We start from the raw sequence: 144,179 nt of genomic DNA on the forward strand, positions 1-144,179 counted from the left end.
ATGAAAAAGGAGTATGAAGCAAGTGAAAGTGATCCTCAAGGATTGACTCCTCAAGAGTACCCAAGCTAGGGAAAGAGGTGAAATAGTCATATGAAGCATATTTTGGCTAAGCAATGGAAGTAATGAGAAAGATAGCATGTAGGATAAGCAATGAAGCCAACAAGTGAGATAGCGTGAAGTGTGTAGTCCAAAAGAGTAGCCATGTCAAGAGACCTATGAGAACCATGTTTCACTTATTGTGATCAAGACTCAGGGGGTCAACTAGATAGGATAGGGATGGGATAGAGCAATGAGAATAAAGCTCAAGATGGAGGCTATGAATAAATAAAAAAGCACAAATAGAGAATCTCGTGGATAAGATTGCCAATATGCAAAGATAGCTCAACATTGTCAAGATCAAAGATGGAAGAGGGGATGGATGAATGATGCAAGAATTACGCATGATGCATGTTTGCCAGGTTTTCATCATGGTACTTATCCAAGGTACCAGAAGATGTAGTTTTCACCATAGGATGCATTTATTTCTCTTTACTTTTGCTACCAAGGTGCCACAAGAAGTGGTTTTCACCAAGGCACATTTTCATTTTTTTCATTTTTTCTATTTTTTCTTTTTCTATTTTTTTTTTTTGAATTTTTAGAAAGAGCTCAAGCTTTTTGAATTTAGATAGTGCTCCTATAGGAAATATAAGTCATGATAAGCCAAGACCATAGAAAAGTATGCTCAAAGATGTTGATAGGGTGATGAAATAGAAATGGTAGTAGGAAGAGTATATGGAGGATAAGAGTGCATGTATAGAAAGTAAGTGTAAGCTTTAGAGGATTTCATGAAGGTAGTTGAAATATTGGAAAAGATCAACATTGACACACACCTTGAAGGGTATTGGAATGATGGAGGAATCATGGATGAAGTAGCTTGAGATTTATATGTATGAGGTGGTAGAAGAGATTTGGAAAAAAGTGGAGTGGAAGGCTTTGGAATTTTTTAGGAAGATTTTTGGAAGAAGATGGAATGGAAGCCTTTGGAAGCTTGAATGTCAACTTTGAAGTATTTTCAATATTCAAGTCTTTTAAAAGAGACTTGGGAATCCATATAGCTTTAGATTTTCCTTTGGATACTTCAAAACACATTTCTTCAATAATGGGTTTAGGAACCCATATTTTCTTTGATTTAGCTTTTTTAATAGTGGACCTTTGCGGTCTCTTTTGTGCATTCTCCTTCTTAGCATTCACATGTCAATTAGCTGGGACATAGTGATATTTCTTTTTCAATGGATTCTTATGTTTATTCTCACTTCCAAAGGACTTGGGATTTGTGGATGAATAAGGATGATATGACTGGTTTAGATGTATAGATGGGTGAAAAGTCATCAAGGATGAGTTTCTTTCTTGATCTTGAGGTATTATAGGAGAGCTAGGGAATGAGCTAGGAGTGAATGTAGGAGATGGAGGAACATAAGGCCCCAATATGGATGGAAGGTTTGAAGGCTTTAGCTTTGATGGATGAGGACCAAGGATAGATTTAGAAGATGCAAAGGGATAGTGGGAAGGGATATCAACATCTTTAGAATGAGCAACATGGTCAAAGCCATCAATAAACTCGTGAATACTTTTTATAGGAACAACATTTTTAATAGAAGTACTTGAAGCTTGAGCACAATTTTGAAGTGGATATGGAGAAGTAGAACATGAGGGGATGCTTTGATCTTGACAAGTAGCCTTGGATAGCATATGAACAGAACTTTTCTCATAATTTTCAGTAAGCTCAAGGGAGATCATGGAAGTGGTCTCTTCATCATACTTAGGAGGTGGACAAGATTTAGGATATGGAGGGGGAAAATATTGAAAGAGATGAAAGGGTGCTTGATCTTGATCTTTCTTGACATTTATAGCTTTTTCTTTTTGAGAGTCATCTTGACATGGAGCCACTTCTAAGGACAAGGGAGAATGAAGAGTGAATGGAGTAGTGCTTGGATTAGGCATAGTAGTGCATGAAGGTTGAGGATGTTTAGAATTAGTAGCATGGAAAACATTTGCAGCCAAGTGAAGGTTAGCTTGAGTTTCTTTTAGAGATAGCCCTTGAGGATAGGCATAGTGTACGTGAAAAGAATTAGGTTCTTTATTTGATAAAGGCATGTTGGAAAGCTTTGAAGTTTTGGGAGATGCATGAGTGTTGGAAGAAGTGGAGGATGTAATAGAGCCACTACTAGACATAGGTTCATTAATGTAATCTTGCTCAAGAAAAGTATCCTCATCGCATGAATCATTAGAGGTATCAATAAGAACTTGGATTTTATGTTTTAGCTCAATGCAATATGAAGTACTATGCTCATTATGTTGATGATAAGCACAATAGATATCCAAGAATGGGTTTCCATATGAGCTAGACTTTGGTAACATGATGATCTTATTGCTAAGAAGTTTTTGCAAAGTGTCATCATAAGAATCTTCCAAGGGAGCAAAAGTTCTATTAGAAGTATGTCTAGATTCCTTTTGTTTTTTCTCAAGTGAATAGAATGTATTCATGTCTTCATCATTTTCTTGTTCAAAGATAGGTTTATCATGAAATTTCGGCATAGGCTCAAAGGAGGTATCACTTGCTTGTTCTCTAAAGAGGTCTTTAGATCTAGAAAATGAAGACATTTGATGTCTTGAAGTAGAGCATGTAGACCTAGAAGAAGAGGATGACCTCAAAGAAGGTGACTCACATGCATGTAAAGAACTTAAGGAAGATTCATGTAACAATGTAATCTTCTCCTCCAACCTTTTCTCAAGTTTAGACTTCATTTTCATCATGCGCTTAGAGAGATGAAGGTAAGAAAGATAATTTGTCTCTTCTAGTTCTTTGTATTGTGCATATAAATCTTGAAACTCTTTAGTGACATGGAGGATATCATGATCATCTAGATTCGGTTGAAGTTTGGTAGCACAAGGTTTAGATCCCATAGTTTTAGATGCAAAGCCAAGCATAAAAGAACCTAGAAGATAACTTGATGTTGAAACTATAGGAGGTAGAGTGTTCACTTGCCAAGATAGTAGAGAGAGATTAAAGCAACTTGTCAAACATAGGATATGGAGGGAAAAAATCTTGAAAGAGATGAAAGGGTACTTGATCTTGATCTTTCTTGACATTTATAGTTTTTTCTTTTTGAGAGTCCTCTTGACATGGAGCCACTTCCAAGGAAAAGGGAGAATGAAGAGTGAATGAAGTAGTGCATGGATTAGGCATAGTAGTGCATGAAGGTTGAGGATATTTAGGATTAGTAGCATTGAAAAATTTTGCAGCCAAGTGAAGGTTAGCTTAAGTTTCTTTTAGAGGTAGCCCTTGAGGGTACGCATATTGCATATGGAAAGCTCTAGGTTTTTCGTTTGATGGAGGCATGTTGGAAAGCTTTGAAGTGTTGGGAGATGCACGAGTGTTGGAAGAAGTGGAGGTATCAAGGAAACCATCACTAGACATAGGTTCATTAATATGATCTTTCTCAAGAAAAGTATCCATATCACATGAGTCATTGGAGGTATCAATATTTCCATTATCAATGAGTCATAATAAGATTTTTTCCCTCCATATCAAGTATCCTATGGCTAAAAAGGGTAGTTACTAACTTAGGGTGTTTAGATAGGGCTTCTGTTCATAGTGTTCCTCTTGTTCCCAATTACAGGACACCTCACCTTGCGATGAGTAATCGATCTCGCAACCACAAGAGTACCTTAAGCATTCTTGCCTAGTGATCTCCCTATGGTCAAAATCTCATAAGCGATCACACTAGGCGAAGACAAACACTATGTCTACCAAGATTTTGTGTCCTTGATAGCCTTGATTTTATAGTAGGTTGGAAGAGTCGGGTAATCTGCTTGTCCCCACTTGGGTCGTTCCTCTCAGGTTGTCCGAGAGCATGCCCTCTAAAGGATTCTTAACTACACAAAGAGTGGATCAACTTTTGGAAGTCAAGATTTTTGATTCACCACAAGGGTGAAGAGCATACTCTCCTATTCCAATCATTTTCTCCCAAACACGCCAAGAAGATTCAGTTGCCTCTTACTCTTGAAACCAAATGGTAAGTCAAGATTTTTGATTCACCACAAGGGTGAAGAGCATACTCTCCTATCACCAAAAGATCCCAATTGTAAGTTTTAATGTGCCTAAAAATAAACAACTAGTATATGCCGCACATGTAAAAGTAAAGAACAAGCAAAATTGGGTTTTTATGCATTGGGTAGCCCTACAAACAATCGTTAGTAGCCCTTGTGCATTTGAAGCTTTGACATGCATTCTTTTTATGCAATGTTTCAATTTTTTTCACAAGGATGGCAACCTGCAATCACAACTTGTTAGCACAAGTTAGTGTGAAATAACATAAAAAACTAAAATAAAAAGTGGTTAGTTGCCTCAAATATCCAAGTTATCTTCCAATCAAGTGTATGCAAAGAAAGAGCAAACTAATCACAAATGCTCTCATTTTTACTCTTTGCTTTTGATCTAGTCAACAAGATTAGACTTTTTTGCTATTATTTCGGATCCAAAAACAGAAATGAAAAGAAGAGACCCCTGCTAAAAATCAGAGAGCTTTCCAAAAATGCAAGAAATTCAAAAAAATCTCTTCATTTTCTCCCTAGAGATCGATTTTGTCAAAACAGACTAAATTTATCAAATCGGATTTTTGATCCCTAATACGACCTCAAAAGTCAAAACACAAAGAGAGTACCCCTCTTAAAACCTTTCTGAAAAATTCGCTGATTTGCGATCAGAAATGGCTTTTTATGAAAAACAAAGAAAAAATCATAACTCCCAAAAATCACGTCAAAATGCTCTAAAAATCGGACTGAGACATTTTGAACACATACCCAACCTACAAAAGAAATTTCAAAACCAAACTCCAAGCAGTTTAAAAGATATCATCAAATCTTTAAACCAACCAAATTTTTGGCCTTCAAACCAATCTACTTATGGGTTGGCCTTAAAACCAAAGTGATAATTCTACAAAAGCACTTGATTAGATCCAATAGGCTGCTGTAAAAAACCAAAGATAAGAAATGAAAGCAAATGGAGCTAGAAACTTGATTCAAGCCCCACGGTGGGCACCAAAAATGTACACTTGAAAGTGTCCCACTCTAAACCCTTCTATCCAAACGATTCCATGAGTTTGGAATGTTCGAATGCCGGCTTAGAGCTCCCTATCCACGGAATGCAAGAGAGTATATTTCAAGAATAAGAAAGCTCTCAGATGAGCCTTAGAGTTACTCTTCTTGCTAGTAAACCATGCAATGGGAGGTTCCAAAGACAAGATGCAAGAATGCAAATGTCCCAAGGAGTTCCTCAAGAATGCAATGCAACTAAAGATTAAACTAGAATGAATATGAAAAGTGCAGCTATTCTAAGCATGGATGAGAGTGTTACAATCCAAATATTAAGCTATGTGAGATAGATTATTGCAAAATAGAAGCTAAACTAACATGCAACATGAATCTAAGCTAAAATGCTATGGTATGAGAGAATGTGGACAAGAAATAGAAGTTCTACACAAAGCTCCAAAGAAACCTGTTAGAAAACTTGCAGCATAACAATATTCAAAATGAGGATGGATCCTTTGAGGGGGAAAGCTCTCTCCCTTTTAAAGTCGTACAGACGATAGAAATCAAGATGAAGATGGTGGATGATCAACGGTGGAATTTGAAAAGAGGAGTGATCCATGTGCACACACAAGTCAACCAATAGAATATAAGTTCACTTGTCATATAAGACAAAAGTCACAAAGCCTTTTCTTTTAATTGCAAAATAGAAAAATGACTTTATGTGTGCACTTTAAGTGGGTTAGAAGAATGGGGCCTTTTATTTAATTAAAAGGGGACATGTTCTTTTAATTAAATAATGAACTTAGGATAGCATAGTCAAACTATAGGTTATAATCAAATAAATTGATTATTAGCAATTTGGTCTAGGTAAATGATTAAATTAATTTAGCCATTTTTAGGTGATTACACTAACTATGTCCAAGGCGTCTACACACTGGAGGCATACTCTGCCTACCAAGCTACCTACATACACGTATCCACGGGATCAAGACCCTTGAACTACTCACTCTAATGAATATGTAGTTCTAGTTTCTAATTGATTTGATGTAGTTGTATTCCTATAACCACTAGTGAGCTTTATTCACCTAATACAACTCTTTGCCATCATAAATCCACTCGGGCTAATCAGGTGGTTTTCTATAATTAAAATATTGTAAGACCCTAATACAACCTTTGTGTTGTAGTTTATAGTTAATGTAATTTTAACCTATATACATCTTAACTCACTCCTTATATAGTTATGTTTAAAATCTTGTGACAATACCTGTGGCCATGCTACCTATTAAGTTTTATTATTTTTATGTTGTGCTAAGATTTTTTTGTTTATATACATACATGCATACATATACACATATATATACATATACATATGTATTTATACATACATACATATACATAGATCACAAGGGCATGACAACGAGATGTAGAGATCACAAAGGCACGACAACAAGATGCAGCCATCACAAGGGCACGATAATGAAATGCAGTGATCACAAGGGCACGGCAACAAAATCCTAGATCTCCACTTATCTCCACAATCCACAAGATCTCTATATATATGCATACATACATATATATACACATACATACATACCTTTGCATATGCAATTTTATCACCTTGGAAAGCTATATTTGATCATGCTAGCTAGGAACAACTGATTGTTCATTTTATTGTACCTAATCTGATGACAATTCTATAGAAATTTGTAATCAACCCAACTAATTAGTAACTAGACCAATTTAACTAGGTTATGGCTTATTTCTTTCTAAAAATATCTACTATGATATGTTTTCTAAAATTTCTTGCCCATTTTTCCCGGTCTGCATTATTTTTGTGCAAGATCTTGAGCTAAGTCAGTTAGCATGGGTTGAGTGAGTATTATTGTTTTATTATTTGGATTATAAATATGGGCTCTGTTTATCTTTGGCTTTCTTCAAGTCCTAATTTTAATGAAGTAACAAAGTAGTTTTTAGGGTGGAAAGGACTATATAATGAAGAGGGAACTTGAAAACTTGAATTTTGAAATGTTGAAATGAAAGCTATTGAGGATCAAACACCTATGGTAGAGTTACAACACAGTGTGAAGTTGATTCTAGATATAAACCAAAAAAAAATGCATAAATCATTCCCCATTTGTTTTGATTGTGGAGAGCTACGTACAAAAGAGGGTGGAGAGCTTCGAACGAGGGTGGAGAGCTTCAAACGTTGGTGGAGATTCCATTGTCATGCCCTTGTAATCATTTCATTTCGTTGTCATGCCCTTATGATCTCTACATTTTTTTGTTGTTCCCTTGGTGGAGATCAATGTAAATCTAGGATTTTGTTGTCATGCCCTTGTGATCTCTACATTTTGTTGTTGTTCCCTTGTTATCTATGTGCCCTTGCTCTATGATTTTGTTGTCATTTCGTGCCCTTGTGATCTTTGTGCCCTTTGTAACACTACAACATTTGGGGTCAAATTGCAATGGCAATTTGTGACGGCGATGTAATTTGTGGTGTTTGCACCCAAATGTAGTAGCACTTGCTCTACGATTTCTTTAAGAGAAGAGGTACCTATGTAAATGTTATTTTCTTTTCCTTCTAAACAATTATCTCTTTATATTTCCCCAAATAAGTGATTAGAGAAGCTTCTCTTTATGTATATGTATGTGTATATATACATACATACACACATATGTTTGTGTATGTATGGGTATATTACATACATATACACACATATGTGTCTGTATATATACACATATATATACATATGCATATGTATATATGTATATACATACATACAGACATACATATACAAAAATCACAAAGGCACGACAACGAGATGTAGAGATACATACATACATACATATGCACATACATAAATATATACATACATACATCTGCATATGCAATTTTATCACCTTTGAAAACTGTATTTGATCTTTACTCAATCACCAAGAGATAATATAATTTGTTCATATTTCTACATACTTAGTTTGGTATGAATAGTATCAATTGAATTTGTCTAAGGAGAGTGAGTCTACTTATGATAATAATGGCTCCATGTATTGGTTTTTTAGAGGAGAGATACTTATAGAAGATTAGATATTATTTATGGATATGGGATGATTCATTTGTGTGAATGGCTAATCGGGCAAGTTGTAGAAAATCACAATGTCAATTCCAAGTAGTTTCATTGATTAGATAAGGGAATCAACTTTGAAAGCGAGATGATCAAAATTGACATGTCCATCCTTATGATAGATGTCTCTATATCATAATAGAAAATTACCTCAAATGACAAGCGACAAATTATTAAATATATGGAAAATCAAAAGAACATTCACCTATAATATTTTTGAAGGACAAAAATATAATAAAAATATAATTTGGTGGAAAAAGCCATGAGCTATGTGGCTCCACACTGTGGCTATTCCATTGTCCAGTAGTGGAAAGTCTTCATGTTAAATATGAAGATATTGAAAATAAAAAATATAACTATCAGAGATCTATATTTGTGTTTTAGTGATAACAAATATATAGTCTAGTTTTAAGAAAAATAATAGTCTTAAATGTATATGATTAAATAAAATAAACAAGAGTACTAGTTGTAGTTGTATAATCCTAGTATTACTGATTATGTTAAACGAAATGTTCAATAAAACAAGTATGAAGTAACATAAATGAATCATTTTCTCAAACATATTATGACTTAATGTAAATGCATCTAATCATTACCTAGATGATATTATGCACGAGATCTTTATTAAATCACCAAGAGATAATATAATATGTAAGTACAAATTTCTGCATGCTTAGTTTGGTATGAATAAATTCGACTAAATGCAAGGATAATTGCTTGTGTTAATCCAAGACATGAATGATTAATTTAATTTAGCACAAGCACTATGCAATTGTGTATGTATGATGTAAAGCAGTTAACATAGTGAACTGATTTACATACATAAATGCACATATGCATACAATCATCATAATCAGTTATCCTTAAATTTGACCAAAGCTATTATATATAAACAAGAGATACATGTTTAGAAAGAAAAGAAAAGAACATTTACATAGGTACCTCTTCTCCCCTTGAAGAAAATCACAGAGCAAGGGCATGGAGATCACAAGGGAATGACAACAAAATCCTAGATCTCCACAAATCTCCACCAACGTTTAGAGCTCTCCACCCTCTTTCATGCGCAGCTCTAGACAATCAATCAAAACAAATGGGAATGATCAATGTCGTATTTTCTTTTCTTTTCTCTTTATAATCCATAATCCACAATCCACAAGATCTCTCTGTATACATACGTACATACATGAAAACATTAAATGCACTTTCTAAGAGTTTACAATTGTTCAACAAAATTAATGTTTTACAAGAAAATGCATCTGAAGAACCATTAGCTCAAAAGCAAGAACATGGCGTTGAAATAGTACAAAAAGTTGTTGACATGAGAGATTTGCAAGTGAGGTGTTGACCAATCTTAAAAACTTGAATGTTGAAATGAAAGCTATCGATGATCAAACACCTATGCTAGAGTTACAACACACTGTGAAGTTTATTTTAGATAAGGTAGAGGCAGATATTCATAAGTTTGATAATCAAAATTTAAGGCACAAGAGAAAAGGAGGAGTGGCTTTAGAAATAGAATGAGGAGTGGATTTAGAAAGAGATTGCATGGCAGAAACAACAGTTAGACAACATAGAGGATATTATAGGAGCCACTAGATAGAATCCAAGAAAGTGTTGTGGTAGGTACTATGCCAGTGGAATCACTTGCAAGTGTCTTTGAGAATTTACAGTCCAAATATCAAATGCTTATAAGAGTGTTTCAAGTATTAGCACAATCTCCCTGTGAGGATCCCAAGTATCAAATGTGTATAAGAGTGTTTCAAGGTTGGGAACCACTTCAACATCCTTTGCAAGGTTTAGAGGTAATCTCATTGGGGTAGAGGCTTCTATAAGGGAATGAACCTCATGATTATGGCTAGTTTCTTTCTAAAAATATCTTCTATGATATGTTTTTGTAAAATTTCTTGCAAACTCTACCCATGTTTCTGGTCTTCATTATTTTTGTGGAGGATCTTGAGGTAAGTCACTTAGCACAGGTTGAGTGAGTTTTTTTTTTTTTTTTTTTTTGGATTCTAGAATATGTATGGAGTTGGATCAATTTTTTTGTTGTGTAGCTAATATGTAATAAGCACCATAAAAAAAGATCTCTAGATATACATGTTCAAAAGGAGATATAAAAAGATACTTTTTTAGAAGGAAAAAAAAACCAACATTTACATACCTTTGAATAAAATCGTAGAGCTAGGGCATGGCAACAAAATCACAAAGCAAGGGCACAACACGGCAATGAAATCACAAAGCAAGGGTACGGCATGGAAACAAAATCACAAAGCAAGGGCATGGCACCGAAATTGCAGAGCAAGGGCACAGTAATGATAGAGATCACAAAGGCATGACCAAAATTGCAGAGCAAGGGCACTGCAACGAAATGCAAAGATATATCACAAGAAAAAAATGCACCAAAGGCATATGCATAATCATGAGGCTCATTCCCTTGCAAATGCCATAACCCAGTTATATATACATATCTATGAGATTTCCACAATCCATGAATATGAGTTTTAGTTTCTGGATTTGATTGTGTGTAGTTTTTTACCATCAACCCAGCTAATTAGCAACTAGACCCATTTAACTAGTTATGGCTTGTTTCTTTCTAAAAATATCTACTATGATATGTTTTTGTAAGATTTCTTATGAACTCCGCCCATTTTTTGTGGTATGCATTATTTTTGTGTAGTATCTTGAGGTAAGTCACTTAGCACAGGTTGAGTGAGTTTTATTGTTTTATTATTCGGATTCTAGAATATGTATACAGTTCGATCATATATGTAATAAGCACCTTGAAAAATATCTCTTTGAATATACAAAGAAAAAGAAAAAAATATTTACATATGTACCCTTTCTCGCCCTTGAAGAAAATTGTAGAGCTAGGGCACATAGATCACAAGAGCAAGGCACGGCAATGAAATCACAGAGCAAGGGCAGGGCACGAAAATGAAATTGCAAAGCAAGGGCACAACATGACAATGAAATTGTAGAGCAAGGGCACGGTAATGAAATGCAAAGATCATGAGGACACAACAACCAAATGCACTGATCACAAGGTGCCACAACAATGTTCATAGCTCTCCACCTCTTTGGCATGTAGCTCTCTCCAAAATCAAAATAAATGAAAAATGATTGTCGTGTTTCTCTTTTTTTATTTATGGTTATGAGAGCTTTGCAATTACAACACCAACGTCGCTATTGCGATGGCATCGAGGACAATTGCAAAAAAAAACATGAAAATGACCACAAATTATACCATCGTCACAACTTGATCCCAAATTTTGTAGTGACCTAATCAATCTAAACAACTTGAAGTAAAGAAACAATTCTATGTAATCAACTAGGACACATGAAGAAGGCTTGCATAGGCAAGTATACTAAATCTTTTTTTGGTTATTGTTATAATTTCTTTACTTATGGATGTAAATCTAATTAATGTAGGAAATATAGATATAATATTGATAATAGAATGTATGGAAGCACTAACCGTACAACTACTAAACCATTGGGAGCTTAAAATGTCATAAGAAATGAAGTTATTTGTTAAAAGTGCAATAAATTTGGACATATTGCTAGAGATTGCAAACCACACACTAATAAATTTGGACCTAGATATGGAAACAAAGATATAGCATGTCAGATTTACAACAATTTGGGACATACAACAAGATTTTGTAGAATGAACAACATAAGAACACCTAACATCATATCACAGAATATGAGTCCTAGAAGAAATGTTAACAACAATGTAAGAAGGTATGGAAGTGTGAAAGGAAAGCAAGTTGAAAGTCTTAATAAAACATTTCTTAGTGAAGGAACACCTACAAGCACTAAGCTATGGGTAGAATACAAGGGTTAATGCACTTGAAAATTTATCAAACCCTTGAATGGTAACATAAAATTTTGTGCACATAAGGAAAGCATGGAAATGATGTTAGGATGCTACGACTAAGAGTGCATAAGGAAATATGATCATATGATACCACCCAAGAGAAATATAGCTTACAAGACAGAGTATCTGCTTTTTGATTTTGCGTACTTGCACATTTAATTCAGATGCAAATTTTGGTGTGGATAAGGGTTGAAATCAATTAATTTGACACCATTTGATCGATTCAGGATTGAAAGGAGCTAGGAAGAAGACTTAAAGGTGATTTGGAGCATTTCAAAAGTGATTTGATTGAATTTCCATCAAATCCCTAAACTTGCAATTTAAAAGGCATTTTATGATTACAAGGTTAATTTCTAAAGTGAATTTGAAACTGAGTATTGTGGAAATGGATCCATCATTGAGTCATGACATTTTGGAGAAACCTAGGCATAAGTTTAAGAGAAACCCTACATTACCCTTGAAAGATGATCTCTTTGGGGCATTTTCGCAAATTCGAAATGGAGTTTTGATCATGGACAATTCTAGGGCATACATACACTACAAATTTAAGATGATAGGAGACTTTGACACAATGAATGAACTTGATAATGTGTATAAGGAGGATAAGACATTTAAAGAAGGGTTTGAGCACCTAGGGAAACTTAAGGTTGCAGAATACATATTTCATCATGAATTTGAGAATGAGGAATAAACAAGAATCATTTTCAACTAAGTACATGACAACATGTTTTGGATTTGCGATGGGGTCAAGCCAAATAACAGAATGGACACAACAGGAAAGGGGAAAATTTTATTAACTATGTAAATATGCTAATACATTCAGTACAAAGAAAATAGACTTCAAAACATGCCCTATGGGCTTACAATAGTATAAATCTAGAGATAATTTTTCTTTTTAGTACCTCTTCTCAAACTCCACTCCGAACTGCCTTTTACAATGCCAGAAATGTTCTTAAATAGACCTCGAAGGGTTAAGGATTAGGAATACATTCTAGAAAGTGCTAGTTGGCATCCACCGACCAAATAGAAGGCTCCAAAAGTCGCATTAGAAGTCGGCACAAAATTAGAAGAATCCAGAAACGGTAACTGAACTTCTGGGAGGCATAACTTTTGAACCGTAGCTCCGATTGACGAACCGTTTACATTTTAGAAAAGCTCTCGAAGCACTCTATAGCCCTATGGACCACCTCCGCTCATCCCCCATTTTTCAGCCCTGTTCAAGGTCATTTAATGCCCCTAACTTGACTTTGAAGCATTCTTAGGAGGTCTCAAAATTTTGAAAAACTGCGATAATTTTCAAATCGTGGGGCCTTTTGATCTGATTCTTTTTTTGGAATGCTCTAAATTACAATGACAATCATCCGACCAATTTACACCTTCTAGTTCATCAAAATGATGGCTCAATTACATACTACTATTTTTCTGACATTTACACGTATCCCAAGGTGATTAAAAACTCTAACCCAGAACACTAATAGTGGAACTGTGAGAGTTGAAACTTTTATTTGACCCAAATGGGTATCCAGAAATGAAAACACATGAAACAAAAACTAAGTCTAAGTACATTTTTTTGGGTGACACAGGATTGCCCTTATACCTTTGGATGCTCCTGCATCAATTTGAAATGAACCAGTTACAATGGCCAAAAACCTAATCTTTGAGGTAACACATTGAGCAACAAAGGTATAAATCTTATTAATGAGAAAAATGTAAGAAGATAGTACAATAGAACACGAAAACTAAATGGAATGGTAGAGGCATGATGTTGAGCTTAATTAAGTAGAATAATATAAGGTGTATAAGTAAGATTCAGGCTTATAAGATGAACTCTAATTCTAGAGATTATGAAGTATCAGTAGGATTTATTCGTGTTGCTTAGAGAATGTGTGTGGACAGAGTGGAAGTGAATCTTTAGAAAATTTTGAGACAACAATTGTTAATAACTTTGAAAGGATAAAGAACAAATATACAAGTTTCATATTTGAATCATTATTCACTTATCTTTTCTTTCATGTCTTGAAAAGATTTCCTAACATGTCATCATCTGAATGGAACTTTGATAAATGCACTGTGGAGTTAGTAAGTCATTATTTCAAGAATTCTCTAAAGGAGCATATGCTCAACAACATATCAAGTATGATGAAATCATTTCAGACAAAGGTGAAGAAGAGGATGAGGATTTCCAAATCTATTGTGGACAAGTATAAGGATGGCATCTATTTCATGATGGAAATTGATAAAAACATGTATAGAGGTAGTTGAGCCTAGAGTTATATTTTTTGAACCATTAAGATATGAGGTGACAAAAGAGATGGTAGATGGATATGCCAAGGAGATACTGGAATTTGATATAGATGAGAATTGTGGCAGATGGGGCACATTTGAGGAGAGATTGACAAATGCACAACAATCACAAATATCTAAGACAACTAAGAAGAAAGTTCATAGTATGATGAAGAAAATATTGAAGGACACTCAAATGACTAAGGAGGAGTTTGAATAAGAAAAACAAATAGCTTTTCAAATGAAATCAAGTGGATAATCAAACATCTTATTAGTCCAACCTTTGCCTTTGGAAGCTTCACCAAGAACATCTACAGTAGTTATTTTATCATCAATTGTATCTACACCTACAGCACCTATAGCCACATCAATTTGACTTGCATCAAATGAAGTCATCAGTATTGTGAATGTTCAGTCTACACTAGTTACTTCTACAAGGAGGCCTATAAGGTATTCACCAGTAGTTGCACAAGCACCACAAGTCCAAGTCAAACAAGAAAAAGAGGAAGAAAGCCCTAAAGGATCAAAGAGAACTAAGGAAATGGCTATTAGAGCTGGACCAAGAAAAAAGCCAAAGATGATAGTTACCTACATTGAAAAGAAGAAAAAAACACAAGAAGAGGAAGAAGAACCAGCTAAGAAGATGAGGACAAATATCTCCACCTCATGACAAATCACTGCATAAATAGAGCAGTGGAAAGAAGAGGAAACAGTGGAAGCATGAGATAGGAAGAATGAATCAAATGATTATCAATGATGGTAACTTAATACAACTGAATAAATATTATGAAATATATGATCCTATGCAGAAGGGACAATTGGAAAATGCAATGATTAGATACATGATAGACTTTAAATAAGAATTCATAAATATTCGTGGAAATATGTGATAAGATCTCAATGAGAAATTGAAAGCAAAGAAGAAGAGAGAAAATGAAGAGGACAAAAAGATGAGGGAAATGCTATACAAAAACATTGCATATTAGAATATGAATGTAAATTTCAAGACATCACGAGCAGATTAGAGCCACTATTGAGGAAGAAGACAAAAACCATATAGACAATGGGAGTTCTCTATGAAGAAGTTACAAAAGAAATAGAAGAAGTAGTAAAAGAGATTAATGAGCTTACTACAACAATTGATCAACCACAAGATAACACTGTAATGGAATCTGAGGATAGTGCTACTCTTGATGCACTAGATCAGCAAAATGATAGTATGGTCATAAGAGGAGCTACAATCACAATTGACACTAATGAGGACCCATTTGCAAGTATTTCAACAAATCCATTTGCAAACTAACAAGATTTCAATGTTGGCAATTTAGTTCTTGATAACATTGTATAGATTATTCCAGCACGGATGATGAAGACGATGAAAAAGAGTCATTAGGACTCATCGATTGTGCACAATCTAGAATCACCAAAATTTATATCTTTAGCACGCATTTCAATAAGCACAAAGTTTGATTATCAAGCACATTGGCATAATGTTGTGCAAGAGGCCACAATAGTCACAACTGCACTAGCACAAGCAGAGAATGAAGTAGAGAAGAAAGAAAAGGAACTAGAAAGGCATGATAAGATAGATATACAACCACCACAGACCTCAGCTGAATAGAGAACTCAAACTTCAACTCAAAAGGAGGATGAATCAAATAAGGAGAGACAAATTATTGTTTTGAAGATGCCCACAAAGCCAATTGAAACTACCCCTACAAGCACTTCAAAATCACTTTTTGAAGCACTATTCTTACATTTTCCACAAGATGTTACAAATATGTTTAACAATAATAAGGATATTCAAAAGTACATTCAATTGTCAGCATTTTCTATGCACAAAAACTAGAAGAAGCCATTGAGAAGTAGCTAAGTACTTTACCTTTCCGAGTACAATTAAATGAGTAGAACATAGAAGAAAGTTGAAAAGATTATAGCATAATTTAACAATCATTACTCTACCTTGGAAGAGCTAGTGAAAATAAAGATTCAAGCAAAATATGATGGACAACTTTTCAATACAATGTGTAGTAACATCAGAAGTGACATTTCCATGTTTGACACATGCATAAAAAAATGTGTATCACTAAAGGAAAGAATTTGTATGCGGATTGTGCTTTAGCACATAAACTTACACCAGTCATTACTGATGCAATGAAAGATAACGATAAAGAAATTAAAAGCTAATTGATGACTTGAGGAGTAAAGAGGCAAAGCTAATTCAATTTGATCAAAAGGTTGGCAAGGCAAGTGATGAGTTGAGACTACTACAAAATGACAAAGACAACTTGTTAAAGAAATTCAATTTGTTGAGAGATCACTTGATTCCCAAGGTGAACGTGTTTCAAAAGGAAATTGATACTCTCTTGGAGGCAAAGGCATCTTATGAAAATTTTGCCTATACAGACTTGCCTATGGCTTATGTAGAGTAACAAGTGTTGCTAAAGCAGTGAAATCTTCATGGGAAGAAGATCTCAAGAATCTAAAGGCTAATGTTTTTTATTGTATCAAAAAAAATTGGTCAGAAAGTCAACATGAAGCAAGCAAGGAAGATCTACAATTTTGACCTGTATATAAGTTTTGGACTCACCTTTGTCATTGATGTCAAAGGGGGGAGATATGATGAGAAAAATATAATGGTAAGAAAGAATGGGCATATTACATACGGTAGAGATTATATATGAGAGAGATATAAGTTGGAGAATAATCTCAAGGGGAGTATAGCATGTAAAAGACGCATGATAAATTAAGAATGATCCACAAATTTTGAAATTTTCACAAAGCCAAAATTTTGTAATTTTGACACTTAGCCAAATTTTTGCCATATGTTGTCATCAATGTCAAACGAGGAGATTGTTGGCAATTTGGCTAAGGCAGTATGTCAAGGTTGTCATTTATGGCAATATATAGCTTATCTTGAGATAGCAAAATGAAAGGATAAGTTTTAAGTATAGTTATTCAAAAAAATGTCCAAGTATATATCAACGAAACAAAAAACGATCAGCTTATTTTGTTTAGCACAAATCAATAAAGGTACTTAAGCTTATGTGCACATACAGAAAGGAAGAACATAGTGTATATAACATGTGGGTAAAAGCGCTTAAGATTTAGTTATGCACGAAATGATTTATTGCATATTTACCAATAACAATTTGCCACAACAGAATAGAATTAAAGGCAGAATAAAGACATTTTGGTTAAGGAATTGTTTTGGTTTACCAAAGCAATTACTTGACAATGTTGGGACGACATCTTCGATGTCATCCCACGTGGCAAAAGATAATTCAAAGATTTAGCATAGTATCAAGCAACAAGGCCAACGGGATGAAAGAAATTGGTATAAAGGAAGAACATTTTGTTTAGCAAAGTGTGACAGTGCATTTTAATCATGTAGTGTTTGAATGTGCACTTATTGTGATTAGCATAGATGTGAAATCGATGCTAGTAGAGAGCACAACCCTTGTATGATCAATTTTGAAGAAGGAACTACAAGGACAGATTAGATATTGAAGATATCAACACTGTGTAAAGGTTTGTGTATCTATCTCTATCGATAGCATCATAAAGTTACATATGCATGTTTGAGCAGTGGGCTCTTTTTGCACTCTTTTGTATTATAATACCAACATCTAACAGGGTTGAGGTCTCTAGCAAATACAAGTATACTATACGAATGTAATAGACACCTAACAAGATCAATACCTTTCACAATATACTTTTGATTAATGGATCATTTTGTGATTTTCATTCCCACTAGGGTTTTCCCTTAGTCAAGATTTCCCTACTTAACAAATAATGGTGTTATGAGTTGCATTGTATTATGCTTATGCTTACTTTTCAATTTGATCATCTATGCAAGTTTGAAGTTTGTAAATAATATCCTTAGTTGGAGAAAAGTTTGTTAAACGATGATTTACCTCCGTCTCAATATTCCCTATTTCTAACATAGAAATGTGTGCGCAATACGTAATCTTCCTTGTTTAACTTAGACAAAAGGGTCACCAATCTCATTTTATGGTTTATGTCATATATTATGGTTGATTTGATTATCAATACCTATATTATGGGCACTAAATGAAAACTGTTGAAAAAAAATATTGCAGATAAGATAGATAAGATAAATTTATTAATATCCAACAAGAGACCAACGAGGGTCCAAGGGATTGGAAACAGTACAAAGGGCAAATGTCAACAGCGGGAACACCAAACGACATCCGCAAAAAGAACGTGAAAGCAAAACAACAAAAGAACCAAGAAAAAGGAATAACAACAGCTAAGAACTCACGGGCGAGTAGTCCAAAATGGAAAGGTGGACATTAGGGCAATCAGGTACTCTAGAAGGCCGTCTATGAAGTCTAATAGAGGGACATTGTTGAGTGTAATCTTTGCGAGGTCTTATAGATATGATGTGAACTAAGATAGTGCAGAGAGGCTATTTCAATCCTCAAGCAAAAATTGTAGAACTGAAGAAAGAGGTGATGACCTGCGTAGTGGTTGATGTCGAGCAAAGTTGGATCTGTATAGTGTGCTCGCAAAGCTGCATGGTCTCCTGAAGGTAGAGTGCAAGACAATGTTAGTCAATATATTTGAAGAATGAGGGAAGAGACTAACACTCTTTCAACAAATAGTAAAATCCCCCTTGAATATCATAGTAAATGGAACAACAAAAAATAAAGTGAGCCTCAATCTCGACTTCCCCAAGGTGACAAAGCCGACAGATCCTATCCTCCCTACATGTGGTGATCAGTCTAAATACGTAGTCGACGAGAACCCACCCTAAAAGATCTCAAAGAGATGTGAAGAGCACAAGTCCAACGACAAGTGAGGTACCAAGGACATAATATGATCCCGTCCTAGATATCAAGAAAGTGCTCAGCATAGATGTTGCAATTTTTTATAAAATCATATTATTATGTTTGTAATTGTCTTTATCAAGAAGATTGATCGAATAGTTTATGCCTACAAGAGTTGAGGACAGGTGTAAAAATTTTGCATGTTAAACAGTCAATTTCTTTTCATTACGTTAATCAATACCAACCTAAGACTTTAAAACATAAGTAAATTTCTGAGTTTTAGATGAAATAATATGGATCTGAACTTAAAATAATTTGAAAACTGAGCACACTTCTTGTTTATTCAAAATAGACATGATGGTCATTGTCTGCTTCAATTAAATTACCCCTCTTTGCACAAGTTTACTCTCTCATGCGGTTAAGCTACTTATTATTGTTAATTTCAAAAGTATAATTGAAGTCTAGCATAGCCATTTGCTCTTCGTTTAAAAAATCAAGATAAAGATCACATACCCAACAAATATCATAAAAATTAAATAAAGCATCTGCTGACTTGCTGTCTGTTTTTCTCACAAAAGCCTGTTGCCATTGTAGAGTAACGCTTATAGCAGGATGACTACATAACTAATACATGTTCCTTGTATACATTTTGCCTCTCAAAAACCCCCGATTCCTTTGTTTTGGAATCATCTTTGGGTTAGAGAATATTTCTATCCATAACTAAAATTCTAAGCTATTTTGGAGTAGCTGTAAGCTATATATGTTATCCTCGCAAACCATCAATAATCAATGCAAACCAGACTGCCAGCTCATCAACCTAAATCTCAGTTTAGAAAACAATATAAATGTGTAGCTCAACACCCTACATCTCCATTTTTTTCAGCTCAGTTATTTTGTACTTAATTCTTGATGTACTCATTCGGGGAATAATATCCCACTGGACTGATCTTATCTTGATCAATAAGGCACATCGGCAAAATATAAATTGACAATATGATTGTACTGACCAAATGTATAAATGCTTGCACCACTTCGGATAGACTAGCATGGTGGTCTGTTTTCCTTTTACATGTACAAATTCTTAACTTAATTTCCCCCTGCTTCAGACGATCTAGCGTGATCGTGTCCCTTCTGCTCTATGGAAAATATATAAATTAAGCACTGCCTAGATGATTATCATGCCCACTGGGAATCAGTGCCATAACAACCATGACAAATTATCATTTAAAGAATCTATAGATGCAGAAGTTCTATGAAATGACTGGAAAAATATTACTTGCAGGGACTTGGTGAATATGTTTGCTTTTTTCAACATTTTTAGCACTGTGTTTCTCACCTTATCACCTATCCAAACTAAACGAATTCCACTGAAATTGCATCCCTTCCCATGTCTAAAGATACAGCATGTCATTAAATAGAAATCAAATAACAAACATGAAAAACATTTATAATTATCAAATATTTGTAATAAAATCCAAACTAAGCATATAGAAAAGGTGCATTTTTTTTTTTTAATCTTAAATACTAAACCATATGCATAAAGTGCAGCAATGGGATTCACCACGTAATGTGTTGGTTAAGTGGTGGTGTTAATGTTATCCCCACCCAAGTTCAAACCTCTGCTGGGTCATTGTGAGCACGGCATTGTGCCTTCACTGGTCTAATGTGCTCGAAGGTTTGGGCCTCAACTTTATAATAAGGAGATGAGGTCACCAGTTTGTGGCTTTCCTGGTGCATAGCTCCAGGTCAAAAGGGTTTCATGTGGAGCAAGAGGGTGTGTCATGTCAGCATCACTGGTCACATTGAAAAGTAACCAATTGAAGAGTTTCACGAGCGACCATAATGATTAAAAAAATGACAAATATATTTTCCCAAAAATTGAGTACAAAAAATAGTTACATCAGCTATCAATATTTTAGTTGTTTTTGCACATAATTAACCCATGATTCAAGAAATAGGAGCACTTAGGCCCAATTTTCCCAAGGATTAAAAATAGAGGCCCTGAGACCCAATCAGAAATTTAAAAAAGGCAGGTTTATGAATAAACAAGACGAGCTTCTTAGAAGTCAAAGAAATGGAAAATAATGAAAAGTCGTTTACATATATGCATATATCAAAACGCTTCCTGATTCCTGAATATACATTGGGCATTCCCTCATTCCAAGAACACAGTATAGCTCTAAGAATGTATGCACTCACTCCTTTAGTTTCCCTGACTCAACATGAAAGAGTGACAACTCACATTCCCTTCAGTCAGAAATATTTGTTGAATTGAAATTCAAAATTCCAATCAGTTATGTAGCTCAATGACCAACCAGCTCCATGTCTTCTTCCTTATCCATGGAAGCTCCATGAAGGTGGTTCTCATGGAATTGCATCAAAAAAATAATCTGTTTTTGCACAGAAAAAATAAGACTTCTTTCCAAACAGGTTGGATTATAAATCTCTGATTCTGTAAGTATTTAATTGCTTGATTTTACTTCATATATGAGCTCTAGATAAATAAAAACTTGAAACAGATACTTTTTAGCGGAAATTACTGACATGGCCATAAAAAATTAGCATACATGTATCACTGGGCCATACCAGATCAGATATTAATATCCAACAACATCTTGAAATCTTGACTGCGACCTGAATGACATTGTAGCTCGTCCTTTTTCACTAACTTGGTTGCAAGCCTGGGGCTTATGTTCTTTTATACCTGCTTAAAACATATCAAATACACTGACTTAAATTTTATGGTAAAAGAAACTCCAAATTGATTAAATTGATTTCTAATGGATCTACTTAGAAGTTATATCTTACTGGAATGCTGAAAACGAGAAAAATGTGTGGTCACTGATCAATTTTAAAGATTTTTCAACTGAACTATTCCAAGATTCTCTCCTAGGTCTGATCAACAACATCAGAAATGCTAAGCAATTAAAAATGAAAGTTATCAACAAATTCTTCAGAATAATACTATTTACAAACATTTTAAGCTTTACCAGTCTATTCGAGATATTGAGTACATCATATCACATTCCTTGACAATTTGATGGGCAAATGTCTCATGAACACCTATAAAACTCTGGATTAAAAAATGCTACCTAATACATGTTGATCGTTTGCTCAATATAAATTATGTACTACTACTTGGCTCTAACTCTTCTACTCATCTTGGTTTCTTACTCCAATGGTCAAGAAACACTAACCCTCGACATTCTTATCACATAATCGATCTACAAATATTTACAACTCTAAAATCAAGATATTCTAACACCTAAGATCTGCAGAAATGCAGGAGCTCATTATGCATAATTGCAATATATCCCATATGCTTGTCAAAAGAAATCAGTCACAGCTTAATTTTTAATAAAAAGAATCTGTGTTACGAAGTAGAACAAGGCTAGAACATATAAAATTACTGCAAAATCAATTTGTGCATTAGTTTAAAAGAATTCTAGGAACTTGTCTAGGGATAGCAACCAAGGATGTTCTATTTTTCGGGATACCATAGGTCATTTCTTTTCTCATTGTCAAAACTATATTTCGGCCTTCTGTTACATATTGGAAATAGATTAGTCTTGTTTGTTTCTATAAACAAGATTTACATCTTGTAATAGTAGGAAGGCTAATGGAATTTTTAAAGTATGTGAATCTGTATTTTCTTTGATTCCAGAACTAGGTAGCACTGACAAGTTCCAGGAATGATTTAATCAAAGAGATGAAATTGCTACATATTCCTAACTATTATTGAAAGAAGAGATTTCCCAAGAATGCAGACAGCAATAACACCAAAAAGAATGACGAGAGAGAGTAAATGAAAAATAAAATACCATGGAGCTGAAAAGATGGTTGTCCATTTCCTCTAGGCTCAATTGGGAAACCAACAGCTCCGTCCTCATGAGGTGGAGGAAACTTTTCACTCTTACTCTTCGCATTTGACTGTGAAATCAATCGTCTCTTCTGCAAACAAGGAATCAAGCTTTTAAATAGGCATCTTAAAGATATTAGCCTTTTTATAGATCTCTAAGAAGGCAATAGTCCAAATAGATACATACATATAATTGTAAACCATGGACAAGTTCAACTAAAATCCTCTACCTCAAAAGTTCAAAATTAGCTTTCAACCTCTTTTGTTCTTTCATGCTTTGCCCTAGAGGAACAAAACCCCTACTTTGACAATAGGACATGTTTAGATGATTACCAATTTCTACATATAGTATAGCTTGTACTTGCTACTACTACATCAGAGCCAATCATAAAATGAAATAATTTATGAGAGCTGGAAAGTATATTGCTAAAAAGTTTAATACCAAACTACTTAATAGTGCCCACTAAAATATGTCAACAATTTAATTCAAAATGTGTTCTGCCATTTTAGTAGACCATACAAGAATGTCAGTTAAATCATAAAATACTATTATTATTTGTCCATTTTCCATGCATTAAATGATAGTTCATTCATTTAAAAACATATGCAGTAAGGCACAACCAGTGCCACAGACCCAACTCAGAAAAGGTCACCTACTGTTGAGGGCATGTCCCACCTTTGAAGAATTTGTTTCCAGGTGAAGAGGTGAAGTTAAAATATGCAGTTTTTGCTTACAAATTGCTAAAAATAGGCACACTGACTGTTGTTCCCTTTCCAAACATCGCCCCATTGCAAATGTAGACCTCCTCTTTTGCTTAGTTGTTTAGTGACTAGTCATCTTGCTTAGTTTTAGTTGTGTGGGAATTGTTTTTGGGCTTGAGTTTTCCCCTTAGATGACAGTGCAAGTCATCTATACAGGATATTTTAATGTCCCCAATATATTAAAGTGACGATTAATTACATTAATTTTTATTAAGTTGTTGAAAATAAATGAAATAATATTAATTAAAGCATTATTAAATGTCACTTTATAACTATTTCCCTCAAAGTTCCATTCTAAAATTAAAAGAGGGAAAATGTAAAGACAAGCAAAAGGGAATTTCAAGTCTTATTGGAGAATTGTAAAAAGGCAGCTTGGGCTTCACTTTGGGCATGCTAGGTTAATTCATTTCTTTTTGCAGAGCACTGAGAGCTTCTTGGTTTAGTTCCAGCTTCTTTGGGACAGAAACACTTGGGATTTTTTCAGTGAATTAGATGGAAACTCAATTCTGTTTCTGGAGGCTGGATTTGGGATGGAGTTCATAATGGTGCCGAATTTGTAAATTGCTTCGGGAAAAAATAAGTATTTGCAGTTATGAGACTTCAGCGCACCCCAGGCCATGGGTGGATGAAAAGTTGGTTCAAACCAGTCAAGTCAGTGACTTTTGGGCATTATTATTGGCACATACAATTCCTGGCATGAGCAAAATATATGTCAAACAAGCCTGAAGCATCTGCTAATGTCAATTTAGCTGCCGTGGTGGAAAGTTGGCCAAATTCAATTACTTCAGAAGTTTTGGAACCGCATTAAGCTCTGAGGGAGTACTAGAAATTCATCGCCATGATGCATATATAGACAACCTCAGTGTTCATCAGAAAATTGCAGAGTTTACCTTGGTGACTAATATATTGCCGAAGCTCGAGTCTCGACACCAAGCATTGAAGGAAGCAACCAATTCTATGACAACCGGTCACATATATCTGAGAAATCACAGATATTGTACGTAAATGATATGTTTTTGGCAAGTGATTGAGTCTAAAAAATACTAGCCAGGAGCTAGTTGAAACCAAAGGTCAGATGTATTCTGCAATTGCTGTTCTCATGCTCAGTTCGCAATAACAGGATTGATCTTTATACTTGTATTGATAAATTCTAGACAGTCCGTGCAAAAATATATATCTCCAATACAATTTCACAAGTGATATAGCGATTGCATTACTCTTTGATAATTTGATTGGAAGAACTTTTCATTGCCAGTCATTCTTAAGCAAATATTGTTGTCTGCAAATTTGAAAGTGTGAACTTATAAGCAAACTGTAAAATGGGTACGTTTGGATTGCGGATTTGAGTGGGAATTGGAATTCAGAATCCTCAGAAATTCCTGATCCACTGTTTGGATCTGCAAAATAGGAATTAGAATTCGAGGAAATGTGGATTCGGTATCCCCATTTGACCCCCAAAACAAGAATTCTATCTCCCTTCAAAATACTTGTTATTTGAAATTTCCATTTTAAATCCCATTTTTTGAAAATGATGATTTCAACTAAAGTGATATTTAATTGGGTTTGACATCCGATGTCCATTTGGGAGCACCTGTTTTTGCACATATTTTTGAAATTTAATTGAGTTGTAACCGAGAGAGTGAGGCATTTTAATAAATGATACCCTTTGCATCTACTTCGGCCACCCTTTGAACGCCATTTTGTAAAAATTAGCAGGTGCCGCTTGAAGAAATTAAAAAGATTATTGCAGAAATTTGTACGAATATAATTTTTTTTAAATTGGGGGGAAAGTTCTGGCTATTGTTGCACCTGCTCATATGTTTGGATTAAATATAATAACTAGTACTGCACATATCTAATTTCTTTCTTATTTCTTTTAACTTTTTCTTCAATTTTTATTTTACAACGAACATCGACATTTTCGGCATTTGTGGAGTTGGAAGAACCATGACCTTGAACAAATTAGAGATATGAATCACCTTTCTCACTGTAACTTTTACATTCATTTTTTGAACGATATATTTGTATTTTGAACAAACAGGCTTGGAATAACAAATTCCAAATATAAAATATTTTTGGGTTTGAACCAAACAGTCCCTAAATAAATTCCAGAAACAGTAATATGGATTTCAAGTTACAGAATCCCAAATCAAGGATTTTAGATTCCAATTCTTAAATTATATTCCAGCAACCAAACGGTTAGTGAAAATGTCTGAACGTTAAGTGAATGTAAACTGTTTGACTGAATTTCTTTGAGAAAAGTTCAAGTTTGGGGTAGAGACCAGTTGGGGTTCTTACAGATCTTTGACAGAATTTCCTAGATTTGCAAACAAAACATTTGTGTGGGGATTAAAGGCGAAATTATAATGGATTTCAAAAGATTGAAAGTTGTCAAAAGTTGTCAAGGTAATGGTGAAATGTTATCATGGAAGGGAATTGCTTCACAAATGGGATATGTGACTTGATCTAATTTCCTTTGAAATTTTTTTTAAAAATGAAGAAATTTAAAGGGTGAAAGAAATGATTATGAAAAATTAAGAAATTTGGGAATATGAGCCATCACAATTTAATCAAAGTTGAAAATGCTTAGTGGAAATCAACAGTAAAGTTGCTAGGTAAAGATACATGGAAATTCCAAATCCTCAATTAACAAATGCAAAGAATTCAAGTAAGTTTATACAAAAAGAAGAAAAGCTTGTGGATTTCTAGCTTATCTTCTCATTTGTGCCCAGTAATGATTTCCACCTATATTGTGGAAATGCTCCCAACTCCAAGCTTATATCCAGCTTAACTTCTAAAATGCCCCCACCTTGCTTTCCATTTCCGGCTCCACCTTGGAACCCCACCCTAGGAACTGGATGAAATTCAAGGTCTAAATTGTAAAAGAGAAAGAAGATGAAGTATTTTAAGCCCTCAAGGAATTCGAATAATGAATTCCAAACTTCAAATGGAAAATTCGAGATTGCAAGTGGTCATTTCCAGGCTTCCAGCTTAGTTGCTCAAATGTGCCCCCTCTAGTAGTTATCTGCACCCTCAAGTTGGCATCATTTCCAGCTTACTCCCTCATATGTGTTCTCCTGTAAGTTGCATTTCCTGCTTACTCTCTCATTTGCACCCAAATTCCAAGCTTCCATTTCCAGCTCAAGTGGAAAAACGTGCCCAAGAAATTGTTACATTTTGAGGAAAAACTTGGATGTGCAAGTTCTACATGTAAAATGGGTAGGTTGGCTCCTTTATGCAACTTACAAGTCCAACATGAGAGCTCAACAAAGAGAAATTTAATAAGGCAAATTAAATTTTTGAATGAGCCAATAAGTAGGTCAGTCCTTGGGTTCCTTGAGTCACAGCTCTCCATTAACTGTTTTGAGCACTATAAATGGAAGAGCAAAGAGATCATTTCAATCATCAACCAAATGCAAATTCAATATCTTTTCAAAGTAGAATAAGAACAGATGTACAGAAAATTCGAGGAAGGGGGCAAATTTGAGAACAAGCCCTGGCAAATGCCAAGAAACTCAAAGGTGTAAGCACTCAGATCAGACAACCATGTGAAAGGCGAATTTGAAACCCAGAGGCAATAGAGTGCACATTTGATATCATAAGAAATGTGTATCTGTGATGAAGTGAATTGTACCAGAAAATTAAGCATTTTCCATCATAAAATCACATATATTTCCAAACTTTGCATCAGGCATTCTGGAAGGTTTTCATGCCAGATCTCAAGAAAATCAGAGTTGATCAAGTCTTCATTTCATTCCTAAAAAACAAGGATCTCATTTCCTCACAAAATCGATGCATTTCCAGACCTGAAGATGTCATTTCCAGATTTTAGAAAGATCCGTAAGTTATTTGCAGAGAATCTTGATAATACTTTATAAATCCAAATGCATCAGTTGCTTGACGCTTGTTTCACAAATATGGAGAATAGTCATCATGAAAATTCCTTCAGAAGTTCTTCAAAATAGATCAGGAATGTAAAATAGAGTTCTCTTTCCCTTAAGCATGAATTTTCACATTTCATTAACATAGGATTCTACTAAAGGTCATAATCCAAGGTGCTTTTCTCTTTTTTTCAGATTGCATGCAAAATAATGATAAAAGATGGGGAAAGTTGCAACAACATGAAGAGGTCAAGGTCCAACTGATGCAAGGGGGTGGATTGCCCTATGATGAAGAGCTCAACAAGAATGTGAGAGGAGAACAAAATATTCAAGCAAGATAACAAAGAAAGGCATGATGACATGAAGACAAGAACTACAACAAAGATCAAATCCATCATTAAGGAGAAATGGAGATGCGAAATGAAGTGAAGGACAGGATTTTGTACAAGAGCAAAGGAAGACATAGAAGAAGACTGCCAATTGCAATGAAGTCTAAGAGATATAACCAAAAATTAGAAGAGGCGAAGAATTCTTTACGATGATATTGAGAGATCCTATTGAAATGCAAAGACTTCTTTGTGAAGACAATTAAGAATTTAGGATGAACATATTGATGTGGCATCCAGTCATTTTTAATCCATCAATCAATTCCACATCATTATCTTGTCTAGGTTCATTGAATTTGCTATTAAAAACAAGGTATATTATCCTTGTACAAGAAAGTTTGTTATGATCCTATGTGGCACAGAATTTTCCTATTCTCCATATGAAGCCGTCTTATTTTTCATTGGCTAGCGTTTAATTTTTGTAGGTGGTACTTTTAGGCTATAGTAAAACCTAATTAAGGTTCCCCTGAATTATCTTGAATAAATCTAAACCCTTGGTTGTAACTCAAAGTCCCTTACAGAGGCTTGTTTATTTCATTTGTAAAAGAGAGGAGAAACTTATTGTGAAATTGTTGTTGAAATATTGCCAAAATAATTGCACACTCATTGAAGCTGGGTGAGCGCTTGTATTATTTTGGGTGTTAGCATGGTTTCCTCCTCAATTAGTTAGAGTTCGTTTATGTTGATTAGTTGAATGGAAGAGATTGTTGTTGATCAATAATAAATCCTCCATGTTCATACCAATTATAATTTATCGATTACAAGTTGCAATGTGTGGTTAGTCTAAACTCATTTCAAAGCTTAACTTCAAATAATTTATGCTCATTAATTCGCATAAAATCATTTGTATACCATAGGGAGATTTCATAATCTTTGAGTAGTTTCTTTTGGTGAAGCAAAGCTTGGTTTGGTTTCACAAAATCGTCCATAGTCTCTTGCATTTTACAAATAGATTAGATCTCTAAACCTATCTCTTTTGGATTTTATTTCAAAACACTTGTTAGGATTAGTTGAAGAGCTATGTTGCAAGGTTATTCATTATTTGAGGGAAAAGAGTTGATTAATTCCAGGAACACTTGTGTGAGTCCCTTTGTTTGTTACAAGCAAGATCACACCACATTCATTGAGTCATATCCAACACAAGGTTGTTAGTTCACAGCGTAAACCTTCGGGTCACCTTATTTGGTCACACATTGTCATTCTGTTTAGCATTTGAGGTTTTCCTGTTGAAGAGATGATTAGAATACTTCATAATTTATTCGGGGTTGAAAAGTGTCACATAACACTCATCAATGCTAACCTCACTACAAAAGCTTCTTGGTATGAAACATTCCCAGTCCCCAAACATGACCAAAACATGCATGCTTACAACAGATTGGCTTCTTGCTGTTTCCTACAGGTTAACTATTGAAAAATGAAGGCATGAATTCTGGATCCATTGTCAACTACAACACCTGGATCTGATCTCAACTTCAACAATGATATGACAATATGAGTATGAATATTGTGCTAATTTAAGAAACACCTCAAAAACTGCACATATTATAGAATTACATTTTAGCAGAAGTGGATGTCATTTCATTATATTTGAGACTATGTTAGCAGGTCCATCCATTCCCAGGAAACTCTATGGGTCCCAGGACTGGTAAAAATGTGTAAAAATATGCTGCAGCAATTAAGTACATACACACTATGCTGAGTCGGCTCCAAACAATCTTAAGAAAAGAGAATAGAAACCTATTCATTGATGAATCCAATCCAATATTAATATATTATAAATATAAAAAAAAAATCCACACTTCCATCCCAGTTTTAAAGATATTTGTAAAGGTTTTAGAAATATTATATTATTAAAGATATTTTTATTATTTAAACATATCTGTGAGGCTGTGCATGTGCTGTCAATGCTCCAGACAATGGTGTACATCCTGTGAGGCTGTGCGTGTGCTATCAGAATTAAAGCCTGATCATTTATGAAGCCCAATTGGTAGGCAAACTGCAGACTGGGCAGTTGTGTTTTGTTACAACTGGCACCAACCTCCTCCAACACGGACATACATACACCATCAAAGCACCGACAAAAATTAACCATTCTTTTTATACTTTGTGTTGACATATGAGCTCCTGATAAGACACGATATTATTAAGGAAACTGCAGCACTCATCGAGGCATAACAACCAAATATACAACCTGATGAACATAGACTTTTCCTTTTGTTTTCTCTGTCAGTAGCTTTAATTCTGATAGCATTGTATCTTCAAAATTTATCAATTGCAAAGCTTTGACATGCTCCAGACAATATTAAAATCTTCACAGCTGGTCATTCACTTCTCACAAAAAATACATCATTCGCTGACGATTCGCTTCTCAATAGCTTTGGATTTGTTTTATATTTTCCATGTTAGCCAGAATTCTACCCAAAGTTGACTATGGTCCTTCACAGAAAATTTTGACCAAATGACAGTCTGATGCCGACTTTGGATTGTATTTGAATGACTAACAAACCGACCAGCAAAATCAGGGTCTGGGGAACAAATATGCAACTTAGTCATATAGTATAGCTGGTTATATGACAATGCATCATGCTCGCTAGGTTTAGATGGTTGATGTGGATAGGTTAATCTTTGTGGCAGCACCTGTTTAAGTTTTGTCACAACAATTGCTGAATCTCTGTAACCAACTGCTCTAATGACCCACAGAAAAACCAGGGCCAGAAAAGGTTCCAGTGTTACCCATCTCCACTACAGAACAATCAATTCTATCAAACAGATCTAGTAGTAGAAGCAATTACATGAAATGGCACTGAATCTTTTCAGCTTTCTGCTCCATTTTCTTAAGCAGTACTTACGTAGTATGTGATTAAAATTCTTATAGCTTACAAAAAGGGAAGTGCCAACTTTGTTTAAGAATATATAAAAATGAAAGAGCTAAAAAATATTTACTTCAATGACCAAACCATTAATATCACTTTTTTGGGTAGAACAAATAAGAATTGATACAATGCATTATGTGTAGGAAGCAGATTAAAAAGTTGACAAATCACCCACATCAAGGGTCCTTCGAAGACATGTAGTGTGAGATTTGCCTGTCTCAGTCAACTATCTACTTTCTAGTGCATCAGACTCCCCAGAGATATTTAGATGCAATTGGCTCGATGGTTTTAACAAAACTTCCTTTGCCGCAATCAGGACTGTGAATCTGGATTGTCAACAGCTTATGACAATAATCTAGATGCATAACAGTTCATCATTAAATAGACACTAAAATACCCAAGCAATCCACCGAGTTTTAAAAAATGACACAGGTTAGGAAAAGCTATGTACCAATGTGGCTGGAAAGAATGGCTATCAACTGAGAATTAAAGAGACCCAATATTGTAAAAGAATGCAAGCATTGAGATGTAGAAATAGACATTTGCTTGCCTGTTTCACTGCTAATTATTTAGCTTCAGAACAGCTTTCTTTCACTTTATGGAAAGCAGTATAGCTTCTATGATACCAAAAATATGCTATTTTGCACTCTAGTTGAACTTTAATTAAATCTTTGGAGGGTGACATGTTACCACATACTTGCAAATTCATAGGAAGTTCTGCATTAGCCTCAGGTGCAGGAACAGCTCTGCCTTCCCGATCACGGATGCCTGTCTTCCTTGAGCCATCACTAGTGCGAACTTTTCCACCAGCTGCTCGTTGCCTTTTACAATGCAATAACAATATGAATTATCTTTTGAAAATCCATTGATGCTCTTCCAAAACAATGCCAATAAACAAGTGCTATTTCAATCTTTCTGTGCACAAGTACTGATATATGATTAGTAATTATAAAAAAAATTGAAATAACAGATTCAGCTATAACAGAAAAATGTCAAAACTATAACTCTGATCACATACTGGTCTAAATATGCAGATCACACAGACCTTAGGATTGTTTAAATACCTTATGAAATGCCTAGAATATATATTGTTCCTTCTAGACATGATTGGCGTCCCTTCTAGTAATTAAGTGTGTTAACCTTAACTAGTTTTAGTTAAGTTTGTTTACATATTATTTACCTTGATTGGGCGGCGATCTTGAGGAGACATTCTAGGCCAACCTAGATAGGTTCATGTCCCTTCTAGGAACATGCCCCTTTGGTATGGTATTGAGGTAGGGTGTGGTTGAAGGTTTAAGGACACACAACACAGAAGTCTGCTCCTTAATCAACACTGCCCTAAGACAACTTGCAGAAATTATAAAACAATTCCAGAATTATATTTCTTCATTAAAACAAGACTGTATATTGAAGATTATCTACAGCAAGCATAGTAAAGGTACAATCTAAGTCTGATTCAAGTTCAGAATTTGCAGAAACTTTACAAACAATGGTGCCATGATACATTTTCAAAAGGGTAAACAATCATAGAATTACAAAAACTATGTAAAATTTGAAGAATGATCCATTTGGTATCCCCCTTGTATAAAACCAGAGATGAAATGCTGATGCACATTGTAAGACTAAGTTCCAAGAAAAAGATAATTGGCAGTCACTCAACAGATATTGATGTTTATTATGAGAACTAAAGCAATCTAAAATTTACCTTCTAGATTCTTCATCACGCATTTTTGCATCCATTTCCTTGCTTGGTGGATATTTGGGCAGGCTTGACGGATCACAAGCGTAAGGTTTTGTTGTGAAAAACTGAAACAAAAGAAAAGGTAACTATTTACCCATACATATAAATTGCATGAGCATATCACTTAAGCTAACAGAAAACTAATTCATTTTTAAAAAATTACAAATTTAACATTATCAGACAAGCAAAAACTCTTAATCCCACTCCTCTTCACTACATAATTGTAAGCAAAGTCATTTGAATGGAAAAGAAATTTTGTCTATTGAATGCATGATTTGCACTCACAAAAAGGGAACTAGCCTTCAGGCAAGTTGCAAACTAAATGAAAATGGCCACACTAAATTTTAAATGCAAAATATGTATGCAAGAACTCTTAACTAAAATTTACTATTGGAATAACAATTATATTCATATGCTTACTATGGAAAATTTCAGTTCTAATTCAAAATAGGAATCTTAAATCATGGTACTTGAATAAATATTATTGGAAGATACTTTCAAAGTAAATTTCGCAGCAGTCTGCAGTCTGCAGTCTGAACTAATGTAAATAAATATAATGTGAACTCATTTTATAATATGAGAAGCAATTATAACAATTTATCAAGGATGCTTTTTGGATTTCAGTAAAAGTGTTCAACTGGCAAACTTGAGATGTACAATAAAGTTTAATAAGATTGACAGATGTCAGGAACAAGAGGAATTTAATGACACTAAATGTTTATAAGTTAATAAGTTTGTATACAGAATGCTTAAAGTTACCTTGTAAGATAAACTTAACCACATTCACATGCATGACTATCAATTTGAAGACCATATGAACACAAGAGATCAATTTGTATTCTTCTCCCTCACTAAATTTATTCCTATAACTTGCAAGACTCCAAAATCCTTGAAGTCTCCAATGAAAGAATCTTTTGGCTGATATTGAGCAGAATCCTCAAAGATTGTTGTGACCAAGAGTAAAACCCAAACTGTTAATAGCCAACCCCGAATTGGAAGCCACGCCTTCTTAGGATAGTTACTCTTATTTTATGTATTGTCCGAGAGTGCTTTTCTAAATACACAAAAAAATGTTTTCAGTTTCTTTCAACTTAAGTGCATTAGTTGTAGAGGTTCCATACTTCAGAATTCAAAGTACAATTTCTAAATAATTTCTAGTCTCATTTCCAAATTTTGAATCTTACTTGCTAGCTGTTTTTTTTATTGGTTGCAGATTTGGTTAGTAACAGCGCTGTCAGATCTTTTGTATCAAAGCAATAGTCACATGGACCCCTTCTAGGGCTTGGGAGCTATGAGCAACCAACAATAGCTTCTTGATTGCCTGCACTTAACCAGAAATACAACCAGTGCAGCCATTTCACTACAGACTGACCCCGCAAATCAGAACAAATTACTTTTCTGTTGATGTTGAAGACCAGGAAACTGATACAACAATTATTGCCTTAGTCACTCATCGGCAATAAACATCAACATAATTGACATCGCTGACAAAGAGGACACCATGGAAAATTGATAATCATGCATGCTCACAAGGAAAGAACACACAAGAAACTTGCCCAGGACGGAGAAAGAATTGAAGCCAGGGCTGACGAAAAGCAAGTTATGTCTGACATATACAGATAAGTTGATAAGCTCATGAATATCAAGCACAGTAACCAGACAAACTTGAATTGCACTAAGATGGTTGCAAGACAATTTTTGAAGATAGCACTGGCAGTATGCATAACAGATTTTCTGGAGAGCATTCTTGGACTAAGGAATTCCATTACTATTACCACAGTCATACCTCTACAGATGCTCCACATGACCAAAGAAGAACTGGGTCCAGTAATTGAACCCTTGCTGAGTGAAGACTGAATGATCAAAACTAATCTCTTTAAATCTGAATCAAGTAGGAATTCCTGATGTTGGAGCATGGAAAATGTAGGGATGTAAGTAAAAAACATTATTTTCATCAGCAGCTCACATCTCAATGTTCTTCTAAAGAAGAAATGGCAGAAGCTCAGAAATCCAACTATTTAACCACCGACCTTCCATCCTATCAGAATAGAACAACCTGCAGTACTAAAGTAAAAGGAGTAAAGGTAGCACTAAAAGAGCATGGGACCCAACCATTTAAATTTATACTAAATATCATGGTCGTCTCCTTGCTAAGGAAAGCAAACAATGCCATGTTTGATCATTGCTGGTTGATAACAGCAGATGTTGATCAACACTGGGAAAAGAAATTAAAAATAAATGCAGGAGGCGTGCAATTGACCTCAAATCTCAGGGCCATTACCAATGATCCAGCATCACCTAACTCTTCAGATTCCAACAAAGAACACCCTAGACAAGCTGCAATGATGTTGAACGATGGTTAAAATGAAGAGTAACCTTGAAGCCCAAGAATTTAACTCTTCAGAGCCTCAGACCCAACAAAGAAGCCCTTAGCCAAAGTGCAACTTGGTTGAATGATGGCAAAGTTTAAGAGTTTCAGTATAAGCCTAAGGATGAAACTCTTCCATTGGCAAAAAGAAGACTGAAAAATTCCATGGGAATGAGATTATGGTGATAGAAAGGTAAATGCTAGTCCAAGGCAAATTATCTAGAAAGTCGCTATTAACAGTAACAGCCACAATGCATCCTAGATAAGCATTCACTGAATTATCTAGATGTGTACACATCACTTGAAGACCTCTGAGAATATGCTTCACTAAATAAAGGTCATGAGTAAAATCGAAGCACTGCAGAATATTTTGAGAAACTGAGAACAAATGTAGGTGCTCCAAAGAGATACCATCAAGTCATAATTAGCTTCTAATAAACGGTACTTTCTGGCTATGTATAGCTACTGAGAAACAAGACTTTCTGATAGATGTTGTATAGGATAATTGCCGCATTGTTTATACTGGTAAATGCAAAACTCTAACAGAAAGCTACTATACTCATCTACACGAGTGCTTGCATAGTGATAATAACCGTTCAGTCTTACCAGTTATTAGGTTTTTCTCCAAGAAAGGCTAAAACTAAAAGTCAACATCATGATATACAGGTGTACGTCATAAAACAGCCCTGCATTTGCTGAAGCTCTTCGAGATCACCTTCGTATAGTTTCCATCCAACATTTTGAGTGAGCTACCTTACTAATATCTAGGGAATATGATGAATCCCTCAAAATATTATGCAAGCTTTATACCCTTCATGACTCCCTAATGCCCAGTGAAGTAGCTCACTCAAAGCATCAATAAAAATCTCTTCACAAGCTACTAGAGAAGCTTTGGGAAATGTCCTTTGCGAAACTCATTGTCCCAATAAGCACTGCATAATTTGCAGGAACAGACCTTCTCTAACTATATAACATTCTACTCTTCTACACACACACTTGGAAAAGAAAAGTATCCACATGTAAACCACTATATTGCATGTATTAATAATCAGGTTTTCTTGCCATCTAAGCTAACAATATAATCTAGAAACTCTATCATGGATACATAAAAGTCCAACAACACTACTTGACTTCTTATCAAAGATTCCAGAGTCCAGTGCCTGGCGCATGCCAATAAGGTACTGTAGAAGTTTTTTCTCAAACCTAAATGTAGTATCAAAAGATTTATGGCAAGTCCCCAGTAACAAGGTGATTACCTCACTCTTCAGAGCAGAAGAAGCAGTGCCACGATCAGCTGGATCAATTGAGAGAAGAGTTTCTATAAGTGTCAAGGATGACGAAGGAAAATCTTTAAAAGTCTCCCTTATACATCGCTTATATGGTTGTTGGGGTTTGAATATAGTTGCATGAGGCAGCTTTGATTTCTTCCAATATTCCTCTGATGGTGAACCACATAATTTAAAAATTTTGTGCAGCTGCTCCACCTGACACACAAAATACACTGCTTAATAGATAACAATAGTAAATGCTACATCCAACTAATTATTCTTTCCCATTTTCTCCAAGTTCCAAGCATAGTTATCACGTATACATCTAACAATTTGCTAAGATTAAATAAATGTATTCAATAAACTATAAAATATCGAGGCCATAAAATTCTGTATATAAAATCTGAAAAAAAAACAGTTATTATTAAAGAAAATACAAATTCCAAAACATCCATGAACTTGAATCCTTTCAAGAAAGTAAACAAATACACTATTAATCTTGTAATATGAACAATGGGAAATAAGAAGATTATAGTCATCATCGAGATAATACATGATATTTCATTTTGCTGCATTTTAATGTGTAGCAATTACATTAATGTAAAATGGCTTCTCCTTCTTCGTTACTCTCCAAAGCCTAGTCAGCCATTGGGCTATGATTCTTATTTTGTAAAATCGACATCCCTACATTCAAAATAGGTACTAGCTTTTGGCTGCTTCTGCAAGGTTGGGAGGCACTAACATTGTTCCAAATCTCTCTTCTCTTCTCTCAAGGCTGGGAGCAAGAGATAGCCATTAATTGTGGTACCAGGGGTGCAGTTACAAGTTTTACAACCAGCAAGTTGTCTCCTAAGATTTCTTTCACTTTTATAATTTTATTGTAACTTGTAGTCTAATTGTGGAGGCTAAGGATTTCCAAGCTACAAACCAGCATAGAGGTAAAAACTCTCCAATGATCTAACTTGCCTTCAGTTTAGTTTTTGGGCAACAAGTATTAGAAGGAAAGGGCTTCATCTCAGACTGTGATCTGTAATTTTAACTGCCTATGGCCTGGTACTTGTAATATCCACAAATTGTTGTCAAGCACCTAGTGGCCACACATGGACATTCATATTGAAATCCACCAATGTGTGTTGGGATATTGTATTCTAGCGTTTGAACACCCTGAAGATAGAAACACTATTCTTCATGATGGGTTTCGGCAGGGGCAAGCATTCACTACTTATGAAGCTATGGCTCCTAGATTTATATCCTTTTAACAAAATCTTATAATGTCATAATAATTTGTGTTAGCCTTCCTAGTCTCCCCAGCCAATAACTAATTGATTCTTGTTACCTAGAGATTCATAAATCCTTGAGAAAATTTCTAGCTACAATGCGGCTTCAGCTTTCTCCCGTGCTACTTTTTCCCATGTTTTGTTTAAGCTAAATATTCCAAAAAATCTCTCAATAGACATTGTGCTTGCAGTGACAGACTAACCATGTAAGAAACTCCTGGATTACCAAGGACTTGCATCCTATTGCTACTAGTACTCTGCTGTGGGACATGTTTCTATCCTTAAACTATTATAACTTTAACTCTAAAACTGTCATCCAAGCTTCTTGGTAGAAAGAAGCTCTTTCCCATCATTTTGATGTAGATGCCTTGAAAAAGGCTTGTATTCCTTCAAAGCTTGGAGAAGTGTCTTCTTAAGATTTCAAACCTCCTCATGGAACTCCTTTAGTCCATATTTTCTTAGTTTCATGGTACACTGGCAGGGACCCCCAGACCCATACTGGGTGCATCTGAGTTCAGATACCCCCAAGGGTATCCCAGGTGTTCACAAGGTGTGCATCCATGTACCCACAGTGCCCTTCGGGCGCCTAGGGCATACCCACAAGGTACCTTAGGGGCATAGTGTGAAAAGGTGCCGAGCAGCAATAAAAAATTACTACATAACATTTTTAAAGAAGCCCTAAAACGAGCCATATGAAGCCATTTTGCACTAAATCATAATAATTTTGACACTTCTTTTTCCTTTCTACTCTCTCTTGTTCATTTTGGCATTTTTAAGGGCAGCTGGTTTTCTTTGGACGGGTTCAGTCGCAGAGTGTCAAATAGCTTGCACAGAGGAAATTTAAGCATTTAACCCTATTTTCCAATCATCTAATGATGTTTTTTTTAATAAAAAAATTATAAAAAAATTGAAAGGTTTATTTTTTTATGATTTCTTTTTAAAGGAAAAATTTAAAGGTTTATTTTTTTTTTTTAAAGGAACAAGTTTAATTGTTTGTTAAAATGATTTGTTTATCTAAGTTTTGAACTTGTATGCTTGCATGTATTATTATTTTCTAAATTAAAATCATGTAGTTTCTTATAATAGCAAAATCAAATTGCAAAAGCCATTAGTTCAAGTTCAATGAGTGTATAGATGCAAACCAAAAGTTTAAAATTGATGAATCTCCTTTACGGAGACGTACCAAAATGATTGACTGAACAACATCCAAGAGGTGGGGGATATCATTGGAACTGTAATGAATGTATTAATATAAAGCTATGTTGCCCAAGTTTCTGAGACAAGGGGACAAGGAAACTGGGTTTCCGGGACAGAATTGTTTTGTCATTTTAAGGATGACAGGGATGACAGAATGGATGTCTATGTTAAATATAGGAAAAATATCAAATATATAGGGAAATTTCAAATATATTCATATGATAAATCTAAAATCATTTATCCTAGACACATATTATTTATAGCAATTGAGTTGAAACTTGATACAAGACTTCAAATGAGAATTCACATTTTAGATATAATTCATTGAATCTAGAAACACTGCCAAGATACATGAACCATGGATATCAAAACGCCCAAAGGCTGCAAGTATCATATCATCTAACATTGTATCAATGTATCATATAATGTCAAAAGTCTCAAAAGACTCGAAAGTAAAACAAAAATAGTATGCTGCTGCCCAAAATCTTCTAAGTTTTCTGTTTTTCTCTATAAATTTAGACATTAATGGGAATCAAACTAATCGTTATCAACCATAGTATTTGTGCCCTTTATATTCATTATTTTCAGTTCATAGATGCAGGCTTAGAAGAAGCAAAAAAACATCTGAATTTGCCATGAGTTTTTTCAAAAAAGAGTGATACCTTCTATTGGAAACTAATCATACTACATCAAGCATCAAAAGAGGACTTCAGTTATTGAGTATATTGAATGTCAAGAACGAACAAAATATTGAAAAAAGTCCTAAGTTACCGATTCGGATGCAGATTCAGAAACAGATGCAGGAAACGTGATTTTTTTTGAGGGAGGGATATGGATGCATATGGATGCATCTCTATATATATGTATGTGTGTGTTTGTGACTATATATTACATGTGTGTATATATATTATATTGCTAAATATTATATATATATATATATATATATATATATATATATATATATATATATATATATATATATATATATATATAATTGCCTATCTGCAGGGCGTTTAATGAGTGCTAACTGCTGTTACAAATTGTCTATCAGCTGGCCATTACCAATCTGGGCAATGTTGGGAGATTTGTGAGAGCCATCCAAGGTTGGAGTAGGACTTTACACATTTAAAGGCTTCCTTTCCTGTATACATACCTGCTGGAGGGTCGTACTTCCACAGAAGGAGCTGTCTATGTTAGGGGCTGCTACAGCAGTTCCATATAAATCTGAATACTCCATTAAGGGTATTGTACAAGCTGATTGAGGCCCATACCAGGTCTGTAGCTGAATTCTGGGCAGCGACTGAGTCTGTCACAAAGTTCTGGAGAGTGATTTGGTATGTAGCTAAGTTCTGGACAGCAGTAATTGTCTATATATATATATAACAGAAGTTAACACTCAATAAACGCATCCTGCCGGCATCCACAGTGCTTCCAAGCACACCCCGCATCCAGGAGGCTGCATCAGTGACTAAGAAAAAAGTAATCAGAGGCTAGTGAATACATTATTTTGTATAACACCCCAGCACAAAGTTAAGCCTTCATTTAATCACAGACTAGTGAATACATTTTTTCATGTAGGACGTATGTTTTTACAGAATCACATCAGGTTTTTAAGGGGACGGCTCTCCCCAAGACAGTTGGAGGACATCTCATATGTCCCCAACAGTCAGCGGCAAAACTGAATGCCCTCCCCGCATACCGGAGACGCTTCCTTTTTTCCTCTTGATTGAGGACGGCTTGTAAATGTTACCTAAACATCCCCCTGCCCCAATGCAGTTTCCATTCCCATAATGCTGCTATTTGGGGTGGAGACGCATTTTCAGGTTTCCCTACTAAAAGGTCAATTTTAAGACTTGTATCATTGAGTGAAACTTCCTTTTTTGGGCCCTTATGGGAAAGGGATTAGAATGTGTGAAGGGCCAGATTAGAAGGGGGTTGTCTACCAAACAAATAGTGGGACACCTTAGAAAACAAGAAGCTAATAATATGATTGAACAAGCAAGACTAAGAGCTCATCCTTACACAAAGTAAAAATGACTTTACCTAAAGATTCAATAACGGCCTTCCAAGATCCCTTCTCACAAATACATTGCACAAGATGAAAATTTCCCATGCTTTCTCGCGAAAGACGTACATTGGACCAGGCATTTAATAAGGAAGCAAGAGATACTGTAGAAGCAAAAATTGCACATTGCATCTATGCCAGTGGCCTTCCTTTCAAATTGGCGAGATCATCATGTTAGCAAGAAATGGTGTCACCAATCAATAGTACACCTTTTGGTTTCAAAAATCAATAGTACACCTTGCAAAAATCATCCATTAATAAATGTTATTGCGGCGTCCCACTAAGGGGCAATCTTTTTGAGGGTCACTGATTGCGAGGAGTCAATAGAGATGTTGGGTCATGAAAATGTGAACCAAGTCATTACAAACAATGCAAAAATTTGTAGGGCTACAAGTGCTTTGGTTGAGCAAAGATATGATCACATTTTTTGACAACATGCACCATACACTATCTTAACATTGCAATGCAAGCAATTGAAGCACAAAGAGTGGTTGAAAGAAATATACTAAGAGGGTGAGGAGGTCAAGATGTGTGTGAAAAACCACCATATGTCACAACACATTTTCAAACTTTCTCGAGGTTGGAATTGTTGAGGATAAATTTTATTTATTTAAGCTATGTTCAATATGTAAATAATATTTATGATGTATTTTTCATATATTTTTAATGCGTTAGTAACAAGATCTTAGGTTGTTGAGGCCCTATTTGAATCACATACGAGTGTTACATCTGACTTTTGAAGGTGCAAGAGGCATTGGATACAATTATTATTAGCAAACAATGAGATGTTTGGAAGCAATCAAATTCAATGAGGGCCCAAAAGTTCATCATTAATCCTAGATGACAAATGGTGGGTTCATGTGAAATATGTCTTTAATTTTATTGAGCCTATCATCGGTATATTAAGGTTTGTTGATACAAATGCACCGTGTTTAAGAGAAGTTTACGATGGCACTGACATGATTGTAAGGCAAATAAAAGCCATAATGGCAAAAAAAGAGAATGATCCCAAAGAAACCTTTTTTTCAAAACAATGGAATCAATCATTCATCATTGTTGGAACAAGATGACCACGTCATTGCACCTCCTTGCATATGCACTATCTCCTAGGTCCTATAGCTCAAAAGTACTTCGTTTGATAAGGAGAACTCCACCATATCGATATTTTGAAGTTGCTACTGGGTACAAGAAGACATTTGTTAGACTCTTCTCAAGTCTAGAAGTGGTGGAAAGCATTAGTAGAGTATTTTGCATGTTCATCTCAAGTACATATCATACTCCTTGTGTAACATCCCGATTTCCCAGGTCTTAATTAACAACTAACATATAGTTATAATTTTTTTCATTTTCATAGGAAGACAGTCAAATCAATTTCATTCATATGAAAGAGATTGACTGTTAAAAAAAATTAAACAAAATTTCTTAACTAAAAACCTGAAACACCATCAAATGAAATTACTACAGAAATTGAAATCCGCATACCATGGAAACTGAGGTCGAAATCAAAACTAGAGATGCTTCTGCAACCACCCAAGTTAGTCCACAAATACCTCTATAACAATTTCACAAAACAACTTCCATCGAATATTGTTAAATCAAAATCAAATGAAGATTATCATTAAATACCACTATATAAAATTAGGGCATCACTTACCTCTGTAATCATTAGGGCATCGATTACCATTGAAATCTTTTAGAGCTTCTGATACTATTATATCACTTAGGGCTTCTAAAACCACTGATTCAATTAGGGCTTCCGATACCACAAATTCAAATAGGGCTTCCAATACCATGGATTCAATTAGGGCTTCTAATACCACTGTATCATTTAGGGTTCCAGTTATCACTCAATCAATTAGGACTTCAGATTCCTTTCCTTTTGATTACTTAACTATGGCAGTAACTCAAGATTAGAAAAATATGTTCATAATTGATATTCATATAAATGAAAAACAATCCATAAATCTAGCTCTTGCATCTAGGTGAAATGATGAAGTAACTAATTTAATCTTTACCTTCTTGCATATTAGTCATAAAAGTGATATTACTTGTTTTCGATAAGCAATTGAATGCATAGCTTATCTCTGTTTGATGTACCTCTACCATGTTGGGAAGAGGTGAAACATCGCCAGGGGCTTAACCACCCAACCTCGGACCACAACTTTATCCCCACACAATCTCTAACGAGAAAGGCCCTCTCTACCCGGAGCAGCCAAGGGTCATCTTGCCATCCACTAGGCATCTTGGTATTTAACACACCATACAACTTGGCAGCAAGAGATTACAACAACAGGATCAAGCATGAGTTATTAATTAATTCATATTAAAATGATAAACATTGGTATGTCATAACTAATTACTGTTTCATGTTATTGCAAATTCCTTTCTCTCACCTCATCACCCATTTCCTCGGTTACACAACCGGGTGAGTCCCAAGTGTTCGGAATTCTCATAACAACCGATTATGTTAATTATACAAGAGGATTACATGCATCCGACATTTCACAAACTACGATTACATGATTATGTTCTTTTAAAGATTCCGGAAATTGATTGTTTAGTTCTAATATCCTTCGACATAATGATTGTGGATCCATGCTATGTTTTTCTTGGCTTCTCTTGCCATGCACAAGGCTGAATTAAAGAAGTTCAATTTGTAAATTCAACAAGATATCAAACTAGATATCATCATGTTAAATGCTGAAACTTGCCACAAACTGCTCTATCTTGATTTACACCTCTTCGCCATTGATGGCGTTCTTGCCGGTGAATTCCTCAGTGCTTGATTATAATGCCATCTTTCATACTTCTACTAAGTATATGAAGAGAAAAGAAAAGTAATATTACTGATAGGATCCTTATCTCATGGGTTTCAATATGGTTTTCCATCCTCCATATAACTAAGACAGTCTCATGATTTTTGATACTAAACAAATGACATGATATCGGCTTCTTGCAAGGCTCTAACTAAGGAATTTATGTTCAAATACATTGAGCCCAATATTCTAGTCCCATAGCAGATATAACATTAACAAGAATAGAAGATCAATAACAAAACTCATACTTGGAGTACTCATTGAATAAAGAGGAAAGAGACAGAACAAGCAATAACAAGGTGAACTTAGCATAACCTGTAGCAAAGTAGTCCTTTCTCCCACGGCTGGAATAGATGAACTACCACAGCTTCCTTGCTCTAATCTGGTTGACAGATGATGAGGAATAAAGGATGAGGAGGAAAATGGTATGCTGTGAATATCAGGTTGAGCTGAGTCTAATTCGGCTTGCTTAGCTACCGTCGACGTAAGGAAAAGATCATGCAGTATATAGAAAGGTTGTCCCAAAAATGATCCACGATATGATATTAATTGGCCGGCCTTGACTCATCGACTTCCTTCAGTTATCAAGAAGGTCATTCGAATGCATCACAATACAAAATATAAGAGAAAGAAATAAAGAGGGAAAAGAAAAAGGAGTTGAAGAGAAGTTGGAAAGATTAAGACAATTCGAATTGCCAAATATAAAATCAATTAATCAAGCCAAGTGTTAATCGATTAAAAGCAAGAATATTAAAAAGAAAGAAAAGAGTTGGACGATTATAGTGCGAATATTATAATTCAAATGTTATTATATTATAATCTTATATGTACATGTAAACATCACTTTATTAAATTATTAAATTATTATAGTGCCAAAATCATTTTTATTTTTAAATGCATGCATATAAATAGTTATTAAAATAATATGATGAATATCAAAAATCCTGTAAGATACGTTTTATATTTTTAACCCAATTATTTTATTTAAATTATTTGTTTAAATAACTCATGCGGGTCTCACAAATGTATCCTGTTCCAAGTCGCTAGGTCCTCTACCCATCTGTCCAGTGATGGTGATGCTCTTGCCTAATTCTTTTCTGACAATGCTTCCACCCCTTTGACATGTTTCCTGCAAGGAAATTCCCCGCAATTAAATTATATTATCATAATAAATTATTTAATCATAATTGACTTCTCAATTCCATGAAGTCGTGATTAACGATCAACTAACATGTTATCTTCACTTGAAATCATGACAACTATCTTACCATTTTGCCAAATTATAACAAATTAAACTGCCAACTGACTTAATGTGAACCTCAATTGCTATATTGAAATTAGGTCAAAAATTGGGATGTAACACCTTGTGTCGTTAGTGACCAATCCAAAATGGATTCTTATACATGGTCGTACCTTCATGGTCAAGATTATATGTTCAACCTCTTGCAATCAAGATTCTATCCAAAGTTTATTTTTACTATTTGAGTTGTAGAATTTAGTACTTCAAAAAGTAATTTATTTTACATTTTAATTTTTTATTTTTGATGGTTTTCTCTCCAATTTCAACAAGCTGCAAGTTGCTCCATTGAACAGAATTGAAGTACATAATCATTTATCCAATAAGTGAAGCGTAACCAATTGGCTGCAAAAGAAGAAAACTTGGTTTATGTTCATTCTAACTTGCGTCTTTTATCACATAGAGAATGTCGATACAAAGATGGGTCAATGAAGCATTGGTATGTAGCCTCTAAGTGTACCAACTCGGATGGAACTATTGGAGATCTTACTAGAGTCACTATGGACGATGGCAATGAGATACCTACACATGACGCAGCTAGTGCGAGTAGTATTGTTTTAGGTTCAAATGATGTTAAAATTGCAGCAAATGCACTGGATGATGATTTTTATCTAGATCGTGTTGATGATTGATGAAGATAGAAGACAATTATTATTAGATTGTCAATTTTGTATTTGCAATGATTTTCATTTGAATCATGAACTTGGACATATATGATATATATTATATGGCATATGACCTATTATTGAAATTATGAACTAGCAATATTGAAATTGTGAAATATCAATTGGCATTTAATACTCACTTTGGCATTTGGCATTGATCAATGATGAAGTGGCATACTATCAAGTGATCGAGGTTTATAATTTGATATACTTCATTAAACTTTTTGTATATATATACGTTTTATAGTTATACACTCACATACCCAAACCCACTTACCAAGTACTCGTACTTGTGCATGCACTTGTATCCGTACAAGCAACTTCTCTTATCTGTCTTCTTAGAAGTCATAAATGATGGCTCTTCAGTGGATGATATTTCTCCCCCACAAGTACATATAATGCTATCCCCAAAAATCCCTTCTTTGTTGTTCTAGAAGCTAAATATGAAAACATTAATGGTGGATCACATATTTTCTTTGTCCCATTTAGCACATATTTTGGGGGCAACAAGTAAGCAACTAATAGATCACGTAGAACTTCCCATTCCTTTGAATAGGTGCTATAATCAATGTGACAAGCGGCCTCATATGTCAATGGAGTATAAGGGTTTGGAATTTCCAATAGATGTGTATTGGACTTATGTTTCCAATCGGAACTCTAGTAAATTAACAAACATTACATTTTATATTCTTAATTCTCCTATTTCAAGGGCTTGTTGTGATTGTCCTTATTCAGCTTTATGTATTAACCTCGTTTCTTGGGAAAGGAACCCAATAGAATCCTCACTAATTATTCAACAAAAAGGTAAAAAAGTTTCAATTTGCAATATCTAGCTATAGGAAATGAAGATAACAAAATCATTGTAGCATTGATGTATAATATTAACAAAGCTAAGTAATACTTTGGACTTATTGCCGCATCTCTTGATATTTTAACTCTCTAGTGTTAGGAAACATCGCAAAAGCTATGTCTTACCATTCAAGGTAGTTTATTCAACTATGGGATAGTGATATATATTATAAAGGAACATCTTTCATGTATTAATATCTGTGAAACACCAAGAAATCATTGATAGGGAATAAAGTCACAAGAATAAACAAATGCAGGGTTAGTATTTTAATATATTATGCACAACACAACAAAAAACAGAAAACTGTAAAGTAAAACCTCTCAACATATTAGAAGGGGAAGCTCCCCAAGGTCTATACTAACCTAAACCTAGGTAAAATTGACCCTATACTACAAATTATGGACAACATACACATACGTGTATTCTTTAAAAGCTTATCTTAAGGTGAGGGTGGGGGTGTGACTTTGTATAAATGGAAATAACTATCCATGTTTTTGCCTTGGGTAGAAGAATCAAACTGTTGACAGCAATGCCTTGCAAACAAGATTCTAAAAGGAATAACAACTGCAACAACAAACAATTGTGAAGACTAAACAACTAGTTTGCAAGCAAAACGTCAACTAAGATGAATAAAATGTCATTAATGCAATGCTTGACAATTAGTATTCATATTCATTGTTCACTTTAATCTATGAAATTACAAACATGAGTTAGCATCAACCATAATTTTTTAGTCATGCTCAAAACACTAAATTGCAATTTACAAATACCCAATCTTTCAACTTAAAACAATTCCTTATCAACCCTAAAAAGCAATCTTTAAAAGTTAAAACAAAAAGCTCAAGGCACAACTAAAATGTTTGAAAGGAAGAAAAGGTACAGAAAAATAAACCTAAACTAATACTTAAAACAATTAATTAAAGAGACCTTAAGATAAGATCTTCCCCTTTGATAAAAATATAGAACTAGAATTAAAAACAACCAAGATAGCAATTGCTATATAAGGAGTTTGGCACATGAATGCCATCTGATATTTTCAAGCAGTTCCTCATTTTGAAACCTGATGGATCCTCTGAAACACTGTCCACTGTGAACCTGCCAACAGACTCAACTGTCCAACTTGATGACTCAAATCAATTATATTCGAGTTTTTACAAATGGAAAAAAACTGAAGATGAACCCCTCAAATGATGAAATGCCACACTCTTACTCTGGAAGCCTAACTATTTTATCTGATTAACAAACTGAAAAGCCACGATTAAAGCTGAAAACATGTCATTTTTGCCATTCTGACAGTATCTGAAACAGTGAAGGAAGGTGTCATTATGGATCATTCACTTGTCAATGACATCAGGCACACATTTGCATAGTTACACTGCCTTGGGGAACAGGGAGACAGCGGGACAAGTTTCTGGGATGGGGGGCCAGAGGGGCCTTAATCTGGGGATGGTTAAGGGATGTTGGCAGGGGATAAGGGGGGTTGTATATACTATACATACGGTACTTAACATGCTAGTTATGAAAAGATGTATTGCAACATAAATAAAGATGAAAAAGAGTAAATACTTGAACATTGCATTGAATTGGAACTTCGAACATTAAAAATAAATAGTTGAATCAGCAAATTGTCAACACCGGGACATCCCCCATCCTCAGCGGAGGTAGCGGAATCTGGCGGTGCTGTTAGGGACAGGGGGACAGAGTCCCTAAGTCCCCGTCTCCGAGATGTAGGGCAAGGGAGGAGGGGGGAGCTGTCATTCAAATGTGTGTCCTGACTACTTTTGTCATGATCTGGAACTTTTTCTCATTCTTGCCAAGTAAAATTCTATACTGTGTTGACCATGTGTAGAGAAAGGCAGAGTTTTTTACTGTTATTGCCACTTTTAAAGTTTGAGGCAATTTTTACTCACTATTTTTAGGCAGAGAAAAAGTAAGGCCAAATTTACTAATGATGGCCATTATCCAGCACTAGACAAAATTGCACTAACAAAACCAAGCCTATGATGAACCCCCAGAGGCTAGACAATTTCAAGTTTTGTGATGTTGAAGCGTTTGTGCTGCGTCAAGCATGCACTGCTAGTATTTCAGCCAGGCAAATGACAGCCGAAGTGCAACCTTCAATACTTGGCCACTATTACATTATTTATTATTTCTCAATCACTGATGTCTTTCATTGTTTCAACCTTCAAGATCTCCCAATTGCATCACACCAAACAGCAGCAGCAGCATCCATTACTTTGCAAAATATGTTAGTTGAAGAGCAAAATCATCACACAAAAGACCCTTGCAAGCTAGCTGGGAAGAATACAAATTGAATTTGTTTCAAAACAACATGAAAATTAACTTGATGACAAACAAAAATAATAAATAAACACATCAGGTTTCATAGGTGCAACAGGGTGAAACAGAAATATAATAATTAAGAAGGTGATGTCTTATTTGATACATGTATTCTCAACAAGTATAAAACATTTAAAACATCATTTTTTCAGACTTATTTCTTCACCGCCATCATTCCATGTGAAGCAAAGAGCTTGCTACCTTTAAAATGCTTAATACTTGACTGCCAGAAAAGTAAGTGGACTAGCGGTCCTTATGTCAGTCATTGAAGATTGCATCCTATACAAAGAATTAAACAAAACTGATCTTTTAGTCTTAATTAGATATTCCATGATTAGCATAAGAAATTATCCAATACATGCACATCTATGACACAAACAGATGAAAAGTGAAAGCGAGAGTAAGAATCCCTTAGATATCACTTTGTCTAAAGAAAATATTCAATTTATGATGAAGGGATCATTTTGCATCCCTATATTTAGTCGTTCCCTTTATATTGTCACTAGAAGGTTGGTCTTGTAAAATCACATTTAAGTTTGTAACCCGTGTAGGCCCTATAAGGGGGATGCATATCCACTCAAACATTCTTAGAGTGCAAGGATGAAGCCAAACATTCTTTTCCCTAGAAGAAGAGATCCTTCTATGTTCCCTCAAGTTTCCAACATAGAAATGGCAAGGGACATTCGGACGTCTTTCCGTATGGCAATATTTTTGGGCTTTTATAAGGGTATGGCTAGTTTTAAAAAAATTAAATAGAAGGTAATTTCAAAAATGTGTATCATAACATTGATAAACCATGTACACAATAATAAACCTTTGTAAGCACAGGCAATTGAATAGGAATTATGATATTTTTAACATATAAACATGAGAATGAGTTAATAAAGACATGCCTGACTTGTATATTCAAGTGTAAAAGAATTGTTATCAAAAGTTTTCCTTAAGTCTTAGAGACTGCATGTTGTCAAACTCATTAACAAAGAGGAATTGTTAAGTAAAAGGATAACTGGTTATGTTCCAATTTGAACTTGGAATACTAACAAATGGGATTGTTCTTTGACTTGTTTATGCAAATACATTTTTGCATTATGGAATGGCATTTCCTACCAAGATGTGTCTTAACTAGTATTCAAAGGTATAATGTTTGTAGCATGCTAACTTTATCTATGGCAGTTGTTGTATAATAAACAATTTGTGAAGGTAGTCGTTGATAGTGGCTTTGATTGTGAAGATGTAAAGATTTGCAATTGGTCTATTACTTGGTTTAACAAAATAGATCCTCATGGAAAACCACCATTTTCATATTGTTTTTTCAATCCTACATGGGCATGTCACAAATCAAACAACTATTGAAAGGTTGTAACTTTTTTTTAAAGGTAATTAAAATGTCCCTAGGTTAGGTGATTACCAGCCACCTTGGAGACAAATGGAGATGTTTGGACATCCCCTAACCATCTTGGAAAAGGCTAGCCATCCCCTAACATACCTTGCAAATGGTTTGGCATCCTTGGAACAATTCCTAAATTTTAACAAAAAGGTGGATTAGAGGCACGTTTACTCGACACCCCCAAACATTGTTTACCGTATGGGGTAAATGAATTAATGCATATAGACAATGATACAAGAACATGTAACAGCAGTACTCCTTATATTATTCACATATGCCAAAGACATTACATTATGCTTATGATGATCATTACAATGATCTCAAAGGGTGTATATATACTTTCCGAAGAACCTTCCCGATGGGGTCCGTCGGCTACATGACAATTATCGACGACATCAATTTGTCGACTACACAATATTTACCAACGACATACATCCTGTCGGCTACACAATATTTACCGACAACATCATCCCCCCCAAAAGAAAAAGTCGTCTCCAGATGACAATTACAAAATATCTGTGAGAGATTAACAAAACAGTATACATTAATTGACTAACTACAACAAGATAAATCTTTTTCTATCACACCACTTTCACATTCGTCCCGTGCCTGCACCAACTTGGTCTCCAAACCATGTTGCATCTATAGCCTCTGCTAAAACAATAATGTCCCCTTAATCAAGCTGACCTTGATAGCCACAACTCCTAGGTACCCTGAGCCAAGTGTCGATGCACTGCCTTCAACTGGATGATCAACTCCTCCCAAGCTCTCTATACATCCACCAAGACAACTTCATGCCCAACACCTACTCCAAGTGCCTCAAAGCATATCACCCCTCTTGAAAGGCTTGCTCTAGTGTTCTCTCTACCTTTAGTACACAGACACTCTATGCCTACAACAACTCTAGGTCTCATCAACTAGTCACACTTCCCATAACTGATAACTGCACTTACTGGGGGTCTAGGGGGCATTGCCCCCAACTGGGTCTACCCCACCGCCAAGACCAAATTAGCACTCTCAAACTCACACAAAAGTCCATGGAACACACCATTTTTGTCATTTTCTTTCGATTCGACACTCTTTTTGGCAACTGCTTATGTTTTGCTACCTATTTCTATCTTTCCCTTCCGTTTAGCACCATACATTACTCATTCTGAACTGTTTCAATCTGTCGTCTTTTTTTTGTTTTTGAACACTTCCTATCCCCTTCTATCAGTCACCTCTGCCTTTTGCAACCCTCTAACTAATCGTACGATAATGCTTATTCTCCCACTGATCCTACAAGGGTCGTCCAACCACTTCTTTCACTCCTGGGTGTACGATCCAACTTTGCTTGTTCAATAGCTTAGGTCATACAGTCGTACGAGGCTATTATAGGCTTCTTCCTCTAATCTAGCCGTACACACTGGATGGGTGTACAGTATTATCTTTTTTCCTTAAGCCATGTGATCATGTCCGTACGGTTGTCTAACGATTCAATAACCCCCTTGCCTTTGTTGTCGTACAATCCATACGATGTTGCTACATCCAGTGATCTCCTATTGATCGTTTTCTTGCTTTCCATACTTTATCCCTTCCAATTTGCTCATACAACCGTACGGTATCTTCCCAGTGTTCACTGCTCTCTGTCTTGGCTGTACCTTTTCTTATGCTTCTAGTGGTCGTACGGCTCTCTATTTGGCCGTACGGTACTTTGCATGGGTTGTACGATGCTCTCCAAGGTTCTCCTTGAGTCCGTACAGTCCAATTCACTAACTGGTTATTACCTGTACAATGATACTTATTACCCTCTTGAGCCATACAGTGTGTCATGTACAATATCTTCTCTTGTCTGGCTATACGGTGGATCACCTATGATTTCCTGCCGTCTTTTGTCTGGCTGTACAGTGTCCTTCCTAGTTCGTACAAAGTTTTGTTTTTCTCTACTGCCTTCCTTTCTTGCTTATGCTCCTGATAGGCCATACGGCCTTTTCTATGGCGATCGTACTCCCTTCTACTCTCCCCCACACGTGCCTATACAGGCAAAATTCCTTTTGACGATTGTCGGTACGATGTACTTGCTTTGCTCTCCTAAAAGGTCGTACTACTATTTTAAATGCAGCAATTTTTAATTTTGGATTCCAGTTATTTCCTACCAATATGTTTTTTGGTTCAATATCATTTCATAGGTTCATGGTTTGTACTGTAGCCTCTTCATATTTTATCGGCTTATCTTCACTGAACGTATGGGCCGATGTTTCATCCACCTGCACTTCTCCCTCCTTTAGTTCACTATACTCCTTTGGGAACTCGTTTCTTCCTTTTTCTTCTTCAACGCCCAAGATGTTGCAGCTCAGGAAGAGTTCAGAAACCTCCATCTACTAGTGAAATAGTCCGTTCACCGAATCTAGGTCATCCTCTTTCGACTCTCCTTCCAATCTCAATACTCCCTCTTCATCAAGTTCCATTCTCTTCTTCCCCTCGTCATCCCCTCCACCTTCGTCTTCAAAATCCAACGACGCTGCCTCCTCGCCTACCATTTGTGTGTGCAAATCAATTATGAATCTTCTGCCTTTGCGGTCCATGGATAGGGTATTCTTCTTCCAATCATGCTTCACCTTTGCTTGTATGAGCCATCCTCGGCCCAGAATGGCATCGTATCCTCTCCTTTTCAGCGGGATGATGACGAAGTCGAGTAGGAAAGGTTGTGTTCCAATCGTCATTGGTTATGCCATCAAGACACCGAGAGGTTTAATGTCGTGTTAGTCCGCTGTTAGCAACTGGAATGTAGGTGGCCACAACGTTGGTTGTCCCAACCTCTTCCAAGTATCCTCCAGTAACACATTCACACCGGACCCTCCATCCACAATTGTGTCTGTCAAAATAGTTCCCAGAATTCCATCTCGACGACCACCGAATGTCGTCCGAACGTGAGCGCTAGTAACATCGGGTCCTCTACACGTGCTCCACTTTCCTTCTCCCTTGTTCTCCTGATAATTTAGCAACTGGAGCGATGTTTGTGAGTGTCGATCGGAGTTGAGGCATTGTGAGCAACAGATCATTTATTTTGACTAGTACTTCAGTTTGTAATATCTATTGTACAATGTTTTGTTCCACACAGTTCCTTGTTGAGGTACCAGCAGTGTCCTTCAAGTGTGCTTTCTCTACCTGCGTCGCCTTCTCAATTTCCGCCCGTGTTTCCTCTAACTCTTATTTTCCTCCCTTAGGTCGAAGTACAATTTTGCTTGCTTTCATGTGATTGCCAGAACCTCCTCTTCGTCCATCCCAATGGTGATCAAATTTACTCCTGATTTCGGGCACTTGGCATCTTCATGATCTCCACGACCGCACCATCTGCATAACAACTTTGGTGCATTTTCCATTGTACAGTCTCGAGCAAAGTGGCCCCACAAATTGCATGCTCGGCATTGAACCATCAAGCAACCATTCGCATTGTATTGTATTCGGTTGCGGCTCCCAGTATTATTGTTGGCATTGTTGTTGTTTTGCCCTCATCTATTATTTATGTATCCTCCTTATGTGGCACCCTCATTACTAGTGTTTCCGCTCCCTCCTGACGCGGAAGCCCCCTGGGTCAAGAGCACTTGTTGAAGTTCTCTTGTTTTCATCTTGAAGGGGCAATCTTTTGTGGAATGTCCCATGATCTGGCAAATCTCGCAAAATTGGTTCTTTGGACAGGATCCCTTCGTGTGACCTTTTGTCTTACATTCCATGCACCATAGGTCATTTCCCTTCGTCTCTTTCTACATGTTCTTAAATTCTTTCATCATTCGGATCACATCCTTCTGGAGAGCTTGGACCTTCTTGCTACCATTTTCGTCATCGCTGCTCTCTTCTTTCGAAGACACATCGTCATCTGAATCGGATGAGCTACTCTTCTTTTTTGTTTTTTGCTCACTTTCTAAGTTCATTGCCCGATTGTATGCTTCAGTGTATGACGATGGTGGCACAATCTTCATTTTCTTCCATAACTTCGAGTCCTTCAATGAACCATCTCTTTTGTAGCCCATCTGCCAGCTTACTTTCCGTCTTGTTTATTAAGTCTTTTAATTTTCTGGCATATACTTGAACTGTTTCATTTTTCCCTTGCTTTGTGTTGCATATCTTTGCTATGATCTCATTGTCATTGCGCAACAATTGAAATTCGATGATAAATTCCTTTTTAACTTCCACCCAATTAGTTAATTTTTGGGGATCCGTATCGGCAAACCAATCGATTGCAACACCCCTTAGGGTTGCCGAAAATTATCGAACCCATTTGTTTGTATCGGTTACACCATTCGACGTCCAAATTGTCTCGCATGTCTTACAGTGTCTAATTGGATTAGCCATTCCATCACCATCAAACTTTGGCAATTTTTCCTTTGGTCCAACCATTACTATTCGAGTTGGAGGTACTTCTTGTGTACCCGAGTTGTTCTGCATGCTCGGGTTGTTCTGTACAGCCACGTTGTTCTGCACACCTGCGCTGTTCTGCGCAGTCGTTTTATTTCCGATAGTCGTGTTATTTGGTGCAGAAGAGTTTTCGTCAAGCGAAGCTGTCCGTTCCGAAAGTGTATCTCAGATGAAGAGTTCACTCCACACTCGTGCTCCCTCGGCACTCTGAGCCATGCAAGTTAATCTCCTTCCGTCTGGATTCTCTTCCCTTGGCGTATGCAGGTTAAGAAATTCCTCCCTTGCTTTTTCCACCAAATCCGACCGCTATCAAGTCCCTTTCAGCAATTCCTTAGTCCTTCAGTGTCCGTCACCTTCATCTGCGTTCGGCCTATTGTGCTAAAATTAAATTCTCTTATACTGTGTGTATTTCATCTTTTTCCTTCAACTTATTCTTATTTTTGTTCAGCTGATTCAGCATTAGTCTTCATTCCTCTACCTTCGTTTTAGGTCCATTGGGCAATGGCACCAAATGTTTACCTTATGGGGTGAATGAATTAATGCATACAGACAATGAAACAGTATGTAACAACAGTACTCCTTTTATTATGCGCATATGCCAAAGACATTACATTATGCTTATGATGATCATTACAATGATCTCGAAGGGTGTATATATACTTTCCGAAGAACCTTCTCGAAGGGGTCCGTCGGCTACATGATAATTACCGACGACATCAACCCGTCGACTACACAATATTTACCAACGACATACATCTTGTCGGCTACACAATATTTACCGACAACAAATATCCCTATAAAGGATGTGGTAAAAGGGCGAAAGGGTTGCATCCCCAAGGAGCATTAGAGTCACTCTATTTCCCACAATGTCATATCCAAAAAACTCAATTACCTAATGCAACTACAAACACTTGATATCAAGTAGCACCTTTGTGAAGATGTCTTTGTATGAATGCAAGTTGCAACAATCCTTCGTAATGTAACTCTCTATGAAGTGTAAATGTACTCCAGTGTGCTTAGTTTGTTTCCTCTCAACTAAATTTGATTAATAAGATTTCTCTATGATCATTCATATACACGATGCATGGTGATTTTTGTGTACAGAAAAGCTCCTCCAAGGACTATCATATGCAAGGATTCTTTGTGCTATACTAATCAATCCTCAATATTCAACTTAGTGATGAGGATATAGTAGCTAGTAATTACATATTGCATACCCATGTACTAACCTTTGAAACCTAAGGCATATACATATCCAATAAACAAATTCCTTCAATAAACATTCCCTCGACAGTATAAATCAACCTAGAGAAGATAATGCCCATCTAAGTGGTACTTTTGACATACCTAAGCACTCTTGTAACAACTTCCCAATGTCTTTCCTTGGGCACCTGCATAAACCTACACAAAACTACACATCACAATAATAACTACAAAGGGCAAATCTGAACTGGCAGGCATTAGATATCATACGTTTCTAGCTAATTTTCTATACAATGTAGAATCAACTAAGAAAATAGTCCTACAAAGTAGTCAATGAATATTCAACTTTTTCAATAAACTGGTAGAATATTTTGATTTGAGAGAAGGAATTTTTCTTTCATCTATTTCATTTATAGTTACATTTTCCCCACACCCCTTCTATTGTTGAGTTTTTTCTTTTAAATTCAATATTCATTGTTCTTTTTTATTTATTTTTAGGCTGAAACTAGTGTACTAACAGAATCCAGCAGCACAAAGGAATGTAGAACCAAAGGAGCCAACACAGATTGATGAGGATGCAAGGCTGGGTCGGTATTGTTTTGGCAGATCTTGACAATGAGGAGTCCAGTACTTCTATTTATGAGTAGAAATTTGGGATGATTAGAGGGCCCCCCTCGCTAAATTTTAGCATTCTAAAATTGTTTTGATAACATGCTACTCATTGAATCATATTTATAATATTTTCGAAATAATGAAATCTCCAATTTGTACTTTCATTTGTCAGATTTTATTTAGTACTCAAAGTACTTAAAATTTTAGTGTTTACTATTACTATCTGCAAATTTTTTATTTAATTAATTTGCCAAAGTTTCATAACCGCCCTTTGTTTATGATTCACATATCATATCATATTATATTCATACGGTTTATAAAGAATCCAACATGATCATTCAAAAAAAATCATTTCTGAAACAGCTATAATACCTCTGTGCGTCCAGGCATTATTGGTTTGCCTGCCAACAGTTCTGCCAAGATGCAACCTGCACTCCAAAGATCAACAGTTGCATCATATTCTGTAGCCCCTAACAGAAGCTCTGGAGGCCGATACCAAAGGGTAACAACTCGGCTAGTCATGAGCTGCTTTTGATCAGGATTGTAAAATGTTGCCAATCCAAAATCGGCAATCTTTAAGACACCACTATTGTCAAGAAGTAGATTGGAACCTTTAATATCACGATGCAAGATACCTCGGCTGTGACAGTGCTCAAGTCCTGAGAGCAACTGGAGCATGTAACATTTTACCTGAAACATATCAATATCAAACTCATCACAAAATGAGATTGAAGAGCAAGCAATAAGCTCCAAAGACCAATGCTTCAGTTAATATATGGTAAACCTTGAAGTAGCTGCACCGTGCACATTAAGTTATGAGAACAACAGTATTGATATATGTACCTTAAAATAGATGTTAAATGTTTGAAATACATGGAAATAACTTGACACACTTGGCTCTTAACTATGATTATGATGAAACGAAATATTGACACACTTAACTCTCTAACTTTGCTAGTGTCTACACATTAATATAAATAGATATGCCATACATGTATAATTCAAACTAAATAATGCACATACCTTTTACTTGTATATTCTCGATCTTTTCCTTCAAATAAGTGCAGCAGAAGCTAAGGATGTAGATCATACAAGGAACGTTTATAGATTGTGCAAAATAATGGCAACCTCTCATTAGAGGCTCTTGTTTTGGAAAATACATAGACAGATCTCATAAAACAACACATTTTGATTAGGGCAACCTAACTTCCCGTAATGAAAAGATTTGAAGTTCTCATATGTAGCATGATAGTTTTTTTTAGCCTTTAAATCATGTTGTGACCATTTTTGCTGATTTTGTTCTTATTGCAAATTTTTTGAACCCATAAAGGGTGTTAAAATTATCTTGTTTGTTGGCTTCAAGGAGCTCAAAGAAACCTTACCGAAAGGCGAGAAGTATTGAAACAATACTGATATTTTCTTGCATAACAAAAGCAGTCAATTTGATAGATAGTAGAAGAATTGAAGAGAGTTCCTCTTAGCATGTTCTGTATTTTCTTAAGTGAAGAAAGAAGCTAGTTTGAAAAAGGGTTTACGGTATACTACCTGTACACTACCTTGGGGAGTTGGAGGCTGAACCAATTGAAACTAACCAATACACAATTGAAGGCACCTATCGACTCTTAATGTGAACTCTTCCTACTTTAAGTAATGCTGATACATTAAAAACTCCACTCCAAGCAGTCTCTCTAAGCAAAGTTTCTTTCTGGAACATCCAAGCAAGGCCTTTACAATTCAAATGAGGAAACTTCCAGTTATCCTTCCCTCTCCACCATTCCCTTACTAAAGAACTGTAAATCTCAATGGACAAACTTCATGCCAGATGATGACAAGAAACCATTTTTGACTAAAGGTGATGTACATGGCTATTCACATTTTTTATCAAATGTAATATCATCCCTTAATTACTTGGTGAGGTCTGGTTTGTTTCCAAGCTAGATCATGGTCACTAGCCTACAGGTTAAAAATAAGAATAATGTATAAGGTACAAACAATGAAAGAGATCCCACAGTAGGGTCTCATATGCCAAATTGAAGTTTAGCTTGGCTCTAATATAAAAAGCAACCATTTCCTTTACAGTTTACCTACACGTGTACATTTGTGTCTCTATGTAGAAATAACCCATGCTAAAAAGAGAAAAAACAGTATGTACACATTTAAAAATAATCTTAAATGTCAATATTGTCATCTTGCAAGATGTTAATTTCATTCATTTAACATTTCAAATACGGACAAATACAAATTTGTCGTGTCTGTTTTTTCAAATTAAAGTGATTATTAAAATTATTTGAGTTTGGAAAAATGATTGCTAATTCTTAGGACAGCTTAAAAGATTATTACAATTGAAGTAAAAGGTGTTTTAAACTAGTAGTAAAATAAACGTATTTTGAAAAAAAAAGCGGAGAAAATGGTGGAGCGAGAGAGAGGTTTGTGGTGTGGTTTCTACAGGCATAATGGCAGGAGCTACAGAGGAAATACTACTAGACAATGGCCATTTAACAGACATTTTCAGTTCTGTATGGAAGCTTCTAGAAAACCCAACAGGAATGCGGACAACAAAGGTTGGTTATTCAGAAAATGGCAGAGCTCAGAAAAACTGAACTCGGAAGCTCAATGGCAAGCAAATGGCACTATAGAAGGTAAACAGAAAAACAGGTGGGAGTATGCAAATATGAAACCGCAAAAACCCATAATCTGAAAAATCTTGGAGAAGAAGATTTGGAGGCCGAAAATGCGAAGTCTTGTCGGTCAGCCATATGAGGTAAGCCCAAATGTTATCCATTCAACGGCACTTATGTAATGTCTCCACTTTAGTAGTTGTCCAGTTGTGTGATACTTAATCTTTTATTTTAAATTTATTTATCCCACATTGCTTGTGTAAAGTGGTTGACCCTATGAAGTAGGAATAAAAGGAGAGCTTGTAGGTATTGTTAGGCATGGTGGAATATGAGAAGAACATCGATGTGTGAGTTACTAATCTGTTCTTGGCATTGGAGGACATCTATCCTCTCTTCTGACATTCTAGACATCATTCCCTTGGAGTTTGGCCTTTGGAATACATTGCTATCAACTTCATTAACAGGCAGCTTGGGCACATTTCCAGCTACAGACAGATTGGGTGTAATTATTGGTTCAGTTCTTGGGCATTTCCAGGGTGCCCATTACAACTTAAGATCTCGATTGAAAATAATGATTGGAACGTCTCAATGAATGTGTTAAGGGATAAGGGTCTTTTTCTGAAGTGGAGTGGACCATGGCCAGCTTTTAAAAAATTGGGGATTTGTGTGACACACATTGGAGAAGAACATTTGTGATAAAAATGCTGCCAACTAGTTTTTATCTAGTTATTTGTAACTGTAATAACGATAAAGAATGGATAATGGGGAATGAACCATACATGATGGATGGTAAAGGGGAGGCCTAGAGAGAAGATCAAGATATCCTCCAAACAATGGACTTCACAAACAGAGAACCCAGGGGAGGGGAGGGAAGGAAAATGAGCGCTTAAGTATTGTAGATGACTTATAAGAGGAATGGAACATGAATGGCATTGACATTGCCAACAAATTACCACAAAGCGAGATGTTTCAGTGTGGAAGCAAAGATGAGGATGAATTGCAACACAAGACCCTGGCAGGGACCTCACCCATAACGGCTTTGCCCAACCGGATCAGAGAATGACTATTTTTTAGAAAAGGATATGGAAGTTCAAGACTCGTTTGGGACACAAGAGAGTGGAATTTTTGCCTTCCACACTCCTAAGATATCAGTGACACTAGTGTTGTCTCACCTCAGAGTAAAAAAAAATTAGGCTAGGACACAGAAAACGTAACAGATCATAACCAGAGCCATGAAGTGCTTAAGATTATGGAAGAAATACAACTGGTTGTAACCATCTCTGAGACACTGCAGCAAGAAAAAGGAAGACAGGAATGTGAAACTGAAGAAATGATTATTTTTAAGGCCATTCCAATGTCAAAAGAAAGAAACTTAGAAAATGAATTTGAGGATGGAGCAGAGAAGGCAAAAGCAATAGTTATAAGACAGAATACACCACAGATGAGGACTGGGTAGTTAAGAATATATGGGAGTGGCTGTTGCAGTCGGAATCATTTGGAAAAGATCTATTGCACAATCCATATCAAAGAAATGAAAAAGTAAAGTGGGTGAAGAAAAGAAGAGAGGAAGAATATTAATCACAACCCAGTTTGAATTAGCAGGGTGTGCAACAGGTCAAACCAAATTGAGGTTGGGAAAAGGGTACCCCACTTTTCCAGGAAGAAATTAAAGTCCTTTCGTGGAATGTCAGGGGCTGCAATGCCCATGACAAAATTCATTTGATCAAGAGATGTCTTGATCAAACACATCAGGAGATTATAAAGCTACAGGAATCAAAACTAAGTGGTAATGAGATTGGGGTGTTTAATAAGCAATTTGGGAGCTGGAAATGTTCTCTTGTGGAGGCTCAGGGAGCATCTGAGGGAATTGGACTGCTACGGAACCCTGAGGTCATAGACATTAATTAAATGACCCCAGATATGGGTACGCATTCAGTCAAAAAAATGTAATGATGGTTTTGATCTGATAAATGCGTGTGGACCTATTTCAAGAATGGGCTTGGTAGAGCTCTGGAATAAGTAGTCAGATATTTTGCAAACAGAAAGATTTAACTTTTTTTAAATAGTGGAGACTTCAATTCTATTCTTATACCAGCAAACAAAAAAGAGTGCATGGCCTGGAAAAGTGCAAAACAAAGAAACTTCAGTAATTTTGTCATGAATAATGGTTTGTTTGAACTTGCTTTTTCGTCAGCGAAACTTACATGGACAAACAGAAGGCAGGGTTTCTAAACATAGAAGAGAAACTTGACAGATATATGACTGCAGTGAACCGGGCAATGAAACATTGGCAATAAAGTGTAGAAGTTCTATCACAGGTTCTGATCATTATCTAATCAGTCTGCAAATTTAGGAAGGTTTAACCCCTGAGAGATGTCCTTTTACATTTGAAAAAATGTGGTTGCGGGTTGATGGATTCAGAGACCTGGTAAGTGATTGGTGGGCTACAGCACCAAGTTGCGAAGGTAACAAAGCATTTGTTTTCTTTAAAAAATCACAGCACTTAAAGTACAGTTAAAAAGTTGGAATAGAGTAGTATTCAAGAATATTTTTGTAAAGAAACTAAGAATTGAGTAGGAGCTTAAAACATTGAATGAAAAAGTTATTTTGGATGGAATGGACAACGTTGATTTTCAAAAGGAATTGCTGCTGAATGAAGAATACTCTAAGACATTACAGAGAGAGGAGATCTTTTGGAGGCAAAAATCTAGAGGAACATACGAAATTTTTTCATAACTCAATGAAAGCAAGACGAGTTGTCAACTGCATTTATACAATCAAAGACAATGCTAGAAATGTCCTTCCAGAGAAGAAGGCTATGCAACGTGTAAGATTCTTTACAGAAGCTTTTAGACAAGACTTGATTCATAATGGGGGTAGTAAAGCTGTACTGGAAAACATGCTCACCTGTCTAAGGATCAAAACAGAATGTTGTTAAATCCAGTAACAATGGAGGAAGTTAAACTAGCTCTCTTGAGTATGGAAGGGGTCAAGGCACCAGGACCGGATGGTTTTCTTGCATGCTTTCTTCAAAAGTAACGAGACATCTTTGCACATGACATTTGGGAGATAATCGAAGAATCTCAAATGGGCGGTTTCGTTCTGAAAGACCTTAACAATACTTTTATCACTCTCATCCCAAAGAAGAAGAACCTGCAAACCTTTGAGGACTATAGGCCAATACCCTATGTAATGTGATTTATAAAGTCATTCCTAAGGTCATTGCCAACAGGTTAATGTTAGTTTTAAACAAAGTAATCTCTCCAGAGCAGAGTGGGTTTGCTCCAAATCGCTCCATTTATGAGGGTGTCATTATCGCTCATGAAGCAATTCATTATGTCTGAAAAGGACGCACAGATAGAATGTTGGTAAAGTTGGGACATAAAAAGGGTGTATGATGAAGTCAACAGGATGTTTCTACTAGAGGTTTAGCAGAAACTGGGCTTTGATGAATGGTGGATAAATTAGGTGCACTCATGCATAAGTATACCATGATTTTCAATATTGATTAATGGCAGTCCAGAATTCTTTTGAAGGAACTAAAGGCATTAGACAAGGGGGCCCAATCTCTCCCTTCTTATTCATAATTTTGGCAGAGGCTTTAGATAGACTTATTTATAGGAAAAGAAAAATGGGGAGTTGGAAAGGGATTAAAGTCACACTTAGTATTGAGGTAGTTACGCACTTATAATTTGCAGATGACACTCTTCTCTTTAGTGTATCTTCAATGAGAGAGGCCAGAATTGTGAGCCAAACTCTTGATAGGTACAGTCAAGCTTCAAGGCAAAGGATTAATTGGGGTAAATAGGCTATATTCTTCTTTAATACCTAAGCAGTGAAGAAAAGAGAACTAAGTACTATTTTGGTCATAAGGTCTGGCTCACTTCCGTGTAAGTACTTAGGCAGTCCACTCTTTGGGGGTTTGAGTAGAACCAACTTATGGCAAAGCTTAGTGGACAATTGTTTTGACAATATGGACAGTTGGAAGAGTAGATGGTTGCCTTCAGCTGCAGGAACCTAATGTTGAAGTCAATCATCTCATTAATACCAATTTATTCCATGATGTTCACCTCCCTGTAAGTACTTAGGCATCCCACTCTTTGGGGGTTTGAGTAGAACGAACTTATGGAAAAGCTTAGTGGATGATTATTTTGAGAAAATGGATGGATGGAAGAGTAGATGGTTGTCTTCGGCTAGCAGGATCCTCATGTTGAAGTCAGTCATCTCAGCAATACCAGTTTACTCCATGATGTACCTTAAGCTACTCAAGAAAGTCATCAAATAGATAGAGAAGAAAATTCGAAAATTCTTCTGGAATGGAGCAAATGGATAGGAAAAATTACCTTTACTGTCCCGGAACAAGATTTGCAACAATAAGCATGGTGGTGAATTAGGATTGAGAGATTGGAATCTCCTCGATGAAGCACTTAAGGCTAAACTGGTATGGAACATGTACACACAATCTGAATAATTATGGATCAGAATTTTGAAATAAAAATACTGAGATTCAACGGACAATGATTCAAAGAACATAATAGTAAATGGGCCAAAATTTTATATCATAAATATTTAAATAGCAGCAATCTTTTATCTCTGTTTAGAAGAATAAATCCGCCAAAAGGATCAAGAATTTGGAACTTTATGTTAAGTTGTCATCCTTTAATAGCTAAAAACCTAACTTGGGATATTATTTTAAGACAAAAAGCTTTATTTTGAGAGGACTTGTGGGATGGGCTTCCTTCTCCAAATAGTGCAAATCTACCTTTGAAAATAAAACTTATCCTAAAAAATCTATGGGGTAAGTACGTGAGTGATTACAAAATTAAAATAAACAATAATCAATATGGAGAATGGCAATGGAAATCTTTAGATGAAACCCCTCTATCAAATTAGGAGAAACACATATTTAGTCAATTCTTAAATAAAAGACAAACCAATCATAAAGAAAGGGAAGATAAACTAATTTGGGGAGCATCAAAAGATGAAAAGTATAAAGTTAAATTAGGGTATGAAAAGATAATAAACTTGAAACAATGGAATAAAATTGATATTCCTCTAAATTTAAGTTGGGATCTGGTATGTCTTCCAAAAGAAGGTATCTTTCTTTGGGCAGCTCTTCAAAGTAGAATTCTAACAGCAAATAGGTTTACTAAAATGGGTTTTGAAGGAGCATCAAGATGAATTTGAAACTGCTGAACACCTGTTTTCTGAATGTTCATTTGCTAAAGAATGTTGGGTATAGTTATGTACAAAATTAAACTGAAGTTTTGCATTTCCTATAAATCTTATAAACTTTTTAAGCACTTAGCCGAAATATGGTAGTTCTAATGTTTACAATAATCTATGAAAATATTCCCATCTATTCTTCTATGGGAAATATGGAAAGAAAGGAGCAAAAGATTTTTTTGTAATACAAAGTTGGATCTTACATCCTTCTTTAATAAATTACAGGTATGCATAGGTGAAGTAGAAAATAATAATCCCATAAATTCATAAAACGAGGAAGGATCCTTTTCAGATTGGGATGCAAAAATTTGGAAAAAATGGTTTAATCTAATAAATCCTCCAACGATTTATACTATAACAAATAAGATTGCTAGGAAAGAATGTAAATGGGCACCACCTCCAATATTATAAGATCAATAGGCCTAGGATGTACAATTTATTCAAATAAGGGACTATGTCTAATTAAACATGCCAAACTTTTAGAATAGATGTCTAACAATCTCTCTGAATTAGAAGTCCTGATAGAAGGCTTAAGACTTAGTCAAGATATCGGAATTAAGAAACTAATTATAGAGGGAGATTCACAAATTATTTTTAATGCTATAAGAAAAAGGTAGATGCCTGATTAGATTCTAAATTCTAAACATGAGTATGCCTTAGATATAGTTGATAATTTAGAAGAAAGAACCATCAAACATATTTATAGAGAAGGTAATAAAGAAGCAAATAACCTTGCTAATAAAGGAGCAAATGGAGAAGAGATATTAATAAGATAAAATTGATATGTTAACCATTAGATAGACAATTGTGTTTAGATAGTAATAATTGTAGAAGGATAAAAGTTTATTATGGATAAAATCTAATAAAGATTAAATATAAAATGTTCTAAAATTATTTATATATATATATATATATATATATATAATCAAAATAATTTTCTAAAGCATATTTTGATTGTACAATGGATTAGAAAATGCTGACTTTTATTTGATAATGTATTAATCACGTTTCTAACAACTTGATCTTAGGTTATTTTATTTTGACAGATACTTCAATAAGGATATCAAAAAAGTAGTACTACAAGTATAGAAGTGAAAAAGTTGGCATCAAACGATTAAAGTAGTTAAGCTTTAATTAAAGATAATTATCTGTCCCTAAACTTGGATATCGAATTTATTTATAACTTTGGGCCTTATTACCTTTTACCTATAAAAAAAAATGATAGAATTCTCACAGCTATAAATCCCCCTCTAGGATCGGCATTTTTGGAATTTTTTTAGTTCTAAAGCAGGGTATTGTAGACTATCTGACTTGGCAAACAAGAGGTGGTAAAGGGAAAGTTTTGGGAAGAATCATGAAATGGATATGAGGTGTTGGGGGAAGGGTTGATCTTACAAATGTAAAGAACTGTTGCCTAGAAAACCGAGGTGATAAGGTGAAAGATTACCTTCAACTAAATGAGAATGTGCTAGGGGAAACACAACAATGGAGAAACTGAGAACATGTGCATTTATCAGCACAACACAAAGCCCAACTAAAAAGAATTTTTGGAGCAAGGACGGTGACATTGAATGGTAAGCAAGATAAACTGGTTTGGTGTGGAGCAAAAGATGGAAGATACTCAGTAAAGTTAGGTTATCAATTTTTGGAAAGAGCATAAGTCAACGAGTGTTGGCCGACAAGTATATTTTGGGAAAGGAGTGATTACCAAAAGCAAGATCCTTTGCATGGTAAGTAGACAAAGGTAAAATCCTAACGAGAGAGAAAAGGAAGCAACTAGGATTCTAAGGAGCAACTAAATGTTTCCAACTAAATGTTTCTTATGTGAAGCAACAGAGGAGGATGTAGATCACCTACTATTGACAGGTAAAGTCACAAACAAATGTTGGAAAATGAATCAAAGTAAGTTAGGATGGTAGAGCCCTCTAAAGAATAAAATAAAATTGGTTTTTCAAGAATGGCCACAACAAATGTGTAAAATGATATCATCAAGTATATGGACTTTAATCTATCATTAATAATTTGGGAGGCTTGGAAGGAAAGAAACAAAGAATTTTCTGGATAAAAAGGAGATGGTTGAAAGATTAAAATAGAAAATAAATAATGCCATCCATGAAGCTACAAGAGCTCACAGAATATATACTTCGTCTCCAAAACAATATTCAACAGCTCAATATGTAAAGTCAACATCACATGTGTATTATTCATGTATAGCAATGTGTCAAAGCTAAAAACATGATATACCATGCAAGATCATCATACATCTAATCAAGATCATAAGCATCTAAAAAAATTCATAAGATTCTTATCGAGTAGTTCATCATTCATCTATAAATATCTAGAAGTTTATCTTTTTCCATTTGTATGACCTAAGCTTTCATGCCTATCTTGTCAAAAGTTTAATATATGTATGACCTAGGCTTTCATGCCCATCTCCTCAAAATTTTACCATATGTATGACCTAGGCTTTCATGCCCATCTCGTCATAAGTTTACCATATGTATGACCTAGGCTTTCATGCCCATCTCGTCAAAAGTTTAACATATGAATGACATAGGCTTTCATGCCCATCTTGTCATAAGTTTACCATATGTATGACCTAGGCTTTCATGCCCATCTCGTCATAAGTTTATCATACGTATGACCTAGGCTTTCATGTCTATCTCGTCATAAGTTTATCGTATGTAAACAAGCATTGATAGTTTCAATTATGCAAGTGTATTTACTCCATACTGAAGCACAAAATGATCTTGTCGTTTAATCAACATCAGAAAGGATCATGGTTCACGATTTTGTTTTCCTTCAGTTCAAGTTCAAGAATAGATAACAATTTATTTCTACCATTTCATAAGAACAGGAATATAATTGCATAAAGTAAGTGCTGGGAACATTCAACTAAAAAGAATTATTTAGCCATCATGATGGATTTTGATAACATTTTATCAAGATTATAGAAGTTGTTTTGGATTGTACAAGTTTCGGCCTCGAACCATACTTATCCCCTCACATTCTAACATATTAGAATGGCCCTCCCTACCTCAGGATTCAGGCTTGGGATGTTCTTCAGTCCAGCCAACCGAGCTTCCATGTGGTTTGAGAGCTCAATCAATTATAACTATATAACTGACGTTTATGGACATCAAGTAATCATTAGATGGCACATATGCCTATAAACTACCTTGGCCAAGGATTTCCATTTGGGTTCAATGACCCGATCACCACCAGTCAACTTGCCAATCATTTCATCTTCTTAATTCTGATTCATTTTTATGATTTTGCAATTTATACATTTGTCCATTTCAAATCATCTCAGCCCTCCTCGACTATTCTAGATGATTTCCCATTGTGATTTTCCAGTTTGATTGTAATATCCAGTTATGCAAAATAAATCTTTTTCAATATTTACATTTTCAGTTTCTCAAAAAAAAACAGTCTTGGGCCCAAGGTTTCAGCGTTGAACCCAACGCTCTGATACCATATGTAACAACCCGTTTTCTTGGGTCTTAATTAACAACTAACATACTCATAGAAATACAGTTATTACTTCAATTTCATTGGAAGACAATTATATCAGTTATGTTCATGTGAATGAGACTTACCGTTAAAATTAGTTAGACAAAATTTCTTAACTAAGAACTTAAAACACCGTCAATGAATTTACCATAGAAATTAAAATCCACTTACCGTGAATTCAAACCAAGAAATCATTGTAGGGATGCTTCTACAACCACCCAGGTTAGTCCACATATACCACTATAACAATATCAAATAACAACTACCAACCAATGCCGCTATATCGAAATTAAATGACAATTATTATTAAATACCACTATATAAAATTAGAGCATCTCAAACCAGTGTATCAATTAGGGCATCGATAACCATTGGATCATTTAGGGCTTCAATTACCACTAGATCATTTAAGGCATTAGATACCACTTTATCAATTAGGGCTTCAGATACCACAGAATTCAATTAGGGCTTCAGATCCCACTGTATCATTCCTTTCCTTATGATTTCTTAACTGTGGCAATAACTTCAAATTAAAAGATATGCTCCTATTCAATATTCATATAAATAAAAGACTGAGATAACAATCCATCTAATAAATCTATCTCTTGCAATAAGTGTAAAGTAACTATAATAATGATAAAACTCAATTATTCTTACCTTAGTCTTACGTATACATCATAAAGGTAAAATACCTGTCTTCGGTAACCAATTGAATGTATAACTTATCTTTATCTATTGTATGTCCGACAACTTGGGAAGAGGTGAAACATTGTCAGGGGCTTAACCACCCAACCTTGGACCACAGCTTTATCCCCACGGAATCTCTAACGAGAAAAGCCCTCCCTACTCGGAATTTGGACTTGGAACATGTGTCATCTACTGAGCATCCTGGTATTTAAAATACACCATTCGACTTGATGGTAGGAGGAAACAATTAACAAGAACATGCATGAGCTATTAAATAATTCAAACTAAAAATGATAAACATTGTTGTGTCATAATTGTTACTGTTTCATGTTATTGCAGATTCCTTTCTCTCACATCATCACCCATTCCCTTGGCTACACGGCCGGGTGAGTCCCAGGTGTTCAGAAATCTCAGAACAACTGGTTCTTTTTGGTGATTTCCAACAAATTCATGAATAACATAAATGTTCTAGCTTATCATGATTTGTGATTTGAAAAAGATATTCTTAAAGATTTCAGAATTTATTGTTTAATTAATCAATTTAATAATTTCTGATTTCTCTTCTACGTTCTTGCAAATTCATTCCAACTCTTCACCATTTCATGGCTACTTGCCGATGAATCCTAGGTGTTTGAAATTTAATAGCATTCTGGTTTAGTGTCATGGATTAAGACTGCATGGTTAATACTATTGTTATTTGATTTAATGGAGATGGTATATATAATCATTAAAACACTCTACAGCTTCCATTTCGACTTCTTAGTGCTGGTAGTAGTACTCAGTAATTAAAGATCAGCATAACTTATGGAATTCATGAGAACCATCAGCAAGTATTCATATAATGATTCCAGTTCTATTATCAATCTCTCTTGACCTAGCCGACTACAATCGGAATTCATAAATCCGAAAGATGGAAGAATAGCAGTAACATGTTATGTATGCAATTGGTATTTATATTGGATCTTGCCCTGCTACCGTCCACTAACTAGTATTCTTACTCAACTTAACACACCAACCACTTGTGATGATAATGCGATTTGAAAATATGAAGGGTCCAGTGGAAGTGAAAAAATATTGAAAAGGACTAGGTGTAGCAGACCGAATAAGCAATAACACTATAAAAGAGTGGTGAGCCGACCCCAACAATCCGACTTTCTTATCGTGACTTGGAAAGAAATGAGCTCAGCTTGGATTGGAAAAACGTAGCAAAAAAGAAATAAATTGAGAGAGTGATAGAAATGTTGTCTTGGTTGATTCACGGCTTGTTTTGAAGGTTTAGTTGTGGCTCCTCAGCTTCTATCGGTTTCAAGAAGTCCATTCAAATTCCCAAAAATTGATTTGATTTGAAATAAAAGAAAAATGAAGAGGGAAAAGAAATAAAGGAGGAGTTGAAGAGATTATAATTTCATTTTATTATTATAATACATTCTTATATACGTTCACATAAGTATATCAATGAGGTGACATTTAATTTATTGGTGTCATTTCATTTTTATTTTTATGTGTACATATATAGATATATCTATTATAATAATAAGGTGAAAGATCATGTTAAATCCTTTGAGGTACGTTTTATAATTCAATTTAATTATTTTAATTAAATTAATTTATATTTTAAATTATTTATTTAATAGCTCAAGCGGGACCCACAGATGTATCCTGTTTCAAGTCGCTAGGCCCTCAACCCATCTACCCAGTGACGGTGATGCTCTTGCCTAATTCTTTTCTGGCAATGTTTCCACCCCTTCGACGTATTCCTACAAGCAAATTCTCTGCAATTAAATCATATTACCATAACAAGTTACTTAATCATGAATAATCATAACGATTAACCGCCTATTCAATTCCGTGAATTTGTGATAAGCAATTATAGCGACTAACCATCTTATCATTTCACAAGATTATACCCATCTACCCAGTGACGGTGATGCTCTTGCCTAATTCTTTTCTGGCAATGTTTCCACCCCTTCGACGTATTCCTACAAGCAAATTCTCTGCAATTAAATCATATTACCATAACAAGTTACTTAATCATGAATAATCATAACGATTAACCGCCTATTCAATTCCGTGAATTTGTGATAAGCAATTATAGCGACTAACCATCTTATCATTTCACAAGATTATAACCAATTTAACTATCAACTGACTTCATGTGACTTCAGCGGCTATATTTTAAATTAGGTCAAAAATTAGGATGTAACACCAAACATCATCTATATCTAGTTAACTTTACAAAGAGGAACAAAGTAAAGGAAATTATTGTGAGTGTATCACCATTTGGATTCCACTTTGAATTTCTTGAAATCCAACCATAATGTCGAGGAAAAGTATCACTAAGGCAATTTTACCACCAAACCGCAGATCTATTGGTCTCCCTGCACAACTTCCATCTTGTTTCCTGCATTGAACAACTTGTTTAGTATGCAAAGACTACCACAAACAAAGTTGGCATGTTGTAGTCATTAGATGTTGAATACAACTTAAGTCATAATTGGAAACTGCAGTTTTACCTAGGGAAACATCCAAAGCCTCAAAACCCTTTTCCCCATACAAAAAAAGTTCCTAGGACATGTGGATGGCCAAATGGCGTCTTCACTCTATCCTTGTTTTCCAAAATTCATAGGAAACACCCTAGAAACTCTAGGACAACAATTCTTTTAGGGACGCATTGGATGCCCCCAATACGGACAAGCATCCCCAAAAGGATATAGGCTGCATCAGCACTTTAAAATACCAATGTAACATGGACACTGGCGGACATCGATATGTCGAGACAAGTTTCTAAAATGGGGAAAAAAGGGTTTTCATTTTGGGAACCGCTGCAGGGGGGCGAGGGTGTTCTAATATAGTACTTGAAATGCTAGTTATGAAATGATATATAATAGTATAAGAACTAATAAATTATAAAGTCAACTACTTGAACATAGCAAAATTGCAACATAAATATAAAAAATATCATAAAGATGATTAAAATGAGTAGCATGATACCAAAACAAATACAAAATCATGTACATACATTCATAAATATACATATGTGGCGTGGGTCTCTGTGTGCAATAGTGATCTTTCTGGTAGTCAATAAACCCCCTTTCTATCACAAGTACTGCAAATGCAACTTTTGTTTGCAAAAAACCCTCGCAGCGAGATGGTGGTGCGAAGCTGCTGGTGGGGGGACATCCCCAATTGGGTGCATGGTTTTTTTTTGGGGGGGGAAAGGGGAAGGGGGACGGGGACGGGTGAGGTGTGCGACACTGAAAAAACTTTATTTATAGAACTCTTTCAGTTTTTATTTTAAAGTGGGCCCCTCCTAAGTTCGCCCTAACATGCCTATTAATGTTTGGTACTTAACTCCTAGTATTTGAGGTCCTTTGATTAGTATTTGGCAACATTACATTCAGAATTTGGAAATTAAGAATGTTATCACAGTCATGCTACACGCTCAGAATCATAGAGAAAACCGTTTGCAAGGTGTTCGCAAAGTCTGAAAAATGCTTTACAAATCTAGAACATGCATCTTTATGTCATTTTGTGGTAATATTCCAGTTCTAGGTTGGATTTGGGTCCTTCAAGGAATATTTGGTGAACAGTAGAGGTTGCATCAAGGTGCCATCTTGCTGTACCATACCTATATCATGATTGGAACAGAACTGTTCAGCAGACCTATTAAAATTAATATCAAGCTACTTATACTGAGTTGGAGGTATAGTTTTAGGGATAAAATAGTGTAACCCCAATTTAGATCATTGGTGAATGTAATCTGGAGTGGGAAGAGCATTGGGACACATATGCTTGATCTGCCATCTGTAGCAGCGCTTTCTAGAATCAATGTCAAACCTGCAACAGTCAATTCCAACACAATTTCCAAGGTTTTCCATGTTAGTATTTTATAGGAATATTTTTCATGTATGGGCACTTTTGTAACACCGTGCCTATTATGTGTACACCATAGTAACACATAGACACGTCCCCCCCCCCCTTCTTGCCCCATCGTTTGAAGACGTGGACACACAGCGGACTTAGCGACTCCGCCTCCGTCCCCATCCCCAACAACGCCACCAGATTCCACCACCTCCACCGAGGATGGGGGTACATCCCGGTGTTGACTATTTTCTAATTCGACTATTTATGTTCAATGTTGGAAGTTCCAATTGAATGCAATGTTCAAGTATTTACTCTTTTACATTTTTATATCTTATATTGCAATACATCTTTTCATTACTAGCATTTAAGTACCATATGTATAGTATATAGTATATACAACCCTCCTTGTCTCGCCACCATCCCCTCGTCGTCTCGAAATTAAGGCCCTTCTGTTCCCCCATCCCAAAAACTTGTCCCCTTGTTTCGTCGTCCCCGTGTCCCCCATAGTAGTGTAACTATGGCGTACACTAATAAATTATATCAAACTTAAATGATAGCAGTGTATTTCACTTTGGACGATGGGTTATTTTTCTTGTTGCTCTTGACAATGAATTCCAACTTATGTTCTTGGTTGTATTTCCATTGTGCATGTTATTGCTTTAATATTACATGCATTTCAACAATGAATTCTGAATTATGAGAGCATGGTGAGAATCGAGTTTGACTACTGATATGTTGTATATTAAGCTTCTATGATGTTTAAATTGCATGCTTTGTCCATGCTTCCATATGAATGTAATATTCGATTATTTTTAGTATCTTAGTTTCTTACTATATGTATCCCGTTCTTCTAAACCTTAATTAATGGTCATTAGGCTTTCTTTTCAGTTTTTATTAGTTAAGTCTGAGAAAGATCCGAATTGCTAGACACACTCGAACCAAAGATGGAGGGTGAAGTTGTGCTCATTGTGCCTTTATTGATTGGCTCTAGTAAACTTGTTTCAATTGGGTCAAGGCAGAAGATTCTCCTTCTATCGATGCAATGATGCGGAAGGAGGTGGGGGTTTCTATTTAAGGAAGGAAATAGCTATTGGTCTTCCAGGAGTTGACCTTCAATGTGTCGTTGTAGCGATAGGGGATGTTTTGCTCCTACTTTTCTTTCTATCTGACCAACCCAATCCCATTCTTTCTTTGATCTAGACTATGCTATAACTAGCATCTATAAGCTCTATGTAAAAGTTCATTGCTAATGCAATATTAAATCCATTAATCTTGTTTTCTCCATTCATCCTGTTTTTAACAATTTCATGTAATGTGTATATGCAACATTTCCTATATATTTTAAATTGTCCTTATATTTAATAACTAGCCCCCTTGTCGTCCTCAAACATGGAAAATAAAATTACCATCCCAGAAGCTTGTCCACTCATCCCCTATTATTCACATCACAAAAAATTGGGATAGCCTTGTTGGGAAGAAATGTCATTTTCATGATACAAAAATGTATTTGCACAAAGGACTCACAATCCCTTCTAAGGTCAAACTAGAACATAATTAGTTTTCTTTCTACTTAACTATTCCTCTAGGTTAATGAGTTTCACAACAAAAATGCAATCTTCAAGGCTTTCCCTCACTTGAGACTATATATTATCATAGGTTTCACAACAAAAGATGCAATCTTCAAGGCTTTCTGTCACTTGAGTATATATTGTCTTTATAAACTCATGCTCATATGTATATATAAAGAACATAATTCCTACTCAATTACACATGCTCACAAAGGTTCTATGATGTCTACAAAGAATGTTATATCAATGTTTGTTGAACAAGCCGATTAACTAAGAGGGGGGCAAATTGGTTATAATAAAACAATTTCCGTTACTTTATCTAATTTGATGAGATCTTAGTGCAATCTGATAACTAAAACAGATATGAACATGAAAGCACAAAACACCCAACACAATGAACACCAGAATTTACATGAAAACCCAAGATGGTAAAAACCACGAAGAAGCTAATTCTCATGAATATAAACACTGATTAAGGTGATTTTTACAAGGGCTCACTATCTGTAGGCTTTCTATCGGTTGGGCTAACTAACTAGAAGTAATAGGGCTCACTATGAATACAAAAAGGCTCATCAACAAAATATAAAAAATTAAAAGAATCCACCACTAAAATCACTATTACCAAAAATCAGCAACACAAGAATGATATTACAATCTGCTATCAATTGCACAAAGTTGCATAGTTATCATTACAAGAATATTTCCTTGTCAAATTTGCATTCATTTCACAAGTCACTTGCATAATTGCATCAACTCGAATCATCACTTTCTTATACCATGCCATGCCACCAAAAACAACTAAGTCAGCCTAATACAATTTGAAATAAGTCACACCAAAATGTTCCTGCAATGGCAAGGAATGAAACGTGGTTCAGCCAAATTATCCTAGCTCAATCCGACACTACTCACACACAACAACATGCTATACATTCACCGTGACATCTGGGATCAATAGATAGGATTTATATGTTACAAAGAGAACACTTTATCCGAAGCACAATGACCACTTTCCATATGGAACCAAACCCAAAGAAATGAACCACATTATCTTGCAAGATGAATGGGACCAGCATGAACATACCTAGAGAAAAATCTTCACATCACATCATTTGGAGCACACTACACCAGATCACACCATATCTAAGCATAGGATATGTTGACATCAATGACAACACTAAAGATGGCATCAGCATCACAATCCAACAATCTCCCCCTTCGTCATTGATGGCAACACTCATAAATAACAAAGCAAATTACTCTTAGAAAGGGCTAAAAAATCCCCTTCAAACACATTCTGCTCCCCTTGTGAGGAAGTCTCCAAGAATTGATCCAAAAAAAGATTAAGCATTAAATATACTAGACAAATGCATACACCCGCTCACTTGCTGACCACTAGGAAGGTGTAGAACCCCCAACTTCAACCTAAGATACTCAAACATTTCCTTGTACAATGGTTTTGTGAAAATGTGTAATATCCCCGTCATAAAATAGATTATTAATCAAACTATTGTTAATGGGCCAATTGATTTAATATATCTTGGACCCATTTTTGTTTTGTTTCCGTAGTTTGTGTTGTCGTCAACTATCTTTGTACACCCTCGGAAAGTTTTTCCCCATGGGCATTTAATCACAGCTTGTAGGTAGTCTTTAGGTATGCATTTTGGATTATTTTCTACGTACTGCGAATTCTTCTTGGGGTTCTCTGTTGTTCGCCATTTCGGAACTAAAAAACCTTCCCTATTTGGTTTGTCTGATTTCAGTAGGATTCAACCCTCACCCTATTTCATCACCTATAACACTTTGCTTGGATCTGGCAAATCGAAGCACCATCTATATGCGAATATTAATTGCATATACCTGTGTTCAATTTTCATTATTTGGATTTCATTTTGTTCATGATTGTATTGTTCAAACTCATTTCCCCTACTCCCACGTCTTCTTTCGTACAACTACACAAACATACAAACTCTGGATTGGCACACAGTCATTTCGTAGTAGCACTGTACGGCCCATCCTGTATGGCTCACTTGTAATACCGTACGGCCTCACAAGCTTGCATTCACTTGTCCCCATCACCATACATCATATGTGCTCCATTACCAACACTGTACCGTCATACTCCCATACCGTATGACCCTTCATAATAGTATTATATTGCCACAGTACAACACATTCTACCATCAACACTAGCGTACGGTCACCTCCATTAGCATCTTTGGTAAATAATTAATAGTAGGGTTGTGAAAGAAGGGAAAATGGAACATTACAAAATGCGTGCAATCTACTCTTTTGTAGGTAAATACTCAAATTGTACCTCATTTTCTAGAACCTTTTGTCTTAAAAAATGATATCTAATGGATATGTGTTTTGCTTTGGAATGTTGTACCAGATTCTTGGAAATATTTAAAGCATTAGTATTATCACAAATAATTGAGATCTTTTGATCAAATGTTTTGCCAAATATCTTTCAAAGCTTGTTTCATCCACAATACCTAAGTGCAATACAAGGATGTTGCAATGTATTCCAATTCAGCAATAGATAATGTTACAAAATCCTACTTCTTACTCGACCATGCAACCAAGCAAGAGCTAAGGAAATAAGCTCCACCACTAGTACTCTGCTAGTTATCAATGCATCCAGACCAATCAACATCAATGTAAGTTTTCAAAGGCAAATCTAAGTCCTTCGAATACCATACTCCAAAATCTTTTGCACCCTTCAAATATTTGAAGATTCTCTTTTTTGCCATAACATGTGACTCCTTTGGTTCTTGTTGAAATCTAGTTGCTAAGAAAACAACATACATAATATGTGGTCTAGTAGTAATTAAATGAATTCTTCAATCATTGACCTATATTTACAAGCATCAACTTTCAGTGAATCCTCTTCTTTTCAATAAGTGTACATACAAGTTTAGAATTTTCCAATCCAAATTTCTTCAATAATTCTCTAGTATACTTGGATTGAGAAAAGAAAATTATTTTCCTGCTCTAATTACCTATTATCCAAGAAAAAATTCCAGCTCGCCAATCATAGACATTTCGATCAATATCGAGATTAATCATCTTCCTCCTCTCTCATACTCATTTGACACCCTACAACATCTCCTCACTTCTAGGCAAGAGCTGAATATGCACGTCAAGGCAGACAGTTATAGGCAATATATCCACACTATTGAAGTTAACCCCAATGGGGGCTTCACTCAAGGATGGCTTTCAATACTGAGTACTTTTTAGAGATTGAGGATGGGATTATTCTTTGCCCTCTTCTCTCTCTTGTTGTTGGTCACATTCTCTCTCTATCTACCTTGGTTCTTTCAAAGTGAGATCACACCGACTAGGAAGTGTTTACCGTACAGGGTAAATGGATGTTTATCACATTAAGAGACTAGAATGTAACACAAAACAAGATACTTTATTCATATAAGCAGATATGCAATCACAATTACAATGCTTTCTCATAATTCCATTCGGACAATGTACATATAACTCCCGAAGGGGTGACTCAACCGTCACGCAACCTTTCGAACACTAACTAATCCTATCGGCTATAATATATTTTTTATAAACATCATCCCTTTGAAAAGAAATGTCGTCTCCAGACAACAAAATAGAGGCAATTAAATTACTAAGTACATCAAGACTCGAAACAAACTAAGAAGAAGAGGGGTGCGTGCCTAATAGGGCTGGTGTAACAAACGTTCTCTATTCCCATAATTCATTTAGTTGTGCACCAAACTCATGTACCTGTTGCATTCAGGCATCCAAATCCACCTTGGCCTGTATTTGAAGCCCTATTGCTCTCTTCATCATCTTAGCAATGTTCGGAGCTCTACCTCTTTTTCGCTTGACTCCCTCTTCGCATCCCCCAACTGAGATACAAATGTCGCCTTCTCTGACTCCTTCTCAGCAATAAGTGTTGCCCACTCCTTCTCCCAAGTTGTCTATTGTGTGGCTAAACTAACTTCAACTATGGCTAATTTGGTAGTTGTCTCCTCCTAAACCCTTGCTACTGCTACTTGATCTGCCTCACTCCTACGTAGAGCATAGTACGCCTCCCGATACGCTTGTACTATCTCTCACATCAGGTGCTCAACTCTTCTTTTCACTACAATCTCCTTAGTAGTCCACTCCTGCCACATCTCTGGGGTCTCTATGTTCAGCCATCCTCTCGCCTTGAAGCATACTGAGAAGGCCACTAGACAACCAACCCTCGTGAATGACAAAACTTGCTCTAACTCCCGCACCACAACCTCCAAAGCACATCTCTGTGTTGAAACTACTCGTCAACCTCAAGTCACCACGTCCGCTAAGTACATCTTGACATCCTCCTCCCCTATAGCTGTCGAGGGATCAAATGGTGTGGGGTGCTCTATGGCCATCGCTGCCTCTACTGCTTCTAACATCCTCTCCACAGTACTCCCTGTCGGAGGTGGGGGTGATGGCTCAACTACAACAGTAGGATGACTCTCCTCTAGTGGGGCTGGGGGATCCATCGCTTGAGGTACTTCTCTCATAGGTGAGATAGTAGAAGATGTCAGTGCTACCAGTCTAATGTTGAATCTCCTACCCAAGTACCTACTCAAGTCTTGCTCACTTGAGTTATGTGTCGTAGTACCCTCATTGGTGACCAATAATGCATCGTCCATCATGACCGCCGGATCCGATCCCACTACCTCCAGTCTGACCTGTGGTGTCCCCGAACTCTTAGGAACCTCATGTATCGGTAATTCCATCACCTCCTCTGGCAAGGTTGTCGTTGTTGATGAGTGGGACTCTATCTCAACTATGGCCATGGTCTCCGGAATGGTCGGGGTCACTACAGCCACCTGAGTCGCTACTATGACAGGGTTCATCGCTACTGGCTGCCTGTACTGTCCAAATCCTAGAATGTGTGCACTATACATACCCGTAGAAACCAAATGTGTTGTTGCCGAAAGTGTAGGTCGCAGAAATAGCAATGGTGTTGCCGTAATAACTTCCACCTCTTCGTCATCCTCTTCCACCTCTCCGTCGGTCCCACTATCTTCAGAAGATGTCTCTTGCCAACCACTATTCGTATCTCCTGAATCTTGTTTGGGTCGCTTCTCCCCAACTGTGGCCTTTTGGCCGCCAAGTGTGTCTAGGTGTCTCCACTACATAGTGGGGGGCTCACCTGGCATGAGCGACCCAAGCTTGACCTCCAGCCTGTCGAGAGGAATCATCTGCGTAGTTGCCTCCAAGAATAACCCAATCGCATAGTGAGGCATGTAGAATGTCCTATGTTGAAGTGTCATGAACTCATACATTTTTTCTACCAGTAGTGCAGCCCAATCGTACACTCTCTCACTCTCCCATTCAGGATCCCATTCATCATCACTACCTATGGAAATGAGATATCAGATGTGCGGCTTGATCCTGTGAGCCGACTCTTCACTAGGTCTATGAGGCAATGCTAATGCCCTTCTTGAATGTTGGACTTCTTCAGTCCTCTGCCTTTCGAAGTGTTCATCAAAGCTTCTTTTTCTGCTTGCAACAGGTCACCACACACAAGTTGTATCAGTTGTGACTTCACCTCACGACTTAACTTCTTCGGCTTGTTATCAATTTTATTGCCTCCTTGTGCATGACAAGGTATTCCAAATATCCGCGTGAAGCCTAATGCCCTGAATGAGATTACCAAATCACGCCGGAGATAGGCAAACAACTTGGTTCTCAAGAACCGATCGTAGGTCTCTATCATCGTGCACAAAAAGACTTTGTAATCCCAAATACAAAACACTAGCATTTGTATCGCTCATTCTACCTACGCCTTTCAGATGCTATTCTTCACCAAATGGTTCTCGAGTGTATCTTGCCACCATTTCCTACATTCGACTCCGTTCAGCCCTTCGAAAGAAATATTCTATGGTGTGAGGTGAGCTGGTGCAACCGTCGGTTGTGTTGTCTGCTTGCCTTTCTTTTTGTTTGTGCTTGTGCTCGTGCCTCCTAAAACCCAAACACCTAATGGTAATGTCTTTACACATCTGTTTATGTTTGTGTTGGTTACTAAATCTTCATCTAACTTCTTCCAAGCTCTCTTCCCGACTGACTGCATAATTGTCTCTTCTTTTGTCCTTTCGTGTGAAGAAAAAACAGTTAGGTTTTCTTTCACTTGTCACAACTTCTCCATACACCTATCTAAGAAACCCTTTATGGTATGGCTCCTTAGCTAAAATTCGCAGGCTATGCCTAATGTTTTAATCACTACATAGCTCTTTATTTTCTTATAGTTCGTACGGCATGATTTGTAAATTGCTATCTTAGGGTCCGTACAGTCCGTAAGGTACATACCAATTGTCTTTGTTACTTATCATTCAGTGTTGTATCTAGGCTCTCCCTTGTCCATACAATGGTTCTTCTCAATCCCCTTGTTTATATAGTGGTCGTACAGTAACTCCCTTGCTTACAGAGTTTTATATCTATGTTGTTGTACGGTTGTACGGTGCATATTTCCCTGCTAATTTCTCTTCTACAATGTCGTTCATCGTACGACAGTACTCTTGCCCTCTTTCCTTCTCGGACCGTATGGTGTACGGTGATCTTGCTTCTTTGCACCCCTTACTTTTGCCAAGGTCGTACTTATTGCATGGGGAACTAGACACACTTTATTCTCTTCGGTCGTACGATGGTTTCTTACTCATTGTATGGTGCTATTCTTATGTTGACTCATATCCGTATGGTACATGTGTTTAGGCTTCCAGGCCTTACAATTAAAAACTCACATTATTTACCTTTAGTGTCATACGTTCTGACTATCCTTGATTGATGGGTCGTATGGTAGTAAAAACTACTTTAATTGGGGTCCGTACAGTGTGCAATCCATACATTATGAATCGTGCGATGACCAACAAACATTAGTTCTTTCACTGGTCATACGCTATGTTGCATAGAATTATGCTTTCTCCAAGTCGTACGATTGTGACTATCCCTCTTAGACGTACAGTACTTGTTTCGATGCAGTGCAATGACTGTACGGCTATATTTTCCTTAATATGGTGATCTCATTCTATCTATGTCTTGGTCATACATTACTAATACTCTACCTCCATATCATACTCCCTTTGTTTGCTCGTTTTAAGAATCCTTGTCTCAATATTTGCATATAGGTTATTACTATTATAATTATTTTTCACATTTGATTTGCCCCGGTATCATCATTGCCACGGCTTTCATTCCTCTGATGCTAAATGTTTAGCTTTGAACCATTTACTGCGTCATTACTTCCTACCCAATGTCCATAGTTTTATTGCTCCGTTATCTCCCACTTCCTGAATCTTGTAGGGTCCAACCCACTTTACTTTGAATTTGCCAAGATTGATTTCATTACGCCCATTTAATACCAATTGACCTGGTTGAAACCTGTTTAGTTTTAAGTGCTTGTCGTGCCACACTTTGCATCTGCATTGTGAAACTTCAATAGCCCATTGTGCTTGTAGTTGTCATTCATCGAGTTTATTCAGATTGTATAGCCCTTTCCCTAAGACTTTCCATGTCTCCTAATTTATTTTCAATCGCTATTCATAAACTCGATACCATTAACTCTTTCAGTACCATAGCCTCTTGACCATGCATTAGCTGAAATGGAGTGTGTCCCTTGGTAACTTTGTAGGTGGTACAGGTTTCCCCATAAAGCTAATGGCAACTTTTCCTCCCAATCTTCACCTTCAACTGCACAAGACTTGTAAATTACTGCAACCAAGATTTTATTTGTAGACTGTCTGTCTATTTGCTCTTGGGTAGTACAGGCTTGATAGGGAATGGTAGATTTTGAATTCCGTGGTGAGTAGCCAAATAACATGGTTGACAAAATCTCCTCCATGATCGCTTGTCAACTACATGGGAATTTTGTACCTTGTAACGATTTGCTCATAGATGAATCTCATCATGCTCGGTGCAGAGTTGTCCGATAGGGCTCGTGCTTTGACCCATTTTGTAAGGTACTCGGTTGCTACTACGATGTATCTACATCTCTAAGCTTTCCTTACCTTCAATGGCTCGGCAAAGTCTAGCCCCACTGTATGAATAGTTCCTACACATGTGAGGGGTTCAAAGGCATAAAATCCCTCTTTAGTGGCTTCCCTGCTCTCTGGCATGTATTACATGCAATGACCCACTCCCCAATATTGTTGTACACAATTGTATATTACGCATAGTTGTGTCTAGCCACATATGTCCTCCTACAATCCCTTCGTGTGCTTCCTTCAATACTTTTGGTATTTCTTCCTCCAGAACATCGTCGTAAAATCTGGTCGGTCACATTTTGCATAGCAACCCGTTGATCAATTGGAACGTTTGACTTCTTAGTAATAGTTTCATCCTCTTGCTTGGCGGCATTTCCCTAGGGAATTGCCCCGTTGAAAGATATTCTCTGATACTCACATACTAGGATGGTAATACAGTGATCTAAAATAGTTGTACATCACGAAAGTCATCATTGACTCCCTCCAGAGGTTCTCCCCTAGATAGATAATCCGAACTCACGTGGCTTTTCTTGGGCCGTACCACAATTTTAAATGTAAATTCTTGTAAGATTAGTAGCCATTTGCTTATCCGTCCTTGGATGATCAATTTATTCACAAGATATAGCAAGGCTTGATGGTCTACGTAGAACACAAATGGATTCGCCAATAAGTAGTATCTAAACTTTTGCACTGCGTACACCATTTCGAGAGCCTCCCGCTTTGTCGTGCTATAATTCTTTTTTTCCTTAGACAATAATCTACTTGCAAAGTACATTGGGTGCAAAGTACATTGGGTGTCCAAACTTGGCCTGCATATGAAGCTCTAGTGCTCTCTTCATCATCTCAACAATGTTCCGAAGCTCTACCTCTTTTTTGTCTAACTCCCTCTTCGTGTCCCCCAATTAAGATACAAATGCCGCCTTCTCTGACTCCTCAGCAATAAGTGTTGCCTGCTCCTCCCAAGTTGCTTGCTGTGTGGCCAAATTGGCTTCTACTATGGCTTCCTTGACAATGGCGCCAAATGTTTACCGTATGGGGTAAATGGATGTTTATTGCATTAAGAGACTAGAATGTAACACAAAACAAGATGCTTTTTTCATATAAGCAGATATGCAATCACGAGTACAATGATTTCTCATAATTCCATTCGGACGATGTACATATATCTCCCAAAGGGGTAACTCAACCGTCACACAACCTTTTAGACACTAACTAATCCAGTCGGCTACAATATAGTTTTTACAGACAACAGGGAGGACAAGATTTGCCAACCTTGTAGTTTGGGGGAGGTGGAGTCAAGGGCGCACTTCATTTTCAGGTGTTAGAGGAGATTCTACTGCCTATCCAAGGAGACTCATTCTCTCTCTGCCTTTTTAAGGTTCCTCGACAAGCATTACCTAGCTCTTTACCCTTAGGAAGTCTTAAGCTTGAGGGACCACTCTCTCTCTTTAGCATCAACTCTCTTCGAGACAACACCCCAGTCAGCTTACAACCTCTTTCTTCCCAATGCTTTCTCCAATGCGTCACACCAAGTGGATTCTTCGTGCCCCCTTCTAACCTTTCCAAGTCAGTAATGCCTTGTAGGAATCCTACTCAGCAACGATCTTCTCCAGCTTTGGTGGTCTTCAAGATCAACATAGGGTCTCTTGTCCTTCAATTTTGGACTTTCTCGTGGTTGTTCTAGGCCGGTGGCTTGAGTTTTCTTGCTTTTGGTTGTAGTTGTTTTCTTTTCTCGAGTATTTTTTGGTGTCCCTGTAGGGAGTTGGCCTCTGCCTTGTTTCAATAGTCCCTTTGAACTCTCTTTGTGGCCTTTTGTTGGACATTAATAAATTTATCTTATATTTGCACCTCTTTTGAAAGCTTCATACGCAAATCATCTTTTCCTCCAAATTATGTCACCAACATAAACCACAACAATCAAGATCTGTTTTGAATAAACTTTGTAATACAAATTACCATCAGTAAATATCTTCTAAAAACCTTGTCCAATCAAATACTTATCCAATCTATCATACCATGCCCTAGTTGTCTGCTTCAACCCATACAATGCTTCCTTCAACCTACAAACAACATCTAGATCCTTTCCAAACTTGAATCCCTCTAATTGTTCAATGTAGACTTCTTCCTTTAGTTCTCTATTCAAAAATGCTAACTTAACATACATCTAGTAAACTTTGAAATCTTTAAATGTTGCAAATGCTAAAACTATCACGAGCACTTCCATCTAGGCAACAAGGGTATAAGTTTCATCAAAATCAATACCTTCAATATGAGTGTAGCCCTTGCAAACCAATCTAGCCTTGTTTCTCGTTACCTTTCCATTTTTATTTGACTTATCTTGAAACACCCATTTTGTAGCACTCACATTAATGTCTATCAGTCTAGTCGCAAGTTCCCAAGTTTGATTTTTCTCTATCTGACCAAGTTCTTCCATTGTTCTTATGTGATTCTAATCATTGCATGCTTCTTCCATAATCTTCGGTTGAGTTGCTCTACTTCTTGTAACGATTCCTGTATTCTTATCTCCTATTATTTGATTCTCTAAATGATTTCTCTAAATATAACTCGGGGTTTTGTGTGGATGTTGAAGCTTGTTGTGTCTCTTCTTCTTTCTTGTCTTCTTGTCTTTTGTCCTCTATGTCGAATTCATATTCAATATGCTTTTCAAGGTTTATTTGAACATCTTCATCAACCTTTACATCTGGACTTTCAACAATCTTATTCAATCTCTTGTTGTAACACAACTACGCTTTGTTCTTTGTAGAATATCCCAAAAATATGCCTTCACCAACTTTATTGTCAAACTTTCCAAGATTATCTTAATATCTTCGAATGTAACACTTGCTTCCAAAAAGCTTGAAGTATTTCCTTGTAGGACACCATTCAATGCCAAAGCTCATAAAATATCTTGCCATGTTTATTCCAATAAAGAACAATGTTAAGTTTATACATTGTTATATGTATTGCTTCTCTCCAGCTAACCTGCTTCTTTGATCATTGTCCTTGCTACTTCATGACTTGTTCAATTCATACTTTTAAGTTTCCACTATACCATTACTTTGTGGTGTTCTACGGGCTAATAATTGTCTTTTAATGTCATGTTTCTCGCAAAAATTGTTAAATTCATCAAAGTAAACTCTTGTCCTCTATTAGACCTTAAACACTTAATCTTTCTACCAACTTCATTCTCAACTCTCTTCAAATATCTTGAATTTCTCAAATGCTACCGATTTCTCTCTAAAGAATGCAACCCAAGATAATCTAGAGAACAATCATCAATAAAACGTATAATGTTTCTCTCACCTTGTAAGCTTCTTGCATTGTAGGACCACATAGGTCAGTGTGCATAACATGCAATAGTGCAATAGATGAATGATCTTTTCCTTTGAATGACTCTCTTGTTCGCTTTCCTTCTTGACATGCCTTATAGATAATAATGTATGGTTTACATAGTCTTAGCAAATCTCTTGCTGCACTTGTTGAACTTATCCTTACGAAGTTGTCAAAATTAATGTAACACATCCTCCAATGCCAAAGCCAGTTGTCATCAAGATAACAAGCAACTCTCAATAGCTCCTTCGAGTTGATGCATGTTTCTTCCTATTCTACCAATTATAATAATAGTTTTTGGACTTCTTCCTAATCTCACAACCATCGTCCTAAAATACAACATTGTAGCCATTTTGCACATTTGTCCAATACTTAAAACATTATGACATAAACCCTTCACATTATAAACATTGTCAATGTTGTGTTTTTCATCAAAAGTAATAGAACCAATCCCAACACTCTATGTTGCTTTATCATCACCAAATCTTACAGGATCTCCATCATATTCCTCAAGTTTCACAAACTTACTTTTATCACCAGTCGTATGATTTGAACATCCACTGTCAATCAACCATTCATTCTTATTCCTTCTAAAAAACAATGCAATCTCAATATTATCGTAAATTTTTGGGTAAATTTTAGAAATATCAAATCTAAGTTTTTCTTGATCTACCAAAAATAAATAATCTCCTGGATTTGATTCATCCCCTGATATGGTAGCATTTTCATTAAAATAATAGGTCTTCTTATTGAACTTCTTAAACTTGAGGACACCTACTTTCTAAATGACCAATCTTTCCACATCTAAAACATTTAACTACATTTGTCAATACCTTTCTTCAACTTCTTAGTAAATTTTGCTTCCAACAAATCTAAACTATCATCATCTGGATCACTCTCTATCTTTGTGGCTTTAAAAGTTGTCTTTAATATGTCTTTTTTCTTTACCGAATTTCGCCAACTCAAACGAGGTCAGGGTGTTAAGTAATTGTTCTCTGGTAAACTTCTTTGGGTCATAAACTTCCTCAATAACTAAGATCTTGTCACTACAACTCTTTGATCACAATCTTCTCCGTGACATCTTCATCGGTTATAGTGCCACCTTGATTCTTGACTTCATTCACAACATTGTCAACCTTCTAAAAGGAACTTGCAATACCTTTACCTTCTTCCAATCTCAAGTTTTCAAATTGACACTTAGTTCTTAACTTCTAAAATAACTTAACTCTGTCATTTCCTTCATAGATCTCTTTCAACTTTTCCCAAACTTCACAAGCAGTATTTACAGATATAATCTTTGTCAACTCAGTTTTTGATAAAGCAATGAAAATTGCATACCTTACTTTCTCATTCTCCTCATATGCTGATATTTCATTTGTGATCTACCTCAAATGGTTAAGTTCTTCTACAAGGAACCTAGCTCTAATACCAATTGTTGAATAGGTCAAATAACTCAATGGTGGGTAGAGGGATGAACCAATTATAATAAAACAATTTCCTTAACTTGTTTTAATCTAGTGAGATCTTAAAGCAATCTGATAACTAAAACAAATATGAACTTGAAAATGCAAAACACCAAACACACTAAACACTAGAATTTATGTTGAAACCCGATAGGACAAAGCACGGAGAAGCTAATTCTCATGAATATAAACACCATTAAGGTGACACCAAGTAAGGTGATTTTACAAGGGCTCACTATCAGTATGCTCATTACAGGTAAGGCTTATTGATGGTAGGGCTAACTACCCAAAAGTAATAGGGCTCACTACCAATACAAAAAGGCTCAATGCCAAAATATAAGAAATGAAAAGGAATGAAAAGGAATCAACCACTAAATCATCATCACCAACAATCAGCAGCACAGGAATGATATTACAATCTACTACAAATTGCACAAACTCACATACTTGCCATTACACAAATCTTTCCTTGTCAGATTCACATGCATTTTACATTTTACTTGCACACTTGCATCAAATAGAATCATCTCTATCGTATACCATGCCATGCCACCAAAAATAACTAACAGCCTAATACAATTTGAAATAGGTCACACCAAAACGTTCCCATGATGGTAATGATGAAACATGGACCACACTGATTCTCCTTGCTCAATTCAACACTACTCACACACAACAACATGCTACACATTCACTATGACATCTAGGACCTAGAGATAGGATCTATATGTTACAAAACAAACACTTGATCCGAAGCACAATGAGCATTTTCCAAATAGGTCTGAACCTAAAGAAATGAACCATATTATGTTGCAAGATGAATGGGACCAGCACAAACATGCCTAAATATAATTCTTCACAGCACAACATGTGAAGCACACTACACCAGATCACACCACATCCAAGAATAAGATATGTTGATATCAATGACAACCATTAATGTAACACCAAGGATAGCATCAGCATCACATTCCAACAATGTCATCATCTGAATATTTGAAATTTCCTTATATTTTACAGACAAAATCCTTATTTTGTTCAATTTTGAGAGGACCAAAAAGTAAAAACCTCTAAATTCCAAATTTGAAATCAAGAACAAAAACCCTTATTTCCCATTTGGGTGATTCCATCTGAGTATCACACTTGTGCTGATTTGTCGAGCAGTTGGAGACAATTTCAAATTTCCATCTTACTACAGCATCGCTACAATGATTTGTTGAAGAATTCATCCATTGGAGGTTTATACGTTTGCTGCTCAAGTGTATATTGCATCACTACTGTGATTTAATGAAGATTTCAGCATTTTGAGAATTGTATATTGCTACTGCAGTGTTGGTGTCACTACAATGTTTTATAACCAGATCAATATTTTTGGGACACCCAATATCATTATCAGATGCCACTACACTGAATGGTCAAATCTAAAATTGTACTGTAGGTTTTAGAGAATCATCTTATTTGTTTGGAAGCTGTTTTATCTCCCTTGTAGCCACTGTACTTGCAAGGGCAGTTGTATAGTGTTGTCCCTTGTGGAGAACATTTTTGATCATTTTGAGAAGTCAGATCGTTCAGAATTCAAATCATGTCTATGTGACTGTTAGAGGATTAATTACAGTTGATTTCCAATCATTTTCCAGCCATCAACCCATGCTCACACAATGCTGTACAATTTCCAGGATTACTATTATGATGTTTCCAAAGGTTCATAATTGAATTTGTTGAGAATAAGTGACAAGACTAGCAAAAGAACAGTGTCAGAGATTGCTATATTCATTTGTGATTTAGATCCACTGTACTTTAATTCCTATCATCCATTTCCAGTCAAGTTTTATAATCAGATTCAATAATTAGAGTTAATGTCCTAAGGCTAGTGTGTGTTTGTGTTCTAGAGTTGCCCATCCTTGTATTAATTCCGTTAGACTTTGAGTTGATTTCTCAGAAATTGTAGAATGCTGTTTCAAAATTCAATCTCTTGATTACTCAAAAATCAGAAAGCTCAAAATAAAATAAGGATATTTCAGACCTAACTCAAACAGGACATCACTCAATTACATCCCATCAGTTTGACATGTCATATCAATAATGTACTGATTTTCCATTTGCACCTTCAGTATGTGATGCCTCCTTTTGCTCCACTATATAAACAATTTCAGAAGAAAAGGGAAGTAGAGAAATTCCCAATCATATAACAGACTGAAGTAATCCCACAAACTGGCTTCTCATCACTATTGTTCACATGGCTCCCATAGCAATCAACTTTGCACAGTATAAGTAATATATGTGATGTTCAGCAATGTTACAACCGATATTGCTATAATGAATGAGTCCAGATGACCCCATGCAGAGATGAATGTCTTGTTCCAAGCAATAGTACATAACAATATTACCCACAACGGTTATAACAGCAACATGTATTCAAAGGCATTTAACTGTTTGAATCCTTATTTTTTATGACATGCATAACACAACTTCAGGCTCAGCTTTAAATACAAACTGCCCACGCAGTGAACAAGGCTCCACAGCTTTACAAGTAATGAATTCACTGATACGATCATGAGAAGTCAAGGATGATACTCCCAAATCAATTAATCAACGACTCAACTAGTTAGAAACCCGCTCAAGTCATTCCTTCAATCCTATGCACATAGACGGGATATTGGATAATAATATCCAAAAAGTACTCCACCATAGTCGTCGCCACTATGCTTATCTGCACACATTTCCAGGCCTTCCACGCCCTCTAATGGTAATGATTGAAGTGGTTCGATAGCTTTTACAATGGTTTCTTTTCAAAGTGCCCTTTTGTTACAGAAACCTGGTTTGAAATCTGGAACTTACGCCTCTAGACAGCTTTTAATGCATTGTAGACTGGGCTGTCATACCTCAAGGGCTTTAAATTCAAACAGCTCTGCAAAACTTAGAGATGGCGAGATGAATATGCATTTCCTGAACTCCACCCATCTCAGTCTCAGCCTCACATTACATCTATAGGCTAAGGATTTATTTCGGCTCTTGTACCAAAATGAGAGTAGTAATCATAAATGTTTTATTAATTCAATTCGATATCCTTTCATTACAGTCATGTGGCTTATAAAGCCTTGTATTCGTGTTTAAAACTACCTTAAGGCATACCTTCAATTAACTTATTTGTTAACTACTAACATTTATCTTGAATATGATTTCTGGGAAAGATTGTGTAAGTTTTTTTCCATCAACATTTCGGATCATACTACATGATCCATCATCAGGATGCAAGAGAAAGTCAAGGAAAACAAAAATGATGATGATGGATCATGTAGTATGATCCGAAATATTGATGGAAAAAAAAACTTACACAATCTTTCCCAGAAATCATATTCAATATTCATGGATTGTGGAAATCTGATAGCTTTAACATTTATTTTATCTAATTAACTATTGAAACTTCTTTACAGGAATGCAACTTCCCAACAACTAATTTATTTTATTATTCTAAACTAACCTATTAATGTAATAACTCCAACAACCCAAAGGCGCTGAGCACCAGAAAGTAAGAAAAAATGACAGTTTTTAACTTCTCTTTTTTTCCTCCAATAACCCTAGAATGCATTTTGGCATTTAGCATTGATCAATGATTAAGTATCATACTATCAAATGTATTTAGTTTTACAATTCTGTATAATTCTATAAAAGTTTTTACATATATAAAAATATATACACATGTACCCAAGGGCAAAAGCAATTTGCCCATACCCAGTTCTAGTACTCATAACTGTCCCAGCAACTTACTCATTGTTTGTTTATTCAAATAAAGTAGATGCTACTATCACATCAAATACAGTAAAAGAATCCAAGAAACTCTTCTATAAATAGCCAGTCCAAATACAGAGGAAGGAAAATTTTGCCATAAAGACAAAGATCCAGATTATCTCTAGCTAATAACAGAACCATCACAAGGAAGGAGCGACAAACATATGAATGATTCCCTGGTATAACAGGGTCTATAAATTTACTCTTAACTAAATAGCATACTCAAAGGACAAAGGCAAAAAGAAGGCCGCTTGAAAACAGTATTGGGGTTGATTTAACAGACATCAGATGCAAGTTTAATGCTCTCCAAAATTTGTCCACAATAAATGGAATTCTCAAATTATACAATTTAGGTGATTGGGCATTTATACTGTCCACCTAATCTCTAACTGGGGCTTAAAATCACCATCAAACATCTTATAAAAGCTCTTGATATATACACTGTAATCTTTAGCAATAGAAATTGTTTGGTTTTGTGTTGAAATAAACAGGTAAAAAGCAAGTCAAGCAGCAATTGTCGAAGATAATCCTCTTGGTACTCGCCCTTTTATAACAGCGGCCCATGAAATCCCTTGGAAACTACCATATTTGTAAATTGCATGAAACTACCATATTTGTAAATTGCATGATAAATGGTTTAAATTGATAATTGTAAAAGGGTCAATAACCTGAGAAGGATTAAAGCATGATGTAATTGCTGGGGTATGCCCCTAAGAAACATGTAAAATAAAGGACATTGTCCCGGGCAAGACTGGAGGTTTTCTTCCCCGTTCTTTCCTACCAGTGCCCGTTTGAACGGTGGATATGTACAAAAAAACTTATATTAATAAATAAAATTAAGGCTTTTGCCATTTATTGATCAAAAAAAAAGAAAATCTTTAGCAATAGAAAAAAATAATTAAAAAATCTATTTTACTCCTCATCATTTTTAGAACAACAAAACATATTACTAATAGTGAAAAAGGTGAATATCTAATAGAAAAGCAAGTTGGGCATAAACCTGAGGTTCAGTAAAAACAATTCCTTGAGAGGCTGCAAGACCTGCAAGATCGTGCTCCATGTATTCAAATACAAGGTACAAACTACAAGACATTCTCGAGGTCACCAATCCCTCCAATCTCACAACATTTGGATGATCTAGACGCCTCAGCACCAAAATCTCCCTTGCCATAAACTTTACACTTTCAGGCTCCAGATTGTCAAAGCGAACCTTCTTTAGAGCAACAATTTTCCCAGTATCAATATCTCGAGCTTTGTAAACGTTGCTATATGTTCCTTGCCCAATCTGCAAGTGATGTATCATTAAGTACCCAACAAACATGAAATTATGCATTGCAAATCCATGTACTATTATGAGACACTAAAATTTAACAGGCAATTGAAGTACAACTACAAGTCTATATAGAATTACCATCTCTATGAATGTGTATTAGCACAAGTACACTGTTTTCTGCACATCTATTTTTCTCCAACAAAGTCAAATCATTAGCGTTTTCAAAACAGAGCTAAAGCCATTCAATGATCTAGTCAATAAATGAAAAACTGGAATAGCCACATTTGACATGAGAAATAATTAAAAGGTAAAACAAAGATGAAGGTTACTTGAAATGAACATACACACATTTTTTTAGCAGATAGAAAAGGTTAAGGGAAAAGTAGATTTCAAGGTCACTGCCAAACAGACAACTGTTTGGATATATAAAACCCCTTTATGCATCCACATGAGAATCATTTTTCTATTTACCTTACATTTTCAATAAGATGTACAGCTCTACTCCCTCTGGTTTGTTTGGACAATAATAACTACATGGAGTACACATGCCTCCACCATCAGGCTGTACTTAGCAACAAAAGATCAAGACTTCAGATCCAATAGACATGAAGGTATATTCAACATTCTGGATGCTCCTTGAAAATACAAGGATAGAAATGAAGTGTTCTTTTATTTCACATGGCCATGCTACCATCATAGAAAGAGAATATTAGAAATCTCCTACAGACCACATCTTTTCCAAACCACATGCAAACAGCGGACAAGTAGAACATATCATATGATTAGTATGCTGATATACGATATCAGGCCAAACAAAATATTGTGGACAAGAGATCTGAAAGAAGGCGCATGTGATAGTCTACAAGAAGCTCGCAAATGCCTCAGTAGAGGACACACGAGACTTGATGCCACTGTGTGGGAGGTGTTGTTGAAGGTTTGCTGTTGCCTGTTTTGTTCTAGGGTACCCAAGACTGGGTGTGATCATGTGATAAATTTTAATAACAGGTAAGGCAGTGAAAAGGAACTTTATACCCAGCAACACACCTAAGACCAAAAATTCCTAATGATGTGAGTACCTTTGACTGATATTTGAATTCATCACAGTTCACTAGAACTGCCCTCTAGCTAGGCAAGTTGTAATAGTCAAGTATCAATGTGAAGCAGTGGACAGAGAACAAAAACAATAAGCATAAGAATGATAAATGAGATACAAGGGTGTGTAGCTACTGGTGATAAATGTCGAAATAGGTGGGAAACACACTGCAAGAACAATAACCTCGTGACTTGGAAAAATTTGGGGTCATCGTATCATGCATATTCCTGTATTTTAAGTGTTATATGAAGTGTGTTGGTACTAGAATAAAATGATGAGAAACTAAAATACAGCTAATAACAAGGACAGGCATCATGTAGATGGCCAAGTGGTTATGATGCTTATTACTCCAAGATTCATGGGATCTTTGGCTTCTTGTTGGTTGGCAATGAGGTAAAATACAAAAAGATTAACCCAAAGCTTACTCTTGAAATCAAGCATAAAGCTACAAAAAGTTTCAATTTTCTGCACTCGCTCACTCTCAAAAAATGCTATCCTAAAACATGAACACTAGGGTCTCAAGAAGCCTCACTTAAAAATAAATGAGCTTCATTGTTTATTAGATTTGATAATTGTCAATTCAGTGTTGAATCTCAGTTCTCTCAGATTCCCAGTCAGATGCTTAAATATATGTAGAGGTTATCAAAGTTTATGGTCTATGATGGGTTGACATGGCTTTTTCTTAAATGATCACAAAGTTCTCTACAAGTTAGATAAGATAAATTTTTAATGTCCAAGAAGAGACCACCAAGGGTTTACAGGACTGAAAACATACAGCAAGGTCATGGCTCGAAGTAGGAGCACCAAACGGTGTCTGTGGAATAAACCAACAAGAAAGCAAAGAAAACAAAGAACAAAACCAGAGAAGACAACAACTAAATACTCCTGACAGGTGAGATGTAGTACAAAGCCAAAGGATATCAACCAGAGCGAAGTTGTGCCTTGGACCGTGTCAAGGAACCACTGGAGAGAGGGTGGCACTATCAAGTAGGTCCTTTGCAAGGTATCACGAATCTGACGTAATCTAATGAAAGACCGAGAGGTCGCTTCTTCCTCGGGCCAAGAGACTAGGAGTGGAGGAGGAGGTGATGAGCAGTTCCAAAGGTTGAGTCGTCGGAAACAAAAGACGCAAAGTGTGATCACAAAGCCGCATGGCTTCCAATAGATAGAGGGCAAGACGACGTTGATCAGTGTCCCTGAAAAATGAGGAGAGAGACTTGCACTCTATGAATAGGCAATAGAACCTCCCTTTGATCTCATAGTAGATAGGATTCCCGAACACCAAATGGGTCTTAGACTCAACCTCCCCCAGGGGGCAAAGACAACAAATCTTATCCTCCTAATCAAGTTGGTGATTAGTCTATATACCTAACCGGTGGGAGCCCACTCCAAAAGATCCCAGTAAGTTGCAGAGGGCATGACTCCAACGCCGAGTGAGGTACAATGGGTGAAGCACAATAGCCTCATCCTAGATATCCATGTGGTGCTCAGCATAGAAAGTCATCCTCGAGCAAAGCCACCCCCCCCCCCCCCCCCACCACCCCCTCAAATGACTCCTCCAAGTCATGATAATGTACTTTAAATATGCCAAGTCTGACGTGCTCATTCAGATCCTGATGAAATGAAAGGAGGTGAACGAGGGCATCTAGAGAAAACAGGAAGAGGGGAAGGCAGTCCATCGCAATCCCAATCAAACCTAGAAGAGTATAGGCCTAGGCGAACTAGCAATGAGCTCTGCTGGTAGGATCAGAACCAACAATCACCCCAAAGGAACAATAAGCCAAATAGGAGTACCTGTGGCAACCCTCAACAAAGTCCGTGAAGCACCGAAGCCAATGGAGAAACCAAAACAAATCGAAGATGGTCTCCAATCTGAAAGGGTGAGCCCCAACTCATCCAAGATGATATTGTGGAGAGTAGACTAGTGACATCTAATAATGCGTCAAAGAAGGAGAGTCTAGACTTTCTCGACCACAACCCAATCGGACTCTGGTAGAGAGGGTCCCCACACAATCAACTCGTAGAGATAGTCGGCCTAACCAAGGAGTCCAAAAGGGACAACTTGGTCATGGTATCCTAAAAGTGGTGTCTAAAGTACTATCTCTCAAGCACAACCAAGGATCTGAATCCCTTATTAACCTGGGCTATGTCGCAAATCTCAAGTTGAAATAGGGACAAAAGAGCTTAACCCCGAGGTATGTATAAGAGGAAGCAATCTCAATCTCATCAACCTAAAAGTAGAAATGGAGATGTGAGATCTTCAAGCAGTTGAAGACCATAACCCAAGTCTTACCCAGGTTCACAACAAGCTAATGAAAGTCACAAAAAGAGGCCAAACCATCAAGCAGTCGTTGAAGCCCCTCCGGAGAAGAAGCCAAAAGTCATCAACGAATGGTAATATAGAGATCAAGTCCTAGTGTAAATAGCAATCATCACCATGCAACGAGACATCATAGAGCAAAGGCTCAAGCTCATCAATGCAGATACTAAAACGAGTAGGGGAGAGAGGGCAGCCTTGCTTGGCCTTGATGGTGCTCTAAATAGAGTTTGAAAATCCTTGCGGAGTCCTCAACCTACTCACGACCCTCTCATATAACCTCATGATAGCCATCAAAATATGCTTAGATATCCTAGCGTCCCTAAGTCTCTGGAAGAGAGTCATCTAAGGAACCAAATCAAAAGCTTTGCAGAAAATCTACAAAGCTACAATAGACATTTGTCAACCGGTGTTGAACCTCCTCAATAATTGTCCGCGGAGTTAAAATATGATCCATGGTCTAAATGTTTGTACAAAAACCGACCTACCCCCTAACCCGACAATGTTGTCAATCAAGCTCCCTAGATAAGATGGCGTTCAACACAATGGCATAGAGTTTGGCAAATGTATATCTAACCTGTAGTTTGGCATACAATCCTATAGTCGTTGGGGTCCAAGACTAAACTAGTAGTATGGATAGCATAGATGATTTGCCATGACCAAAAGTCGGGAAAGCCAATACACACCACCCAATTAAAGAGCATAGTGAGAACGGAGCCCAAAACAGAGATACCAAGCTTGAAGAGCTCCACTTGGAACCCCTCCTCATTAGCAACGCTACTAATACTCATGCATCTAATTGCCTCACTAATGTTGGAGACTGTGAAAAGGTGGCAGGGAGGCAAAGGGGTGAGGTGGAGTAAGGGCTGACCAGGTATCTCATAGAGAGTGAAGGTGTGAGAGACGAGAGAATTGTGATCCAAGATGGAGGGGGGAAGATGGCAAGGGAACAGGGTACGCTAGAAGAGCTTCAGAGATTGTAGGAGAGACGCACAAAAGGGATCTGCACTACAATGTAAGGAACAACCGCTTCTTGCAGTGGAGGAAACTACAGTAGCCGAGGCTCAACTAGACGAAATAAGGGGAGAAGGTGGAGAAGGTGGAGAAGGTCAAGCGAACAGAGTGGTGAAAGGACTTATACTCCTCATCAAACCATTGGATTCATGGGTCAAGAACTCCTACGCTTAGGGCTGCAAGAAAGAGGGAAGGTGTAGTGGGGGATGGAAAGGAGCGTAAACTCCCACAACGCGACCCCGAGTGAGATGAACATGGAGGGAGCATCCTCATTATCAATGAAAAAATCCTAGGGGAGGAACTACCTAAGTTGGTGGACAAGGTCATGGTCCCTCTCAATGAAGTAGGAGGTGCAGGTGAGTGGAGTTGCCACAAGAGGGTGGGAGGTAGCAAAGGGGTGAAGGGCAAGGGGGAGACCCTAAGGGTAAGGCTAAGGAGAGCATGGTTGGCCAGGGGGAGACAAGGCGAGGTGAAGCAACTGTTAGAGGTGATGAGGGAAGCACTGGAAAGAGCAAAATCTACAATACTCGCATCGCCTCAGTGAGGCCAATAGGTGAAAGATCGAAACCAAAAAAGAAGGAAAGCCCATTTAGGATCACAAAATCCGAGGACACGTAACTGAAGAAGATGGCGGCCATACCTAGTGAGGGGTCCCTAACTATCCTCGGAGGAGCATTGTAAACCTAGGGAGCCTTTATCTAATTCGGTCATATGTATTGAATCGGATTCGGGGTCATGGAGAGGAGTTTGCAGGTCTCTAGTTTGCGCATTAAAGTCATCCAAAGTGATGGTGTCACCCAAAGCTAAAAACCTAGTGATATGCTCTGGAGATCAACAAACGAGTCACCACTCACCATACAGTGAACCACATAACAAAAGGTCAGTGTAAAATAGCAAGCCACAATGAAGATGCTTCTATGGTGACGCGTTGAATGGCTGACACATATCCACAAAAACCTAGCCGAGTTGTCGGCATGAACCACTAAAGTCACACTAAAAAGACGGTCTCTAACTAAACAAGCAACCCCCCTACCCCCCCCGCCCGAAACCCCTAACCCCACCAAAAGACCTAGTATCGTCTCTAAAGACTAATAAGCAAAGAAGCTAGGGAAGCTAGGGAGAGGGTGGACCAGGCTCTCAAAGTCTCCATAACCACAAGACTATTTGTTGAACAAATAGCATCCTAGAAAAACCTTCGCAAGGGCCATAAATTATCATTGTCATTCCCACAGTAGACAAGAAGGAAGCCACAGAGAGACTCCTCCCTATCAAACTACTGCTAAGACCATCATTTGGCCTTGGAGGCCACTCTAAGTCCCCAACCAAGAGGAGGGTAATCCTGAATAACAGCTCTGAAATTCCTAATAATGGCCCACTTCTTGTTGTGCCAAGCCTTCGCAACAAGCCCCCGAGAATGCTTCAGCTCTAACACCTAGGATTTAGTGTGATCCTCATCAAGGTAGATCTTCGAAGGAAGAGGGAAAAGCTTCCTCCTCAAAACCTAAGAACTTAAAGCAAGTCAACTAATGTAAGGATTTTGAGGAACAAGGTACCATCAAGGCCAATCCAAGCCCTTGTTAGAGTGAGGTTGTCGTTGCACCAAAAGACTGATAAGTTAGTGCCCAATACAACCAATCAACTTATAGTACACATGAGGTGGTTAAGCCCTTGTCATGAATCCTGAGGGAAGCATTGAACATTTTGCCAACAATCACCCCCTCAGCATTACCCAAGGGTTTGAGGATTCGAACCTATGACCAAGCTCTGATACCACTTCTTAGAGTGGGATTGTTGTTGCACCAAAAGACCAATCTGTTAGTGCTCGATACAACCACTCAACTTATAGTACATAAGAGGTGGTTAAGCCCTTGGGACGAATCCCGAGAAGAGCACTGAACATTTTACCAACAGCCCTATCAAATGTGATACGAAATAAGCCTAGCCAATTGCAAAGGAAGGAATGCCCAATAGAAATGGGGTTCGTGGAAGAAAGAGAGGCCACGAGCACACAAGTTTAGCTCACGAGATCGTCTAACACGTTCGTTAGCCAATCTATCCTTAACAAGTTTATCTACACTAGCAAGAGGTGCAGAGCTAATGTTGTTGCAAATTGAAGCATGTGATTTAAGTTGTTCCATTTAAGTCATAAGTGAGGTTTGTTTGCAATCTAAATCATCTTGTTTGTCTTTAATGGTGCAAAGATCTTAGAACCATTCACTGTTAGAATCAATTGTCTTTTTAAATCTATTGTAACTGCATTCAAGGTTACAGAAAAACTAGTAGACTACAAAGAATTATTGTCCAAATATTGCTTTAGTTCAACTAGCAACACAAAGAGGGAATTAACCAGTTCACGCAAGGAGAGATTACCAGTCTCATGCTTAGCCACCCTATCAACCAACCTTTGATAGGTGATGAGAGGAAATTGAGAAGAGGCCAGTAGAATATCCATGAAAATAATTGCGAAGAGGGGAAAAAATGACCACAATGACAGAGAAACAATTGCACACAGAGAGGCCCAAACAAGAAAGAAATTGTGAGGCACACCAAACAAAGAACATGCAAAAGCAACACCACCACAGACAAAGAAGACGCAAGTACCCGTTAACAAAGAACAAACAAGAGCCTAGCACAAGCACAAACGTCCACACAGGAAGAGTCGATGAATGGAGCCAAAACCACGAGCAGAGGAGACATATGCAACAACAGCAGAGAGCCACACCACAAGCCGCAAGAGTTTAGCCTCAAGAAAACACAAAAGCCCTAAGAAATGCAGGGACCAACAATAGCAAGCCCGCAAACTACGAAGAGAAAGAGCAAACCATGGAGAAAGAACACAAGCAACCACAAAAACATGAAAAACTACAAGAGCAAGTCGTAGAGAAGAGCACCAGCATCAGAACAACCACTAACAACTGCAGGGCAAACGAACTAGCAAGCACCAAATGCAAGCAAATGCCTGCACAACAATCCAACAAGAAGGAGAACAAGAACAAAGGTCGGAAGACAATCAAAAAAGAATAGTAAATAACTACCAACAAGCAAAAATGAGTAAAAGCTAGGCCAAACAAATGCAAGCAAGCAAACATAGGAACCATCAAAAACACACACAAGTAGGATTGTTTCACTTTGATACACATGTAACCTATCATACAAAAGATTATATTTTTGGAAACTCAAATATAGCTAACGAACACCATTGTTTGTAACCTTATCTCCTCATCATATTGCTTGTCTGATGAAAAATATCTTATTGTATGCTGAAAGCATTTTATGTGCCACCACATGTTATGATTTTATTTCTAAATGAATGTATTAACAATAGCATCAAGTTGCCTCATATTCTAAATGATTAACACTAGACTTTAGTGTATGATAGTTCATTGCCAATTATGATGAAATAAGGTCACAATGGAGAAATTAGACCAAAGAAGATTTTGGAGGACAAGGGCAAGGGTTGCTTGAAGACGTGAGAGGGTAGAGCAAATGGAATATTGGGTTTACATTAACACATGAGAGGCCATAAAAGGGAAGAACTCCTCGAAAAAGAGCACTAGCAATGGAGATTGTTCGAGTCCAAAGGACTATGATGTACCAAATATGACAATACCCCAACTAAATTAGCTACCTCACTCAGAGCACTACCAAACTTCTTACAAAACTTCCAAGTACATCTAGAAGGATGTTTCCCTCCAAGGGGCATCATTTCTTCTTCTATAGTAATAGATGTGAGATTTTGTAAGGTGCTTCTCTACCCTAGACTCTACTAATAGTCTACCATCACAGCTACTCTTCTTAGTCTCCTAAAGTGCATATTTATAGTAATTTTAGCCAAGCTACCCCCATTGTGCATCCCTCACTAGTGACAATGCCCTTTCTATTTATCAAAGTCATCATATTTGATTTAGGGGGAAGTGGGAAGAACATTACAATGCACCTAAAATTTATATCCACATGTTAGAGACAAGTTAAGGATATATATATATATATATTCCAAATAAGCTTTTAATTGCAATGCTAGACATTTTTTAGCCACGCCTTGAGTCTCCTGAACCACAATACCTTTAGTCCCCCCAATTATAGTAAACCAAGCACCACTCCCAAATTTGTAGGCCTAAGCATCATTCTTGAGAGGATCAACCTCACTCGAGTGGTTCTTTAGATGGGTAGAGATGGGGAAGCCCACAATTTGTCTCAAGATTGTCCTAAGGAGTGGCAAGATGAGCAAAGGTATACAAAGCAAGATTATGTGGACATTAAGGTATACATACAATGCAATAGGAGTGATGACAAGAAATGAATAAAGAGGGCGATGACCCCAAAGAGTGGATGAATGTGACAAAGATGGATCGCATAGATAATTATGACTTTTTGAGACCTACATCAGGACAATTCAACAATAAGAAAGTGAAAGTGAAATCAGTTATTAAAAACAACTTAGTGCAAGATAGCTAACTAACTCACCTGAACCCAATCATCATGTGCACATCTATGCAACGCCAAATTAATTACCCATTCTCCAATATATACATATATATATATGTAGGAATGAGACCAACACATTTTATTATATGCAATGGTTGTCACATGGGGTAATGTGCTTTATTAAATGGTTTACATTGTCACATTGTTCCATACAACCTTCCTCAAGGTCATATTTCTAGGGTAAAGCCCATGTATAGAGGGTCACAAACAGCCCAAGGTCAAATAAATCTTGTAGACAATGGATAGGGATCATCTTGGGTGAGGTAGAATGAGGACAACAAGATCAGCATTTTGCAAGTGATGGGGCAAGGACATCCTAAAATGGCAAATCAAGGACACAACATCCCCCTATCATTCCTTCAAAATCCCAAAGACAACAAGGTGTCGCCATGTCATTTTATAAAATAAATTTTTGAAAAACAAAAACCTTAAACCTTGAATACAAGTGGATCCCTCCAAGGGCCCCTACTATCTAAAGACTAAAAACTATAAAAATTCTTGCTTGCACTCATTTCAAATCGACAAGAAGAAGCTGCAATAGGAAGATGAATAGGAGTAGAAGATAAAGAGAAAGAATTAGGGAAAAAAAAGGATGAAAGCACATTGTAGGTGCCTGTCATCTTTAAAGGTTCAATGAAGACACTTCGACTAGACCCCACAAGGGGCATTGCCTCTCAACCCTAATAGGGAACACCACCCCCAAGCCCCCATTTTGGTTTTAAAAAGCAAAAACTAAAAAGTTATTCTGACTTAAGTTAAATGAAATGCATATTGCTTTAATTCTTCTTACATTTATACTTTGTCAAGTAAATCACAACTTTATGCAATGCTACCATGGATACTACCAAATGATTTAGAAAGTGAATATAATGATTTTAGTGAAGATGCTTGGATTTCAGTGTTCACCCATATATATTGGCATTACAGTTTGTTGTCAAACTACTTAAATAAATGATAAATGCAATTTCTTTTACTATTTTTTATGAATAATTTCCAAATTTTAATTTTTACATGTTATATAACTTATTTTAACAACCAACTGCTGCCATCCATATATTTTGGGCAAATACTTATCATCCTCAAAACTCAGAGCTGAGTCCATGAAATCCCTTGACCTAGAGACTCCGCAGAACCCTGCAAATTAACAATTTATTTAAAATGTTGTAGGCAAATATTTGATAGGGTGCTAATTTTTTCTTCAAGAATATTCAGTTCCACCTTCTATTTCGATGCCTACAGAACATGAGCTTAATCTCAGTTAACAAACTAAAGCTTTTCACCTCAGTAGAAGGTGCCTTCCACATTATCCTGACAGATGTATAATGCAATCCGTAACCCCAGTATCAAATTTTGGAACTACCAGAATCTTAAATTCACATGGTTCATGTAGGGGTGGAAAGTGCCTTCCACATTATCCTGACAGATGGATAATGCAATCCGTAACCCCAGTTTCAAATTTTGGAGCTACCAGAATCTTAAATTCACATGGTTCATGTAGGGGTGGAAGGTGCATATCAACAAAAAAATTGAATTAAATGATTATTAATTAACAAAAGAAATAGAAAAAAGAGAACCAATATGGTTCTCTAATGCCACAGAAATCTTAACTTGCTATAGGATCGGCTATACCAGAAAAATAAGCCTAGAACATAATATCTAGACAATCTAGGACAATGTAATTGCTATCAGTTACAAAGTCATCACAGAACCTGTCATACTCTGGCTTTGACTAGAACAAACATAACATCTTCAAATCTCAGTGACTGAACAAATTCTGGTATATAATTTTCTCTTCTCATAAATCGGCCCAAACGTCAAGGAGGTTTGATTTATAGAAAAAGACCATATTTTACATTTATAAATAATTTGGGTTGTCCTTAAGGAGGTTCAGATGACATCTTGTACTTCAATGAGACTAGGGAGCGCTTAACCTTCAATCCATACTCATCTCAATACTGATGGGTTAAACATTATGATCTGACACGTCTTTGTAAGGATTGATTTATAAGAATAATATCATGGATTTTCTAGAAACAACGTCCTATAATTATTATGGACCACGGAAGCTTGAAAGCACTTGTAAGTATTCTCGTGTTAAGACTTGGCATTTGGGCTAAACTAATGCAGTCATATTCAGGTAAACGCGATTTGCCACTAAATAAATAAAAAAATGTAGGTATACATAGATACAGACACCAGAAATGTGGATCCGGGTATGTGTTCATGCTCCTATACTGGAGCTGCTTGGTGTCTCGACTTACAAGTTGAATGAACTACTGTCTAGATGCATCCCCCTGGAAATTCTGTAATTCATGCTAAAGCGAAAGAAAAGCTCGCAATGCAAAGAGCCTGAAGCGTAAAACCAATAATCTAATGTGCTCCCAAGTTCCCAACGACATTCATCTGAATTCAAACCCGCGGCAAAAGTAAAGGCAGTTATTAAAAAGCAAATTGACCTTGTCAAGTTTCTGAAATGTATCTGCTCTACGAGGAATCCAGCCTTTGATAGCTTCTCCAGCCACAGCAGACAACCAAGCAGGCCATCCAGCAGCAACTTGTTCTCCCTCACAATGCCTCGGAATGTTACGAGGCCTAAACTTGGAATCACCCTGCGGCAGCATCCGACTTTCCCTCCGCTTCGGTAGCTCCTCGCCGTTCTCTTCCATAAAAGCTTTCACTTTCGTCTTCCATCCCTCCTCTTCACCGCAATCCTGCTTAATGGACGTCCTTCCTGATGACAGCTGAGAAGATTTTTCCCTGGGACTCCCCGAGTATTCCAGGGCTTCACTCTGCTTCGTCATTATACACCCCATTCTAAACATCAACCACTCCTCCCTAGAACGTCATCCCAAAAGCTTGGCTTGCCTATCTCTGCCTCTAACATCAATGTCGGTACAATCTCAACTATTCACCTCCTCTCTTAAATCTCACCATAAAAGTAAATCTCTGCGCCTGCATAATTACAATGCTGTTGGAAAATGCCGTAACAACTGTTTGCATTCCAGCAAAGGACGAGGTACATAGGCAGAAAGTACAGTAAAAAACTGCCAACTTACTACAGGTGCACTTAACTCTGTAGTTCAAGTCACACCATGAAAGCTCACATTTTGCATCAAATTCAGGCCTTACCAATCGGTCCTGCGCATTTCAGCTTCAAGCGCAAATGCTGCTGAGTAAAGCCGACAGAACACCAACGCAAGTCCGTCCGATCACTTGCCATAGACTAATGTGCAAAGCTCCGGACAAAACCCTTGGGGAGAAGCGCTGAAGGAGAGAGATTTGCAGTCCAGTTAGCTGTGAGGTCGCGTTAAGGAGCAGCTGGTTTGATAGTTAGCGGAGCTGGTGCGGTCACATGCGGGGAAGGTCAGGGCTGCGGAACGCTGTGGTAGAATGTGTAGCAAGAACGCTAGAGGTTATAATGGAGGCGGGATCCACCACCATTTATGTCGAGGAAAAGTGCGCCACAAGTTAATTAATGAGACAGAGGTAGGTTCGCTCTACATAATTTGAATCGGTGGGAGTAACTGTCCTCATTATTTCTGCGGGGGCTGGTTTTTTAAGATTTATTTTCTTTTTTTCAGGTATTTTCAAATTAGTCAGTGGTAGACGTCTAATTTTCCTCTTTGTTTGACAATTTTGTGTATGTTTCGGTAAATGTTTATAACGTATTGATTTAATTTATAATTTAATAGTTTTGGTATAATTAGTTGATATGATCATCTGCTCTAAAATGTAGATGGCAAAAGTCCAACTTAATTTATTGGAAATCTCGTTAGTATTTTTCTATGAATTGTGAAAATTTAATGTTATTAAGTTGTGGATTTTTATATATGATAAAATTTATTAGTTTATTTTTTAATTTATTTATTTATTATGAGATTGTAGTTATTATTTTTATTATAAATAGACAAAATTATAGTATATTTGTTGGCAGTTGATTTAGGAGTTATATTTTTTAAATATGTAATAATTCTATTAATTCTAAAATAAAGTTTTTACATAAGATAAAAAAGAGGCCTTAAATTTTGATCAACCTTAGCCCTCCCACAGATTCAATGAGCCATCCCATCATCCACTCATTGACACATCAACAAACACATTACACACTACACAGCTACAAGGGAAAAGTCATAGCCTTGTTACACAAAATGGGCATGCAAGCTAGACATGTCAAATTTGATTTTCGTTCAAGCCTCATTTTACCATCATCTCCTCTTTGGTTTCACTGACCATGATCCCACCACTAGTCTCCACCTTGGTATTCTTTCTCCCCAGCACAGGCTGAGACACCTCTTGTTGAATCATCCCTGCATCTCGTTGAGGAACCTTGCTTGGTGTATGTTTATGCTTGTGCTTCCTTTCCTTTGCCAAACGTTGTTGATCAACCTCCAACTGGTTCATGTATGCCACTAGCTTCATCTAGGATGTCTTGGTTTCTCCCACACATTGGACAATTAGAGTTGAAGTGCCAAACACCAGTAAGGGTTGGAATCCTTCCCTTGCACCTTCAACACAGTGCCATCTACCCTTATTTGTGTGAAAACCCACTCCAATCTCTGCCATTTGCAGCCACTGCATTACTCCCAAATGTCACTCGGGCTCAACAAATAGTTTCACCATTCTCAAGGATTCCTCGTTGTTTTGGGATAGTAGGAAAGCCCGTGCACAAAAGAGAGAGATGTCCACAATTGTGCGTGGACGGAAATCTCCCACCATGAACTCCTCGCCAAACCATTTTTTTCACAGTCATAATGAACATGTCCTCATCGAACCTAAACACCTCCCCCAGCCTACGTGGAGTGATCTCTAATCAAAATCTAGGTGTCTGCTTCTTCTTGGGAATGTCTAGATAGAAATTTACCTCCATAGTTCCATCTACAATTGCTCCCGCACAAACTTTTCTAGAAAAGTTATTTGCAACTAACCACACACAAGTTATGCCAAAAAAGGTAAAATTATATCATTTTATAAAGTTGCTACATCTATAGGGTTCCCCTACACGCCACCCAAAGTGTTGAAATCCTTAGTACTTCCATCCACCTTCTTTCCATGCTGAACAAGTTCCTCACGTGCCCCATCGTAGCCATCCTCCATTTAATGAATTTTAATCATGTGTTGCCATCATTGCTAACTCATCTCAAATGAGCATGGGTTAACATGGGAAAGTGGGAGAAATCATTCACCATCTCTATTTTATCCATCATCCTAACTCCCACATTTGCCAACTTATCTACAATTTGGTTCCCAATTCATAGTGTGTGAGATACTTTATAATCTTCAAAGCTTTACAATAGTCGTCTTGTACATTTGATGTATTTGTCTAAGAACCATGTGTTAATTTTACTTTTTACAATACCATTGATTACTATTTGCAAGTCGCCCTAAAGATGGCTTTTCTTGTGTCCTTTTCTCTTTCCCACCTTGATAGCGAAGATTGCAATTGAACACTCTGCAATATTGTTAGTCCCTTCTGGAAGAGATTTTTCTCCAATTAAAAGGATGTAGTTCCCTGCATCAAGAATAACGCACCTAGCACCACTCTTTCCCGGATTGCCTTTTGATGCTCCATCAAATTGCACTTTAACCCATCTACCTTCTATCTTTTCAAGAGATTCATGATTATTGTTCCCATCTGAAGGATAAATCCTTGGAAGCCCCTAAATGGGCCTTAGGAGTTATATCCTTATAAACATTATTTGATTACATTTACATTAGGGGAAGATTCAGTTATGTTTAACATCTACAACAATCAATTTTGCATCTAAAACTATGTATTTATAGGCATTATCTAATAACATATTAGTAGAAGATTATCCCATAATGATTGAAATTTATTCACAAGAGCATGTGTTTTTGTCCTCTTTAGAAGGTGGAGTGATTATTAGCTATTAACATTGGTAACAATCAATATTTCAACAAATAATCAAGCAATTTTTTGTATTAAAATACACTTAAGTACACTTTCTAACACTCATCTATCAACTTGTATTGACAATCAACAATTGATCGGATAGTGATTGAATAGCATTTATAAGAGCATATAAACTTGTCTACTTTGAAGGAGGACCAACCATTTATGATCCTTGGGCAAAAGAATAGTCAACTTTTGAACAAGCGATCAAGCGAAATTCAATGTTAACCAAACTTTAAGTGCACTCTCTAACTAGTCATTTGTCAACCTACATCAACGATTGACAATTTGTATTTAATATTTATTCCACTGATGTAAAGATCTAGAAATCACATAAATGACTAGATAGCATTAACCATGACATACAAATCTATCTTCATTAAAAGGTGATGAATAATTAAATGATAACTTACAATTAATATAGATTTGATAGTATTCATTTAGATACATTTATTGGTACTCTTTATAGCTTTCACTATAGCTATTAATTCAATTTTTTCAAGATATGAATAAATTTTAAATTAGACTTAAATTTTCATTCCTTGTAAGTGGAAGAATACACCTTAATATCACCAATATTTCTAATTTCAAATACCAAGAAACAAATATTACAAATACAAAAATGTCAAATATACATCATTTTCACTTGTGCATTAAATACTCAACTCTCTAATTACAAAATTTGTACTTCTTTAAATTAAAATTAAATCTCTCACATATCAAAAATAAATAATTAAATCTTTATCTATTTCATATTCATATCTACTAAATAGATATTTTGAAAGGTAAACGTATTTATTTATTTTTTAACTATGAAAAAAATCACTTTTTCTTAAGTTTAAAAGAAGCAATATTAAGTATGTTTTTTTTAATAATTATTATTATTACTATTATTATTTTAAATGTTAATATTTATCTTGTAATATTTTTTTAAATGACACCCTTTAAATTTGGCATTGATTGTGTTTTACAAGAGTGCATTGGTAGGACTCCACATGTAAGTGTTTTGCTTACTTTTTTCTTTTATTCCAATCGACTTTTAATTGAATGTGTAGTGCACTATTCTAAAAAGCTTTGTTATTCCATAATAATATATTTTAATATATCATGATTTACATGGTATTTGAGTAACACAATAATTGGTTATGAATAAACTTGTGTGATAGTAAAGCTTTCTTATTTAATTTTAGAATTATTTTAAGAAAATTATTCATATTGATTATATATTTATATGCACTATATTTATTTTTTCTTTCCACTTTTTTGTCAATCTTTATGTAGATAAGTAGGAGATAATTGTTATATCAAGTCAAATTATGATATTGCTATCAAGATTCAACTGTGTGGTTTCTTGAGTCGAACTCATTGGCCCATGTTTGTAATTTATTCTTGTCTAGGCACATTATTATGCACCAATTTTTACATGCATATTCCTTATTTATCACGAAGTGAGGACTTCTGAATCAAACCTACAACAACAAAAATTTATCATTTTTCAACCATCCAAGCATTCAAACATATTTTCAAAATCATGGAAACAAAAATGTTATGATGATGGCTTGGAGATCATTAAGTCATGAATGGCTTGTACTCTTCCTCTTATGATATGGTATGGTTTCTTATTACGTTTAGATCTATATATTTATTTTCTTGATCTATTTTTATTTGTAGTGTCTCAATCACACATTGATTGCATTTTCATACTGCGGTTTACTTTATCACACTTGGGGTAGATCTTAACATTTTATTTGTGCATTTTGGCTCATAGCAATTTAGATGTACTCTAGATTCATGATCACTACATACTGCCTCTCTTAATTTGGCTATCTATGGAGTTGGAAATCGCCAAAATAAGGAGTTGACCAAGGAAAGCCCCTATGTAGCCACCCACACACACAAATCTCATATTTGCAAGTACAAAAGATCTTAGATCGAGCAATCAAAGCCTTCTTGAGACTAAGGCGGATTATCTACAATTTTTAATAGTAGAAAACCTAGGATACATGATGATAATGGCAACATGTCACTTGTGTACATAGCAATGGGCTCCTAGTATTCAGTGAAATATCAAGCATGATACAGACACGTCTCTGGGTCTTAGATTAGTGGTTATAGGTCATTTCGAGATTCTAATAGTCAAGATTTCAAATCTAAAGTTTTATTCATCCTATTCCATTTCTAGGTGCATTCAAATATTTCTCCATTCCCTCATACATTATCTTTTTAGTTATGTCATACAAAAAAAATGTCATTATTTATCTTTTGTATATCCTTATCATCTCTCTCCTTCTCAATTTTAAGCAGTATAGGAATTGGAACCCCAAAAGCATAAATCTTGCATTCCATCTCATTAGGTGTTGTTAAATTGACTTGTCTTGAGGTGGTTGTGTATTTTAATGTGTTATGAACTTATCAATATCTCCTTTTACATTGCTTACCATTTCATGTTTTGTATTTTGGCGATTCTGTCTCTTTCATGTATATTACCTTTGTCTTGGTTACCTACATCTTGCATTTGTGTGCATTTATAAATCGTAAAAAGTTCAAAACCTCTATTTAACATCTACAACAATCAGCCAAAGTGGTTTTTCACAAATGTCTCAATGCTTTGACAAAAAATTACACCAACGCCAAAGGCTCCATCCCCCATCTGAATACAATGGTCAAAGACAAAGGGGAGGGATGTAGCTGGTCTTTCCCACCTACTAGTTGGCTTAAGGCCAATTTTGATGGGGCAGCAAAAGGCAATTTGGGAAAGACCGAGGTTGGTGGCATCATAAGAAATGAGCATGGGAAAGGGATTGCTACTTTCCCCTGGGATTCAAACTAATCATTATGTAGAGGCCATTGTAGTGCACCAGACAATCAAGCTAGCAAAAGAAACTGGAGTGAAATTCCTTTGGCTGGAAGGAGACTCTAAAAATATAATTGATTGCCTCAGTGGGAGAAACAAGCCTACTTGGTCTACTTCAAATATTATTGATGAATGCATCCAACACCTGCAAACTTTTGAAAAAACCTATGTGGCACATGAGTATCGCGAGGCCAACAATGTGGCGGACAGGTTGGCAAATTGGGCAGTCAAGTATAATGAGATGGCTAAGTGGATGGATGGACATGATATCCCGTTAGAGTTTAATAAGGTCATCAAAAGGGATTGTATCCCAAGTAGATTGGGTATAATTAAATGCTATAATGAAAGTTAGTAAGTTGCAGGCTATGGTTAGTAATAACATGTGTAGATTTAATAAGATAACCAATGATTTATGGGGAATATGCAGAGTTGTGAGGTGGAAGTATGATATTTCTCATACTTCCCATATCTACAATATCCATCAACCTATGTCAAGTACTGATTGTGGGAAGCAAATTCACAAGGTGAAAAGAAGGTGTAAGAAAACGAGGAGAGTTGAAGGCTTGCAAGTTTTGAAGGGTTTCGATATCAACTATAGAGACTACATTAAGAAGAACACCATGGTTGGGGAAAGATACAGGAGGGAACCAAAGGATGAAGCCTAGAAGTGGAGAAGAAGATCCAAGGTGTGGAACATCCTGAGGAGAGGAGAAATAATGAATTACATTGAATGCCTCCATGGATGGAAACCCTCTATGACCAAAAGTATGGTAAAAAATTGGAACGAGGGCACAATTAAAATCGATGGGGCAGAGTTCTCTGTTATGGAAGAAATCATCTCCCAGATAACTGAGATCCCTATTATTGGGAAGAAATTTTACAAACAACGAAAAATTTTCAGCCAAGCGGTGGTGGAATTTACTAAGAACCAAGAGGAGAAAGATGCGCTGGTGAAGAAAGGTGCCCATTATCTCTCGAGCTCCATCAAGCCGTTGTGGAGATTCGTGCTTTGTGCCATCATCAAATACATTACTCTAGATACCAGGTTTGATCGAATATGCACTTACCATTTCATGCTCCTCAATCATTTCAGGTATGGGGTGAAAATCTCTATCCACTTCTACCTTTACTCGTCCATAAAAGATAATATTAATGAGTATAAAGAAAAGAAAACTAGAAATCCAATGCTCCATGAGGGGCTGTTATTGTTAATCTATGAATACTTCAAAGCTAGGACTATTGGTAAACAAATGAAAGATATGAAAGAGCGCAAGAAAATAAAAGGGGATTCTGATGAGTCTGAGGAGACTTATTCACCTTTAGATATGGAGGAAAGCCTTGAGATGCACATAGATTCAGAGGACTTTGAGTCTCCACTGCATGGTGTGGGGAAAAAAGCCCTCAAAACTGACAGTAAGGAGAAAATTGTGCACCCTGAGCCCACACAAGACATTGACACTTCATTGGATAAGGGTTATAATGAATGGGTTGAAGGGATGGACACGGGTGAAGAAAGTGTTGGGGATGAGGAGAGAATCAAGGAAGGGGATGGTGAGGAATCAAAGAAGAGCAAGAGGACCATCACTATCAAAGTGTCGGCAAGAAAAGAGAAAGAGGCATCGATGTTAGGGAATTAGAAAAGGAAAACCATGGATGACAACAAGGACAAACAGGGGGAGGAGAGTGAGAAGATGGAAGGGGACCCCATAGATAGGGAGGGACTTGAACAAGGTTACGAGGACTTTGGCACTACTACCTACAGATACTCGGTCATGGGGAAGGATAAGAAGGTGGTGTGGAGGAACTTTGACTTTGCTTCGCCAATATGGGCATTAAACGAGATCTAATTAGAACTCAAGTCAAGGAAGATGAAGAGGGTAGAATCCAGCAGGAGAAGTTGATTGATCCCACTCTGGTTATCCTCAATGACATCACTAAGGAGAACCCAAACATGGATGTCCTTAATAATGCGAAGAACAACGTGGTGGATAGCTATTGAACCACTAAATGGCTTTTCCATGAAATCCTTGACCTCAAACACATAATGAGCACTCTAGAAAGGGAGATCTATAGCTTAAAAAATAGGGTCAACGAGGATGAACAAAGAATAGACATAAAGGGTGGAAGATGTCAACAACAAAACTCATGAAATGGGCAGGACAATGCAAGGTATAGTTGAGCAGAACTCTAGCATCCTCAAGGACAATGAGAACATCAAGAAGTTCATCCACTATGCGGACGACCAGAGCATCAGCAAGGAGCAGGACCCTAACACCCACAACTTAAAGGACAAGACCTTGGATGAAGGTGCAAGGAAGCGAACTAGATCCAACACTAGGAAAAAGGAAACTGTGGCCCCTAAGCAGGAGTTTTCTGAGATGAAGGAGGCAACAGGCAAGCTGTTTGAGTTGGAGATCAATGCAGTTGAAATGTTGAGAGACATCATCTGAGCGCCTTGGCTTTTTTTGGGTTGCCTTTGGCATCTCGCCTTGGTTTTATTTCTATTAGTTTCTTTGTTTAGGGAGATGTTCTTTCTTTTTGCCTTCGGGCTTGGTCTGTAGCCTTTTGCACTCTATTGTAGACTATTCCTTTATGTTCAGGTTTTAGGGCCCTTTTAAAGCCTATTTGTCTTAATTAAAAACATCTACAACAATCAATTTTACCTCTAAAAATATGTATTTATAGGCATCATCTCATAACATATTACTAGAAGATTGAATTATCACATAATGATTGGAAAGTTTTCATAAGAGCATGTCTTTTTGTCCTCTTTAAAAGGTGGGGAGACTATTCTGCTAGCAACAACCAATATTTCAACAAATAATCAAGTGAATTTTGGAATTAAACCCACTTTAAGTGCACTTTGTAACATACTCATTTATCATCTTGCATTGACAATCAACAATTGACTCTTAATAATGAAACAATTAGTGTGAAGATCCAATGATCACATAGTGATTAAATAACATATATCATAGCATACAATATTGTCTACATTGAAGGTGGATGAGTAATTTGGGATCCTCCCACAAAAGAACAATCAACCTTCATCAAGTAATCAAGCAAAATTCAATCTTAAGCACACTTTAAGTGCACTTTCTAACTAGTCATTTACCAACCTACATCAATAATTGACAATTTCTATTTACTATTTATTCCATATTCCATCGATGTAAAGATCTAGCAATCACATAAATGACTACATAATGTTAGAAAGAGCATGCAAGTTTGTCTTCATTAAAAGGTGGACCAATGATTAGTGGCCCTAAGTCAAACATCAACTATAATCAATATTTAAATGAATAATCAAGTGAAATTCAATATTGAAGCACCCTCTAAGTAAGCACAATCATTGATTATCAACAATTAGTATAGATTCAATAGTATTCATTAATGATCTACAATGACAGAATGAGTGGGTGGAGTGAGATTGTGTGAGTATGTTAATGTTAACATTTATTTTGTAGGTTAAATTTGACAATCATCTACATGTCAAAATCTTAATGTTATTATAAACAAAGTATTTTTTTTTAAATATATATAATAAACTTTACATAAAATTATTTCCTAAAATTGTAAACTTTGGAGATATAAATTTCTTTTCTTAAAAATTATAATAAAAAATTTAAGTGAGTGTCACTAGTATTCCACTCGGTCGACTGCTCCATTCCATAACATAAGTAACTCGAGTTGCTCACTCTTATTTGATAGACAATGAACGGTAGGAGAGGGGTTGAACCATTAACACTGAGAGAGGAACACAAGTTGAGGAGATCGATACCTTTGTTCTAGCACTTGTAATAGAGATACACAAAAATATAAATATTTTTAGACGTAGTAAATTAATTTTTAATCATTTTATAATGGATATATATCAACATTTCTTTACATAGATTATTTTGATATATCTATACTACTTTAAGTATATTTATTGGTACTATTTATAGCTTTCACTTTAAATATGAATTCAATTTCAATATATGAGTAAATTATAAATAGGACTTGAATTTCAATTCTTACTCATAAGTGGGAAAATGCTCCTTAATATCACCAATATTTCTTATTTCAAATATCAAGAAACAAATATTACAAATACCAAAATTTCAAATATGGATCATTTTTACTTCCATATTAAACACTCAACTCTCTAATTACAGTATACCTAGTCTTTAAATTAAATTTTAATCTCTCACCTATCATAAATAATTAAATTTCTATCCTTTTAATACTCGTATCAACTAATTTAGTTCTTAATTTCTACTATATATATATAATTCAAAAATTTAAAAGAATTAATATTTAGTATGATTTTTTGAAAATTTGTTATTATTACTATTGTTGTTGTTTTGTTCAACAACCAAAGCCTAGTTTAATTATTGTTATTTGTTGTAATTATTCATTTTTATGTGTTAAGCAAATTTGAACCCAAGACCTCCCACACAAGAGGCTCACAAGTTACCATTGTGTTGTAGGCTCTTGCTCTACTATTGTTGTTGTTATTATTGTGAAAATGTAACATTATATTGCAATTCATTCCACTCTATTATTTAGAAGTATATTTTAAGTTGTCTCCACTCCAAATTTTTGTTGTGGTAATTTTTTTAATGTTAATATTTATTTTTTCAATGCTTTTTCAAATAGTACCCTATAAATTTGGCAGTCATTATGATTGTACATTGGTAGGACTCCACATGTAGGTGTTTTGCTTGCATTTTTATATTATTCCAATCAACTTTTTTGATCGTTGTTATTCCAATCAACGTTTGATTGAATTTGTGATGTATAAATTAATTTCAAAGTATTGAAAAAAGTTTTGTTCTTCCATAATAATATATTTTAATACATCATGATTTATATGTTACTAGAGTAAAGCAATAATTGAAGTGGTTTTTATTAATATAATTATTGACTACTTGTGAGTAAACATGTGTAAATGTAAAACTTTTTATTTCATTTCAGAATTATTTTTAGAAAATGATAATCATTGATTATATACTTATATGTTGAACATATGTTTTTTTCTTTTAACATTTTTGTCAATATCTATCGAGATAAGTAGGAGATAATTTCCATTTCAAGTCAAATTGTGATATTGCTATCAGGATTCAATTGTATAATTTTTTCAATTGAACTCATTGACCCATGTTTCTTATTTATTATTGTAGACACCTAAATTTGATTACATCACTAGGTAATCTTATTTAGCCATCTCCTAGCATATTATTAATTAAATATTTACTATTGAATTAATTAATTATCATCCCCTAGTTAATTAATTAATTTAATTAAGTATAGTCCAATTGATAAAATCAAAAGATAACCCACAATAAATTTATCAATTAAATCCCTATTCCTCTATTAAATTGATTAAATTCTCAAATCTATTTAAATACCCTCATTTTATTAAATATATCATTTAATAAGATATCTAAACCCTAAAAAAATCCTGAAACCCAACATTTACCCCTAATCCAACCCATTCACCCATACTAAACTCATTTAGCCACCTAACTAACCCATCCCATCAAAGCTAAACCACTTAAACCCTAACCCCCTTTCTAAGCTAAGCCTAATCCTCCTCCCAAACATGTGCACAACTTTAAGCAAGGGTTAAGACTTGCTAACCCAAGCTAAAGTCAACAAACTCATTCCCATCCTCACCCTCCAATGTTTATGACTCTTACATCCCTCTTACATACTCAACCTCCCTCATTACTCCCTTGACCAACCCTTATCCTATCCTCTCACATTCATCCTCCTCGTGATAAGTGTCACTTCTCTATTGACTTTAAATAAGCACAATCCTTGTGCTTCCCTTTGAGTGCATCTCAGCCCTCCCTCACCATCCTTCCATCCTTACATCCTGACCATCCATTTCACTACCCCTTGGCCTATAAATGAAACCCTCTCCCTTCACAAAGAGAATTCACTTTTCATGCAAAGTTATAATGCTATTTTGAGAGCTAAAAACTACCAAAATACCATCATAATGCTGAAATCCCTTCATACCTCCATTGTTGGAACCCCCATCCATACAAACATTTGATAATCACTCATCCACTTGAAGCTCGAGCACACCATGAACATACATCCCCTCTCATCAGGGACATAGCTTCGTCATCATGAGAAGCTCTTAAGGAGTTTACCATTCTTGGTCTACTTTCCTCCATATTATCTTCTTTGTTCCTATCTTAAGTGTTAGCTTGTTTAGTCGTGTGAATGCTCTTGTTAGTATTAGTATTTGTTTTACACCAACTAGATTAGGTGATACATTTTGGCACGCCTGGTGGGACCCCACATTTGGGTCACTATAATCATATTTTTTATGCTAACCAAAATGACTTTTTGTGCTTGTGGGTGTGTGCAGGTGGTTTGCTAATATTTTTGCAAGTACACAAGTCTCTCATTGAAAATCGCGCTCTCAACCATATAATCAATTTTCATTTTCAAACACATATTGTTCATGATCCCACCACCCTAGGAACGCGATCCCATGATCGTGGGATTGCAACCATAAATTGGTGAGAATGCCAACCCACGAAAGCGAGGTGTCATAAGCACATCCCTTGCATCCCTGCGAACCTTATTCCTGCAGGAATGCCATTTTTCACCAGCAAGATCGCTATTACCTAATTGGTCAACCCCTAAACCCCAGTTTCTTCTTCCTCAGGCAAACCCACTGACCCGTCTGTCCATGGAAACACTCCCCCAAGAACCTGCGGGATCACTGTTTCATGGGATTTCTCTATAACTTTTTAACCCGTGACCCATTTTTTCTACACTTTTTTCACCAATTCTCCGTACTGCAATCTCGTTGCCTCTCACCTATGTTCTTGCATCACAGGATTGTTATCCTATACCCGTGGGATCGCTATCACCTACCCATGGGATCACTATTTTACCTCGTAGGATCGATTTTTTATTTTTTAAAGAGTATAAATTGAATTTTGACTTTTGGTGATTATGTAGGATAGGGCTAATTCTAAGCATTTTTACGCCTATAAAATGAACAAAAAAGTTAAATATTTTTTTCCATAGTTAAGCTTTGCTTTTGGGGATTTTTGGGTAACTAATAAAATTGATTTTTTGTAGCATTACACGTTGGAGCATCTTAAAAACCTAACCATATTTTTTTGTAGGTTTTTTTTCTTAGAATGAACTTGCATGTTTAAACATATCTCTCATTGAATGAATGTCGCTCAAATAAATCTTGAATGCCATGGACTAAAATCAAGTTTTTCATTGAAATGCATGCTTAAAACAACAAATACAATTGTGATATTGCTATCAGGATTTAACTGTGTGATTTTTGAGTCAAACTCATTGACCCATATTTCATGAGTAGTGATTCAACATGAATCCATCTCTCATGAGAATAAATGGAACACTTAGCACTCATTGGATTTAGGTGATGCTCACAGGGGTGAAGCACCAGGACTTCCCGGGAGGTCACCCATCCCAGTACTACTCCAGCCTGAGCGTGCTTAACTACAGAGTTTCCTCCATGAGGTCACCCATCCCAGTACTACTCCAGCCTGAGCGTGCTTAACTACGGAGTTTCCTCCATGGAGGAAACTCCATAGTTAAGCGCGCTCAGGCTGGAGTAGTACTGGGATGGGGAGGAAACGCCGTAGTTAAGCGCACTCAGGTTGGAGTAGTACTGGGATGGGTGAACTCACGGGAAGTCCTAGTGCATCACCCCTGTGAGCATCACCTAGATCCAATGAGTGTTAAGTGTTCCATTTATTCTCATGAGAGATGGATTCGTGTTGAATCACTACTCATGAAATATGGGTCAATGAGTTTGACTCAAAAATCACACAGTTAAATCCTAATAGCAATATCACAAATTGACTTGCTGTGGAAATTATCTCCTACTTATCAACAAATACAATCTTGAATGCCAAGGATCAAATAATCATTTCTATACCTCACACTTCAAATTTGGGCATAAAACACTTTAACTCAATCTTGAATGCCTAAAAATCAATGAACATTGCAAATTAACACACTTAAACTTTGGGGCTTAAAAAGTATTCATTCAATCTCTAATGCTCTAAAGGACAAACATTCTTATCAGTTTCAAAGCTTTTTCGCGTGATTTTCTTATGTTTACGACACTCAATTTACTTAAGTTGATGAACTTTCAATCTTTATTATGATGACCATGCTATCAAGTTGGAATGAACATTGCATGCCATAAACACGTGTGTCTTCAATTATAGATTACAAAATCTAAGTCATCAATTGGAAAAGAACAAGTGTTTTTTAAACCCAAGATCATTTATGTGGTCTTGTTTTTACACTTTTTAGGAGGCCTGCTTAGGGGTTTCATCATCCTTTGGGACGACCTCAACTCTAGCATTCTAGTGGAGTATAAATATCGGGAGGTGAATCAAAAGACACCTCTCTTGGAAGTGTAATCTTGTCACTCTTGGCTAAGCCCCAAAGAACTTTATACCTTTGGGAAGTGAAGGTGGAGATTTGGGTTACTGTCACCTCTCGGCTATGTGACATTAGTTTCTTTCATCTACAGATTTGGGCCTCACGTACCTTGCGTATATTGAGGACACCTATAGCTAAGCTTGTATATCCTCATACAATATCTTATAGGGCTATTGGTGTGTTTGACGTGCTTGAGTGTTTAAAACCATCCCCGTGTTTCAAAAAAAATCAAATCTTTTTGCTAAAGAGATCACTTATCTATCCTTTGAAATGGTTATTAGCAAGTCCATTCACAACAACCCTAAGTCTAGTTTGTTCCACTTCATACCTTGGTAAATCATTCAATCCAAATGAAAGGCATACTTAGCGCAGTCACTGCCTCATTAGATATTCATTCAAACTTCCAAAAACATTGTCATCCTAATCACATCCTTACCATGCCTTTGACAAGGGAAATCCATTATTATCCTCATCATTACCTCCTTCATATATTGTGCCCACATATTCCTCTTATACATCAATCATATATCCATCTTCCTCCACCTTCCTTTCTTAGTCTCCACCATTCCAGAACAATTCTAGTAGCTACATCCCTAGCCCAAATCCACCATCCCAATATCCTCCACACCACTTTCCAAATCCTCTAACCAGTTCTAGTCATACAATACATCACCCTAATCCCCTTACTCTTCCCAATCCAACACACTCATCTCTAAGGAATTTTACAAGGAAGCCCAAAGCAAATCCATCTCCCACACCCATCACTCCTCTTACATCATCCTATCGCTACCATCCCTATCTCATCCACCCCACTTACCAAACCCTTTCCATCCCTTACTTCTAATCCATCGAATCCCTCCAAATCCCATCTACATCTTGTCCTCCTAGCATTACCCAAATCCCATGTACTAAATCTCACGAGTCCATCCCCCATCAACCCATCCCTATTGCAGAACCTCCTCCCCATCCATCTACCTCACTTAAAGAAACCATCCATACTTCTCCTATCATACCATCCATTTTCATCCATTCCTATCAAGATCTTGTCCAAAAGCATGTTGAAATATCTCATGACACGAACGAAGACCCCACCCTTCCACTTATTCCCCTACATGATCTACTTCTACCATTCCCTCCATATTTGATTCCTACCATCTTACCTACTCCATCTCAAGATCCATTTCTATCAACCCATCCAAATCAAGATCTTATCCTTCCATCCCCTCTGGTTCATGATCATACATACCCTATAATCCATGATGATAGATCCATAAAAGAAGAACTAACTATCATATCCAACGCTTTGACTCCTTCAGGTAGTAATGGACTCACATCTTGCGTTCCAAATAACGAACATTATATTGAAGAAAGAAAGAAAGTCTATCTCTAGATGTTGGCATCCCTTCTATCCCTACATGGTCCCAAGTCCTTCTGTCTTCACCCCAAAGTTCCCATCCTTCTTGTTCTCCATCTATTTTGGGCCCTTCTCCTACAACTTCTTTTCAACTCTCCATTTTGGGTTCGTATATCCCTTATCTAAATCCCCCATCCTTTCCATCCATTATGGGTCCTTATATACCTCATTTGAATCCTTTATCTCCTCCATCTATCTTGGGACCTACTCCTTCCTCATTTCCATCTGTTTTCGGTCGATATCCTTCATTCCCTCCATCCATTTTGGGCAATTATATGCCTCCGCATCCTATATTCCAATCCATCATTCCATCCCCTCAAATCCACTAGCTAGATCATCAGAGGCACTCCTTCTTGAATCCCTTCCAACCTTCACACCCTATCACTCCATCTCTAATCCCTCCATATCATTCATACTCTTGTTCCCATACCATGACTAATAAAAGCATATTGGATGCCAAAATAAAAATATATAAATCCACAAATCCACAAAAATCCAAGTTTCGACATGTCCCTTCTAAAATACATGTTCCAAAAGCAAAACATGTAATCCCAATCAAAGAAAATGTCAAGAGACCACAAAGGCCCAAGCTACAAAATCAAAAATCATGTGGATATCCAAGATGCTCGTAATAGAAATACATCTTAAAGAAAAACCTCAATTGGCATCCATCCATGCTACTAAAAAAGCCTCATCCATTCATCCTTTATCCAAATCTCCACATATACGTCCTTCATCCCCCCAATCCACTATTAGTCCATATGCTTCTTACCCTAAATTTCCCATCCTCCATCTTCCAAATTTACTTGTAGTCCTTATATTTGTCCTTCTCCATTTTCTCCTTCACCTCGTTCAATACCATCTTTCCCACTACTTCATTACCTCTCAAGGTGTGTGCTAATGATGATCGGTCCATTTTCCTCATCTATTTACCCATAAGTCTTATGTCTTCCCATCCCTTATCTGCCAACTCCCACCCACCATTCTACTCCTTTACCCAAACTTTTTCTCCCCATCCTACCAACGTCTATGAGTAAAAATGCATCGAAAAAGTTTTAAAAAAAACAAAAATTAATAATAATAAATAAAAATTATCCACTAGTGAAAACTTGGCAATTCAAGCGCCATGGATAAGTACCATGATGAAAACTCGGCAAACAAGTATCATGCGTAATCCCTCCATCCAAATGCTCTGCATACTTGGGGGCACTTTCCATCACCCACCATACCCATCTCATCCCACCATACCAACCACATCTTATCTATTTCACCCACCATCCTCCTTCAGATCTTGATAACAATAAAGTCCACCACCAGATACATGCTTTTGGTCATCCTTTTGACATCCATTTCCCCTCAAAGTTTGTATCCACCTATCCTTTATCCACCCATTCTTTCGTCCATATAATCCCTTCATCACCCTCATCCACCAAACATAATTATCCCCTATCTTCCCTACTCATCCACCTTTCCTATCCTTAGATTCCATCTACCTTATTATCCTCTTTCCATCCACCCCTCTATCCTATCACACCCCTCATAAAAAAACTCCTCCTAGCTTCCATCTATCTCCTTTATCCTCTTGTTGACCATTCTTCCATCCTATTCCACCCCTTATAAAAACTCCTCTTGAATAACTTTATAACTGGGGCACTATATTCCTTAGAGACCATGTTGTGTCCATTTTACGCCCCCATCCCAGCCCTATTTTCATCTAGTCATCCCCAAACTGGTCATACCTTTTTTTCCTATCCTTGCACTTCTCACCATCTCTCCATCCTTCCATCACCTGGTACATCTCTTGACATTGGTATCTAACACTAGGCTATCCCCATATACCCCAATGTCATCCATTCATATCCTAATGCTCCTCAAAATCTACCATCCCCTACACAATCCCCTTGCACATCTTTTTAACTTATCCCATCACCTTCTTAATCTTTTGCCCAACCTTGTTGCACTCCTTGGTCATGCCCCAATCATCATCATTGGGATCCATCCTTCCCACCCATTATCTTCTTGTATATTATTCCATTATCCATATCACCCTACCCACCATTAATCCATTTTCTCTCACTATCTCCTCATCCTAAGCTTCTTACTCCCACTATCTTGAGCTTTTCACAAACTATCTTCTCATCTTGAGCTTTTCATCCTCTTTATCTCCTCATCCTGAGGTTTTCCTCTATCTCCTTATCCAACACTTTTCCTCTATCTTCTCATCTCGACCTTTTTATCTACTAAACTCCTCACCCCAAATCTTTCATCCACTATTTCTTCATCTTTATCTTTCCTGTTGCTACCAGATCATGCTAAGCTTTTGTCCAATAATCCCTTGTAAATACTCTGGTCTATGAGTTGTATTTTCCTTGTGTGTCGGTCCTTAGCTTGGTACTATCGTATATCTCTCATCTCTTTGTGTCTGTTCATGCTTGATCACAGTTACAGTTCTCTTGGTTAGGTGCTAGTGACTCCTTATACGTGATCCCTTGTCATCAAAATGTTGTCCTATTTTTTTTTGATTGCCTAACTCATCCTAGTCCTTGATATTACCAATAGATCCTTGCAAGATGCATCCTTCCTCTCATCTGATCTTGGTTCGTTAGTATCAAGTCCTATCGATCTCTTTGGCAAAACGTTACTTTTTCATGGATTTACTTTTTTTTTTTCAATTTTTTTTTTTTGGATTTCAGGTTTGGTTCTTAAAGTATCTCTTCCAAGCAATTTGGGTTGTTCCCTCCTCTAGGTCACCACAATCTTTTATATCACGGTGTGTTATGAATGGGGCAATTCAAGAGCAAGGTCTTGATTAGTTCTTTTTCATCTTCTTTTCTGCTTGTGAGTCAGTCGGATATGACCCTTGCATATTACAAAGATGTGATCAGTTGTGGTTACATGGTGCACTTGGGAAATATCCTTTGCTTGTGGGTTACCCAGTATCATTTCCACTTTGATTCTTCTAGGATTCATGTGATGTTGGGGCAATTCTTGCGTGTTTGTTTCACATCAGTCCCATGTAATATTGGTACAAAGGCCTTGATGTTCTTAGTAACCTTGGCATATCGCCAAATTTCCTATATCAAAATAAGTGCTGAACAATATGGTGGTGCTCCCCTTTGGAACACCCCCACGCTCAAGCTTCAATGGATTCCTTCACACTTCCATCCTATCCAAGCATCCCATCCTATCAAAACATCCCATCCTATCCAAACCTCCCGTCCTATTGAAACATCCTATCCTATCGACACATCCCATCCTATCTAAGAATTCCAAACATCCCATCTTATCCAAGAATTACATTCTCCCAAAACATCACATCCTATCCAAGAATCCCATCCTATCAAAGCATCCCATCTAATTAATCCTGCCATCATGATCTAGCCAATCTATCAATCCCATTGTATCCAATCCTAAATAAAATCATAATCATAGCTCATGCATCAATCATAATCATAGCTCCTGCATAAATCATAATCATAGCTTCTACATCAACCATAATCTTAGTCATCACCAATCCTAATCCTAGAATCATAATCTTCCCACCCTACCATCTTCTCCAATCACTTCCCTAGGCTCAATTTCAAAACAACCAATCACCCTCCCCCTCCCCCTATAACTAAGTGTTCTTACCCATCACTTATCCTTGTGCACAAGGTTTTCATTTGTATCATTCTCCTATAGCGAGAGTATGAGCTTCCTTAAAACCCCTCTCTTAGCCACTCTTAGTCCTCCTGCTCGCCCTTGATTTTTGTACTTTTCAAGAAGCTGTCAAGCCTTGCCTTCTCTCCTCACCACCTTCTTGAGGGGGCATCACACAATCCATTCTCTCCTCTTCTACTCGAAACTAGGGCAACCATGTTGCTTCAAAAAGCCTTCTTCACATTGTTTATATCTGAACTTCTTTGAAATAGTGTTGTTCCAACACTATGTCAAAGAGGGGCAAAATGTAGACACCTAAATCTGATTACATCACTAGGTAATCTTATTTAGCCATCTCCTAGGATGTTATTGATTAAACATTTACTATTTAATTAATTAATTTTCATCCCCTAGTTAATTAATTAATTAAATTAACTATAGTCCAATTGATAAAATCAAAAGATAACCCACAATCAATTTATCAATTAAATCCCTATTCCTCATTAAATTAAATAAATTGTTAAATCTATTTAAATACCCTTGTTTTATTAAATAAATCATTTAATAAAATATCTAAACCCTAAAAACATCCCTAAACCCAACCTTTACCCCTAATCCAACCCATTCACCCATACTAAACTCACTTAGCCACCTAACTAACTCATCCCATCAAAGCTAAACCACTTAAACCATAACCCCCTTTCTAAGCTAAGCCTAATCCCCCTCTTAAACATGTGCACATCTTTAAGCAAGGGTTAAGACTTGCTAACCAAGTTAAAGTCAACAAACTCATCCTCACCCTCACCCTCACCCTCCAACATTTATGACTCTTACATCCCTCTCACATACTCAACTTATTACTCCCTCAACCAACCCTTATCCTATCCTCTCGCACTCATCCTCCTTGTGACAAATGTCACTTCCCTATTGGCTCTAAACAAGCACAATCCTTGTGCTTCCCTTTGAGTGCATCTCAGTCGTCCCTAACCATCCTTGCATCCTGACCATCCATTTCACTACCCCTTGGCCTATAAATGAAACCCTCTCCATTCACAAAGAGAATCCACTTTTTATGCAAAGTTATAATGCTATTTTGAGAGCCTAAAAACTACCAAAATACCATGATAATGCTGAAATCCCTTCATACCTCCATTGTTGGAACCCCCATCCATACACACATTTGATAATCACCCATCCAATTGAAGTTTGAGCACACCATGAGCATACATCCCCTCTCATCAGGGACATAACTTCATCATCATGAGAAGCGCTTGAGGAGTTTACCATTCTTTAGGAGTTTACCATTCTTTGTCTACTTTCCTCCATATTGTCTTCTTTGGTCCTATCTTAAGTGTTAACTAGTTTAGTTGTGTGAATGCTCTTGTTAGTATTAGTATTCATTTTACACCAACTACATTAGGTGATACAACTATAAGTTTCGCACGACCAAAGGAGTTATGTTGTGCAATACTAAAAAGTATCACACCTCTTAAGAAGAAATGTCATGCAATACTGGAAAGTATCTCATCCCCTTTGAAGAAGTGTCATATGATACTTGTAAAGTATTGCACACCCTTTTGAGATGTGTCACCCAAACCCTAAAAATGTCGCACCTCTTCTTGAGGAAGGTTGTACAATACTGGAAAGTATCGCATAATGTTGATTTAAATTATCGCCTGGGTTTTGCACAAACTTGTTTGAGCAGACAGTGAGCACTTTTTGATTTGACCCAAACTTTTTGGGAAGTGTTTTGGCTACCCTCTCAGGTGTTCTTCAATCCCCTAGCATTGCATTTTGATTTCAGAATCTTTTGATTTGAAATTGGTTGGGTGTCTTCTGTGGTTAGTTGTTTTGGTCAGTAGTGACATTTGGAGATCCGTTGGTGTCGGGATGTTTGGTTAGTTTTCTGTTGCGATCTTTGTGATCCTCGTATGTTGTATGCCATGTGCATCCATACTTGTTTAAAAAATTTATCTTGGCTTATATTTATCTTTGTTCCAAGGATCTCCAAGTGGGGCATTACATTTGGGGTTGGATCTTAAGGGATCTCGTAGAACTCTTATTGTAATTCCTATTGTATTTGGCCATGACTTGGAAGGCCTTATAGCTAGGCACATTGCATGTAATAGTTGTTTTATGAATAAAGTTGCGTGAATTGGTATCAGATCTTTCATTATTGTTTTGTTTCCATTGTGTGGTTTTTTTTTGGGGGGGGCTAGGACATCTCCTTTGGGGATACTCATGCCTTACACTGCATCAAGTAATGAATGAATAAGTTAAGTTGCTAATAAGTTGCTATATAGGTCAAGTGATTTTATCAGATTGATTAAGTTGTTACAAATTTAATTGACACACTTGGACCTGAGAATAAATAATTCATCCCCCCCCCCCCCCCAAATTATTATGAATATTCTAATAACAAGGTTTTGTTGATTCCTAAAATCTAACTAAGGCTAAAATTTCTTGAAAACTTCTAGAATTTAAAATCTATATTTAACTCCTTTGAGGCTCAAACATATCTCAAAAGGTACATGATGTATAACATAAAATGTAACTTAAAGTATAAGGAAAGCAAAATATGCCACCACTTATACTTAAATGTTCATTTTATGTTCTACCCTAACACTAAAATGAGACTCTGGAGGTCAAATTTTGTCTAATTGGGAAAGCTATAAACAATACTATTATGCATCTGTTTAATATACGTATGTATTTGTTTACTACTTCTATGTATCCATGTAATAGTGTTGTGTATTTTTTCATTCTTCCTCCACATTTGTGCAATATTTTTTGTGCTTTTCTACATTTGGCCAAAACTGCACATTTATTAAGCTGGCATGCACTTTTGTGCAATATATTTTCACATCTATTTTATATTGTTGTGATTTTATTCCTTAAAGATATGCTTATGTACTCTAAAGATGTGCATTTTTACAAAAAATGTTGACATAATATGAATGCACAGATATTTGCACAGTATTCATATGCATTTGTTCCAGAGAATGCAAAAATTGTAAGGAATGACAATAATTGAATTTCCAAGATTCATCCACAAAGTTCAACTCATAGCAAACCACAAACATCTTAAAAAACACACTAAATCCAAATGCAAGTTGAAAAGGAACATGAAACAACCATGGGCATCCATCAAGGATAAGTAACACACACACATACCAGAAGAATATTCAATTAATTTTTTTCTATTTGATTTTCTTTTATTACCTGACTTATTTTAAAGTAACATGAGGGCGAGAAGAGATATATCATTACCTACTTAAATAGAATTTGTAAGTTAATTGAGGCTTGAGAGTTTTCCCAAGTCCCCTGATCTTCCTCCCATGGATCTCCTTCAACTTCTAGAAATTACCCCCTTCCTTTGTTCTTGAAGATTTGTAGACTAAATTACATCACTACTTCTATAGTTTTTAAAAAATAATCTTTTCATTTTACAGAGTTTCTCCATTGATCTCCTTCTTGTGAAAGCCCCCAAATTTATAGGGGTAGAATGTGTCATTTCCATGGTTACAACCATTGCAACTGCTACAATTAAGGTTTGATTAAATAATAAATTAACCTATTTATTAACTCTATTTATTTATTTAAATGGCCAACTAATGTGTGGGTTTTATATGTTTCCGTGAACCTCCTATGTAAATATTTCACATGGTTCAATGGTCAAGTCGCTACAATCTCACATAAGGGGTCAAGGGTTCAACTCCCATGCCCTTTTACTCCTCTTAATACTAACTTTTTTTCCAATTCCATGTTATTATCCATCTCTTCCTTTATGGTTAATGAAGAACATCTTAAGTGAGATGGTAATTAGTGTGTTTAAAAGGTGGTAGGTCATGGGTTCAAGTCTCCTAGGGAATTTTAGTGTGGGTTTCTATTTATTAGTATCTTTGATTTCCTCTTAATTATATTTTGCCTATTTTTTTAAACCTTAGTTATTTACAAAACTAACCAATTAAATTAGACTTGCAGTGTATTTAAATTAAAGAAACAAATGCAACTAATAGTAAATGTATATTTATTCGGGTATACATGTGTGCACCCATATATACTCAGATAAATATACTCTATTAGCCTACGTAGACATCATGAAATCAATATCACATAAATCACAAATAATATATCAAAATAACATCTCAAAATCACAACTATGCAAAGAACCACTAGTGTAAAAAAATTCAAATGTCACAATACCAAATTAGAGGTAAAATTTGAAAAGATTCTCAACTATTAGCTGACTCTCTAATAAAGAAATCAAATCTCAAGGTTCCTATATAGACCATGGTTGCATATACTTTTCAACAAAAAATGGTTTGAAGATTTTAAGGCACTCCCAGACATGTATATCTAGGTGAAGTTGATGTATGGCACCTGTATACACCTGCATGACTGATCAACAAGTTATAATACATATGAATACGTATATACAAACAATTAAAGATAAGAAAGGAGGAGTGCTTCAACATGTAGATCTCCCAAAGAAGTGACTGCAATTGCTTCTCCTTATCCAAAAGATACATCGAGTAGAGTAAATGTGCATAGAGAGAGAGAGAGAGAGAGAGAGAGAGAGAGAGAGAGAGAGAGAGAGAGAGAGAGAGAGAGAGAGAGAGAGAGAGAGAGAGAGAGAGAGAGAGAGAGAGAGAGAGAGAGATTCCACAACCAACATGTCTATCCAAGAAATTGAAAGCATGATATTGAAAAAGTGTGAATCAAGGTACAATTTTAATGACACATTTAAACAATATACTATGATCAATGTATGATACAAAACATGTTCTAAACATCATAACACACCCCAAATAATGCATTAATAATAGAGAGACTTCTAAACTATTAAGAATCTAGTTGATTTATTAATTAAATCAAGACCCTATAGAACATTTTATGAGGTTGTCAAGTAGATAGATGTCATATAGCGTGAAATTCCTAAATACTAAACATATAATTAAGTACACCCTAACAATTCCTTCATATATTTAATCCTATGTAAAACATCTCCAATACCCTACTGATACTCATTAGGATTAGAGGGGTATTACACCACATCTCATGCTTGACCATGCTCCTTAGTAAAACATCTAAGCAAAATCCACAAAGACCTATCGAAAACCTCTATTTGATTATTTTTTTGGTGATGGTAAGTAGAGATGAATAAAACATTGGTTCCAAACCTTCTCTAAATTGTCCTCCAAAAATTCCCAATGAATTTGGAATCTCTATTAGAAATCATGTTCATGGGTAACCCATGAATCCTTATAATATCCTTGAAGAACACATTTTCTATATGGGAGGCATCATGAGTTGTCTTGCAAGGGATGAAGTGGTCGATCTTACTGAACATGTCAACCACACAAACACACTATCATTTCTAGCATTGGTTCTAGGAAAACCTATCATGAAATTCATGCTAAGGCCCTCCCAGGGTTTATTAAGAAATGAAAAAGTTTGATATAAACCAACATTTGATGAATATCCCTTTTCTCTTCGATAGGTTGTACAAAATTCCATATACTTTCTGACATCCTTTTTCATCCTAGGCTAGTAGTAGAATCTCTATAGTAGCTCAAATATCTTATTTATACCAAAATGTCTACCAAGATCCTAATCATGCTTCTCCTATATTAGGTTCTCCCTCATTGACCCCTGAGGGATACACAACTACCCACCTTCAAGGAGAAGGTTATTTTTCAATGTACTCTAAGAAGTTACTATGGAAGCTATTCTCAAATTTTGTTTATACCTTATATGATTCTATAAAGTATTCATCCTCACTGTACAGGTTTTTGAATGCATCAACCCCTATGCTCTACATTTGAATTTCTTGGACTATCATCAATCTCCTTCTAAGTAGATCATCCACTTTATTAGCCTTCCCTTTCTTATCATTTATAGTGAATGTATAAGCTCTCAAATGCTCCACCTACTTCATGTGCCTATGGCTCAATTTCTCCCATGAATTTAAAAATCTCAATGCACGATTGTTAGTATACACTATAAATTCTTTGGGTAGGGGGTAATGCCTCCACTTGTTTAAGGTCTATATCATTGAATAAAATTCAAGGTCACAAGAAGAATATTTCCTCTTTGCATCATTTAAATTTTCATTGAAGAAAGCTACTAACCTTTCTTCTTGGCTTTAGGCTGCCCCAATTACTACATTTCTAGCATCACACCCAATGGTAAATAATTTATTAAAGTCAAGAAATACCACAATAGGTTGGGTAACTACCTTCTATTTTAGTATTCAAATCCCTTTTGGGCTTCATTAGTCCACGAGGATTTCATCTTGCCTCCTTTTATGGTGTCTAGAATTGGACAACAAATCTCACTAAATACCTTGATAATTTTTCTATAGAAAGTAGCCAATCCATGAAGGCTCACATTACCCACAATGCTAGGAGTTGACCAATTCAATATTGGCACTTTAACCTTTGTTGGATCCATCTTCAAATCTCCTTGAGAGATCACAAAGCCTAGGTACACAAGTTCTGTCATGCCCAAAAAATAGGGCAAAAACACACCAACATTTTTTTTGATGATAATAACTAAGTTTATTACATACTAACATTGAATGCATTACAAGAAGGTAACATCATGGCAAGGTTGAGTTCCATTTTTGAGGTTTCGCGATTGGGTTCCAGTTTTAGACTTAAATCATCAATCGAGGTAAAATATCTAAGGTGGAGTTAGGTATAGCGATATGGTTTCATTCTAGATTCTAGAATTTAGACATACAAATAAATTTCAATTACATTTCATTATGAGGTAGAGTTACTATTGGTAACATACTTTACTAGTTTGAAACCGTAAGTTTATATTACTACAGGGACACTTGGCAAAGGTTCGATTGATTAATTATTAGGTCAAAAAATAAAGGTACAACATTAAGCCAAAGAGGTAATTAGGGATTTCAACTCAAAACTAGTTCGACCTAGTTAAGTTATTATTCTAAAATGTTAGGTTAACATGTCACAGTTTCCTAACATAAGGAAGAAAGTTCACCACCTAACGAACATGTAATCTTTAATGTTTTATAAGGTTGTAATGCCTCTAGTTTGTCCCATAGATTATTAAATGGTTAAAGTAGATACTTTTCACTAACACTAAACATAATTATTAAATCCCAAATTAACTTTGTAGTTCAAATCTAAAACAACATAAATAAATGTTAAGAAAATCTAAACATTACTAACCTATCCAACAAAAAACCTTAGGGGACATCCTAGTAATTCTATACACATTAGCTTAAGGTTCCCCAATACGACCCTTCCCAAACTTAATTCACAACTAAAATAAATATCTAATATAACTAAGAAGTCATACATGTCTAAACTCTAAACCCCTATGATCTATTTACCTCTACTAACTTAAGAAATATCCATTTATAAAATTCCTAAGTCTAATCATGATGCCAATTAACATATAAAGGGTTTAATAATATTTATAACATATTAAATACTACTTAATAAAATAGAGCACCCAACACATTCATAAAATATTAACAACTTGATTAACTACAAAGTAAAGTACCCAACTAAAACAAGAGATGCAAGTGTCATAGTTCCTGCCATATGCATAATGGTTGCAGTGTTGTGGGTTGAAAAAATAAAAAGTAGAAATAAGATGGAATTTTTTTTTTTAGAGAAGTAAGAAAAAAACTAATAAATGTGCATTGATGAACATGAAGTAGTGATCCTATTGCTAGTTAATAGCCCAATGCACATGGACTTCATGCCCCTAGGCTAGTCACATCATTGTTTGAGCGTTGGCCACTAAAATTTATAGGTTCTTTTAAGAAGCTCGAAAGACTACACTGATGGAAGTACATTATAGTGACAAAGGAGCAATGACAAAGTTGTTGGAGTGAAGGCCTTCCGACTCACAAGAAGCGATAAATGGATCATTTATAAAAAATAAATGATACAATATGGGATTCTATCTGCGTGATATCCAAAAAAAAGATGTTATTATTTGTACTTTAAAGACACATTAAAGAGAGAGTTAAAGAGATGTATTCATCGTAATAGTTAGAAAAGAAGGAAAATGAAGATTTATATATATGAAGACAAATTGAAAAGAGAGATAATGATAATAAAGATTTATAGATAGAAATGAAGGAGCAAAGAAATTTAAAAGAGAGATAATGATATGTTATTATAGGGACGATGAATAGAGATAATTGGAAGAGAATTTAAAAAAAGAAGATTAAGAATTATGTTATTTTAAGAAATATTTAAATAACAATTATAAAATTGAGTTTTATCAATGGAGTATTTGTTTCTACCTTTTCCAATATAAATTCAAATATTAAATTTTAAAATATAAATTGTTGACTACTTGATCCAAACTAACAAAAGAGTTAGCAAGTTTGAAGAATAATATTAATTTTACAAATTTTAAAATGCGAAAAAGAATTAAAACAAGATTGAAAAAAAAAATAGCTAGTTAAAGATAGCGTGAAAAAAGTTAGCATTTTAAGATTGACAAAAGTAAGAAACAATGTAAAACTAATAAATATATTTAAAATAGAAAATATAAAACATTAAAAATTTAATTTAATTTTTTTTGTAACAAAATTTATAAATATTTATAGTAAAAAATTATCAAATCATTATATTCTTAAAAATATACTTTTGTTATTAATTAATTTAATTATAATTTAAAATAAAAAATTTAATTTTAAAATTAGAACAAAATCATTTTAAATTATTATGAACAAAAAATTAAGTCAATGTATTTTTAAATGAATGATAATTAGTTTTTTAGTAAGATTTTAAATAAACTTAACTTCAAAAATAACCTAGATTAATATATTTACAATCTTTGGTAAGAAATTATTGATTAGGCATGCATTTATGTCTTAGGTAGTGAGGTGGAAGATAAAACTTTAATTAATTTGTCCTAATTGTGAAAAAGATAAAGCTATCATTATTGTTGTTGGAAAAATATATGTATTTTTGTTAAGGAAAATTGATTTTTCTCCCTACCGAAAATAGTATAGACCAATAGAATGAACACAAAATAGTATTTATAAAATAAGGAAAAATGAAAGATAGATATACACATTATAAGTTTTATAAAAAAATTTAAATTCTTTAATTTGATTGGTTAATCTAATTGAAAAATTGCATTCAATGAATGAAATAAAGTATAATAATAATAATAATAATTGCCATAATCCTACTTAGTACTTATAAAAAATTTCCTAAAGAAAATCCCTAAATACTAATTAAAACACTAGATACTGATTATATTCCAATCACCAGTTACTAATCATATTAAATTATTACTTAACTTCCCCTAAATAATCCCTAATCCCTATCCCTTTCCTAGGTGGTGGCTCCCCAAGGAAGGTGTGCACTGCCCAAGGGAATGTCAGTCCTCCCTATCTATGGTAGCACACTCTCTCCTCGGAGTACACATTGCAAGTGGGAGGAATAAGGGTTTGTTGGGGACGATATTTATTAAGGTAGCTCCACCAACAAAAAGAAAGGAGGTATGCATGGCTAGGTAATGTCTATGAGGAAAGAGAGGGAGTACACATGGAAGGTGAGCAGGTGAGGTGGATTGAAGGCGTTGATGATGGGAGAGAAGAGCGAGGTCACCAACCCAAATGGGTTCATTCTCATCAACAATCATTTCATTTTCTTTTTTTTGAAGGTTTCTCCATGATAGGTGTAGCATACCCCTATTTTCTCCTATGATAAGTCCTTAGGATAGTAGGATTATTTATATATATACATGTGTTTTTTTTGTTATAGAGAATCCTATCAAATGTCAAACATAGTCACATGACCTTCTTGGGTTCTCCATATTTTCATATTAGGCTAAGTAATTAATTTATATTATTTATCTTCTATATAGAAGAATTTCTAGGAATATTCTCTGGGGTTATTCTAATAGGACTGTATTGGAGATTTGACAGGGGAATTAAATCTCTCTCTTCACACATTTATTAGATGCACTCTGCGAACATTTCTAATTTCCTTTTTGTTCATCCATTTTATTAGTTCCTACTGTACGCAAGATACTATAGTATTGAGTAGAAGTCCATTTCTTTTTTATATTAAACCAATGAAATAAAATAATTTTTTCAAAGCACTATTTGATTATAATGTTTCTATATTGAACAATTATTTCTTCATTTTAAAAATTTCTAATTCCTATTACTTCATTTGATCGTACAGTGAACAGTTAGTGTTTTTGGATTGCATTTGATTTTTTATGGATAGTAATCTATATTTTATCGATAGTTTGTTCAACTATTATATGGATATTGAATACCTCTATAAACGTGTTGAGTTAAAGACAATATCTGTCACATCTACTCAATTGCCTGCGCAGTTGTTCACATGAACATTTAATTCTTGGTGTGAAGAGGTAGGAGACAGATGCACGATTCTTAGTAGAGGTAGAAATCTAGATAATAAATAAATCTTATTGTTTTATCTAAGTTTGTGTTGTCGAAAAGATGAGTGTAGATATCTAGTCATTGTTTACTATTTGCCAAGTCAAAAGATAAGGCCCACTTTGAATTCAATTTGATTTTTTGGTAGCTGACAAAAGAACATTGTTGTATTGTTGTATCATTTATTAAATGGTTTTAGAGTATAGTGTTGGAATGTTCAAATGAGAAGAGTACTTCTGAGAGGCGAGGAGGGGGGGGGGGGGGGAGTGTGAATCAGAAGTACCAATTGTTATCCTTTCAAACCCTTAATAACATATAACTGAAATTAATATGCATGCAAGTAAACAAACATAAAATGAGAGCATGCATCAACACATAACACAAGAGATTTTGGTGACCTAGAAACCCTCTAGGAATAAGAAGGTAAAACTGGGGTAGGAATGACACCCACAAAAATTACTGCAGCAATGAGTTCAACCACTTCTGATGGTTTGCCCTGTTAAAGGCTTTACACTGTGTCAATAGTGACCTGGTTATCAGGATTTTCAAACACTTTACAAGAAGTGTCACCCTATTAAAGGATTTACAAAAAGGCTATTAAACCTACCTAATACATAGGATTTTCTTGTCCTTCTCCAAAGACTTTTCTACCTAGCTGTTAAGCCAACCTATCACCATAGGATTTTAACCTCTAATACAATTGTGAGAGAGTATTAGAATATTAGACCTGATTGAATGCAATCTCAAATTGCTGGGTTCAGGCACTTGATCTGCTCTTTCTCTTTTGATCCTTGCTTGATCTGATCTCTAAATATGCCCCTTCTTCAGTTCTGATCAACTAGATATAAATGCTATCCCTTTCACTAAGTCTTTTCTCTGCACACTAGAATTTCACTATAATCTTCCCTTTTGCAGCTTATCTTTTCATACATACATTGGTGCATTCGTTCTCCTTATAAAGAATGCAAAGACTTAGGGTTAGGTATGGATCTACGATCCAAATTGAATCTCAAGTTCCTGCTTATACTTTGCATTTTTCTTATTAGTTGCATGCCTTCACCATTTTTCTGATTGGTTGCATGCAGATTGCATAGGGAGTGTAAATGATTCGTCCTTGTCCTTTTTCCTCCTTCAAAATTTGTCTAAGTTGGCTCCAAAAATGGTTTTCATCTTAGTTTGTGCAAATACAAACTTTTATGCTAATCCTGTGTTGCTCGGCACATGAAGTATTACTGATGCTTAGCACATACTATTTCGGGATTGCTTGGCATCTACTACGTTTCCTGGTTTGCTCAACACCAGTTGTAACCTATATCACTCGACATATGTTGTTCTAAGTTGCTCGGCATCTAAATGATTCTGTTACTGGGCACATGAATAATTCTTGGATCACTTGGCACATACTATACTGTAATCTGCTCGGCACTAACTATGATTCGACACCTATTAAGATTCTGGCTCGACATCTATTGTGTACTTGGCATACATAGTGAAAATGGTTAAGTGTGTTGACACTCATTTGTAAATACTATTTATTTGACCAACAATCTCCCCCTTTGACATGAGTGTCAAAAACACTTAACTAAGCATTGATGATCTTATGACTCCCCCTGAATTGATTGCACCTTTGAATTTGAAATTCTATGCCAATATGCCTGATCCTTTTTGTCCTTTGATCTATTTTTGCATTCTGACCCTGTATGTTATATTTGATCTATGTGATGTACCTGTATTCCTTGTGATTACCAAAAGTTTACATCTCTTCTTCACTCCTTTATTCCTTGACTTTCCTTTTTGACTATTTACAATTATTCCACTTTATTCTCAAAATGAAAGAATGATCAAAATTTGTCAAAATCTAGTAATTACCCTATTAATTACATATCTCCTCCTTTTCTTATTACTCCCCCTATAATATATATCTCCCCCTTTGTTCATTCTCCCCCTTTTTGACACTAATGTCAAAGGGTTCTATGGAGTAATACCATATTTAGAGAAAAAGTTGCTATTTACCTCCATTATTATTTTCAGAGCTACATCTCAATTCTCCAATGCAATGTCCAATGACTTGTGTTGGATGGCAGTGTCTGAAGCAAGGTGTACAAGTCCATCAAGAGTAGAAAGATTGGGATCTTTATTTAATACTATCTTAGCATAAACTTGTTCCTTGTGGAGGATTTCTAAATGAGGGGTTATAGAGGATTGGATTTGCATTAGTTTAGCCTTTATATTTGCCTCCTCTGCTGTTAGCACAGCTAACTCCTTTTGTGTGTGAAGTGTCTGTGCAAAATGCTTCTCACTTTGAGCTGGATCTCTAGGTAATTACATACTAGAGATTTTCAAGTTCCTTTCCAAGCTCATTATTTATTGATTAGTTTCTTGTGTGAAATTTGAAAAATCACACAACTTCCTATATAATGAAAAAATATTTTCAAGAACAATTTTGGCCTTATCAATTGTCTTGGCCAACTCTACCTGTTCAAGTGCAATGCCACTTGATATCTTCTCATTAACCTTACTTTGAAACTTTCTTTTTGACCATTCCATTAGTTTAACATTGGTGTCCTGGTCCTCTTTTGTCACCTGATCAACTATGTCTGATAGTTGCTCAATTATTGGTTTTCTTTCATCTGGTGACTGCAAGTTGAAGGCACCCATGAAGATGTCCTTGATATTATGAAGTGCTTGCTTTTGTTTAAACTCTTTTCTTAGAATTTCCTGCCTCATCCTTCTATCCAATGCATTTTGCATTTCAGTCATTTGTGCCATTGTGATAGTTTTGGAATCATAGGAGGGTATCTCAATTTGTTCATCTAGTTTAGGGTCTCCATAGTGAAGTACCCTGGCCACTCTTGTTGAACTCAAGCCTAGTGTGGAAAATTGCAATGGAATAGCTTTAGTGCTATGCTCCTGAATAGTCTTAGTAGGAGTGATAGTCTTTGGTAATTCTACCAATGTTTGAATGGCGGCCTACTCCTTTTCTTTTGCTGCATCATCCTTCTCATTTGATTTCCTCTCCTCTGTTCTCAGCGTCTAAACATTATCCATAATTACACTTGGTGGAGGTGGTGGTGGCAGCATCAAAACTTTAGCTTTTGTGTATGTAAAAGGATGTACCTTTGGCTTCACCTTTTGACTTTGTGGTGTTGTTGCTGCTCTTTGTATTTCATCTACACTCACCAATACAAGATTTATGCATAATTGTGCCTATAGAGTAGATTGGTGAAGGATCTTTGAGAGATTCTCTACAGTGAGTGGGTTGATGTTTTGAGTTGTTTTGTCAGTAACATCCTTTATGATGACTATCTCTGCAGGTGTAGTAGTTGAGTGAGGAGGACTGGGAGGTGGCAATTATGTGTCTTGCACACTCTATTCTTGTTGCTCACTTATCCCCTTTTCATCTTCTTTACTTATTTCCTCCTCCTTTTCTTCTTCATCCTTCTTTTCTTCCTCCACTTTCTTCTCTTCTGCTTTCTTCTTCTCTACCTTCTTTCTTCTTACTCCTTTTATTTCCTTTGTTTTGGCACTTGCTTCTACCTTATATTCTTCATGAAATACATCATCAATTTTCTTGTAGATAGTTTTCCACATTTTTGTGGTTTTGCTTACAACCTCTTCAATTTTATTTTGTAGAATACTAAATGCTTTGTATTTGGGAGTAAATCTACTATTGCACCTTTTGACTGCATTTGTTATTTGACTTTTAGTCAAATCAGGTAACATCCTTGCTAAAGTAGACTCCCTTATTTCTTTCTTAGTTTGCAGACAAAAATGCCATTTTTCTTCTACAATCTTGTACAATTCCTTCAGCAATGAGCTATCCAGTTCAAGAGGTGTATATTTATATTCTACCATCATATTATATACAGATATCTCTATTTTATTTTGCTCACCTTTTGTGAGCTTATTAAAATTTACATTCTTCAAATCATTTAAGTCTCCATTCTTAACCTTAGCACATAATTTATGAACAGAAGACTTTGGTGGATGACTTACCACTTTAAATTGACTTATATCTTCTGATTCTACCCTTTCATCATCTGTGTTTGGTTGAGCCACATATCTCCTTTTCTTGGGCTCATTTGCCAGCTGTGCAGTAGCTTTCTTCTTTTCTTTTTCTGCCTCTTTGGCCTTTTGAGCTTATGCTCTTGTTGTGGCCCTTGTTGCTGTTGGTTTGGCTGGAGCTGGCTTGGTTAGAGCTGATTTTGTTACCTTCTTAGGCTTTGACTGAGCTGTAGGCTATGTTTTTGCCTTTATTTTCTTCTGCTCGGTAGGCGTAGGTGCTTCCTCGACTTCTTCTTCCTTGGCACCTTCCTCCTTGTCTTCTTCTCGCCCTTGTGTCAACTCTTCTATTTCTTGCCCTTGCTCTTCTTCTTCACTGTCTCCTTCCACTTCTTCCACTTCTTCTGCTTCACCTTCAATATTTGCTCCAAATGTCTTCTTTATTTTCCTCACCATTTTATCCTTCTTCTTAATAACTGAAGCAGTTTTGAGTTTTGTCTCAACTTTGGATTTAACAACATCATAAGTTCCAAAGTGAGGAGTTGCTTTATCAATTTCTTCTGCTAACAACGCTGTGATTACTGCTGAGGCTTCATCAATATCCAGTTTATATCCTAATGGCCTTAGCCATCTTATCCTTGGTATTGCAGCTTGAATGTATGTGAAGTCAATATCAACCAAGAAGCATATGTCATTGATATGTTTCTCAATTAGTGAGATTGGTATCCTCATTCTTTGCTTCATAGACTTCTTAAAGTCTTCAAAATAGCTAGTCATCTGGACTTCAAAATTGTCTCCCATTTGATTAATGAACTCATTAATTTGAGTGACTACTGTCTTGTTAGAATCCCATTTTACTTTCCTAATTGAAGGGAATTCTTCCAGCACATAAAAGAATATGCACATGAGAACTGAGCCAAATTTACATTGTGCACCTTTTGATCTCCTTATGGCTCCTAAGTTCTCATTGATTTGTTGCAACATGAGTTTAGCTAGATCATAGGTGTGATCTTTCTTTACCAACTTGTATGCCACATCAACAGCTATGCAGAGAATGTTGTTTAGTCTGCTAGATTGATAAAATTTATGTGAAATTATCCTCGCAGCAAAGTCAAGTAGGGGGTCATTCACAGTATCAATAGTCATTCCCCTATTGTTCCATTTTGTGCCTGTGTTCTTCTCAATTACCTCCTTTTTGTCACTTCTCAATATTTTTGGTCGATCCAAGGTTGGAAGACCAGTAACCCTATGTACAATCCTCTTAGTAATCTTGACAGGTCCTGACTCTAGCCACAGACATCTATCATGAATTCAGCTCAGAACAATGTGAATCCATTCTATTTTAAATACTATGGGAAAAACTAGGGTTTTAGTTAAACCCTTCTTCTCAATGATTGAAAACTCGTCCTTCAATATCTTATTCTCACATAACTTATCATAGGCATTGAAGATTTCTAGATCACCTATGGCACCGATTTTACAATTGCAGCATTTCCTTCTGTCTTGAACTGTGATGACTTTAGGTGGAATGATAGATAATGCACTAGCCGAGTTATTTTTATAGGCTACTTCGAGGATCGGTCTAAATTTGGGCTGTTTAACTTCATTGCTAACCAGTTGAATCTCATGATCTCTCTGAGCCTTAGGGTTTCTTGAGCTAGAAGCCATATTACCAAACAAGGGCTTTAAAATGCATTAAAAATAAAATAAAAAAATTGAAACTTTGCGTAGCTCGACACTTAATAAATACTTTCAGATCGATGAGTTCGTGTTGAATCTCTATTGTATTTGATGTGAATGACTGTAAGGTAGCTGCTTGATTGCCTCTTAGCTCTTCTAGTTTTTGCTCTTCATTTGAATGTCATTAAAATTAACGATTTTCACCATTGTTAGGCTTGAAACCTAGCATTTACTGCATTTGTGCTTTACAGCTGTACACTCGGCTTACAAAGGATTTTCCAACTTGGCATCAACTGTATTTTACTCTCTCGACAACTACTGTTATCTCTTTACTCGACATCCACTAGACTGTTTAACTCGGCCTGTACTGGAGTTTTACTCGGCAACCAAAGATAACTCGGTATCATCTTCTAACTTTTATCCTGGCATCTTAACTTATGCGATTTTCTTCTTTGCAATGTTCCTATGTTCTTTTGGGCTGATGTATGATACATCTTTATATGTATCAGCCCCATGTGCCTTTCTAGTGCTTAATTTGATGAGGTGTGATCACTTGACCTCTTGGGTGAAGTGATCTTTCCATTTGATGTGCTGCATTTACCTTTCTTCTGCCATGTCTTCTTCATATCTTCCTTGATGTGTTCCACATTAACTTTTTCTTTGCCCTTATTAACTTCAGTCTTGAGTGCCTTGGCCTTTGTTGGACAGTTCCTGCTAGTATGACCAGTCTTCAAGCAACTAAAACAAGTGGTTTGATTTAACCATCTACTGTAATTTCCCTTAAAATGTGTCCTTATACAATTTTCAGGAGTGTGTCCATACTCTTGGCAATAGTGATAGCTATACCTGGTGTTGTAATCCCAATTGTAGTGATGTACATGATTGGTTCTTCTTGTAGGCTAATTAGGTATCCATATAGGCTTTGATTTGCATTCAAAAGCTCTATGTCCATAATTTTTGCAGTTGTAGCAGTGGCCCTCAAATCTTGGTGTCCTCATGGTCTTGGTTTTGCAGTTTTGTGCTAAATGTCCTTGTTTTTTGCACTTGTGACCAAAACTTGCATTTGTGGGCTTATAATGCTGATGACTATTCTTGCTCCTGCATACATTAGAGGTATGCCCCTTTTTACCATAGAAATGACAAGTAGGTTTGGTGTTCTTACCTTTGTTTATTCTTTCCTCTGTAGCCTTGGATGATTCTCCTTGTTCAGTGTTGATGTAGCTAAGTCCTGTAGTGTCATTACTTGCCCTTGGTGATTTCATCAATTTCTCAAAATACTTGATGACCTCATTAGGTTTATTGTAGCTTTTTGCTATTTCCTTTTAACTCTTCAATTCATTCTGCAATTGTTCATTCTGCATCTTCAAGGTGGAGATCTCAATGTCCTTCATATTTAGCTCATGATGAGCATTCATCATTTGGCTCAAGGTGTCTATTTGCATCTTTGAAATCTTTTCAAATTCAATTGTCTTCTCTTCCAGTCTATTGGTGAGATTTCTCTTGTCATCTTCTATCATGGCCTTGTCTTCAATAGCTCTTTTATTTTGTTCAGTTACTTCACAAAGCATTGTGGCTTGTGATTCTTGTTCAAGCTTGAGTAATATGATTTCTTTAGCTTGTGCCCTGTTTTTCTCCATTAATTCTGCTATTGCTGCATCAAATTCCATGGAATCTCCATTGAAAAATACGCGTGTGGTATCAATCTCCTTGTAATGTATGTCATTTTCAGCTATGGCTATCTCTTTTCTTCTTTTCAAAGATTTTCTCAGTTCCTCTCTAGCTTCCTCTACTTTGTGTAGAGTTAGTTGCACATCAATCACCTGATTGTCAATGATCTTCCCAAGTTTGAAAACTTCCATCTTCTGACCTTTTTCTCCAAGCTGTTAGAATTCTTTTTATGAGAACCAATGCTCTGATACCAATTGTTGGAATGTTCAAATGAGAAGTGTACTTTTGAGAGGGCGGGGGGGTGAATCAGAATTACCAATTGTTATCCTTTCAAACCCTTAATAACATATAACTGAAATTAATATGCATGCAAGTAAACAAACATAAAATGAGAGCATGCATCAACACATAACACACGAGATTTTGGTGACCTAGAAACCCTCCAAGAATAAGAAGGTAAAACTGGGGTGGGAATGACACCCACAAAAATTACTGCAGCAATGAGTTCAACCACTTATGATGGTTTGCCTTGTTAAAGGCTTTACACTGTGTCAATAGTGACCTGATTGAAAGGATTTTCAAACACTTTACAAGAAGTGTCACCATGTTAAAAGAATTACATAAAGGCTGTTAAACCTACCTAATACATAGGATTTTCTTGTCTTTCTCCAAAGACTTTTCTACCTAGTTGTTAAGCCAACCTATCACCATAGGATTTTAACCTCTAATACAACTGTGAGAGAGTATTATAATATTATACCTGATTGAAAGCAATCTTGAATTGCTGGGTTCAGGCACTTGATCTGCTCTTTCTCTTTTGATCCTTGCTTGATCTGATCTCTAAATATGTCCCTTGTTTAATTCTGATCAACTGGATATAAATGCTATCCCTTTCACTAAGTCTTTTCTGTGCACACTGGAATTTCACTATAATCTTCCCTTTTGTAGCTTATCATTTTATACATACAATGGTGCATTCATTCTCCTTATAAAGAATGCAAAGACTTAGGGTTAGGTATGGATCTACGATCCAAATTGAATTTCAAGTTCTCTCTTATACTTTGCATTTTTCTTATTGGTTGCATGCCTTCACCATTTTTTTGATTGGTTGCATGCAGATTGCATAGGGAATGTAAATGATTCATCCTTATCCTTTTTCCTCCAAAATTTGTCTAAGTTAGCTCCAAAAATGGTTTTCATCTTAGTTTGTGCAAATACAAATTTTTATGCTAATCCTGCATTGCTCAGCACATGAAGTATTACTGATGCTCGACACACACTGTTTCTGGATTGCTCGACATCTACTACATTTCCTGGTTTGCTCAGCACCTATTGTAACTTGTATCACTTGGCATATGTTGTTCTAAGTTGCTCAACATCTGAATGATTCTGTTACTTGGCACATGAATAATTCCTAAATCACTCGACACATACTATACTGTAATCTGCTTGGCACTAACTGTGACTCGACACCTCTTAAGATTTTGGCTCGGCATCTATTGTGTACTCGGCATACATAGTGAAAATGGTTAAGTGTGTTGAAACTCATTTTTCAATACTATTTATTTGACCAACATATAGTACAAATCTAGCCTACCACCATGTACATTTAAAGAAGTTTACTTGTGGCTTAATAGTAAAATGAATAAATAAAGCAATCTTTGTACACTGTAAAATCCCTTCAAGAATAATGAAATCATTTAGAGCCATCATATCATTTTGAATGTCGGTGTTGAGGAGCTAAAAATGCATAGGTTAGCTTATTTTAAGGTCATGATCTAACTCTTAAAAGGCAAATTCTTGAGTCCTATTTTGTGCGTAAACCCATTCGACATTGTCCATCACAGACACACATAATAACGATCATAAATATGTAGACAACTTCATTCGTTTCAGGTAAGCAAATTATTTTGATCTAGTTCTTCACACTGGTATCATTCACATTTTTCATGTATGGCTTGTAGTATTCGACTGCGTGTCATCTTGTCTCACAAATATCTCTTAGGGTTTAATTATTTAGATATTTTGACATACATATGTAATTTTCTTTTCTCTTTGATGAATCATTGTGTTCTTTAAAATGCTTTTGCTATCATGGTTGCTATTATGTAATTTTTCATAGTTTATATTTGTGTCTTGGACAATTTGAATGTTACATGTACAACTACCCTTACCTTCATGAGCTGCACATTTTATTGTTTATGATTGTTTTTAGCATACAAAATTCCTAAACCTTTGATTTTCATGGTTGCGATCATCTTACAAAATTTTAAAATGGAAATCCATTTAATATCAAAAAAGTTAAAATCATACCATGCAAAGATCAAATTTGTCAATAAAATTAAAGTCCACTATAAATATCTTAGCAAAATTTGAACAGCTCCACTACCAAAAGACTATGAAGTCTACTTTTTGCATATGCTATCAAACTGACTATTGATTGTTAGATTTGCTGCAACATCAATGATAATTACCCAATTTTGTTTTTGCTATTAACAAACCTTAAACGATTGCAAACTCCAAAGATAATTTTAGAATGAAACTTACTGAGCTCAAGTTCTTATTAATTACAACGTTCATAAAATTGGGTTCAAATATTATTAAAAAAGTATTTTTATATGATTCTATTCCTTTCTTGTGTTTTCTACACTATTTCTTCAAAAACATTTTAATAGAATTAACTCCATTACATAACATAACTCTTTAAGTAGTTTTGCATGCTACTTTTTTCATGTACCTTCATTTTTTTATGAGTTTAAGTCAAATGGCAATAATAGAGGCAAATACAACATTTTTTTGTTTTCTAGCCTATCATTTGTATTAAATTCCATTTTTTATCTATATATTAAAAAAACAATAGTATGTTCCTGAAATTCAATGATATATCATGTTCTTGAAAAATATTTATAAAAATTTAGATATTTTTCAATGTTCAGAAAAATTGTCAAATTATTGCCAAAATATTCAATGAATTATTGTCAACTCCAACCTTTCAAAACATTGAAGTTGCCAATATGATAGATTTTTTTTTTTAATGGGAATCACAGAAATAAATAATTGGTATGCATTCTAAGCCATATTATTGACCATTTTCATGATGATAAAATTGCATAAGATTTTAAAGTGAAACATAGATTAATATGTACTATAAATAATGCTTATATCTCATATATAAGACAACACAAAAACTATGAAGTTAATGGAAACAAGACAAATTATTTGCATAAACATATTGCTGAAGTAACAGTTACAAATTTGTGTCAAATGATGGATTGTGGAAAGATTTTGAAACTATGGACTATTAACATTATACCTTTTGAATTGTTTGCCAAAATCTATTTTTTCTTTATCTGGGGTAAAATAAATAAACCCTGAGAATGTTTTCTACTCCATGCTTTGCATAGTTAGTATAGTGAGTGGTATGGAAGTTCTAAGTTTAAAATGTGGTCTATTTCATTTTAGCATGAATTTTGTTAAGCTTTCTTTCAAAATCATTTTGAACAAAAGAAATTTGATCCTCTTATCCACATCTCC

The 144,179-nt window shown here is 36.0% G+C and overlaps 1 protein-coding gene across 3 annotated transcripts; it reads right to left on the bottom strand.

Annotated features, from left to right (window-relative positions):
- Positions 1-20,991: 20,991 nt before the first annotated feature.
- Positions 20,992-104,141, bottom strand: LOC149572804 (putative serine/threonine-protein kinase At1g54610). 3 transcript variants are annotated; one of them, XM_089813877.1, is made up of 9 exons: positions 103,069-104,141; positions 91,431-91,715; positions 56,763-57,080; positions 36,275-36,502; positions 32,615-32,715; positions 31,607-31,730; positions 22,970-23,099; positions 21,735-21,852; positions 20,992-21,538 (listed from the first exon to the last, which is right to left on the bottom strand). In XM_089813877.1, the coding sequence occupies exons 1-8, from the start codon at positions 103,432-103,434 to the stop codon at positions 21,746-21,748; spliced, it is 1,659 nt and encodes a 552-aa protein (XP_089670003.1). In that variant the 5' UTR covers positions 103,435-104,141; the 3' UTR covers positions 20,992-21,538; positions 21,735-21,745. The 3 variants fall into 3 exon arrangements, with proteins under 3 accessions (XP_089670003.1, XP_089670002.1, XP_089670001.1); XM_089813876.1 differs by having other exon boundaries at positions 21,735-21,855; positions 103,069-104,022; XM_089813875.1 differs by having other exon boundaries at positions 21,465-21,600; positions 21,735-21,855; positions 103,069-103,577.
- Positions 104,142-144,179: the final 40,038 nt, after the last annotated feature.

Source organism: Cupressus sempervirens, chromosome 2 (genome assembly GCF_028749045.1).
Source record: "Cupressus sempervirens isolate cs-2001-9-10 chromosome 2, ASM2874904v1, whole genome shotgun sequence".
NCBI lineage: Eukaryota > Viridiplantae > Streptophyta > Pinopsida > Cupressales > Cupressaceae > Cupressus > Cupressus sempervirens.

What these genes read in the sequence shown, in the direction of transcription:
- LOC149572804 (XM_089813876.1), bottom strand. Translation starts at nt 103,434, where the DNA reads ATGTTTAGAATGGGGTGTATAATGACGAAGCAGAGTGAAGCCCTGGAA. An exon ending in TAATGCCTGGACGCACAGAG is followed by an intron (nt 36,503 to 56,762) that starts GTATTATAGCTG and finishes TTTGTGTGTCAG; the next exon opens with GTGGAGCAGCTGCACAAAAT. An exon ending in AACTTCCTATGAATTTGCAA is followed by an intron (nt 23,100 to 31,606) that starts GTATGTGGTAAC and finishes CCTTGTTTGCAG; the next exon opens with AAGAGACGATTGATTTCACA.